Genomic DNA, 139,864 nt, shown 5'->3' with positions numbered 1-139,864 from the left:
GAGAGGAATGGCAGCGGCGCAGGGGAAGGAGCACTGCCCTGAGCCCACGTCAGCAGGGAGGTGGGCTGAAGGAAATGAGTGGCTTTGGAGGCTCTGTGACCACCACGGGTATGCTGGAGACCACAACCCCACAAGGCAAGGGCAAGGCAAGCCTGGGGAGCAGCACATGCCAGGGCCCCAGCAGCCCTGCCCAACCATCAGCAAATTACTGGGTAGGAGAAACCGCCCGCCCAACACACACACAAAGCAGCTTTGTGCAATGGGTGCTGGCAAGGCACCCAGGGGCTGCTCTCCTAGCCATGCCCAAGAACAGTGGTGTTCAGAGCCCCAGCGTAGCTGGTGGCTCCTCTGGGAGGGCTGCGATTAGCTCCACATCCAGCCGGCTCCTGGGAGCAGCCTAAGCCCAGAGCACTTGGGAGGCTGGAGTCCTGCCACAGGAAAACTGCTCTGAGGACAGGAGCCAGGCATGTCAGGCACCTCATGCAGCCCCAGGCCGTGTCGTCACCTCTGGAAGGAGCCCCAGAGACCATGGCTTCCTCCCAAGAGGAGGAGAGCAGGCAGGACAGCAGAGTGATGGGGATGCTGGAGGGACACAGTGCTCCCTGGGGAGCACTGAAGCCTTTCCCAAAGGCTATGAGAAGACCTTATGGCCGTCATCTTCCTAGGTCAAGCCTGCCCTGCCTCTGCCTGCAGTGGGATTTTCATCCTGCCTGCCTAATTAACCATGCCCAGATCTGGAGGGGCCAGGAGGGGGAAGTGTTCCCCAGCTGGGGCCAGCAGCCCACAACCTGTAGCTCAGCACAGGTCCAAGCACTGAAATAACCCCTCGCTTCCAGACACTGAGCTAAGGGCCAGCCTGCAGCAGCGCCCAACCCACCCCCCCCAGCTCCCTCCCTGAGCTCCTCCAAGTGCTTGGGTCACTTTCATGCTGTACTGCAGGTTCATCCCAGCTGGCCTTCCCAGGACTGGAGTTCCATCAGGCAACTGGGGAGGAAACTGCAAGGATGTCTGCATGAGGGAGATGAGGGCAGAGGCTCCTCAGCAGCTCCCAGCCCAGCCAGCACAGCACAGGTCCTGGTGAGGGGTCTGCAAAGACCTGCTCACCTCCCACAGCCTCCATCTCCCAGGACCCCCAGGGACATCCCACACTCTTGCTGAGGTCTGACTTGCTGGGAGAAAGAAGCAGCAGCCCAGGGACAAGGGCTGGGGAGAGAAGCAGGGAGGAAGCAGTGGGAGAGGCAGTTTTCCCTTATATGGGCTAATCCTCTCCCAGCTGAGCAGAGCCAAAACTTCACCAGAAAGAAAAAGAATTCCTTCACCGCCTCACGTCAGCTCGGAGCAGCTTCACCCAGCCCACGCCACAGGCACAGGGAGACTACAGCCAGGGGCAGGGTGCTCTGGGGATGCGAAACCCCAGCGGGTCAAAGACCAAACCAACCCCTGGGAGAAGAGGCGCTCGCTGGGCAGTTCCATCTCCCCAGGGCGACTGTAGAACAGACCCAACACCCACTCCCCACCGCTGCTCCCAGCACTCTGAGCCCAGAGACTTCAGCTGGGACATGGGAGAACTGGAGCAAGGACAGGGACAAACACAGACCATCCATCCCCCCACACACACATGTCCAGGGTCCCCGATGGCACCTCGCTGAGAGCTTCTCAGCCCCGTGGGCAATGGGCTGGTGTGCACATCACCACCCAGGGCGGGTTGGGGACCGCACGCTGCGGGGAGCTCGGGCAGGGCAGGGCAACAGGCTGACTGACCCCCTGCCCACCGCAGAGCGCAGCTTCCACTTCCCGCAGCCCGGCTTTTTCCTGTTCCTGCAGACGTGCCTTCCTGACTGACTCAGCTTCCTGCCGAAACCATTCCCCAGCACCGGCCCGGGGCCACCCAGCAAACCCTCAGCCCCAGCCTGAGCTGCCCAGGGCCGGAGGGGAAGCGGCAGTGGGGGGCTCGGGGCTGGCAGCGCTCGATGGGCTTTCCTGGCACAAGAACCCAGGTCAGAGCCCAGCACCGAGTCCCACCTGCGGACACACCGGCCCTGGCTCCCCAGCGGGTCCCAGCCGCTGTGAGGCCGGGGCTCGGTTCCGACTCTCTTTCCCCCCCGGGTGGGGAGCGAACGGAGCAGGGCAGCGAGTTGGATATCGCTCCAGCAGCTGCCGTGCGGGGAGGGGAATCCTCAGCCGTGCGGGCACCGGGCCGGGGAAGCGGCTCTTGGCACCAAACCAGCCCCGGGAGCCGGTAACCCAGCCAGCGCCAGGAAAGCTCGTCGGGAGCCACCGGCCGGGGAGACGGAGCCAAACAGCCGGCGCAGCCCGGCCGCGAACAAAGGGGCGAGCGCGGCCAAAGCGGCGGGGCCGGGACGGGCGCTTGTGCTGCCGCTCACCCGTGTGCGGAGCTCGGGTCTCCCCGGGTGCCGCTGCCCAGGACACCCCCCCACCCTCCCCCACCCCCCAGCACGGCAACAGCTCCCCGCCAAAGTCCCGCTCGCCCCCAGGCTGGGGCACACGGGCAGACCCCCCCCCCCCCCCTTCCCATCCCGACGGCGGCGCGGACGGGCTGGAGCTGCCGCCCCGCTCCGGGAGCCGCCCGCGCTGCTGCTGCTGCCGGCCCGGGGCAGCCGCCTCCCCACTCCCAGCTCTGGCGGGCACACGCGGACCCGCCCGCCCGGGAACCGCCACCAGCGAGCGAGGGCTGCGGGCAGCGCGCCGCACCCCGGCTCTGCCCGCCGGGAACTCACCAGCTTCCGCAGCGCTCCCTCGTCCATGCCCAGCAGGCTCTCCTGGGACATCCTGCCCACCCCCCGCCCCACCGCTGGGGCCGCCGCTGCTGGTGCTGCTGGTGCTGCTGGTGCCGGCGGCCGCGCCAACAAACAAAGGCGACCAGGACGAGACGGCGCAGCCCCGGCCCCGCTCCGCGCTCCGCGCACCGTCCGCCCGGCCCAGCCCGGCTCCGACCCGACCCGCGCTCCGGCAGCGCCGCCCCCGCGCCCGCGGTCCCGCCCCTCCAGCGCCGCCCCCCCCGGCCGCCCACTGGCTCCTCGCTCCGAGCGGGACGGGCCGTCCCCGCCCCCCGGGCTCCGGCCTGGGCCGCCCCCTGCAGCCGCCGCCAGAGCGCGGGGGGTCCGGCGGTGTCGGAGCTGAGCCGAGCCCGGGGCTCCGGGCTGCCCCCGCCCCACGCGAAGCGCTGCCGCGGGAATCCCTCCCGGAGTCGGATCCCCCCCCCCTCCCCCCAACCCCGGGCGGCCGCGGTGCCCTCGGCCGCTCCCTTTCCCGGCGGCTTTTCAGCACCCCGAGGGTGGGCGCAGCGCTGCAGGGCGCCCCCCGGGCCACCCAGCGACCCCCTGTCCGCCCCTGCCCGGGCCGGGGCTGCTCCTGCCTTGCAGAAGCTGCTGCAGCCCCGGCCCGCAGGGAGCGAGCGGGGCAGAGCCTGGGGAGAGGTCTCACCATGGGGGACCCTCTGTGGGGATGGCTCAAGCATCTTCCCAGCATCTCTGCAAGATGAATTCGGAGAGTCCCAGCGTGCTTTGGGGTTGGGAGGGACCCGGCAGCGAGCGGGGATGCTTTTAACTGGAGCCGGTTGCTCAGAGCTTCATCAAGCCCGACCTCGAAGGTCTCCAAGCTCTCTGGGAAAGCCAAGCCTCAGAGGGAAGAAGTTCTTCCTCATGCCTCAAGCTAAACCTGCCCTGCCCGAGTTAAAACCGTTCCCCCTCATCCTATAGCCACGTGCCATTGCCCTGGTCCCTCCCCAGGGACTGCCCAAGCCCCCTCACCCCTAAAAGGCTGCCTGGGGATGCCTTGCCCCACAGGGGTCCCAGCACTTGGCTTGTGCTCAGGAGCTGCTTATGGTGCCCTGGGCTATTCCTGGCCCCACACTGTCCAACAGAGCTCTATGTTGGCCTATCTCTCTCCTATCTCTTCATAGGACTTCTGTTGCTCCAGGGGTTCCCTCTCCCAGCCAGGGATGGGAGCTACAGGGGTTCAGGGAGGTGTATATTCCCCCAGGCTCCTGTCCTGAGTGGCAGCTCCCCCTCGGCTCCCTGGCAGGTCTTTGCTCTCAAGCCCTGAGCAGCATCAGGCTCTGCTACAGCACAACAGCCCTTCCTTTCCCAAGCAATTGTACTGAAGTCAGCTCTAAGCATTGTATCACCCAACGGCTCCTTCTGACACCTCCACCAGCCCCAGAAGTGACATGATCTTCACTTGCCGGATGAGCTGCTGCTGTTGGGCCGTGGTGTGTGCCATGCAGGGGCTGCAGCACCAGCAGCTTTGCTCCAGACAGAGTCCTTGGGCTGAGGTTGTGCCTGAGGTGCAGGCACCAAGCGCACCCCCAGATCTGAGCTGTCTGGCAACACAGCTGGCAGCAGCTCTCCTGCCTTTGGGGTGTGTGGGGGGGACACCCCACTGGTAACCTCAAGCTGGTGAGGGCACAACTGGTTTGCTTCCCAGCCCCTCTGCCAGCAGCAACACCAGGCAGTGGCACTGGACACTGGTGCATGGCCAGCAGTGTTGACACTGGGCTTCCTGCACAAAGCACCCAGCCCAGCACACAGCTGTGCTGGTAAAGCAGCTGTGGATGCACAGCTCTTAGGATGGGGACTGGTATTTATCCTGCTTCTCCCCTGCACCTCTCCCAGTTTCATTCACCCCAGGAAATGACCCAGCCACATCCTCACATACCCATCACAAAGGGCCAGCACAGCCAGGAGCTCCCAGCCCTGCTCCCTTCCACACAGCACCCTTGGCTTCCCTGGGGCAGAGAGGTGTGCTTGCATCCCAAGGGCAGCCTCAGAGAAGCAGACATCCTTATCCCTATGGAATTGTGGTGTGGAGCCCAGGGGCTCCGAGCCCAGGGCTGCCTCTGGGGAGAGCAGAGGGCTGCAGGCTGAGGGTGTGATCTCACCTGCTTGCAGAAGTCACAGGGTGATTGTCATGTGCAGGCTGCCCCACAGATGGGACAAACTCATGCCAGGGAGCAGGGTTCTGGGTGGGTACAGAGGGCCTGGTCCCCTGGGGCTCCCCCAGCCAGGAAAGGGCTGAGAGTTCCCTCTGTGGATGCCAAACATGATGGCAAATGCCTCTGATGGAGTTTTATGGCACCTGCACACGTCTGAGGCTGCTCTGGCCTGGGGGCTGGGGACATTGGGTGACACTGGGTGGGACAATGGTAGCCAGGGTAATGCTGCAGCACCAGGCATGGGGAATTCAGTCTCTTTCAGGCCCATGGCCCTTACCTACCCTGGGCATGGCAGCCGAGTACAGTGGAAGTGCTACACTGCTGATCCATGCCAGCAGCACGGACCCGCAGGCAGCACAGGGCTGATGGACCCCTGGCAGTGAGGAGAGGGGAGTCCTGGGACCTCTCCCTCCTCCCCTCCTTCCCCCTGCTTCAACAGCAAGCAGGAACTTTCCAGGCTTTGTCTTACTCCACATGTGACACCCACAGAACTGTTGCTCCTGCGCTCCCCACACCCAGCACTTTGTGACCACTCCCAAGGTCACACATCCCTGGACCTGGCTGGCCCTATCTCCCAGAGGAAGGTGTGGGGGGGACACACCTACCCCTCAGGGGGATACCTGGGCCAGGCACCTGGCCTGGCTGACACAAGCAGCTGTACATGGCCATGCTGATGGAGGAGAACAGCTCTGGACTTCAGTGCATGATGCTGTTCGTCCATGGTAAGCACACGTGCAGCCTGATGATGTCACTCTGCACACCAACACCAGGACAGCTCCCACGGAGCGCTGTGCTATGATAAACAGTGACATCATGCTGCCCTACTTTCAGGGCTCTCAGACCCACTTCCCAAGGTGCTCCACAACACAGGGCCCTGCCCATGCACAGCTCCTGGGCAGGGGAGAAGCTCCTTTGGGGCTGTGGGGTCCCCTCCCTGCTGGCATTGATTGCACCCTGGATGTGAGAATGTGCCAAGATCTTTCCAGACAGCGGGTCCCTGGATACCACACAGCTGGGCTAGTGCCAAGGCTGGTGCAAAGACAGGTCAAAACAGCAAGGCTTGGGGGTGGATGTATAGGGGCTGTCCCCTCTGGAGAGGTGGCAGGACCTGGGGTGGGTGGACCCCACAGAGGAGTGGCAGGATAAGGGTCAGGTGAAGGGCTGGCTGGTCCCCTGGGGTGTGGGTGGGGGCTGAGCAGGGCAGGGAGGGGGGCAGGGTGAGCGTGTCTGTAGAGCGATGGGACAAGCAGTATGGAAGGAGGTGGAAGAGTGCACAGCAGCTCCACCGTGGCCAGACCAGCCAGAAGGACCATCCGCCTGCACAGGACTGGTGAACGTGCACCCTTCTCTCAGGACAGGGCACCCATGCCTGAGCTCACATTCCGGGTTCTCAGGCATGACTCACATCCTGCTGGGAGCCAGGGCAGGACCAGGTGCCATGGGTTGGTTCCTCACATCCTGCTGCTGGCACCAGCACCTTCCTTTCTGCCCTGGGCTGTTGCGTCACCTGCACGGGAAGGAGTCACGGGATACGGGGCCACTGCTGGGGCAGCAGGCAGCCCGAGGAGGAGCGCTGCTGCTGGGACCCTGAGCTGTCAGGCAGGGAAGGACCTGGGGGTGTTGGGTGACTGCAGGCTGAATATGAGCCAGCAGTGTACCCGGGCAGCCAGGAAGGCCAATGGCATCCTGGCTTGTATCAAAAACAGTGTGGCCAGTAGGTCTGGGGAGGGGATTGTGACCCTGTACTCAGCATTGGTGAGGCCACACCTTGAGTGCTGGGTCCAGTTCTGGGCTCCCCACCATAGAAAGGACATTGAGGTCCTGGAGCGAGTTCAGAGAAGGGCAACCAGGCTGGGGAAGGGTCTGGAGGGCAAATCCTTTGAGGAGTGGCTGAAGGAGCTGGGGGTGTTCAGCCTGGAGAAGAAGAGGCTGAGGGGAGACCTTCTCCCCACCTACAACTACCTGAAGGGAGGTTGTAGAGAGGTGGGTGATGGTCTCTTCAGCCAGGGGACAGAAGATAGAACAAGGGACAATGGCATGAAGCTGGGCCAGGGCAGGGTTAGATTGGATATTGGAAAAATATGTTTTACTGAAAGAGTTGTCAGGGCTGGAACAGGCTGCCCAGGGAGGGGCTGAGTCACCATCCCTGGATGTGTTCAAAAAGAGGGTAGATGAGGTACTTAGGGACATGGTTCAGCTTAGGATGGGAATGGTTGGACTTGATGATCTTTAAAGGTCTCTTCCAACCTTGTGACTCTGTGACTCTGTGATTCTGTGACTCCCACTTGTCATGCCTGGCTGGCACGTGCAGGGCAGCGTGCAGAAAGCACACACAGCTCCTCTACAACCTCGAAGCAATTTGCCCTGAGCCTGGATGTCCAGGGCTGGATCTCTGTTGTGTTTCTACCTGCACACAAAGAAGAAAAGGGGCAGGTTTCCCTGTGTGTCCAGGTTCTGGTCTGTCTGCTCACGCTGCCCAGGGGAGTGCAGGTGCCCTGGCCTAAGTCTGCAGAGTGAGGGTGTGCTGAGCACGGTGCACAGCTTGCTGTGCCAGGGCTGTGCTGCAAACCAGCAGTGGCTGGGGGGTGCCTGGGGAGCTCAGCCTGCATGGGTCACACCCCCATCTTCCTCAGCAGGAGCCTTCTGCAGAGAGAGGATCCTGTGCCACACGTGCAGGCACTGGGGCAGCCAGCGTGCCCTCTCTGCTCGCACAATGCCCACCCTGGTCCAGCTCACGTCCTGCTGTGGGGGCTGCCAAGCCAGGGCACTGAGCTCCTGACCTGCCACAGCCTTGGCTAGTAGGAGTTAAACGCCAGATGAGTGACCCCATCGCCTGCATTCCTCCCTCTGCTCACCTTTGGCCTTTCTCCTGCACGGAGTCCCTTGGGGATCCTGTGAAGCAAGCACAGCCTGGCCGGCTCCCTGCGCTGCTGGAGGAGCTGGCAAAAGGCCCAGCAGCACCATGCACACCCCTCTGCTCAGGATCTGTCCTGCAGTACCACATCCAGCCCGGCAGCCTGGGTCTGCTCCTGCTGCAGTGCCCTTCCCTGGGGACCTCCTGGCCATGAATCCACCTTGCTGATGCCCCCATGAAGGAGAGGGAAACCACCATTCCCCAGTGCTGCAGGAGCCAAGCAGCCCAGGGACCGACCATGGTGGCTGCACAGGACCTGGCCACAGGCTGGATGCTCTCTCCCCCAGGAGCAGAAGCTGGATGGGAGCTGGTGCTCAGGACACAGTCCCTGAGGTCGCAGCCTCCTCCCTGGCTGGTGGGGTGAGTGCTGGAGAACAGCTGGAGCTTTTGTGTCAGCACCTGAGAGGACTAGCAGGCATCTCCTTTGTGTTTGGTGCCCATTGGCACTTCACATGGACCCATCCGTGGCAACATGCATGCCCAAGGCGGGCACACAGCTCCTGGCAGCTGCAGGGTGCCCTCAGAGGCACCCACAGGCCTTGCTCCCTGCAGCGCTGGCATCCCTGTGCAGGCAGCGCTGCTGGGCTGCAGAGCTTCCCCTCCAGCCTGCCCACACCCCCTAAGGGCCATTTGCCTGTCTCTCCTCCTTTCTCCAAGGGGGTGTAACCCTCCTGGAGTAGGGGGGGCCCATCTAGTCTCAGTCTCACCCTGCTGTGCTTTGCACCCAGAGCAGCTGGGGGAACCAGGGCCTGGGGAGGGGGTGGGCACAGACACTGGCCATTTCTGAAGCCCAGCCTGGGCTCTGGGAGGGTGCATGAGGCGCTGGCCATGTGTGATGGGGAGAGAGGCTGCTTCAGTGTTTCCACAGGCAGTACATTCCTAAGAGGTGACCCGTCCCTCCCCAGCACTGCCCCCCCCAAGCTTTCCAACTTCTTTGTCACACTGAGTGAACACAGCTATTTTTTCCCTTTTTGGGACACCTCTAGAGCCCATAAATCACAATACTGAGACCTACTGTGGCCAAGAAAGGAAGGGTTTGGGAACAGGATGGGGGTTCAGGAGAGATGCCGTTCCTGGTAACTCACCACTAAACCCAGGCTCCAGATACCCCAAACACACCAGCCCCTTACAGAAGACCTGACAGCAGCCACCTGCATCTGAGAGAGCGTGTTGTCAGTCTGGCCATCAGGATGCTGGAGGGTGAGACAGGGAATCAGTTTTTCAGGCTGCCCTAAGGACTGGCTTCAGTCAGGAGCTGGGTGTGACAAGCAGGATGCTTCCTGCAGAGGTAGGTTTGGGGAAGGTCCTCAGGGTTGCTGGGACTAGAGGATAGACACAAAAGTGGCTCTGCTGTGCCACAAGTAAGGCCAAACTGTCCTGGGCAGAGGTGGCCAAACCCCCCTCCTGGACTCCCCAGGAGCCTTGTGCCCAGGGGGGCAGACTGCTTGTCCCAGAGCCCCAAAACTGGCGGTGTGAAGGAAGATGCAGCACCAGGCTTGGGGCTGCCCTGGGGTTCATGCCTGACCCACTTTGGCAGGCAGGCTGCCAGCAGCACAAAGGAGGGACACCGCTTCTCCAGGACAGCTGGGGACAAGCCTGCTCCTCTGTCAGCCCTGGAGGTGCCAAGCTCAGCAGGGCCCTTGTGCCTTGTCACTCCATCGTTGTTCTCTCAGTGCCACATTGCTCCATGGCACCTGGAAGCTGTACAGAGACCCATCCTGGGACTGGCTCATGAGCCAAATCACGTGCTGACAAAGGACTGTGGCCAGTGTCCTTCATGAGGCTTGGCTGTGTCCCATCTGCCACCTTCCCTCAGCCTGATGGTGAGTGACACCTGACCCGTGCCCTGTGTACTTGCAGACCAAGAGGATGAGCCTTGCTCTGCTGCTCTCTGGTGACAACTCTGCCTGGTTTCTTCAGTACCTGTCCCAGCCATGGGCCCTTCTGTCCCATCCGCCATCCACATTATTTCAAAAGCAGGCTCCTTTCTGATCATCTTTTCTCCTTAGATTCACTTCATTCTCTGCTGGGACAGTCACAAGGAATTAAGAGAACCTGGAGAAATGTTTCTGAGTGTGTAGGTGCTCTTCAGGGTCACTCCTCCCCAGGACCATCCTTCCCCTCTCCCATTGGCTCGGTGCTGTGTCCTCTTGCACTGCCCATCTTGTGGGCTCCCTGTGAGGAGACATTTCTTGGAAACACTGTACCTCCTTTGTGTAAACCATCAAATGTTTTCCTAGTTGTACTAAATTTCACTAGTTACAGTTCTTTTCCATTATTTTTTCTAGTTATCCATGGACTTCTTTCTGATGCCTTGCTGGCTTGACTACCAGCATCTTCCTTCTGTTTGCCTCCCCCTGCTCCAGCTTTGCAATAAGCTCAAAGATGAAAGCTGTAGGTTGGAGACCATCTGTGCAGGGAGGGATAGTCTTATGCCAGGGTTGGATTAATTTCTTCTTGTCTGGTCTAGACAGCTTATATAAGAAAGGAGTGAACAGCTGCCTGGATAGGAGTCTTCCCTGCCCAGCTGTGACTCTGCCAAGTCTTCCTGTCAGTCTGCCTGGCCTGCTGCAGGCAGGCTGAGCTATGTTGCCTTAAGACACCTGGCTCACACACACACAGACTGTTAACACACCCTTCAGCATTTCTTGTGGAGTCTTCAATTCACTTTGGAGACAGAAGATCAGTTTCTCCACTGCAAGGCCAGGATGAACAATGGTCTTTATCCGCAGCAAGCGCTCCCAGCAGAGCCCCACACTGCTCTGTGGGTCCTTGTGATGTGCTTTCCCTTTCTGGAGGTCATTCTTCCAAGTCCCAGCTTGAGTCCATAAACTGAGGTGATCTGCAGCTGTGGCAAGTGGAGGTGACAGCCCAGCACTGTGACCCAGCTACACCCTGCACACCCATCCTGTGCTTCACCCGCTGCTGAGCTGCTCTCCAGCTACTCAAGCTGCAGAAGAGCACCCCAGTTCTCCACTGGCACTGCACTGAGTGTGGTGCCCCCAGGTGCCAGTGCCCCCATGGCACCCCGTGGTGCTCCCAGCTGCCTGCCCTCTGGCTGGGCCAGTGACATGGGCACTGGCTGCCGAGTGCATCCACCAGCCCTGAGCCTGGCTGTGCTGCAGGGTCTTGGGAGCCCATCCAGGCTGGACCCCTGGGCATTCCTGTTATTTAGTTAGCATTTTCTGTGTCTTAGGGACTCTTCACTCTCTTTTGGAATAAAGGTTTGCCCAGAAGGGACTGTTTTTCCATCCTTTTTCACCGTGCCATGGGGAGGGAAGAGCAGCTGTCTCCTCTTTGTGGTGCTCTGCAGTCTCTCTGGCTTCCCCTCTTGCCACCACCACCTTCCAAACATCCAGTGATGAGAGCCTTAGTGAGGGGAGAGACTGTTACCTGCAGCAAAGATTACAACAGACCTAGAATCACAGGATGGGCTGGAAGGGACCTCAAAGATCATCTAGATTCACCCCCTTGCCATTGGCAGGGACACCCTCCACCAGCCCAGATTGCCCCAAGCCCCATCCAACCTGGCCTTGAACCCTGTTAGGGAGCCAGGGGCAGCCCCAGCTTCTCTGGGCACCCTGTGCCAGGGCCTCCCCCCTGCTCTCTGGGAAGGATTTCTGCCTCCCAGCCCCGCTCCAGCTGCCCTCCTGCAGCTGAAGGCCGTTCCTCTGGGCCTGGCCCTCCCTGCCCTGGGCACCAGCCCCTCTCCAGCTTTCCTGGAGCCCCCTAAGGGACTGGAAGGTGCATGAAGGTCTCCACAGAGCCTTATCTTCTGCAGGCTGAACCCCTAGCTCTCTCAGCCTGTCTCCAGATCAGAGGTGCTCAGCTCCTGTTAGTCACTGGCACTTCTAAAAGCAGCCTGTCCTTCCCTTGTTTGTACGCCCAGGAACTGGTGTCAGCCCATTCCAACAGGCACAGCCTGATGACCTGACCTCAGGCTTGGGACAGGGGATGGCAGGGCCACCCCTGGTGTGCTCCAGTGGCAGTCCTGCAAAGGTGAGGCTCTCTTCATAGCTGTGCTCCCCTCTCTGCCTGGTGTATGCCTCAACCATGAAACCAGCACAGCACAGCAGAGCCCTGTGAGTAGGGTAGGACATTCCTCCACAGCAGAATCCAGAGCCACGAGCTGTGTCTGAGACACGTGGTGGAAGGCCAGTCCCTCCACAGGCTCCATGTTGGAGAGCCCTGAGGAGCAGTGCCCAGGGACAAGCCCCATGCATGGCACACTGTCTGCACTGCCTGCTCCCCACCCTTCCATGGGCTCCTTGCATCATGTGAGCTTGGAGGTCACGTAGCCCCTCTCAAAAGGCCACCTCATTCCTGCCAAGTGCCCCCTTCCCAGCATGGCCAATGCAGGTGGGACAGGGAAGCTCAGCTTCTGCCCCACAATTGTCCCGTCTCCTTTCCACGTGCACTCTGCTGATCCTCCTCGTTCTCAGTAGACAAGCTTGTCAGATGAAAAGCTATTGTTCAGAATTAACCAAGGATAAATTGACTTTTCTCCCCCTTGCTATGACAGTGCTTTGATTAAGGCCTTAATCACATCTAAACAGAGGGCAGAGTGGGGAGAAGCCCTTGTCATGCCCAGAGCTTGAACCACCTAATCAGCAAAGCATCGCATCTCTGTGGGCGGGGAAGGAAGTGCTGTCTGAGAGCAAAATATTTAGATTCACTGGAATATTGGCCAATTGCAATATTTTTCTTCAAATAAAACATTGGTAAGAACACTGAAATAAATATTTGAGAATGCAATATACCAAAGTCCTGAGTCACTCCTGATGCACGCTCTCCCTCGCTTGTCAGGCAGCTTCCCCATGTAGCGTTTGGAGTGGGGATGGTTTCTGCCAGCCCTGAGGTGTGCTGACTGGTCCAGTGGCACACATCCCTGCAGTGGGTCTCCTCCTGGCACAGGTCACCTTCCAGGCCGAGTCAAATGCCTGGCTGTGCTGCTGAGTCTGCTGGGTGGGCTCTGTGAGGAGACTTACTGCCTCCAGTGCCAGAAGGTGCTGCCAGCAGCAGCCTGGGGAAGGGGCTGCAGGTGGGTCTCCCCAGGGGTGGTAGGATGGGGCACTTCCTTTCATTCCTCACTCCGGTCTTTTCACAGAGAGAACTGCAGGTGAATGTGGAGACAAACGTGATTTGGGATTCCTTAGAAGGTCCTTGGCAAAACACAGAGGAACCATGACACTGATTTGAGCCACACTTAGGCAGAGTCAGGGAACTTGTTCAATGGTGCTCGGGCCACATCCTGTCCCCTGGGCCACAGGGGATTTACTGTCCTGCTCCTGACTGCCTGTCCTGGCCCTGAACAGCCCCAACAACATGCTCTGCCCTCTATATTCCACCTGCCTTATGAACAACCCATTCCCCTCAAGTTTCTTCTGCTTCGGGGCCGTTGTTCAGTAGTTAACAGCCTCCTGAGTTGCCTCAGTCAGGCAGCACTGCCCTTAGGCACTCTCCACCCAGGGCAGGTCTGATACTACTTCTCACCCCTTTGTCTGGTTGTTTCTTGCTGTTTGCTTAGCCCCAGGAAGGGGCTGGACCCCGTTATCCTCTCCAATCTCTGCAGACACGGCAATCGCTCCTCCATTTAACCTCAGGCCAGGGCCAGTCTGCCACTTTGCTCTGCACTGATGTCATTAGTGCTGTTTTAGTACGTTCCAGCTGCTGCCACAGCTGCTGCAGCATCTAGAGCTGCCTTCCAGGGCAGGTTGGAGACTGTCTCTTTTCACTGGCTGTCACACACCCACAGCCCCACATGCCACTGCCAGGCTCTGTGTGAGCCTACACAGATCCTCTGCTCTTCCTTGTCAGGCCAGGTTAGGTGGAGAGGTGGGGGGAGAGATAGCCTGGGAGAGGCACACAAGCAAAGCCACCTCTACAGTGCAAAGGACTTTGTCTTTTAAAAATATTTAGGTTCAGGTGAGAAAAGAAACCTGTACCATCCAGATCACTGACCCAGGACAAAGCCAGTCGCCATGACAAAGGGGAGCTCAGGTACTGAACAAGCACTGTGACATCTCCACACATCCTCCCAGCTGGAGGCAAGAAGAGGATTACAGCATTGATGGTCAAACCATCACAAGATGATCCAACTGTGCTGATAAAACCTTTCCCAAGTGGCTTTCTCTTAATGAGGAGAACCATGTGTGGAGAAAAGATCCAAGCAACAAGAACAAATGACTTCAGGGTGAAGTTGCTGGGGAAAAAAGCCACTGCCCCACAGCTTCTTTTACTCTTCCTGAGAGCCTTCAAGCTTCCTGAGGATCCCAACTAAGGCTGGGGACAGCCTCAGGAGCTGTGTGCTGACACAGTGCTGACAGTTTGTCGCTACAGGCTGCTGCTGTGGTCCTTTTGTTTCTCACACAACCTCTTGCCTTCATGTTTGCTTTTGCCAGACTGACCAGCTTCTTGCAAACCATCACATGCCAGAGAAGATGCTATGCATCTGTGAAGTTCTCATTCTTCCCCACCAAGGCAGCCAAGCCTTTCTTCTTTGATGTCAACTTTGTGGCTTCTGGTGTGACTTGTACCTGTCCACAACTAAAGATAGGGGAGATCAAAGCCTTTGAGATGACAGGAGATGCTTAGCACATGGCAGCACTCGTGCCACGTGCTAGAGGAGCAGTTACCTGTTCTCAGTCATCACTGAGAAATGTTTCAGTGGGAAGAACCTGCAGAGTCTTGTCCCTCCCCAGCACTCCCCAGACATGGACACGTGGCTGTCCACCTCTTCCTTCGTAACACAGATCAATCCACTCAGATGCTGCTTCTAGGAGGCACCCGCACACGAGGTCTCCTTGAGCTTTTCACACAGTTAAGTTTTTGGTTGCTTGCAAGTTTGCCAAACTGAAATGACTTAAGCTGGTTTAAAAAGACACTCTGAACAGGAAAACACCCCACAGGTAACGTAGCCCCCACATTTCAAATAATGAGACAAGAAAAGCTATTTACTCACAAAAAAACCCCTCAAAACCAACCCCCAAACCAGCTAATTAGGCACCTTGTTAAGAAGCCTGCATGCCTTCTCATGGTGGAGGAGGCCACTAAAAATGTCACGTAATGACATCTGAGAAAGAAGGAAGCCTCTAGGCTTGGATCCCTTTCAGCATCTCCGTGGAGAAATACCCAACCAAGGCCAAACTGTAGATCTCCCACAAGCAATTGGTTTGTGCCATCTGCAACTCTTCCAAGTTTGTCAGATGTCACCATCACTCCTTTCCTACTTAGCTTCTCGTGGGCTCTTCTGCACATCATTCCCACAAGACACAGAGTATTTGCTGTCTTAGGCTTGAGGTGGTGAAGTAATGCTACACTGACATTCCAGATGCTTCTCATGTCTGTCAATTCCATTCTTGACTTGGTTCAATCATCAAAGCTGGACTTAGGACAGAAGGAGCCTGACTGGTAGTGGGGGATCTCCACCATTCCACTAACAACTTCCTGCTTCTCCCTTCAAGATGCCTCCTTGCTCTCTGTTCTCCTGCAGACTCATAAAGGAACTTGTGACAGTCAATGTCTAGCTGAGAATGAGTGGCACCTAGTTGCAGCAATCAATTTAAACACATGCTGTAACTTTCTGGAGACAAAGAAACAAGAGGCTGACACTTGGTACTGTGAAAAACACCTCTGAACTTTTACACCAGTGCCTCCTGTAAACATTTGGGTACTTGCATTTGACCATCTTGATCTGCATGTCTTGTAAGGATTGTCTCACTGACTGCTCATCAAATCAAAGGCAGGATTTAGGTCTCCCAACATGGGAGGAAAAAAAGATCCTTGCATGAAAAGAGGTCTCACTTCATGACTGCTTTGCATTGAGTCATTAAATTGCTCTGCTACTTGACATGAAATATGGAGAGACTGCACAGACGTGACGCTTAACACGAGGAACAGGTCTGTCCCCAGTCACACAAGGCAGAACTCCTCATTAGGAAAACCAGGGGGAAAACAGAATCACAAAATCACTGGGTTGGAAAAGACCTTTGAGATCTTCGAGTCCAACCTTTTCCTGAATTCTCGACGTCACAGGTTGCATTCTGGGATCATGTTGGGCTGCCTGTGAGATTCAACTCATGCCAGGAAAGGCAGAATGTTCTGATGAATAATGCAGCTGCTCTCTGCAAGAGGCTCCATTTCAAGCACAACACAGTGCACTGTTCCCAGGGGCAGAGTATTTCATGGCAGGAAGTTTCCATTCTGCACGTGGAGATCATAGAATCATAGAATGGTCTGGGTTGGAAGGGACCCCAAGGATCACAGAGCTCCAACCCCCCTGCCACAGGCAGGGACACCAACCTCCAGGCCTGGAGCTACACAAGGCTGCCCAGGGCCCCATCCAACCTGGCCTTGGACACCCCCAGGGACGGGGCATCCACCCCCTCTCTGGGCAGCCTATTCCAGCACCTCACCACTCTCTCTGGAAAGAACTTCCCCCTAATATCTCATCTCACCCTTCCTTCCTTCAGCTTCACTCCATCCCCCTTGTCCTGCCATTATCCACCCTTTAACAAGCTGATTCCCCTCCTGTTCCTCTGCTCCCTTCAGGGATTGGAAGGCTGCAATGAGGTCCCCCCACAGCCTTCCCTTCTCCAGGCTGAACCAACCCAGCTCCCTCAGCCTCTCTCCATAGGGGAGCTGCTCCAGCCCTCTGATCATCTTTGTGGCTCCTCTGACCCCTCTCCAACAGTCCCACATCTTTCTTGTGTTGGGCCCCAGCTCTGGACACAGGACTCCAGGTGGGGCCTCATGAGGGCAGAGCAGAGAGGGACAATCCCCTCCCTGTCCCTGCTGCCACCCCTCTGCTGATGGAGCCCAGGATCCCATTGCCCTTCCCAGCTGCAAGAGCCACTGCTGGCTCATGGGAAGTTTCTCATCCCCCATGACACCCAAGTCCTTCTCAGCAGGGCTGCTCTCCAGGAGCTCTTCTCCCAGTCTGTATCTGTGTCTGGGATTCTTCCGGCCCAAGTGCAACACCTGACACTTGGCAGTGTTGAACCTCATGAGGTTCACCCAGCCCCACCTTTCCAGCCTGTCAAGATCCCTCTGGATGGCTTCCTTTCCTTCTCTTGTGTCAACCACACCACTCAGCTTGGTGTCATCCCCAAACTTGCTGAGGGTGCACTCAATTCCATCATCGATGTCATTGATAAAGATGTTTAAGAGAACCGGTCCCAAGACAGACCCCCGGGGGACCCCACTTGTCACCGGCCTCCACCTGGACATAGACCCATTGACCACCACCCTTTATCTATGTTCTGTCAACCAGTTTCTTATCCACTGGATGCTCCACCCATCAAATCCCAATAACCAGAGTGAATCGTGCAGCAGAGCTGGCATGTGGCACAGCATGAAGCTGCGAGCCAACACCATGATTTCTCAGCCCATTAAGGGAAGGTATTTGGAAAGTCCTTCTAGACATTCAAGGCAATGGAAAACCTTGCCACTTAACATTTTCTGTGGCCTGTAACTGCAGCCAAACTTCTCAGGAGAACTTACCTCAAAAGTGCACACTCACAAGAAAAAGAGCCCGGCCCTGGAACTTCAGCAGCTTCCACCACAACATCTGCAGAGGACCTTTTGCACAGGGCGGGATTTTTTCCTTCCAGATAAAGGAAAGGAAAGGACCAGCATGATTGGTGATGTTCTCAGATTTATTTTCCATGGCCTGCTGTGATCATTTCAGTCTGGCAGTGAAAAAAAATCATTTGTACAATGCAGAAGTTTAAATGTCTCTGCCTGCAGAAACACAGCATAGAGCCAGGAACGGCGGCTCCACCTTGCTACGCTCACAGCTCTTCTCTGGTACAGAACACAGTCCTGACCAGTATGGGACCACCATTAAGTACTGGCTTAAAAAGCTTTCAGTGTCTTAAAAAATCCCTGAGACAAAGATTAACTGTTGGTTCAAGGCCCACAATGGTCAGAACAAGGGAGACAGAAATGAACCATCTGGTGCAGCTCCAGTGCCAACAGGCTGAGCAAGATGCTACATCAGACTAAGATCCAGAGAGTGCTGCTCAGGACAGCATGGCAACTCTCACTGTTCCACCTACAAACACATCTGACCAGTGCAGATCAAAAGACTGGTTTCACAAGGGTGTTTGGGGATTATTTCAGAGTGAGAAACTCAGCCATGGGTTAAAGGAGAGCAGCAGAGTTTGCCTTGAGCTTGACCTATACAGGCTGGGCAAAGCTCTGACCCACAGGCTGTTTCTCAGGAAAGCTGTATGCACCAGAGCAGCTGCTGCCTGCTGCAAGAGCTGCTCACGGCTAAGAGGGCATGGCCTGTGGCACTTCAGAAGCCAACCTTGCTCTGCCCATTCCCACAGGAGGGCTGCAGAGCCCCTGGTGCTGAATGGGACAGGTAAATGGTGCTGGTAGCAGATGGAAAAAACCCAAAGGGAACTGCCTGTCTCTGTCTAAGAACTATTGAAACAAAGTATGGAGAGAGAGAGAGAGGGAGAGAGAGAGAGGGAGAGAGAGAGAGACAGTGCTTCCAAGAGAGAAACAGTTTCCCCTAAAGGGTGTAAATGTGAACTTGCAGTGGGAAGATTTCTGTCTCAAAAGCACCAAGCACCTTGGCAGTCTGCAGCAGCAGGACACAGGCAACAAGAACGTGTCGTCTGTCCATCCACTGTCAGGCAGGTTCCCCCCAAGGAATAGCTCTGCTGTTGCCAAGGTAGAGTTGTGGTGTGATCCAAATGCTGTTTTGCAAAAGGTAAATGAATTCAGTTACTCCTTGGGATAATGTCTGACATCTCAGAGGGCCAGTGAACATGATACAATCCTTTCAAGACTTGAGGAAGAGAGAACAAAGAGCAGAAGTCAGAAACACGTCTGAAACCTACTTCAGAACGGCCACAGAAAGAGTAAGAATTAAATTTCCACTTCACTTTTGTCAAAGAACATGAGAAAGATGTGGAATTCACCACCACCAAATGGCAGGATGGAAAAGAGGAATTTCCTGCCAGGGACTGGCCAATAGAACGGTGATGTACTGGTCTTGTCCCAGGGGCCAAGAGGAAAGGACCGGTATCCAGCCAGCCAGTCCTAGGAGCAGGTCAGATCCCACAGGAACAGCAGGAAGGTGTCCACCTGCAGTACTGTCGATGGTGTCAACCTCTCCAGTGCCAGCAAGGAACAGTAGTTCTTCCCTGGAGGTAAGACGATGAGACAAACTTCCTTTCAGGGGAAGAGGATACCCAAAGCACCAAAGAAGGCAAGGCTGATGAGATACACAAGTTCAGGATCGTGTTCCTTAGGAACATGTAACTTGGTAGCTACTTTGCCTGTGCACTGCTGGGATTTCTATTGCTTTTGAACATCTGCTTCTGACATTGACTGCAATATAATGAACTAAAAGCTGAGCACAATAATGATGCTACAATCTTAAGACTCAAATAGATCCACTGTATTGTCATAAACTTAATGACATGTAAAATGGGTCTTGCCAGCCATTTTCCTAATTCTTTCATGCAGCTTTGACGTTCTGCTGTGCCTAGTTCTTCAGAGATGAGCCCTACAAGAGTCACTGGTACACATACACACACACAGAGCGACTTTCTGATGACTACACAGGTACACGCACAGCAATCTCCATCAGCAGGAACGACATGACTTGCAGGCTTGAAGGAATCTTTAGACCTGGAGAGGTCACCTTGAGGGTGAACAGAGTTAAGTGCTGTGAAGTGAAGTTCTCAGGACAAAGCTACAGACTTGTCAGCTCTGGCTGGCGTAGCACCGGGAGCCCATTCCACACAAACAGACCACAGGGTCCTGTAAACAAAACGGGAGCCAGGCGACTGGAATACAAAGCTTGGATCTTAGCCCTTGGCCGATCACGCTTAACAGGTTAATTTAAATTAGCTCAGACGTCTCCCATCAGCTTCTGCACAGACCGAAGTCCTTCAGCGTTCGGACCCCCGAGTTCGGCCTCTCATCATCCGAGCCACAGGAGGTGCAGCTGTCCCGCTCCAAAGTCCATTTCGGCAGAATTTGGTACAGAATTTGGGCAGCTCCAGTTTCCAGTGAAGTATTCCCAGCCTTCAGGCCTCCGGGGGTCAGGCTGTGGTGCAGGGGGGGGGTAGGAGGCCAGTCCCACTTGGGCTTTCGGGCTGATCCACAGGCACAGCCCTTGGCCAGGGCGTCTGCCACTCACACAACCCGCTGGGCACCCGGACACGCCGCCTCCTGACCCGCCGGGGCCTCCCCCAGCCCCGCAGCGCTGCCGGCTGCGGGGTCCCGGGCATCCCGACACTCCCACAAGGCCAGAGCGGATAGGCCGCGGCCGCAGGGTCTCCCCACCCCCATCGCGGAGGCCTCTCCCGCCCCGGCCCGGCCCGGCCGCGCCTCGCCCGCCGCATCCTCCCCTCCCCGATCCGAGCGGACCCCCGGCCCCCCCGCGCTCTGCCCCCCTCCCCTCCCTTCCCCCGCCCCGCCGGCCCCACCGTTCCGCGAGGGGGGGGTCGTAGGGGGGCGCGGGCTGGACGCCGCTCCCGCTCGCCCCGTGTGACCTGCTCGGCGCGGCCCCGCTCGCTGCCGCCGCCGTGGCGCTGAGCGGCGGGGAGGGCGGGGAGGGGGCGGCTCCCGGCGGGGAGGGGGCGGCTCCGGGCGGGGAGTGGGCGGCTCCCCGCGCTCTCGCGGGCGGCCGCGGGGCCTCCGCGCGCTGCTGCGCGGCGGCGGCGGCGGCGGCGGCTGACGGGCGGGCGTGCGCGCGCCGCACTCCCCCTCCTCCCCTCCCCCTCCTCCCCCCGCCCTGCTCCCCCCGCCCCCCCCGCCCCGCCTCTCGCCGGCCCCGCGCGCCAGTCACGCGCCTGCAGGGAAGCCGCCGCGGCCCGCAGCGCGGCGCTCGCGTCACGTGCCTGCGCCTGCCCAATAGGCGCGGGAGCGCTTGGGCTCCGCCCCCGCCCGCGCGGGGTGGGGAGGGGGGGCGGGCGGGGGAGGGGAGGGGAGGGAAGAGGTGGGGGGGGCGGCTGCGGAGGGGCGCGGATCGCGGCGGAGACAAAGGGGGCTGGTGGGCGGCCGCCATCGGCCTGGGGGAGGGAAAGGAGAGCGGGGAGAGGAAGGAAAGGAGGGGGGCGGGACGCTGCCCGCTCGGCTGGGGGGGGGGGGGGGGGGTCGGTCGGTGTTTGAGCCGGCGACGGGAGGGAGGGGCGGCCTCGAGGCGCCGTCGGCGCAGACAGGAGCCCGGCCCGGGGCCCGGCCGCGGCCATGGCCAATTACAGCAGCCTGAACCGGGCCCAGCTCACCTTCGAGTACCTGCACACTAACTCGTGAGTACCGGGCTGCGGCGGGGAGGCGCCTGGCGTGCCCCGGGGCTGAGGCCGCTGGCTTCGGGCTGGGGCGGCAGGTGAGTACGGGGCGCGTCCGGCCCCGGGGCCCGGCAGGGCGCAGCTGCCCCGCGGCGCTGCCGGCCGCGCGTCTCCTGGGTGCTGCCATCGTCGGCCGGGCAGTGCTGTGGGAGCGGTGGGCGCTGAGAGGCCGGGCTGGACCAGACGTGGCCTCTGGGTCGGCTGTGCCCCTGTGGCCTGCTGTGGTTGAGCCCTCAGCCGGCAGCGCTGCTGATTCCTCCCACTGGGATGGGGAAGAGAGTGGGAAGACAAAGGCAAAGCTCCGGGCTGGGATGGGCAGCTCACCAGGCTGGAAAAGGGAGAAGGAATTCACAACAGCACGACTTACCTTGCTCGCTGCCTGGAACTGGATGCCCAGCCTGTCCCTGTTCCTTCTCTTCAGCCAGCGTCTCTCTTTATACACTGAGGGTGACATCGTGTGCTGTTTGAGTCAGTTGTCCAGGCTGTGCCCTCTCTGTGAGAGGTTCTGGTGAAAATTAACCCAGCTGAAAACTAGGATGTGGCTTCACCTCTCCGGAGAAGCGTGTACCCTGGCTGCAGCGGCTGTCATCTGGTTTCATTTGGGCCTGGATATTTTGTGCAGGTGTTATCTCAAGCAGGAATATCACGTTCTTCTTTTGATCAGCTTTTTGAAGCTGCTGTGGAGTTTGTGAGTCACTGATGCAAAAGAAAAACTCCTGAGAAGAAACGAAGTTCTTCAGCATGGGTTACTTCTGAGTGCGTGCCTAGAAAATGGGAAGTGCTGCCAGGAAACGGTGTTTGGCAGGGTTAAGCACCCATCTGAGATCTGTCTGCTGCACATAAGCTGCCTAGTGCCACCAACAGAAGAGTTTAAAGTCAGAGCTTGTTCTGGCCAAACTGTCCTGGAAGAGCAATGTGAGCCACACTTGATGCATTTTGATAGCTGTCTTCTAACATTTTGTGGAGGAGTTCACTCCTGCTGTTACCCTTAAGAGGAGAAGTAGTGAATCACCACCTTCTTTTTTTGCTTCCACTTCTCAGTCTGTGGAGGAGCACAGCGCTCTGCAGGAGCCTGGAGGCTTCTTGTGCACAAAATTACAGGCAACTTGATTTCGAAGTAGATCTGACTGGTTTTGTCAAGACAACGTGGGAGAGCAGCCAAGACAAGTCTCACTACCATAAACCAAGGACCATCCTTATCTTTTCAGGCTTGGGAGAGTAATGGGTTCTGTACAGAAGGAGATACTTAGCAACACCCTGGTGTCACTCTTGGGTCGGTGTCCTCCTGTGGATTCTCCCTCTGTCTTGGCTGGTAGCAGTTGCATGGGAATGAACAGTCTGGCATCTGAAGATGATGGGCAATGCTGAGCGATGTTCCAGTGCTGTTGCTGAGTTAGGAGCTTCTCCTGTCCAGCTGCAGTGAACAATGCTTCTACAAATCAGCAGGCAACATGGCAGAGCTCTGTCAGAAGCTTGTGTCTGCCTGCAGAGTGCATGAACTCTGGCCATCTTCATAAGAAATTAATATCATGTTGCAGAAAAGGCTGATGTGTTGTTGCTACCCTGAAGAATTAAATGTTAAGACTACTTCGTGTTGCCACCATGCCTTCTGTTCTGCACATGTGGCTGGTCTGCTTCTGGTGTGCTACACGTCTGCAATGCATAAATTTGTTAAAAGATTGTTAGGAGGAGCTGGTCTGCAAAGTGCCCAAAGCCAGGGCTTGTCATCCTTGTAAGCAAAGAGCCTTTTTTTGGAACTATGGGGATCAGTGCATAAGCCAAATGCCTCCCTGATAATGAGAATGGAGACAATGGAGTAATTTTTTTTAAAATTAAAAGAAAGAAGCCCCCAAAGCAACCCATGGCAAATAACACCCTCTTGCTACTACCCCAAGAAAAAGCAGAGCAAAAAAAAATCCACAATGTGAAACCAATCCAAGAACAGTCAAGACAACGTGGGAGAGCAGCCAAGACAAGTCTCACTACCATAAACCAAGGACCATCCTTATCTTTTCAGGCTTGGGAGAGTAATGGGTTCTGTACAGAAGGAGATACTTAGCAACACACTGGTGTCACTCTTGGGTCGGTGTCCTCCTGTGGATTCTCCCTCTGTCTTGGCTGGTAGCAGTTGCATGGCTGTTGATAATGGACACTCTTTTGCTGAGGGAAAACCATACCATCTCAGGCAAATTTCCTTGTAGTGCTAAAGCTGTTCTAGTCGTGGCAGTAGAATTATTTGCAGTTAAAAATCAGCAGTCTGGCTGTTGAAGTAGAAAAGGAAACGTGCTCTTTTTTTCTTTTTTAAGACTTCCTGTAGGAAAAGTTTTAGTATGTCTAATGCAGAGTGCTCAGTCTGAAGGGTTCCATAGAAGCCAGTTTATTTGGTCCCTGACTAAATATTGTCAGTGGATCTTTTCAACAGCTTCTTAGTGTTCTCATTTCTGATGGCAAATTTCAGCATGCACCTGAGTCACTTCCGATGCTGTGTTTTTTAATAAAAAGCCCACTGTGCTTTTTCCAAGTGCTTTTCCTCATGAATAGTTGAATGGGGACAGACATTTTAGCAGGGCCTGTAGCACTAGAGCAGGGGGTAATAGTTTTAAACTAAAACAGGGCAGACTCAGACTAGATAGAATTGAAGAAATTTTTTGCAGTGAGTATGGTGAAACACTGGCACAGGCTGCCCTGAGAGGTGGTAGTTGTCCCATCTGTGGAAACATTCCAAGTCAGGCTGGACAGGGTTCTCAGCACCCTGATCTGGTGGGAAGATGTCCCAGTTTATTGCCAGGGATTCAACTAGCTTGTGTGAAAGGTCCCTTTCAACCCAAACCATCCCGTGGCTCTATATGTAAGGGGTTTTTTTAGATCACTGCACATAAGCCTGTAAACATTCTGCTTATTGTTTTCATGACTTAGAGCCACCTGCTTGTCTTCACATTGATTTTACAGCTGGAGTGGAAGAAAGTCACTGAACTAGAAAACCTCAAAGTGACTTGAGAAATATAAGAGAGCCACAAATTTTCCCCCTCCCAAGCTCTCCCATTCCTTCTTGTGCCTGTTTTCCATTCTTGCCTGAAACAGAGTGCAGTTAGTTCTGAGTGGAACTGAGCTCCTTTTCTTTACCTGTGTGTCAGACTTCAATGTAAGATGTGATCTTCAGGACAAAAAGTCTGATGTCTTGCATTAGTAATTAGGTACCTGTCTGACCATGCAGGATCAGGAGTCCCACTGGGTTCAGGAAGGGCTGATACTCCTTAAGAACTGCTCAGGAAATAAGCTGCCCTTTGGGATGTGACTGCAGATGGTGGGTTGTAGGCATGTTTGAAGTTGGTCATGTTCTACAGAGTTGTTTGACCTTTTGTAACCCAGATTTCAAGAAATTGGACTTCTGTTCCTTGTCAAGCCTGCAGTCCTGCATGGAGCTGTCTTGAATGAGAGCTGGAAGTTGTAGGAAGGTCCCAAGCTGGTCTGCATCCACTACAGTTGTTGAGACTACAGATTTTGGTAGCACTCTGCCCTGTTCCATGTGGCATTCTTTCAGTTGGATGGCCAATCAGTTGATGCACTTGGTCACACTGACACGGCTGGTCCCGTGTGGAGCCAGGAGTTGGACTCAATGATACTTACAGGTCCCTTCCAAACCAGTATGTTCTATGGTTATTTCAAGTGCTCTGATCAACAGAGGCTCCTGTTGCTTCTGCTCATGCCCATCCAGCTTATGCTGAAGTGTTTCCAGGTTCTCTGCAAGCTCTGACAGGCTGCACTTTGCTAACAGCTTGCTTCAAGGGTTTTATTGTTGCAGGTAAGGTAATCCCAGTGGTGTTTTGAGAGCTGGGAGAAAACTACCACCAGTTGATAGTGGTTGATGTAGAGTATTTCAGGCACTTTTTTACAGTAAGGCAAGACCATGTTTTTGGTTAAAGCTGAGTTGAGTCAGGCCAAAGCACTTCATGTGACTTTAGATATTGGCAAGTTAAGTCTTGTGATTGACATACTGACTAGTAGATACTGACAGCATGTATACATTTTTTGTTAGTTAGAAATAGCTGGGGTGGACTTCTTTGGCTTGTAGCAAGGTTTCACTTTGTGTCAGGTTTGGTGGGTGTTCCAGGTTGAGTATGGCAATGTAGAAACCGTGTTTCCTCTTGCCTTGCTTCGCCTGCACCTGTGTCTTCAGCTATTTTGTTCAAGCCTCTTTGGAGATCCCTATTTGCATCTTATTTGCATCTTTTCCTTTGGAACATTCTGTAAATCGTTAGAGTAAAAGCTGCTAATGAAGCATAGTTCCTAGTGCTAAAGCATCCATTTGCTTAGAGGTTTTTCCTGAGGTGAGTAACTTCCAGATAAACTTCTGAGATGTTGATGTGTGGAGCTGAATAGGTACTTGTGAACTTAAGGGAGCATTTGAAATCTGTGCATAGGAAGTGCTGCTCAAAGGAAAGAATACCATGTTGGAGCTACTGGGACAACATGCTGACTGGGAATATAGTCTTCACAACACTTCTCCCTTCTGTCTCTTGCCTCTGTGTGGACAAGTGGGAGCTTGCAGAGGTGGAAATTTCCATTCTCCTGGTTCTAGAGACAACTTGGAAAGTTGATGTGTTTTACCTCTGGCTGGAGCTGTGTCAGTGGGTTAGGGCTCATGACATCGCTGGATGTGAAAGTTCCTTTGGTGATATTAGCATTATCAGCAGCTGTATGGTTTGCAGGGGATGTATCTGTGTATCTGTTCTGAGGAAGCTGAAGATAGGAATGAGTATCACTGTTCAGTCACCCATCGGTGTCTTTGTGTAGTAGCAAAAGCAGGTTGTATGTGAAAAGGTTTCATGCAAACTGAAAGGTGTTTCTGAGGGCTCAGATGCTCCATCGAGCATCCCAGAGGAACAACCAGTTCCAGCAATGGTTTCTCCAGGTCTTGCAGCTGCTGTGAACACTGAAGTCAGTGTGGCTTATCTGTATTTGAAATACTTGTTAGATCTCAAAGATAGGTCACCAGGCTGGATGTTCTGTGGAGATATTCCAGTAGTGGTGGCAGGCAGTGTATTAGCTCTTTAAGGTTTTCTCACCATGTGTTTTCCTTCATGGTTAAGGCATGTACTTGATGGCTTTCAAATGGGTGCTGCTGATAGAAGGTGGCAATGAAGAGGCTGGAAACTAAATGTGCCTTTTGAGATTGTGCTGAAGCGACACTGAGCTATGTCACTTTAGCACTGAGTTTGGAAGGGAGTGTGGAACAGTGGTGGGAGAAGACTGTATTCCTCTGGGTTAACTGCAGCTATTGGAAGTCTCCCAGGATCTGGAAATTTCTATCCTGTCGAAGTCCTATGCTTCCACAAAGTAATATGTGCATGGAGGAGATGGACCTTATGCATAACCTTCACCTGTATGTGTTGCACATAAAGGTAGCGGTTAGTTGTTATGAGAAGCCCTGGCAGCGTGGAGAATAAGTATATGAATTGTTTAATTCATATGCTGCTTCATTAGGCCAATAACTGTCCCTTGTTTCATTTTGCCATGTGATGTTTTTTTAGCCCACAGTAAGCAGTAGTTTGTTAAATCAGATTCTCTGTGGGGCAGCTTATCTGCTGCCTGCCTGCCTCTGGTAGACAGGAGAATGCTTATTTCTAGTATGCTGTCAGTGGCTGGTGTTGGTATTCTAGACATGCAGTTGGATTTGTTTGAAGTGTGTTTGGTTCTTATTTAAAGGTGTCTCTTTTTCAGTGTCAGTGTAACCCCGCTGATTCTGTGTTTTGTTGCAGAACCACCCATGAGTTCTTGTTTGGTGCCCTTGCTGAACTTGTAGATAATGCCAGGTATGTACCTGAGACTGTCCAATTCCCAAAGTAAATTCAGTGAAGGCTTCATTAGCCTGTTTAATTATCTGTTATCTTGAACAATTTTCACATCTAGTAGACATTACGAAATAAAATACAAATGGAAGACTTTGCCGTAGTTTAGTATAAATATTTCCTCTTGTACTGCCACATCTGAAAAAAAAAAAGAGGAAAACCCCCCATTATTCCTGAAAAGGTAAGTTTGAATGCATCCTAAACCAGCTCAGATGGGAGAGAGAATGCTTAGAAGACACAAGGTAAGGAAAAAATAAGTCTGTTTTTTGGCTTGAAGAAGTTGGTAAAATAATAACTACTAGAGCTGGGACTCTTGATATACTTAGATAATCCTTGACTCTTAGTATCAAGCATGGTGATAGGAGGAAAATGAAAGCAGAAGGAATGTGTTGAAAAGTAATGCAAGAACAGGTAGAGTAGTTGTGACACGCGAGAGGAGACTTGGTATTTGGAGACCGTGTTTCTCATGTTTGCATTCAGGAGTCCAGGCTGCAGCTACAGCCCAAGCCTTGCATCCTTATCCTTTGAACTTCACAAAATACTTTGATGTGGCATTATGGAAACAGTTTAGATAGCTTCCTGTCAGGTGTGGACTGCCACACAGCACAGTTTGTGATGTAAGGAGCTGTGGTTGGAATATTCCTTGTGGAAAAGATGCTGTTCAGGGAACCTGTCACAGGTGTCTGTGCACTGCTGCTGTTCTCACGTGTTCATGATGTAGTTAAACAGAGCATCTTTGACATCAGTGGGTGGTTTTCTCTTCAACCTCTTGGTTCCTTCTGTGGCAAAGGAGAGGTTGGCTTTCTGGGAAGGAGGTAGCTGTGCTTGGTTGGGGGTACAGAGACAGGACTTTGGCATTTGGGAAGTGGGATTTTATTACAGTGCTGCAGCTGCAGTCTTCTGATCAGCAAGCCCAGGTTATGTGGTGGTCTACGTAGAAAACAAAATGGTTCTGAGTAGAAGGAAATACAGTGGGATGGATGTTGTATGAAGGGCTTGACTGAAATGATCTTCTAATGGCAGAGTTTCCAGTCACAAGCCTGAATGTGTTCTGAGGGAGTTCTATTAAACCTTTTGTAGGCAGCTTAGCAGAAGAAATGTAGGTATTACTTGTTTCATGCAGGAGGGAGCTCAGAAGTGTGTGCTTATTTGATTTCCAACCCTCCATCCTGCCCTTAACAGGACTTTTGTTAAAAACCCAGTGGTATTCACAGTAACTAGGTTTAGTTGTGGCAGCAGTGTCTTGTACTGGAGTTTGGCTTCAAGTAGGCAAAAAGTAGAATAATGTGACTTTTAACTTGTCTGTTAGTGTTGACTGCAAGGCCTTTGTGGACCTTGATCTGTGCAGTCAGTTTGTTCTGGAAATTATTGCATGTGCATGGATTTTAGCTTAATTTCTGTTTGACAGTTGAACACTGATTGTGTTTTTATTGCTTTGTAGAGATGCAGATGCCACAAGAATAGACATTTATACTGGTAAGTCGTTCCTGCTGCTTCCTTGGATGTCAGCAATTAAAGTCAGTTCTTAGCTTGGACTTTAGGCTGCAGATGTCTCTTGTAGCTGGTAGAGTAAGAGTGAAAGGGTTTGTGCCCATTACTGTGTTCAGGTTTGGGCCCTGCACTACAAGAAGGACATAGAGGTGCTGAAGTGTGTCCAGGGAAGGGCAACAGAGTGGTGAAGGGGCTGGGGAACAAGTCTGGTGCAAGGAGCACCTGAGGGAACTGGGATTGTTTAGCCTGGATATGAGAAGGCTGAGGGGAGACCTTGTTGCTCTCCACAGCTACCTGGAAGGAGGTGTAGCCATGCAGAGGTTGGTCTCTTCTCCCAAGTAGCAGGGACAAGGGCAAGAGGAAACAGCCTCAAGTGGCACCAGGGGAGGTTTGCATTGGATATTATGAAAAATTTCTTTACTGAAGGGCTGGGTAGTCTTTGGAGCAGGCAGGCTGCCCAGGGAAGTGGTAGAGTTGCCATCCCTGGGGATATTTAAAAGACAGTTGTGCTCAGGGCCATGTTCTAATTTTTGGACTTGGCAGTGCTGGGTTAACCATTAGACTTGATGATCCCAGGGGTCTTTGCCAATCTTAATAATTCTCTGATGCTGTTTGTCCTTTGCCCCAGTGCCTGTTGTCTTTTGAAAAGTCATACCTTTACAAATCACTTGGGCAAACATGTAGGCCAGACTTAGCTGAGGCCAGGTAAAAGAAGTAGTTGTTGACATGGGATGCTTAAGAAGCTGCATTTACTAAATACTTTTGAGGCTGTTGTGGTTCAAGCCCAGCTGCTCACAGAGCACCACACAGCCACTCGCTGCCACCTCCTCTGCAGTGGGATGGGAAGGAGTATGGAGAAAGACACACTCATGGGTTGAGATAAAGGCAGATTAATAGGATAACGAAGAGAATAGCAACAGCCACCACCACAAATAATAATACATGTGATGCACAAATCCACTTGCTCACCACCTGTAAAAACAACCCGATGCCCAGTCTGTTTCTGAGCAGCTTCGTGCCTCCCAGCTCACTTTCTCACTTACACCTGGAGCAGGACATGATGGGAAATATGTCTTTTGCCAGTGGGGGTCAGCTGCCCTGGCTGTGCTCTGCCAGCTTCTTGTACACCTGCCAGGGCCTGAGAAGCTGGAAGGTCCTTGGCTTAGCATAGACACAACTACCCAGCAACAACTAAAACCAGTAATGTGTTCTCAGCATTATTCTTGTAGAAAGCACAGCTCTGTACCTGCTACTGGATAGAAAATTACCTCAGCCAAAACCAGGGCAGTAGCAGATACTTACATACAGTTTAAAGTGCAAGAGAATTTCTTAGTAATTCTGTAGCAAAAATCTGGTGCTCTCTGACAGCTGAGCCATAGTGGGGTTGTGAAAGTCCAGTTCATTGTGTTACTTCTGTTCTCAACACAAATTCATTCTATGGAGCTTCTGGCTTTCAATTTTGGGAGTACTGAATAACTCTTCTCTTGTAGAACGACAAGAAGACCTCCGAGGTGGATTCATGCTGTGTTTTTTGGATGATGGAATGGGAATGGATTCAAGTAAGTGACAGGAAGTTCTACCTTTATTTTCAAGCTGAGGCTCTGTGTTATGGCACAAGCTGATAGCAACAGCCATCAGTGTTATGGCAACAACCTGGTTTTGCAGAAGGGGGCATGTTCTGTGCCTGGGCATGTGTAGCTGCCTCTGCACTGGCTCTTTCACACCGTATCATTTATCAAGCTGTTCACCTCTTCAGGTGCAGAAAACTCACCTGGCCAAAATAAAAAAATAGCTTTGCTGCATTACAGAGTTGAGTCAGCTGGGCCTGTGGGTTTTCAGCACACTAAAGTTGGCCTGGCAGCTGGCTGGAGGGAGAATAGTGTAGCCAGAAAAGGGTATGAGCACAAGCTTTGCTGAGCAGAACCATTTTCCCCATCAGAGGCTGCCCAACAAGGAGTGTATTTCGCCTCTAATCAGCAAGGGCACCGTGGCAGAAGTTGAAAGCTCAAGTTTGAAAACATTTTGCCAGTGTTTCAATATAAAATCTTAGGAGTAGGAGAAGAATGTAACAATTCTGCTTTGTTGGCAGAATAATGTAAATTTATGTTGTAGCTAGCAGGAGAAAAGCTTTCTTGCTTTGCTTTAGCATCCATGAACAGCACTGTCAGCTCATAGCACTGCCTTTGTGTCTGGAAGATGGGTAAATTCTCCTGTGAGGAGCTCTCTCTTGGGCAGAAATACTGGGCTAAATTGGAAGGGTTTGGAGAAGGTGGAGGACATGGGTAAATAAGCACTGAGTAACATTTTTGTTCTGATCCCTGAGGTCTTTAGGATCGTCTTGAGATATGAAGTGTTTTGTTTATTAAGGCTAATAAAAATACATTAATTCTTTGATACACAGGTTTGTGACCTGCATGAGGAATTCAGTTTGAAAACTGTAGTGGGATTTAAATATTTTAAGTGGGATTTAAGTATTGGCTAAGTATTAAGTTGCTTCTTTTGACTGATCTTTCTGCTAACTCTTGAAGGATTTTATCCTGATGTTGGTAGTCTGGGGTACTCTGTAGAGGAGATTGGCAGATACTGTGGCTTGTAGTGGTGTTTCACAACCCTGTAAGTCTTTTATATATATATATATATATATATGCAAATATATAATAGTCTTTTGATTAGCTTGATGCTTGCATCACTGTGGTTAATTCTGTGTACTCAAGCTGCAAACACCTTTGCAGAGTCACAAGTTATCGAAAGATCTCAGGATTCAGTGGTGCCACAGTACAGAGCTCTTCCAAAAAAGCATTGCAGGGAGGTATCAGGATAACAGGATTGGTCCAAAAGTTTGATTTTTTTGTAAGATATTAAATAGGAATCAATTACAAAATCAAACAACAGAGCTCATGCAGCACATCCTACTTATGTAAGGATTGCCATATTGTGCGTAGCATCACTACAGAGATTATTTAGGCTTGAGAATTGTACCTTCTGCTTGGTGTCTGGAGGTGCTGTGTGGATTTTAACAACCTTGTCAGCAACATGGACAGTGGGATAGAGTGCACCCTCAGCAAATTGTCCAGTGACACCAAGCTGTGTGGTGCAGTGGACAAGCTGGGGGGAAGGGATGCCATCCAGAGAGATCTGGACAGGCTCAAGAGGTGGGACCATGCAAACCCCATGAAGTTCACCACGGGCAAGGTCCTGCATATGGGTCGGGGCAGCCCCAGCACAACGATGGGCTGGGCAGAGAATGGATGGAGAGCAGGCCTGAGGAGGACTTGAGGGCATTGATGGATGAGAAGTTCAGAATGAGCTGGCAGTGCATACCTGCAGCCCAGGGAGCTGCTGTGTCCTGGGCTGCATCCTTGGCAGCAAGACCTGCCAGGCAAGGGAGGGCATTCTGCTCCTTGACTTTGTTCTCATGAGACCCTGCCTGGAGTACTACATGAGGCTTGGGGATTCTCAGGACTAGAAAGATACTGAGCTGTTGGAGTGAGTCCAGAGGAGGCTGCAGAGGTGATCTGAGGATTGGAACACCATTGCAATGGAGACAGGCTGAGACAGTTGGGAGGCTTCAGCCTGCAGAATACAAGGCTGTGGGAGAGGACGTTGAGCACCTTTCAGTCCCTTGTGAGGCTCCAGGAAAGCTGGAGAAGGGTTGGCAAGAAGAGCAGGGAGGGCCAGGCCCAGGGGAATGGCTTTCAGCTGAGGAGGGCAGCTGGAGTGGAGCTGGAAGGCAGAAATCCTTCTCAGAGAAGGTGGGAGAGCCCTGGCATAGGGTGCCCAGAGAAGCTGTGGCTGCCCCTGGATCCCTGGCAGTGTTCAAGGCTGGTTTGGATGGGGCTTTGGGCACCCTGGGCTAGAGGAGGGTGTCCCTGCCCATGACAGGAGGTTGGATCTAGATGGTCTTTGAGGTCTCTTCCCCCCAGAGCATTCTAGGATTCTATGATGAGTTTAATGAATCACAGTGTAGGTTGAATGATTCAGCAAATCAATCTGTCAGTTGAAAAAGTCTAATGACTAATTTAGGAAGTGACCTGTAATTGCATTTTTAAGGGATTGAAAAAAGTAAGTCTTTAACTTGCACATCAGTATCATAGGACAGCCCATGTTGGGAACGACGTGAGGGTTCATCCTACCTCCTGTGGGAAAGGGAGCCTAAATGATATGATTTACCACCCTGTCCTTTCATGTTTTGAAAACCTCCAGTGATGGGGACTCCTTGGGGAGTTTATTGCAGCAATTGGTTATGAAACGACTCCCAGTGTAACTGCCCTTGTCTTTTCTACGTGGCTCCTTGTGAAGAGAGAGCCTTTTAAGCTGCCCTTTAAGTACTGCAATACTGTGATGAGAGTCACCCTAGGCCTTCTTCTCCAGGAAGAGACCTAACTCCTTCTGTCTTTTTTCACTGGACAAGTTCTCCAGCCCTTTGATCATCTTCTTTGGACCTTGTCCAGTCTGCGTTTTTCTTGAGTTGAGAAGACCAGAACTGGACACAGCCTGACAAGCACTGAGTAGAGTGGGATGATCACATCTCTCTGCCTCTGTGGATATAGCTTAGGGTCCTGTTTGTCTTTCTTGCTGTAGCAGTGCAGTGCTGATTCATGCCTAGCCTGTACTGGGCTCTGGGAATTTCATCCCAGGTGCAGGACCTTGGCCTTCCATTGAACTCATACAGTCTTTACTTGCCCACTCTTCCAGCCTGTCCTGGTGTCTCTCTAAGATGATTCTCTTGTGAGGTGTCCAGCACACCACCACCAGCAAAACTGGACCAGATGTTTTTGATCCTGTCATCCAGATCCCTTAGGAAGGTGTTGAACAGTGTGGCTCACAGCATTGATCCCTGGGGGACCCCACTTGTGTCAGGCTGCCAGCCAGTGTAAACACCATGGATGATCAGCCTTTGAGCGTGACCTGTGAGCCAGTCCCCTACCCATCTTGCAGACCACTCATCCAGTCTGCCTTGCCAGTGTGTCCATGAGGGGGCTGTGGGAAAGTGTCTAACACTCAGCTGAAGCCCAGCTGAGGTCCACTGCTGTCTCCATGTGCACAGAAACTGCTGCTTTTTAGAAGGTGACCAGGTCAGTCAGGTGTGACTTGCCTTTGATAAGTCCATGCTGCCTTATCCAGCTTCATTTGGCTTGTAATGACCAAGTGTAGAGCGTTGCACATGGGACATTAACCCCATGCAACACTACAGACTTGGGAGAGGTTGGCTGGAGAGCTGTCAGGCAGAGAAGGACCTGGGAGTGTTGGGTGACTGCAGACTGAATATGAGCCAGCAGTGTGCCCGGGCAGCCAAGAAGGCCAATGGCATCCTGGCTTGTATCAAAAACAGTGTGGCCAGTAGGTCTGGGGAGGGGATTGTGCCCCTGTACTCGGCATTGATGAGGCCACACCTTGAGTGCTGTGTGCAGTTCTGGGCTCCTCACCATAAGAAGGACATTGAGGTCCTGGAGCAAGTGCAGAGAAGGGCAACCAGACTGGGGAAGGGTCTGGAGGGCAAATCCTATGAGGAACGGCTGAGGGAGCTGGGGGTGTTCAGCCTGGAGAAGAGGAGGCTGAGGGGAGACCTTCTCCCCACCTACAACTACCTGAAGGGAGGTTGTAGAGAGGTGGGGATGGTCTCTTCAGCCAGGGGACAGGAGATAGGACAAGGGGCAATGGCATGAAGCTGTGCCAGGGCAGGGTTAGATTGGATATTAGAAAACAATTTTTTTACTGAAAGAGTTGTCAGGGCTGGAACAGGCTGCCCAGGGAGGGGCTGAGTCACCATCCCTGGATGTGTTCAAAAAAAGGGTAGATGAGGTGCTCAGGGATCTGGTTTAGCACAGGATGGGAATGGTTGGACTCGATCTTCAAAGGTCTTTTCCAACCTTGTGATTCTGTAACAGTTCTTGAGAGGATTTATTCTACTCCTTTCCCAAGGATTGGGGTAAATATATGTGTTGCTGTGCCTTTAAACACTATTTTTGAAGTTGAGAAGGTCAGAAGTGCTGCTGTTTTACTGGATGCAGTTAAGTACCAATGCACTGGTTACTGTGTTAGATCTTGTTCTGTCCAAGGCTCACGGTGGTGAGGAATGATGTCATCATGGCTTTGCCCCAGCCAGGAGCTGAGCACCACGCAGCTGCTCTCTCTCTGGTGGGGGAAAGGAAAAGAAAACCAAAGGCAAAACTCATGGGTTGGGATGAGGACAGTTCACTGGGACAGCAGAGAGAGACAAATAACAGCAGGGCTTTCCAGCAAAGTACACAAAACTGGTGACACACACAGGCAGCTCCTCCCCAAACTGCACAGCTCAGGGCTGTCCTGGAGTTGGACTCTCACACAAAACTGCACATACTGGAGCCCCTGTGCTCCTCTCCCAACAGCCCCCCTTTATGTGTGACATTATTGGTATGAAAATACCCCTTTGGCCAGTTTGGGTTACCTGTCCTGGCTGTGTCCCCTCCAAGCTTCCTGGGTGCCCCCCCCCTTCTCATTAGTTGGGCAGTATGAACAGCTGAGAAGTCCTTGACTGCTTGGCAACAACTAGAAACATCTCTGTGTTATCAGCTCTACTCTCATCCTAACTCTCAAACAGACATTCCACCAGCTGCTAGAAAGAAAATGACCTCTATCCCTGCCAAACCCAGGACACATGTTTAAATGTATCTGGTATTCTGGCACTTACTTTAAAGTCCATGTACACAGTTTTGAGTGTAGGCAGCAGCACTCAGGCTGCTCTCAGAGGAGTGATCTGTGTATTTCTCAAGGGAAAATGCCTCTTTGTAGCCTTGTAGCACATTGATGTTTCATCTCAAGTTGACATTATTTATATATATCACATGAATGTATGTCAAACTGGTTGTTCAATCACTGGCTGTGTTCAGTCATACCCCTTTGGTGCCTGGCTGTCAGTGTTTGTTACAGGAATGCAAGACCTCTGAGCTGCTCCCCCTTTCCCCGTGTCCCAGGGAAGTCTGACTGGCAGTAACCCTGGTTTAGGCTGATTTCTCTCAGGTAGTAAGTTAGATGCTTTGGCTCTGGGATAGTTTTTGAGATGCTGTTGAGTCTACTGCAGGTACCCTACTTAATGCAAACACAGCAGATAAATTTATGTAGAAGGCAAGAAGAGTAGTTTTCTGTGCTAAGATTGGGTCCTTTTGTGTATTCTTAACTGGAGAGCTTGGAAATACAAGAGGGCTCTCTTCAAAGGGTGAAGCCAGGTCTGACTTAAGTGGCTGCTTTGTGACCTGGAGCAGGGAAGCATGGAGTTGTGGCTTGTGACCTGGAGCCAGGGAGCCAGGAGGCATGGCTACAGGGCTGTTGGCCGTGTGCTGTAAGAACTTGTCTGTCATTCAGGAGGGTATTTTGTTGCTGTCCTGAAGAACCAACAGTCAGGAACTAAACAATTCCTCCCCTCAGTTCTTCATCCCAGGCATCTGATGTTTCTTATTAGCAAATTTATCTGTGCCCTTGATTCCTTTTCTTGGGCTCAGAGGATCAATCTGCTGTCTTGAGTGAACTCTTTTGGATTGTTGTTTCTCTTGCCTGTTTGACAAGATCCTGTCACCCCCTGTTTTATTGCAGGGAGTTTGTTTGGGAGGTTTGGAGTTATTTTGGTTTTCTGTTTATTTTTTTAAAATCCAGTAACTCAGACATGACAAAATGAAGACAGTCTGACTAAAATGACCTTAAATTTAAACTCCCTCCAGACCTTTAACTCAAGCTGGAAAAAAAGAATTTGTACCTTAATTCTTGGCAAGAGGTAAAGATAACATTTTGCAAAGGCAGCAGTCTTGGAGTAGAGAGAGGCTCCCTTGCTCCCAGGTAGTCCTCTTTGCTCAGCATCATCTCTGTCTCTGGCCAGAAAGAAGAATCCTGATGGGATGGTTTTGAACATCCAGCATTGAGTGATCAATGATATGGTCACCTTTTCTGAAGGAGGAAATGCTTCAGACAGTCACTCTCTTTCCTGTTTAGGCTTCTCAATATTTTCTTAAAAATAGCTGTTGATACAACTTGTATAGCAAAAGGGTTCTAGTAGCCTCCTCTTCATAGGATCACAGACTGGTCTGGGTTGGAAGGGACCCCAAGGATCATAGAGCTCCAATCCCCCTGCCACAGGCAGGGCCACCAACCTCCAGGCCTGGAGCTACACAAGGCTGCCCAGGGCCCCATCCAACCTGGCCCTGAACACCCCCAGGGATGGGGCACCCACCCCCTCTCTGGGCAGCCTGTTTCAGCCCCTCACCACTTTCTCTGTCCCTTTTCTGACCAGGCTTTAAACCAAACATGATAATACTAATAATAATCATATAATTGTCAATATCCTTCCCTAGATTCCAAATATAAGATAATAGAAGATTTCTTTGTTTGGCTAGAAAATCCTGAAGGAGGCTGAAGCAAAGGGAGAGGTACTCTCCAGTGGAAAGTTGGTTTTGAAATAGTTATGGACCCTCATTATGAGGCAGCAAGGTATTTGCACAGTTGATCTTCTGTATTTTAACCGCTGGAATCAGTACAGGCTGGGGATCAGTGCAGTATCTGCTGGAGAAGAGCTCTGTGGAGAAGGACCTGGGGGTCCTGGTGGGTGACAGGTTGGCCATGAGCCAGTGTCCTGGTTTTGGTCAGGATAGAGTTAACTTCATTCGTAGCAGCGGATGGAATGCTGTGTTTGAGAGGTAAAATGAAAGCAGTGCTGATAACACCCTGATGGTTTTAGTTGCTGTCAGACAGTCAAGGACGTCCTCAGCTCTTCGTATTTCTCTGTTCATGAGAAAGGAGGGGCGAAGCCAGGACAGGTGACCCAAACTGGCCAAAAAGAGTATTCCATGCCAATTATGTCCTGCCCAGGATATCGGGGGGGCTGATGTGGGAAGAGCAGGGGCGGCTCCGGGACGCGCGGTTCTTGGGGCACGGTCGGGTTCCGGGACGGCTCTGGGTGGCACGGCCTGAGCTGTGGGTTTGGTGAGAAACTGCATTGTGTATCAACAGCTTCATGTGTTTTTGCTCTGAAGTCCTGTTAGCATTGTTATATTGTATCTTTCTGTTATCTTGGTAAACTATCCCTATCCCAACCCACGGGCCTCTTAGTGTCTTGGTTTTGGGGTTTATTTGCCCCTTTCCTTTCCCTTCCCTTACCTCTCTCACACACACACCCTCCCCCCCCTCCCCTCTTCCCCTGCTCTTTTCCTTTAAGGAGCAGGCAGCTGTGTGGATCTCGGCTCTCAGCCAGCAGTGTGCCCTGGGGGCTGAGAGAGACAATGGGATCCTGGGGGCATCAGGAGGAGTGTGGCCAGCAGGTCACAGGAGGGGAGCTTCCCCCTCTGCTCTGCCCTGGTCAGGCCCCACCTGGAGTGTTGTGTCCAGTTCTGGGCTCCCTGGGATCAAACAGACAGGGATCTCCTGGAGAGAGTCCAGAGGAGGGACAGAGATGCTGAAGGGCCTGGAGCATCTCCCCTGTGAGGAAAGGCTGAGGGAGCTGGGGCTGTTCAGCCTGGAGAAAAGAAGACTAAGGGGGGATCTTATTCATGTTTATCAATATCTTAAGTAAGGGATGCAGGGGGAATGGGCAGCCCCTTTTCAGTGTCTGTGGGGACAGGACAAGGGGCAATGTCTGCAAGTTGGAGCACAGGGAGTTCCACACCAACATGGGGAAGAACTTTTCCCCAGGGAGGGTGATGGAGCCCTGTGACAGGCTGCCCGGGGGTGTGGAGTCTCCTTCTCTGGAGATACTCCAGCCCCATCTGGACACCAACCTGTGCAATATGAGCTGGGGAGCTGCTTTGGCAGGGGGTTGGACCCGATGAGCTCTCGAGGTTCCTTCCAACCCCTGTGATTCTATGTTTTTTGCCTTGTAGTTTGTGGCTTTATCTTAATGTCACTTCATTGGGAAATGGCATTCTGACACCCAGATGGGTGACTGTTACACCAACAGTGTCAGTACTAAACCTCTGACTGTAGAAAGTCACTGTCAGTACTAGCAGAGCTGAGTAAGTCTTCTGTATGCTTAAATCCAGCTTAACCTCCATGGAGTGGGCTGGTGGGGTGAGGGATGGCCTGTGCTCCCTCACAGCTTGTGTACACATTTGAGGGCGTTAATTGTTGTTAGCCTTCCTGTCCAGGAACTTCATGTTCCTTGTCTCTGGAATTGTTTCATTTCTCCCAGCAAACTGTGGTGAAGTGATTGCTATCTCCTGGGGGAAGGGAGAGGAATTGTTCTGTCCTATGGATGATGTTAAAATACTTTATCCCTTGAACAATAGAAAGACTTAAACTAAAAATGTCAGACCCTCTCAGCTGCAAAGCCATCCTGTGTGCTAATAAAACACTTGTTAATTGCTGTGGTACTTGCTAGCACTGCCTTTTCACCCACAGTTGTCCTTCTACCAGTGATCCAGCAATCTGCTGCAAAGATTAGCTTTTGTCTTACTGGTGCATTCATTAGCCAGAGTGTTCTGTTCAGTGCCATGAAGGACAAGTGATGTTTTTCCAGATTTCAAGACATTCAGGACCTTTCTCATAGTCCTGGCTTATGCTCTAATACCAGAAGTTTGGGTCTGTGGTATCAGTAGTACATGCAGTACAGCAGCACTGCAGTGTCCCAGGGGATGTTTTGGTTCATGAGCATGTTGATAACACTGGCAGACACAACAGATCATCTCTGGGACAAGTCTCCCCACAGCTCAGATGGAGCACTGGGCTAGTCTGGAAGTGCAGACAGTCAGCACAGCGGCATCGGAACGAAGCTTCTGCTAACGTCAGTGCCACCAAGCAGTGTGGGAGGCTGCTTAGCAGTGAAGAAGTTGATGAAAGATGTGTGTGTGTGTCCCTATATTAAAATAAACCTCCTTGTTGTTTGTTCCTTGTCTCCTGCTCTCCAGATGAAGCTGCCAGTGTCATTCAGTTTGGGAAATCAGCCAAGCGGTCGCCAGAGTCCACCCAGATCGGGCAGTACGGGAACGGCCTGAAATCGTAGGTACAAGGGGAGCAGCTCCCAGGGCTGTTGGGGAGGCCAGGGGTCAGGAACTGAGTGTAGCTTGGGCTCAGGGGGGTGTATCTCTTCTTCCAGCAGGGAAGGTAGATGTAATCTAAATAAAGTTACCCTGATTGGATAAACAGGAGCTCTGTAAACATCTGCTGTAGTTCTTCAGGGGCTGAGAAATCTGTCCAAAGCTGGTGATGTGGAGGATACACATCAGAGCTGCAGGGAAACAACAAAGTAGGAAACAAAACCTTAATATTCATGTGGCAGACAGCTAGTAACATTGGAGCAAAAGAGTGCTGCAGCCTCTCAGTAGGAAAGTTGTCTGGTGCAATGCAGATGGACTTCAAACTTCTTAAATGTGTGGAGAAGGGGAGTGAAGGAGTTGAGTTGGGATTGAGCATCAGAGGAACAGAGGTGGAAGGGAATCTTAGTATTTGGAAGAGATTTGCTAGGGAAGAGAATAGTGTTTGCTGTGGTGAACTGATGTCTTTGGGAATGTTAGAGGGCTGTTATGCTCACTCTGATGCGCTGTTCTGCTTTACACTGTTCCACATGGTTTGATTATACCTGTATGTAAAATAATTATATTAAAATAAAGACAGGGGAAGGAAGGTAAGGGACCTTGAGATACTGTTGATCAAGCTGTGGGGCAGGACAGATCCCAGATCCTGCCTGTGCGCTTCCAGGTCAGATCTCTGTCCTGTTCTTAACCTTGACCAGGAGACTTTCTATGCTACAGCTGAGAAAAGCAGTCTGAAACCTAAATATGCAAAAGCTGAGCTTTGAAATTTGGCATTAAGCCAGGATAAGGAGGACTGGACTGACAGAACTGGACTGACAGAACTCTAATCCTTCTTCTGATGCAATGTTAATTTTCCTTGAAGGTTTTTGAATGAGTTGGGTAACAGGGTAAAAGAGAAGATGGGAGAAGTGCTATTTGGCATAGGAGAGTGGGGAGGAAGATGGGAATGTCCCTTTTTGTGACAGCTGCCTACTAAATTGCATTAGCTCAGGTGTCAGCAACTCCTTTGAGACAGACAGGGAACAGTCTCCCAGTAACTTGTCTGGTGCTGTTTGTTCTGTGTTCCCCTGAAGAGGGTCTAGTCTTCTTCAGCTCCTTTGTTTTCCAGGACTTGCTCCCAGGGGACTCTATCCACTAGGCTCCTCAACAACCCAAAGTGTGCCCTCTGGAAGTCCAGGGTGGTGGCTCTTCCAACCCTCCTCCTCCCTTCACAAGAATTGAGAATCAATTTATGATTGCTCTGCCCAAGGCAGCCTCCAACCTCATCAACAAGCCCTTTTCTATTTGTGAACAAAAGTCCTGCAGTTTAAAGACCTCTTTGCCCAGCTGTCTGGCCTGCTGCCAGAGAGTCCCTTGACTCTTACAACCAGGTGGATCCCATCCCTTTTGAACAGGTTATAGTCATCAAAGAATGTCCTATTGTTGTAAAAGCCAAAACCCTGGTGATGGCACCAGCCCCATAGCCAGGAGTCAGTATGCATTATACATCTCCTCCTAGCTGCCTCCTTCAGCTGGCAGAATGGAGGAGAAGATAACTTAGACACTGGTGTTTTTCACTTGCACACCCTGAGGCTTTATAGTCCTTGGTTCTGCTCAGTTTCTGGCTTGCAGCATCATTCATGCCCACGTGAAAGAGCAGCAGGGGATTGTAGGCTGTGCTCTTGAAGTCCATCACGTGGTCTGCTTTCTAGAAAGCTCTGTGCCTCAGGTGTAACATGCAGCCTGTGATCTGTCTCCAGGGGTTCCATGCGGATTGGGAAGGATTTTATCTTGTTCACAAAGAAAGATGACACCATGACTTGCCTCCTCCTGTCCCGGACCTTCCATGAGGAAGAAGGCATTGATGAGGTTTGTACACACTCTGGGATGAACTGCTGTGGTGAATGCTGTTTCATCTGAGCTTCCCCTGCTCTCCCAGGAGAAGAGTCTCTGGCAGTGTTGGTGGCCACTCTGGTTGGATCAGTGTATGGTTTTCTTTGGGTGATAGGCTCCTAGGGATTCTGCAAAGGCACACAAGGTTTCTTCCTTTTGGTTTTAATTCTGTTTGAGAGGTTTCTCTACACTACAGCCAGTCTGAAGAGCTTGTTTCAGTCACATCAGATTGCTTATGCTGAATTCAGGACATGCCCAGGTTCATTGTGTTTTCCTCTTTCCACAAGATGTGAGTTTGAGCTGGATTTAAAGTTCTTGCTCTGGGTTGGTTTTCTGTGGAGAACTGAAGGTGTGACTGAAGTTGCTGTCCACAGGTCATAAACTCCAGACATGTTTCTTCTTGCAGATATTTAAGTTAAAAAAAATCAGCCTGGTTCTACTTATTGAAAACTTGGGTACCTCTCTAGATAATTCAGGTGTTGTTCTGTATCCAGACTCTCTCCAGGCAAGACAGATAATTAAAAGTTTTAAATTTGCAGTGGGATAGTGTCTTCAGAAAGCACTTTCTGTTGGGATAGTGGAGGGAGCTCTGCAGAGAAACTGTTGAGATGACAATGTTTGCTAGTGGGCAGCTGATGACTGGAGCAAGTTTGGAACAGTGATGTGGTTCCAACAGTGGCTCTGGGAGCCAGAAATTTTGGCTTGAACTCAATTCTAAAGTGAGGATGTGCCTCACTGTCCCTGTTAGTCAGCTGCAGTCTAATTCTATCTGTGTTTGTGCTCCAAATTCCAGAAAACACTAGAATCCTGTGCTAGAATCCTGTAGGAATGAGTGAGTTCGGGATAAATGAGTGAAGGAGAGTTGAGTTCAGAAGTTCAGCTCAGAGGTTGTCATTTTTAAAGATAGCCAAGTTTGGGTGTTTGGTTATTATGAAAGCTGTTAATGAGGAGAGTGAGTAGCCAGTCCATACAGGTTACTTGGGGATGGGTTGTTTTAAGACTAGATATTGTAGGAAGGCAGCTCAGAGGTTGGCAAAGAGGGGTCCTTGAGTATTAGACAAATGTACAAACCACTGGAAAGTCAGGAAAGACTCTTGCAGTGCCTCTGGGGTCTGTTGGAAGGGGCAAGTCACTTGGCCACGGTCCCCAGAAGGGGATGGCTGGGGTGGGTGAGCCTGAGTCGCTCCTGATGCGATGTGATTGCAGGTGATTGTTCCCCTGCCCACCTGGAACGTGCGGAGCCGGGAGCCCGTGACTGACAACATGGAGAAGTTTGCTATTGAGACAGAGCTGATCTACAAGTATTCCCCCTTCAGATCCGAGCAGGAAGTGATGGAGCAGTTCAGTAAGATCCGTGGGGAGAAAGGTAATGATGGGCAGTGCTGCTCACGGGCCTGGAATTGAGGGGTTTGGCTGGGATTTTCCTGATCAACTTGTTACTTCCTCAGGCACCCTGGTGATCGTCTTTAACCTCAAACTAATGGATAATGGACAGCCAGAGCTGGATGTGACCTCTGATCCCCGAGACATTCAGATGGCAGAAACGCCCTCAGATGGAACGTGAGTGTGGCAGGTGTTACAAACCTTTGGGTTCCTATCAAATCACGTGTAGGGTTTGCCTAGGTACTGTCTGCATGTATTTTTTAAGAGCTTCTCTTCCTGTGGTGTGTTGGAGAATTTAGGAGGTCTTTAGTTTGTTCTTAAGCAGCCTGGAATTCATGTGTGTGGCATGGTTGAACCTGGCAGGCAGCTAAAACAACCCCACAGCCATTTGCTCACTCCCCTCCCCACAGTGGGATGGGGGAGAGAACCAGAAAGAGAAAAGGTGAAACTTGTAGGTCGAGATGCAGACATTTCAACAAGACAGAAAAGGAAGGTAATGATAACCAGAAGAATAATTGAATACAAACCAAATTATGTATAGCACAGTTTTTCAGCACCTGGAGTGATGCTCAGCTAGCTCCTGAGCTGTCTCCCTCCTGGGCCAGCCCCCAGGTATATGCAAAGCATGAGGCCATATGGTATAGAATTCAGTTCATGTCACTTGTCCTGGCTGTGTCCCATTACCACTTCCTGTTTGCCCCCCCACCTTCTGTGTGAGAAGCCAAAAAGTCCTTGTCTGCTTGGCAACTAAAACCACTGGTTACCAGCACTGCTCCCATCCTGACTACCAAACCCAGCACTGCACCAGCTGCTGGAAAGCAAAACACCCTTGCTGAACAGTGTGTGAACGATGTGCAGGCGTTACAGTCATGTTTGGTGTGAGTGCATATGCATGGGTATGTCTCAGCTTAGTCACAGCACCCAACTCTATGCCTGCCTTTCTTTAGGCACTGTGAAACAAAGCAGCTCTAGGTTTCATCTACACTCATCAAAACTGGGGCTCAGTTTTGTGATTAAATGAACCCTGGCAAAACGTGAGGCTCTGCACAGGTCAGCCTCTGAGCAGAAGGCTTGGTGGGGTGTAGGTGGTGTGTATCACCAGGTCTTACTGGGAGCAGGGGCAGTTCCTGGACTTCCCTGCAGAGAATGGAAACGGATGTGCTTAAAGGGCAGCTGGAGGAGGAAAAGACCCTGTTCAGGGAGTGTTTGCTCAGCTCATCAGGGAGGTATTCTAATTCTGGATGAGCTTTCTGGAAGCTTTGTTCAGTTGTAGCCTGAAAAGGAAAAACTCCACTGAATTGAGCCAAATGCTTGATTAAATCTGAGAGCTCCATGGGCACACCTAACAAACTCTCTCTTTTTGTTTTTATGAGATTACTTGCTTCTTTCCTGCATTGCTTGCATTCCCATAAAACACAGCTTCAAGCACTGTGAGCCTGGGTATTTCTGTATGTAGTGATGCCTCAGAAAGCCAGAATCAGAACTCCTGAGCCTCGGTGCCTGTGAAGCAGGGATCCTTTCTTGCAGCGCTGGGCACGCAGCCCGTGTGCAGTTTAAAGCCAGATGTCTCCTGTTGATACAGATTAACTCTGCATGTTCAGGGTTATGCAGATTATTCCCAGGAAGTCATTTAGATTAACTCCTCCCAGATAGAGCATGCTCAGTGACACTCAGGGGGTCTTCTGGTGTCTTCAGGGATGAAGGCTGGACGTCTTCCCCTCTCTCAGCACATGCTCTTTATGGTTCTCTCCATAGTTACCAAAGCACATTCCTGAGCTCAAAAACACATTCCTGTACAAACTAGTTAGGAGCCCCTTTTAACTGAAAACAAGATATATTCTGTCTCTTAATTGGTCGTGGGTCTCATTATTTATGACTCCCCATCTTCACTTCCTTTATCTTCAAGGCTGTTGCACTGTTGTGGCTCAGTTTTGTAGCCACTCTCACCAAACAGCCCACACAGTCACAGCCAGATTCTACTGAAATCCAAACCAAATCTATTCTTCAAGTACACAGATTAAAGTTATATTAATTGTCTCAAGTGACATCTACATCAATCTATTCAGCATGATTACATTTCACTGAATCATTCCCCCCTTTTCCTTATCCTTACAAATCCTTTTGTAATCTCAAACTATACTGTCTTGTCTTAATGATTTTGAAAAGTGTTCACCTGTCTCTACTTGATGTCTTATTTCATTTCTCCTCCAATCCCTGTATGTTATAGTGGTCTGTTTACAACACCACAAAGAACATTGAGTCACCACACAAGAAATTAAAATACTTCTCAAAATAAGGCATGTGAAAAGTTGGTTGAGCCAGGCAAAGTTTGGGAGCCAGGGATTAAGCTTATTCCAAACCTCTTTAAATCCCCACGATGTATCATCTTGAGCTACTTGGTAAAGAATCTTTGTTTCCACATATGATTTAAATTTGTTTCAATTTCTTGTTCCTGATTTATGCATGCACAACAGCTTTGATGTATTACCATGCACACACCTCCTTCTTTGGCCAGCAGCAGATCTAAGGCCATCCGATCGTGTCTAACTACCTTACTGAAGGAGGAAACTTGTAATTGCACTCTATGGATATCATCACTTGTGTCCCTTTGGAATAACTCCATGCTAGCAGATATATTAACTACAGCTTTTTCCAGTTCACTTACTCCAGCCATGGGAGGAACTATCTTGCAAAATTGTGAAAAGCAGTTGGCTGTCCTACTAGGCAGTTTAGTCCCTTTTTATCTGTTGTCCTCCAAAGGGTTCATAGAATTCCTGGTGGAGGATGCAAGTGAAATATTTAGTCTCCAGGAATTACATATCCTAAAGTACATGTTCTGCCACATTTATCTTTCTTATGCCTGTTCAGCCTCATGATCTGCCTGTCTCTGGTCAGTGTCACCTTTCAGGTGTCCTTGGTAGAGCATATTGGTGATCTTGGTTGGCAGTTGAACTGCTTCTAAGAAGTGAAGTATTTCTCCTGCAGGCTTAATGCTTCCCTTGACTTGTTACAAGTCCATGCTGTTTCCAAATCGCTCAGTGGGCAGCACAACTCCAGCGGCATACTCAGAATCTGTCCATGCAGTTATCCTTTGTCCTGCTGCAAGTTCCAGTGCTCTGGTCAGGGCAATAATTTCTGCCTCTTGGGCTGAAGTTCCAATAGGAAAAGGATTTGATTCTCTTACCTGGTCAGTAGTGGTCACTGCATACCCAGCCTTAGGGATGCCTTGTCGGATGAAACTACTGCCGCCTGTGAACCAGGAATCTTGAGCCTCTTCCAAAGGTTGTTCTTTGAATCAGGTCTGCTAGAATACACAGCTTCCAATAGTCTCCAAGCTATCATGTGTTAGTGGTTTGGTTGTAGTTTCACTGAGGAAAGAAGCTGTATTCTGGTTGAGCAGGGTTCTGAAATATCAAGGTGTTTTTGTGGAGTCTGATGATACTGTGATTGGAGTAACTAACATTTCATTGTATTTATTAGCTTCATGTTGTTCAGCAAACTCCTTGGGTACATCCAGGGGTCTGATATGCTCCTCTGATGCCTGCTGGTGGGCTTTTCATGATTACCATTTCTTTCTCCTGACCTTGTGACACAGTGTCTGTGCATGGTGAGTGGGGCTGCAATCAGAGCATACCCCTGAGCAAGGAAGGGTAAGAGGATGCTCTAGCTACTGAGGCACACATGTAGTGTTGAATGGTCCAGTTCATAGATTTGACCTTTATTATCCAACTGTATTCAAAACATCCTTGCCAAGCTACAGACTCTGTGTCCACCAGTGTTTTCTGAGGGTATTTAAAATGTGCAGCTCAATAGAAAGATCTCTACAGAAGGCATAGAATGTCGAAGAGAAGCCCCACTGAGTGAGGCTGCATGGTCATTACACCAGAAAGGGCTTTTCCTTCCCTTCCCTTTCTCACTGGAGGTTGGATCTTTGTCATCTTTTGAAATAGATGGCTGTGAGCTGAGGCTGAAACAGTTACCTGAGCTGTGAATCCTGCCATAGATGCTTCAAATAGGTCAGAAGGAGTGCAGAACAGCATGGAGAGGTGTTTGTTGGTCACTTGGCTCCTGGGTAGCAGTGTCTTGAGCACTGAGAATCGTGTTACTATGGTTTGGTGGAGGAGGAGGCTCTGGGGCAGTGGAGGGTCATGGTTGTTCTTAGTGAGAGGGGAATGAAGGGGTAAAACCTGAAGGAAAGAGAAAATGGAATGCAGACTGAAAGAGACCTCAAGATAAGCACTCTGACCAAAGAGACACTAGTTACTCAGGGGGTGAATTGATGGAGTCATCTGTGGGCTACATGGAGGATGCTGGGAGCATGTCTGCTGGTGGTGCCACAGGGATCAGAGTGCTGCCTCCCTGTGAGCTCCTTCCTCTCTCACAGGAAGCCCGAGCGCCGCTCATTCCGCGCCTACGCTGCTGTGCTCTACATCGACCCCAGGATGAGGATCTTCATAAATGGGCACAAAGTACAGACCAAACGCCTCTCCTGCTGCCTCTACAAACCAAGGTAAGGTTTTGGCCCAAAGTCTGCAGGCAGGTTAGGACCTTATAGAAAGTCCTTATAGGAGAGGATTAGCCCTTTGTTCTCCAGCTGCATCCTGCACCATTCCATGCTGACACCGCAGAAAACAGATCCTGAGAGAACAGGATGTGGGATTTGTGTCATGGAAAAAGGAGAGAGTGGAAAATCTAAATCACATGAGTAATCTGTGCAGTTAGATACCCTGTCAGAGCAAACAAAGAAGTGAAGATACTCGCTGTTCAGAATGCTATATCCATGCAGACTGCTGGGCAACTGGGTGGGTGTTTGGTTGGTTGGTCTTGTGCTTTTTTCTTTCTTTTTTTAAACTAGGGCAAATAAATCCCTATGGTGGGAGCTAGAGTTAGTACTGAAAAAAAAGGAGGCTGAGCACTTTGAAATAGTTGTTTGAAAATTAACTTCTCTGTGTACCTAATGTAGGTTTGAACAGAAATTGGGATGGACATCTCCCTTTAAAACTCCCTTAAACAAAAAATGTGGCAGTGTGTTGGGATGTGCTGCCAGTTGGCTTAACAGGCAGTGGGAAAGTTTATAAGGATGGAAGGGGAAAGGAAAATGTGTATTGAAGGCTGCTTGAGGCAATAGTGTTCTGTCCCTGGGGGCACACAGGCTGCCTTCTAGATACCTTAATGTGATTTGTCTTAATAAAACAGGCAGCACACAGCTGCTGGCTTACTGCCCACTGGGGAGATGGGGAGAGAATCCTAAAGGTGAGAGTGAGCAGGCTTGGGGTAAAGACATTGGAACAGGTAAAGCAAAAGCTGCACATGCAAGCAAAGCAAAGAATTCATCCCCACATCCCCCAGGCAGGCAGATGTTTGGCCATCTCTAGGAGAGCAGGGTTCCATCGTGCCCAAGGGGAGCTTGGGAAGACAAGTGCCATAATGCTGAATGTCCCCCTTCCTCCTCCTCCTCCTCCTCATGCTTTTACTGCTGGGTGTGATGTTCTGTGGTTTGGAATATCCCTTTGGTCCCTGGGGTCAGCCTTGTCCCCTCCCAGCCCTTTGTGTACCCTCAGCCCACTCACTGGTGGGGTGGTGTGAGAAGCAGAGGAGGCCTTGATGCTGTCAGCAGTGGTGAAATCACCCCTGCTGTCTTGAATGCTGTCTTCATCACAGATCAGACACACAGCCCTGTGCAAGCTACAGTGAAGAACATTGACTTTATCCCAGCTAAAACCAGTGCAAGTGTTTGTGGGTTGTTTTAATGCAACATTTCACTCTGTGGTTGTGGTTCAACAGTATGGGCCCACTGTCAGCACCACATTCTGATGTCACACCACGATTGCTGCCCTTAGAACCTGGCCAGTTTGCAGCTTAGAGCTGGGCTGTTTGTCAAGCTTACAGCTCCTCAACTGACACCATGGGAAATGGTGTCAGAAACTTGCCCAAATCCAGGGAGATAACACATGATGCTCTTCCCTTCCTGACCAAGTGTTGTGGTTTTGCCCTCAGCCAGGAGCTGAGCACCACCCAGCCACTCTCTCTGGGGGGCAGAGGAGAGGGGAAAGGTGAGAAACACCAAGCCCCTGGGTTGGGGTAAGGACAGTTCAGGGGGCAGAGAGGGATACAGCAACGACAGGACTTCATAGCAACATGCACAGAACTGGGGGTACACAGAGGCAGCTTCTCACTGCTCTGAACAACTCAGGCTGTCCAGCTCAGAGCCATCCCAAAGTCACACTGTCCCCAAACTGCATGTTCTGGAGCCCTGTGCTCCTCCCCCACCAGCCCCCTTTGCACTGAGCATGATGTCATGAGGCTGGGATACCTCTTTGGCCAGCTTGGGTCACCTGTCCTGGCTGTGTCCCCTCCCAGCTTCCTGGGTGCCCCCCACCTTCTCGTTGGCAGGGCAGTATGAACAACTGAGAAGTCCCTGACTGCTTGGCAACAACTAAAACATCAGGGTGTTATCAGCACAGCTCCCATCCTGACTCCTAAACATGGCATTCCTCTGGCTGCTAGCAAGAAAATTAACTCTATCCTGTCTGAAACCAGGACACCAAGATAGCCATTCCACTGGAGAAAGTGGATGTAGATTTGTCACTGTAAATTCTAATCTTCTGGGCAGAGATTCTGTGGATTCCTGTCTGCATTTCATCTGCATGTGAGTGCCATGTGCTGCTTCCCCTTGTGCTGCAGTCCAGCAGAAATACTATGGAGGGGAAGCAGAGGAGAGTGGCACAGGTTTTTATCTCACCAGAGGCCAGCTTCTTGGGAAACTCAAAGACAGGATGCCACTGCTGTGGGGTGGTGCTAGCACTCCCATGGGAGTGGAACATGGACCAGCTCACCCCACTTACTCTCTCAGTATATTCTTTTTCAAGTGGTCAGCAGGTGATGGCTGGGGAGGGCTATGAGATGTTTGTCCTATACCATAGGACTATCTTCTGTTGAAGAGAGACTGTTTTTAGACAATTCAGCAGTTTTTCTGGGTCCCTGTCACCAATTCATCATCTACTTTCCATTGTTTGGGGGGAACAGTTGCAGTTGTTTAAGGGGAAATTCAAGTTGTAGCCGCTCAGCGGTGGCAATTCGTGATCAAGGACTGATCTGGCATGGAGGGCAAGAAAGCCTGACCACAGAATGGGCTGCATGGGCTGAGGGAGTAAGAAATGCTGCAGAATCTTCTTGGAACAGTGGTGTGATGCCAAGTGCTCCTGGGCTAGCTGTGGTCAGTGGAACCAGTGTTGGGGGATGAACCAATGATGGGCTAAGGTGCCCCATGCTGATGCTCACAGGATCAGTGCAGATGCAGGTGTATCTAACAAAGCAGCTTGGGCTGCATCTTTTCAGACTCTAGATCTGCTTGTGGTGGCAGATCAATAAGAACTTCCCAACACTGTAAAGACATTTATCTTTAAAATCCCCTCTCAGTGGAGTAGTAAAGACTGTGCAGACCAGGTGTTCCTGGGGAGCACAGTGTAGATCTTCCTGGCCTTGAACCAGTTATCAAACCTTGCTGTGTCTTTCTGGAGGATGGCCAGACTTTTTCCTTCTGATCTCAAGATCCTGACACCAGACTTGGGCTCCAGAAGCTGGTTGGCTGTTTGGATCGGTCATCAAAATCTTCACCCCAGGTTCTGAGAGCTAACACAGCCCTTGAAGGAGATGCCAGTGCTGTACCCTGGACAGGCTGTAGAAACTCAGACACAGGTTGTAGAAATTTTGCCTTGAAGACACCTGATCAGAGTTTAATTTGCCCTGGGTGTCTCTTTCTTGAAGGAAAACCAGTAACTCAGTCCAGGCTGAGGGTGGAGTTACTCTGCTTTTACAGCTACAGGGGGTGTTTTTAAATGAGTTTTTATTTGTTCTCTCTGAACCTGCTGAAAAAGGGTTGCTGACACTCTGGATTTTTCCTTTAAAGTTGGAGACAGAGCTCCTGCATCTCCAGTTAGCTACTGGGCTTGGAGTGTTGTGCAGGCTAAACTGTTCCCCTGCACTTGCACAGGAGCTACAGTCTGTGTGGGGGTACTTGAGAGAGTGTCCTGCTCTTAGGGTGTTCCTTCAGAAGATAGTTGATGCAGCAGTGATGCTCAGCTCTTTAGCAGAGCTGTTTTTTGCAGCTCCTCAGTAGCCTAGGCCAGGGAACTGCCTGTGATATCCCTGTGAAGCTGCTTTTGTTCTCTCTTTTGGCCCCAGGTAGCTTTAATCAACCTCAAATACCTTTGAGGAGGTGGTAGCACTACCAACCTGCCTCTGCATCTCCTACCATGGCTATTGGGTGATTTCTGGAAGAGTTCATACTGTCTGCTTTGCCCTCAGGGAGGAGATCCTTACCAATAGCAGAGAAGAGTTTATTAAGTGCAGAAATCTGTTGAAGTGGACTGTGCTTGTGGGGTGAATTCTCTGGATTTGGGAAGAAGGGATTTCTGTTGGTGAGACTGGATTTCTGACATCAAGATTGAAACAGAATCTCTCATATGTAGAAGGTGATTTCTCATGCATCCTGCTACACTGTCTGCTGTTGGCAGGGATTTTGTGTCCCACTGGGATCTAAATGGGGTTCCTGTTACATTAGGAAGTTGGTCAGTCAAGCCTTATGTCCTTCTGTGTTTCCACCTCTCTCTGCAAAACCAACATTTGAGTGGCTTTTGCTTTGACTAAATGCTGGAGAGGTTTATTTTTGGACCAAAAAAAAGTTATTTAGGATAGGATTTTCCTCTGGATAGCTCCAGAACCTTGTGTCTGAAGGCAGGTTGAGTTCTTGCAGATCAACCTTCTTGGTGTCATCATCTCTTCCTCAGTCAACGTGTCTCTGCAGAGAAGTGATGCAAACCCATGAGCTTCTGCCTCTGAAGCCTGCAGTGGCCAGTCAGATTGTGATCTGCACTTGGCATGGTATGACCCAGGGAAGGTGAGACAAGCCACTGCAGTTCAAGCATGATTTACAGGGTTGTGAGTCAGAGGTGTAGATACAGAAATGTCCTACAACTTCAGAGCTGAAACTTGAGGCTCTGCTCAGAGAGTTGCTCTGCCACATAGAGGCTTTGAGTTGCCCTGCCTGGAGATGGGCTCTGTCAGACTCTGCCTGTAGACAGCTGTTTGCAGGAGAAAGGAACAGTTATTTATGTGTAAATAAATTTTGAGAAGCTTTCCATATGTATTCACTCCTTTCTGCTTCTGAAGAAGTTATTCCTCTAAACCTTGGGATTTCCTCTCATGCCTAACAAATATAATGGCATTCTGTGATGGGGTCAGAGCACTGGTGGGTAAGGGAAGAGTGACAGACATCATTGCCTGGCATTTGACACTGTTCCACATGACATCCTGGTCTCTGATTTGGAGAGACATTGATGTGTCAGATGGACCACTCAGTGGGTAAGGAATGGGCTGGATGGTTGCACTCAAAGAGTTGTGGTCAGTGTTTGAGTGGTGTTCCTCAGGGGAACATACTGGGACAGGCACTTCTCAGCATCTTTGTCAGAGACCTGGGCAGTGGGGTTGTGATGACACCCAGCTGAGTGGTGCAGTTAGGCAGGAGCACCTGCCACACCAGGACAGGCTGAGAGAAGAGAAAGCTCCAAGGGACCTTACTGCAGCCTTCCAGTACCTGAAGGGGCTCCAGGAAAGATGGAGAGGGCCTCTTTATCAGGGAGTGTAGTGATAGGACAAGGGGGAATGGCTTAAAACTAAACCAATGTTCCAGGTCAGGTTGGATGGGGCTTTGGGCACCTGGGCTAGTGCAGGGTGACCCTGCCCATGGCAGGGGGGTGGAACCTGATGGCCTTGGAGGTCCCTTCCAACCCAAACTATTGCAGGATTCTTTCAAGAATATGGATATATTTTATATATTGTTGTGGCTGCAGCTACTGCTAAAGTGTCTCTGACTCACTGTATCCACCCTGCCTGGTTCCTGGTACATACACCTCCCTCTCCATCTATGGAATGCACTAAGAAGAGAAGAGCAGCGTGTGGAGACCTTGTTCTCTCATACAGTGATGAAATCTTGGTTTGCCCTTACTGCTGAGTTTGCTGATTAATCAGTTTTGATCATCACAGGATGTACAAATACACTTCAAATCGTTTCAAGACCCGTGCAGAGCAAGAGGTGAAGAAAGCAGAGCACCTGGCCAAGATAGGTGAGTCTCCAGGCTGGGGGTGTGCACCCTGGCTTTGCTGTAGCCAAGGAAAGGACTGGAAGAGGCTTCCTTGTTGGAATAACTTGCTTCTCTGATCATTATAGTTGCTCAGGAAATTGTTTTAGTGACTGGGTGACCCAGACTTGCCTCCATGCAGTGGAAGTTGTACATTGTTCCCTACACCACTTCTGCTGAGGAACACATGTACAGAACAACCCTCAGAGCCACAGCTGTCTGCCCTTGCTCCATCTGAAGCACAGCTCAGCCCTGTTACCTTGTAGTTCTGCTCTCACCTTTTGCATATCATTAGCTTTTGTTTTTGTTCTGCTTCTGGTCTTTCCTTGTTGAGGTAGTTGCTCAAAACCCAGGTTTTTATTGTGTCAGTTGGTGTAAAGTGACTGATCTGGGTGTACAAGGGAGTGCTGGTTTGTTTCTTGAGGTTTTTTTCCCCTTTAAGACATTTCTGTTGTTCCATCCCTCCCTTTCTATTAAATTCTGTAGTCCTCAGGGGAAACCCAAGTTGACATTTCTAAACATTCAGCATATAAAAACGACACAAGCATGTAAACACAGCATATAACTCCATCAAATCTGCAAATTTAACATCCTAAGTGGTCTCCCTGACCTCTGATGGGGTAATCCATAGTAAAGGAGGAATCTTGGAAGTTGCAAGACATGTTTATGTATCAGGTACACCCTTGGCAGGCTGCTGATGACACTGAGCTGTGTGGTGGGTTGACACACTGGAGGGCAGGGATGACATCCAGGGGGATCTGCACAGGCTGGAGAGATGGGCCTGTGTGGACTGCATGAGGTTCACCAAGGCCAAGGTCCTGCACATGGGTTGGGGCAGCCCCAAGCATGATGACAGGCTGAGGGAGGGGGGTTTGATGGAGAATAGCCCTGAGGAGGAGGACTTATGAATGTTGGTGGGCTGAGACACAGCAGTGTGCTGCCCAGAAAGCCCCCTGTGTCCTGGGCTGAACACCAGGGAGGAGATTCTGCCTCTTCACTTCTTTCTGGGGAGACCCCCTCTGCAGTGCTGCATCCAGAACAGGGTCCCCAGGACAAGAATTAGCATATTGGGTACAAATCCTTCCTGGGGAGGGTTGGGAAAGCCCTGAAAAAGGGTGCCCAGAGAAGCTGGGGCTGCCCCTGGATCCCTGGCAGGGTTCAAGGTTGGGTTGGATGGGGTTTTGGGCACCCTGGGCTGGTGGGGGGTGTCCCTGCTTATGGTGGAGGCTTGACCCTGGAGCTGGGGGTTGAGGTCCTTTCCCTCCTAAACCTTTCTAGAATTGTGTGTGATTTTGACCTGTGTTTCTCCCTGCAGAGGAGCTGCTGTAGGGGGTGTGTGCAGGTCAGATGTGCACCCAGTGCTGCCATCTTCTGCCTGTGCATAGTCACTAAGGGACTGTGAGTGTGACCTGCCCAGAGCAGCACAATGACAGCGTGTAAATGACTGTGATCCCTGTTTCTCCTTTATGAAGTACAACCTGACAAGGTAGACTTCAGGATAGGAAGTTTAAGCAGATTTTATCCTGTGCCTCAGTCCTCATCTTCCCATGGGCTGTGGGGGGACACCCGCTCCACCATGGGTTTCTCCAGGGGCTGCAGGGGCATCTTTGGCACCTGGGGTGCCTCCTGCCCCCCTTCCCCGACCTTGGTGTCTGCACAGCTCCTCACATCTTCTCACTCCTTCTCTGGGGGCACAAAGCAGCTGCTTGTGGTTTTTCTCTCCTCACTGTGACTCCCAGAGGTGCTGTGCCCATCGCTGATGGGCTCGGCCTTGGTCAGCAGCGACTCCGGCCTTGAATTGGCTATTGTTTGTTCTGTCAAGCCTGGGGAAGCTTCTAGCAGCTTCCTGCAGCAGCCACCCCTGCAGCCCCCCTCCTCCACCAGAACCCAACCCTGCAAAACTACAACAGTCTGTACCAATGAGGTTCTCTTGTTCTGCTGCTGATAGAAGAGGTACATCCAGAGAGACCTGGACAGGCTGGAGAGCTGGGCAGGGACAGACCAGATGAGGTTCAACAAAAGCAAGTGGAGAGTCTGGCACCTGGGAAGGAATAACTGCTGGGATCAGGACAGGCTGGGGGTGACCTGCTGGAGAGGAGCTCAGTGGAGAAGGACCTGGGGGTCCTGGTGGGTGACAGGGTGGCCATGAGCCAGCAGTGTGCCCTGGGGGCTGAGAGAGACAATGGGATCCTGGGGGGCATCAGGAGGAGTGTGGCCAGCAGGTCACAGGAGGGGATCCTCCCCCTCTGCTCTGTCCTGCTCAGGCCCCACCTGGAGTGTTGTGTCCAGTTCTGGGCTCCCTGGGATCAAACAGACAGGGATCTCCTGGAGAGAGTCCAGAGGAGGGACAGGGAGATGCTGAAGGGCCTGGAGCATCTCCCCTGTGAGGAAAGGCTGAGTGAGCTGGGGCTGTTCAGCCTGGGGAGAGGAAGACTAAGGGGGGACCTTATTAATGTTTAAAAATATCTTAAGTATGGGATGCAGGGGAAATGGGCAGCCCCTTTTCAGTGTCTGTGGGGACAGGACAAGGGGTGATGGCTACAAGTTGGAGCACAGGGAGTTCCACACCAAGATGTGGAAGAACTTTTCCCCAGTGAGGGTGAGGGAGCCCTGGGACAGGCTGCCCAGGGGGTGTGGAGTCTCCTTCTCTGGAGAGATTCCAGCCCCGTCTGGACACCTCCCTGTGTGCCCTGTCCTAGGGAGCTGCTTTGGCAGGGGGGTTGAACCCAGTGAGCTCTCCAGGTCCCTTCCAACTCCTGGGATTCTGTGATTTCTCATCCCCTGTATCATACATTGGCTCTGGAGGATGCACACTGTTCTTAGGAGGGATCTTCACCAGAGAACCATTTGCAGTTTTGTCTTCCAACACTAGATGTGTGTTGTGAGCTGTGGTGGGTCTCAGCTGAGCTGACCATGGCTCAGGATGCTGCAGCTGGCTGCCAGGGCTGTGTTGGAACCTATCACGCTGTAGAACCCTACTGAGGGATTGAGGAATCTCTGCAAGCAGCTTGTTGAACCAGAATTTATGATAATAGTGATGGGGTGGAGGGGGGGGAACCCAAAAACCCCAACCCATAGGGACAGCTGTGACTCCTGGTGACATGGCTTTGGCACACCCAAGAAGAGCCTGCCCCATGTGAGAAGCTGTCACATCCAGATCCCAAAGTGAGTGCATGGACCCAGGGAAAAGTTACCATTCCTGGTCAAGGCAGCTGTGAAAGACTACCTGCTGCCCTCTGAACCAGGACTGAATAGCACACCCAGACAGCTCAGTACCACCACTGCCTAATTTCCAGAGCCCCTGTTATAGATGTTGAAGAGCAGATAGACAGACAATGGGAGGAGTTACATGCATGTCCAGTACTGAAATTCACTAACAGAGATCTTCTGCACTGGTGTATTTTAGTGTGTCCAGAGACTTCCTTGGCAGTCCCATGGGTCTGCCATGCCTGTTGTCCCCTGGGAGGACGTGGTTGTGGATTCCAGCTGCTGTATGCTCCTCATCCCACTTCAGGCATGCATTTTTCAACCCTCAAACTCATAGCCAGTTGTCATTGTATTAGTTGGGCAAGTTTGGCCTGTGCCCTTATGGCTTACCACTGTGTTCTGCCTAGACACAGTTGCATTTAGCTGACCAGTTTCAGCTGTAGAAGCTTTGAGTCAAATGGACCAGTTGTTTTAAGCTGTCTCCAAATGCCTGTTGGTCATGTTTAGCCAAGCTGTGGCATGATGGTGGGGGTGATTGCTCAGTGCAGCTCTGCTGTGAATCTCAGGGTGAGCTTCTGTGGGAAGTGGTGGAGCAGAACTCAGAGGTAACACTGCACAGCAAGGAGAGGTGACTTTCATTCTGATGCTCAAAGTTGGCTCTGCCTATTTCTGTTCCCACAAACCAAACCCATGCATCCCTGCAAGCAGTGCTGCCCAGGGCATGGAGGATGCTGGATACTGGTTGTCAAACACTGGCTACAGCATTTGGGTTCCTTCCACCTGGCAGTGGAGTGCTGCTCTTTGGAGAGGTGCTTGGTAATCTCTGGGATCCAGTTGCTATAGTGCCATCTTCTTGATTCCCTGTAAATCTTAGGCAGGATTGTGCCTCCACTATTGTGTTTCCTTGGTTGTCTCCCTGTTGGGAGAGTGGGGATTGAGATGGCTTGTAGGGTGTGCTGCTGCCCTCCTGCTACAGAGGTGCAGGCTAGCTGCTTGCCTTGGTGTAAGCCACACCATCCCTCAGTGCATACCAGTTGTGTTTCCAAATCATGTCTACCTGAATCATGGGCCACTCCTCTAGAATGACAGAATTGTTCTGGTTGGGAAAGCTCATGTAAGGTGGTGGAGTGGAACCCAGCACTGCCCAGCCCAGCCACCCAGTCCTGTCCCCAAGCGCGGCGTGGTGAAAGGCACAGGCTGTGATGGGGGTGGATGGAAGACACCTGGAATAACAGCTGGTCAAACCTTGATCCCCTCTCAAGGCTGAGGCAGCAGCCTCCTGGCAGGTCTCAGAACTCTTCATGAATACAAGAACCACAACGTTCCTATAGAAAAGGTTGTCCCAGGGGCTTCTTTCGGTCTGCACCTTTCTTACCATGCCAGAGCCACTGTGCCACCTCCCTGCACAAATCCACAGCTCTACACAGCTCTTCCCTGCTTTTTCTCTGGCTTGATGCCTCAGAAAGCTGGAATGAGAACTCCTGAGCCTCGGTGCCTGTGAAGCTGGGATCCTTTCCTGCAGCGCTGGGCACGCAGCCCGTGTGCAGTTTAAAGCCAGATGTCTCCTGTTGGGACAGATGAACTCTGCATATTCACTATCACTGCTAAAAAAAGGCAGGGTTATGCAGATTATTCCCAGGAAGTCATTTAGATTCACTCCTCCCAGATAGAGCATGCTCAGGGACACTCAGGGGGTCTTCTGGTGTCTTCAGGGATGAAGGCTGGGTGCTCTTTATGTTTCTTCTCCATGGTTATCTGAGCTCAAAACCACATTCCTTTTCACTGAAAACAAGATATACTCTGTCTCTTAATTGGTCGTTAGTCTCATGATTTATGAGTCCCCATCTTCACTAGCTTCAAGGCTCAGTTTTGTAGCTGCTTTCCCCACACAGTCACAGCCAGATTCTACTGAAATCCAAACCAAATCTCTTCTTAAAATACACAGATTAAAGTTATATTAATTGTCTCAAGCTACATCTACATCCATCTATCCAGCATGATTACATTTCACTGAGTCAGGCTTTTGCAGCTTCTCTCCAACAAGCAGGACTGTCTCTTTTCCAGGGCTGCTTTTCCACTTCCCACACCTAAGCACCACCTCTACACATTTTTTTAAATACCTCCAGGGATGGTGACTCCACCACCTCCCTGGGCAGCCTGTTCCAGCTCTTAACAACCCTTATGGTGAAGAAATTTCTCCTAATATCCAATCTCCCTTGTGCAACTTGAGGCTGCTTCCTCTTGACCTGTCACTTGTTACCTGGGAGAAGAGACTGACCTCCACCTGGCTACATTTCCTTTCAGGTAGTTGTAGAGAATGACAAGGTCTCCCCTCAGCCTGCACTTCTCCAGACTAAACAAGGGCAGCTCCTTCAGCCATTCCTCATCATACTTGTTCTCCAGACCCTTCACCGCTCTGTTGCCCTTCTCTGGACACACTCTAGCACCTCAGTCTCCTCCTTGTAGTGAGGAGCCCAAACCTGAACCCACCATTGCAGAGTACAGGGCCAGGATCACTTCACCACGGCTGATACAGGCCAGGATGCTGTTGGTGTTCTCAGCCACCTGGGCACACCACTGGCTCACGTCCAGCTGCCTGTCAGTCAACACCCCCAGGTCCCTCTCAGCTGGACAGTTCTCCAGCCACTCTGCCCCAAGCCTGTGGCACTGCCAGGGGGTGGTTGTGACTCAAGGACAGGACCAGATACATGCCCTTGTTAAACCCTGTACAGCTGACCTTGGCCCGTTGATCCAGGACGCCCGGTCCCTTGGCAGAGCCTTCCTACCCTCCAGCAGATCAACACTCCTGCCCAATTTGGTGTCATAGAATAATGCAGACTTACTGAGGGAGCACTCAACACCCTCATCCAAGTCGTTGATAATGATACTGAACAAGACAGGCCTCAAAACTGAGCCCTGGCTAACACTGCTTGTAACTGCCCACCAATTGGATGGTGCACAACAACTCTCTTGGCTTGAACATCCAGCCAGATTTGTACCCAGCAAAGAGTGCACTGGTCCAAGCCCTGAGCCACCAGGAGAATGCTGTGGGAGAGAGTGTCCAAGGCTTTACTAAAGTCCAGGTGCACAACAGCCACAGCCTTTCACTTTACCACTGGGCAGGTCACCTGGTTGTAGGAGGAGACCAGGTTGGTCAAGCAGGACCTGCCTTTCATGAGCCCATGCTGCCTGAGCCTGATCCCCTGGTTGTCTTGCACCTGCCCTGTGAGCACACTTGAGATGAGCTGCTTCCCAGCACTAAGGTCAGACCAACAGGCCTGTTCCTTCTTCCAGCCCATCTTGTGGATAGGCATCACACTGGTGAGCCTCTGGTCAGCTGGAACCTGTGCTTTATCATTTCTTCTACCCATCTTGGATGTAAGCATTTCCATCCATACTTTATTTGTACCAGCTTGTTTCTGTTAGAAATCACTATGGTTCATTAAGGCTACAGTGGTGCTTGTGGTGGTTTAGCCCTGGGTGGAGGCCAGATCCCACCAAAGTCACTCCATCTCTCCCCTTGTCAGCTGAACAGGGAGAAAATACCTATTGAGAGGCTGAGGAGTGGAGCTAAGGACAGGGAGAGATCATTCTGCAGTCAGTGTCATGGGCAGAACAGACTCAGCACAGAATAAAGGACAGAAAACTCTCTAATTGATGCCCCTGCCCTGCACCCCCAGTGCCACCAGAGTCGGGGGATGAGAAGTGGGGCCAGATCTCAAAGCAGCTCCCCCCACCCCTCCCTTCTCAGCAGACTGCACTTTAGTCAGGGTTTCGCTCCCTTCTTCCCCCCACTGTGGCACAGGGAGGGGCAGGGACTGGGGCAATGGGGGTTTGGGTCAGTTCCTCACCAGATGTTTTCCTCACCCCCTTCCCCTGCTGCACCCTGGGGTCCCACCCACAGCAGACAGTCCTCCAGGAGCTTCTCCAGCGGGAGTCCTTTCCCACGGGGCTTCAGCTCTTCCCCAGCTGCCCCAGCGTGGGGCACTGCTCTGGCTGCAGTCAGCAACCACAGAGTGTCTCTCAGTCCTTCAGGCCCAGACTGCTCCAGCCTGGTCCCCCACGGGGTCACCAGCCCCCCCAGCAAACCTGCTCCGGTCTGGGTCTCTCTCTCTCTCCTCTCTGTGTCTCTGTCTCTCCCCACGGGCTGCAGGTGCTGGCAGGGCCTTGCCCCAACCTGGGTCACAGCAGCTCCTCTCTGTCTCCCTCCACATGTAGCCAAGTTTGGTGCTTTCAGGTGACAACTGCAGCTCAAACTTTCCTCACCCAAGAAGGGCTTTAGCTGCTGGGCCATGTTTACCCCCATGTACCTCATGGCCTGGGGAACAGAGGAAGATGACATACTCAGCTGGTTTGTAGAATGGTGGGCTGGTTTGGGTGGGAAGGGACCTCAAAGACCACTGGGTTCCAACCCCCTGCCATGGGCAGGGACACCCCCACCAGCCCAGGGTCCCCAAGCCCCATTCAACCTGGCCTTGAACCCTGCCAGGTGTCCAGGGACAGCCACAGCTTCTCTGGGCATCCTGTGCCAGGGCCTCTCCACCCTCCCTGGCAAGGATTTCTGTCTCCCATCTGCTCTCCAGCTGCCCTCCTACAGCTGATGGCCATTCCCTTTGGCCTGTCCCTCCCTGCTCTTGTTGCCCACCACCCTCCAGCTTTCCTGGAGCCCCTCGAGGGACTGGAAGAGGCTTAAAGGTCTCCCCAGAGCTTTGTCAGCTGCAGGCTGAAGCCCCCCAGCTCTCTCAGCCTGTCTCCAGAGCAGAGGTGTTCCAGCCTTCAGACCATCTCCATGGCCTCCTCTGGACTCACTCCAACAGGTCCCTGTAGTTCTTTTACAGCTGTGAGCAGAAGAAGCTTCTGATCTGAAAGGGGAATGTGAGCAGGGTGTAGCCAATGTGCTTTTGGATGCAGATGGTGCAAGGCATATGGTGCAGTTTTACCAAAGCAACTTTGGAATTTTAGGAAGGAATTTCCTCACTGAAAATGGAATTTATTGAATGAGTCTTGAGCAGTGTGAGGGTGATGGATACCTACTGCAAGGCAGCCTTACTGGTAGTCTGGGAGAGAGTAAATTGGGGAATGTCTTTTAAGTGTGGAAGGGACAGGTGTAGTGGTGGGTTTCCAGATGTAGTGGTGGGTTTCCAGAACACTATCCTGTGTTTTGTGAGTTGTCTTTTTCCAGGCAAAATTTATCAGTTATCAAAGATCAAAACATTCCTGAGAGTAGTCCTTTACCTTCATCTCTGCAATTGCCTCTCTGTGACCCCTTTTCAAACCTGAACTCAGCCTTTGTTTTGTGAGAACCTTTCCCTGCCTTTTATGCTTCTGGGGAGAAGAGTCTGGGCCACTTGTGTCCTTATTCTTGGGATGCCCTTGCTAACTTCCTCGTGGATCCTTCCTTTGGAGACTCTTTTGTAGGGTCTAGTGCTGCTGTGCCCACGTTCACTGAGACCTCTGAGCAAGTTCAAGGTCCTATGCCAGTGGTGCCCCTCATGCAGAAGGTTTTACCCTGTACCTTTCTGTGTTACCTTTTCCCCATGGACCTGGCAGTTCAGCAAAGGCTGTCTGACAGTTGATCTCCTTGTGTTTGGTCTTGGGATGCTCTCTGTGTGCTGAATGATACTTTTCCCTTCTGTTCCAGCGGACGAGAAGGCTCGCGAGGCGGAGAGCAAAGCCCGTGCCCTGGAGCTGCGCCTGGGAGGGGACCTCACCAGGGAGTCCAGGGTGAGCCTGCAGCTCTGGCAGCACATCACACGTTAGGCACTGAGCCCTGGCTCTGGGGTGGTGCTGGCTGGGCAGCTAAGCAGGTGTCTTCAGTTGGCACTGAAGTGCAGCAGCGTTGAGGCGTCTCTGCATCACCACTGGATGCCCATCAACATCCACATGTGGTTTCCAGCCAAAGTGGGAAGCATGTTGACATTCCCCTGCCCACAACTTCCAATATCTCCTGAGTGGGAAGGCACCCCCAGCCCCCAGGCACTTCACTGTGCAGCAGCCTCTGCAGAAGAGCCCAGGGAACAGGCAGGATTTGAACAGAAGTGAAATTGGGTGCTTTTTGGCTGTTTCTCTTTCATGCCTAGGCAGCTGGCTCTGAAGCATTGGAGGCTGTTTGCTTCCTCCCAGCAGTGCTGTTGCTCTTTGACAGGGGCAAGGCTGAGACCCAGCCCACTGCTGGGTTGGAGGAGGGCAGGTGGGGTCACCAGGCCATGTCAGCAGGTGACACCAGCTTAAAATACTGTACTTTGTATTAGTACCTAATGGAAACAGCAGTATCCATGCACCCTGGCTGTTTCCCTGTGCCTCCATTACCCTCTGGTTACAGTTACCTTGTCTACATGTAACTAAACATCTATTTTCTTCCAACCAACCTTGTAGATGCTCAGGCAGCCCAGCAGCCAGTGCTGCCCTAAACATAAAGGCATGCAGAAAGTCACCCTCAGCTGTTGAGGAATTCTTTACATGTAAAACCTTTCTGAGCTCTTCAAGGGGGGGAGAAAACCAGCGAGGTGAGTGAATGTGCTGCCTTTCCCAGCAGCAGCTCACTGTGCAGTGCCTGTTTGCAGGTGACACTACGTCAAGTGCAGAACACGGCGATCACCATGCGCCGGGAGGCGGACGTCAAGAAGAGGATCAAGGATGCCAAGCAGCGGTGAGTGCAGGGGGGGCTCAAATGCAGTGGCTCTGATTTCCCAGGCTCTTCCCTCCATGGGCTCAGGGGTCTCTCCTACTGTGCTTGTGTGGTGGAGAGAGCAGCTCAGATCAAAGCTCTGAGCCCTGTGTCCATCGTCTGTGGCCAGTGCGGTGGCTTCTGCTGGTTCCTTCTTACTTGCTGGGAGACACCTTTTGCTGTGGCTGGTTTGCTCTTGGGGCCTGTCAGCTTGTCAGGCTTCTTCTAGCTTTTTGTGTTGCTTTTTTCACTCCTTTGCTTTCCAGCTGTAGGTGAGATTCAAACAAATGTTAGCAAGTGACAATGACATACAGACTGTGTGAGCAGAGGAGCAGGAGGGGAGTCAGCTTGTTAAAGGGCAGAGACTGGCAGGACAAGGGGGATGGAGTGAAGCTGGAGGAGAGAAGGGTGAGATGAGATCTTAGGTCTTTGCAGAGAGAGTGGTGAGGGGCTGGAACAGGCTGCCCAGAGAGGGGGTGGGTGCCCCATCCCTGGGGGTGTTCAAGGCCAGGTTGGATGGGGCCCTGGGCAGCCTTGTGTAGTTCCAGGCCTGGAGGTTGGTGTCCCTGCCTGTGGCAGGAGGTTGGAGCTCTGTGATCCTTGGGGTCCCTCCCAACCTAGACCAGTCTATGATTCTATGTCATGGCTTTTAGAGTTCCAGAGATGTTCTCTAAAAGCTTCCTGAGTTCTGTTGTAGCCAGTAATGTGAAATCCCAAGGCATTGTTGTAACTTACTCCTGGTTGCAATTAACTTTGCTAGTGATGTGCTCACAGGAATATTTCATTCTTTGCAAATTTGTCATATGCATTTCACACATCAAGTCATCACCAGAAACAAACGTTCTTCAAAGCAGTGCTGAGTCTTGGAAGGTTAGGGATTTGTATGTACCAGTTCTCTGTTCCCACCTGGGGGTTTTGCATGCTGCTTTACATGGCTGCTTAGGTCAGAACTTTCCCAGACTTCTTGCCAGAGATACATCTAATGTATCTTAAGATACTACAAATAAATAAATACAAAGTTAATTTAGAAGTGCCAGAGTTGTGATCTGAAGAATGCAGGAGCTCTTGGGAGAAGCTGGTTCATTCTGCTTCCCTGTGCTTTTCCATGGACAGTTTTTCTTTTCATTTATGGTTTGACAACAGTGCACAAGGTAAAATTTTGTGACTGGTCTTCTGGCCTTCCTGGCAGTGGGAAAAACACTTTTTCTTTTAAAAACAGCTGAACAGCCACAAAGAACTCCAACAATACAAAGTTTTTGGTAACAGCTTCTCTGTGCCCTTTATTGACTAGTTGGAAAGGAGAGATTCCAGGTCTTCTGGAGCAGTTCTTTCTGTTTAAATCTAAGGTTTGTAAGCCATCTGGTGTAGAAGGATACCCCCATTGTAGATACAGTCAGATTTCAAATATGTGATGATGAGAAAAATAGATGTATGGGACAGCCAACACACAGCCACCCAAGGGCAGAGGACAAGGTCTGTTGCCTCGATCTCTGTGTGGACATGGCCACTTGTGCTCCTGGGCAGGGGAATGGCTTTCCCTGCATCCCTGTGCTCATCACCAGTAATCAGACACAGTGCAGAGGGCCAGGCTCTTCCAAAAGCATCTACTTGATGCAGAAAACAGAAGAAACTCCTGAAAATGTGAATAAAAGGAAATCTTTGTACGAAACAACTTCTGTAGCTTCTCAGGGTTTGAGTTACAGAGAATGTCCTGGGCCAGTTTGCTGCTATTTCTCTGTTGCTCAGCACTTGAATGAAAGAACTGTGAAGTGCTGGAACAGGCTGCCCAGAGAAGTAGTAGATTCCCCATCCCTGGAGGTGTTCAAGGCCAGGTTGGATGGGGCCCTGGGCAACCTTGTGTAGCTCCAGGCCTGTGGCAGGGGGGTTGGAGCTCTGTGATCCTTGGGGTCCCTTCCAACCCAGACCATTCTATGATTCTATGAACTTCTTTCTGTTTCCCAAAGCCTGTTTACAGTTAGGTCATAAATCCAGTGGATAGGACAGATACTAAAGTCCTAGGAATAAAATCCTGGGGGGCTGGATTTCCCTTGCTTTGGAGGATGGTTGACTCTCCTGTTGGATAAAGATGAGATGCCCTTCCTGCTCTGTAGATGAGTGCCCCTTGTTACTTGACCTTTAAGGTTCTAGATCTTTTTCCAGATGTTAGAAAAAGAAAGTTAACCCCAAGTTGAGTGTTTCACTGCACCTGCTCATGCTCTCAAATCCACCTGGATGAGCTGAGGCCAAAGGGCTGACAGTCTCACCCAGTTTCTGTGTTGGCAGAAAAACACTTTCCATTGATTTTGGCAAAGGTTTAGGTTTAAAGTTATTTAAAACTACCATTCCAGATGTTTTCCTCGTCACTTGTTTTAGTCCTGGTTTTAAAGGAAGGTGCACTGCAGGGTACTGAAACATCTGTGCAGGGGGAGGATGGTTTCAAACAGAAAGCAAACATGAAATGAATCTATTTCAGGGGGTTATTTTGAGCTGTGTGACTGTTAAGTCAGACTTGACTCTTCTATCTGCAGATTATTATTGTGCAGTGCTCATGCATGCACAGCTTGGGTTCTTTTCAAAGCTGCTATCAGTAGACAGCCAACAGATCATTTTAAAGAATTCCACTATCTTCAACTATCTCACTTAGGGAGAAGTCAAATTTCTAATTGGGATAAAGCAATTAAGTGCTAAGAATTTGATGGGGGGGGGGAAGAATAAGGGAGGTCAAAAATGAAAGGGATTGGTATGGCAGTGGTACAGCCTGTGCTTTGCAGTTTGTTTTGATACCTTCAGCCTGAACCTGAGGGTCCTTATTCTGAGAAGTCCTCAGGGTGGATCTCCTGGGAGCTGTGGAACCTTCTTGATTTAGTCTGTTGAAGAGCAATAATTCTGTCTGAGGGACACAATTTGATTTATAATGCAAAGAGATCTCAGTCTCCTGAGGCTTTCTGTACCTCAGGAGATACAATTGATGGTAATCAAAGATTCAGAAATCCATATGTGCTCCAAAACATAGTTGAGACCAATTTCTGTTGGAGTCTCCTGCTGCTCAGATAAAGCAGAAATGGTACAAATCCAGGAAAAAAAAGTTCTGCCTGGGCTGTGTGTTGTATTTTCAAGCTTTTGAACTTGTAATTGGTGAGAACTTTCCCAGAATATGACTATCAAGACTGTAATTTTGCATCAAAAAAATGAATTCCCATAGCTTACCTTGCATAGGGAAATACATGTGGAGAACACAAAGTGAAATAGCATTGGAGAGGACCAGTCTGCACCCAATGATACTTCCAGAAAACCAGTTACCTGTCACTTTTTTGAACAAGCAGAGCTGAAATAAAAAGCAGAATTCATTCCTGAAGGAGAAAATACATCCAAATTAATATTTACCTTATCTGAACAGATACTGTCCAGCCTAAACTGGTGCTTGTATTGCAAAGTTGGGGTGTTGTTTCATGTGACATGCATTCAGCAGATGCTCCTGTTTTTTCAGCACTAGCAGACTCCAGGACAGCTGTGAGTAAACCTGTGATGCTCCAAGGTGCTGGATGGTAATTAGCTTTATTCTCACCATCTCTGGGGTTCACCTTCACTCTCTCCCAGGGCACTGAAGGAACCCAAAGAGCTGAGCTTTATCTTTGGTGTGAATATTGAGCGGCGGGAGCTGGATGGGATGTTCATCTACAACTGCAGCCGACTGATCAAGATGTATGAGAAGGTGGGCCCACAGCTGGAGGGTGGCATGTGAGTTCCCAGAGACTTCTCAGCAATCTTTTCCCTTAAGCCTGGTGTGTTCCTGCATCTCTCTTAGGTTATGCTCGTTCTGCAGTAATCATCCTTCACAAGCACGAGGCTTGACTTGTCAGCCTGTAGTTTGCATTATGAAAAGTAAGTTGTATTTTAATATTGCTGAAGATTTCCCTGGTTTCCTGCCAGAGGCTGGTCCACACAGGCTGTGGTAATCTCTGCAGCAGCCCAAGGCTCTTGTGCTCAGTGATGGTATTTGGGGCTGACTGGTAGCAATCCTGCATCGTTCTGGGGACAGGGGGAGAATAGGTTTGGACTGTAAATACAAACACTGGAGCCCAGCTGGCTTTTTGTCTGCCAGCTTGAGGGATTTAGAGGTGATAAATTAACCCCAGTCCTGCTGCAGGAATGGATGGCTTGACAAGGGTGGGGAACCTGCTCTTTTCAGTGTTGTTTCTCTGAGGGACCTGGTAGTGCACTGATGCTTGTGACTGTGTATCCCTCTTCCAGGGCGTGTGGTGGAGTGGTAGGTGTGGTGGATGTACCCTATTTAGTTCTGGAGCCAACCCATAATAAACAGGACTTTGCTGATGCCAAAGAGTATCGACACTTGCTGAAGGCCATGGGAGACCATCTGGCTCAGTATTGGAAAGATGTTGCTATAGGTATGAAGCAATTCCCAGGGGCTGGAAGGGGAAACTTTGGAGGCCAGAGGGCAGCCCAGAGTGTGGGCAATGGGTTTGGTGGTCATGGCTCCATACTGACTGGGGGGTTTGTTTATTTTCCAGCCCAGAGAGGTATCATCAAGTTCTGGGATGAATTTGGTTATTTGTCAGCAAACTGGAACCAGCCTCCATCGAGTGAACTGCGGTACAAGCGCCGAAGAGCCATGGAGATCCCTACCACCATTCAGTGTGGTGTGTCTGCTCTCCCTGGGCAAGGGGGGAGGGACTCCTAGCTGCCAGTGAGGACCAGCTTAGGAGATTTGAGAAGAGCTTTACCATCATTATCACCTTCTAGGGCTTCTCTTCTTCTGTGAGCTGCTCTGCACTTGATGGTACCTTTAGACCACTTGACATAAGGTTCCTTTCCTGTGTGGAGTACTAACTGGTTTGTTCTTCAGGTGCCCTTATAGCATGGGGCAGGTGTGGCCAGCAGCAGTGGTGAGAATGGACTTAGAGATGTCATAGGAACTGGAATTGGCTAAAGCCACCCATCCCATCTTCCCTGTAGGCAATGGGAAGTGGCCACCTAACGTGTTCTGATGTGCTGGCCATGTGTGAGCACACAAGGGACCTGTTTACAGGTGACTCCCAAGTTCAATGCAAGTTCTCTTCCATGCACCTCTGAACAGCTCTGGCTGAGACCCTACAGGTGTAAGGGAGATTTCAACACAGCTGTTTTATCTCAGAGTAGAGGCACACCAAACTCCCTCCACCTCATTTTCCACACAGGACTCGGAGAGGTGGATGGAGTGAGGAGTGGGAGGCCAGTGGTGTGGAATTACTTTGTTAGGCTCTGCTGCCTTGACAGTTTTATCAGTCCTTTCAAAATCCCTCCCAAAGAGGAGAGGCTTTCCTGTCATTCTTCTTGTCCTTTGCTGTCGATGTCCTTCCAGAGCCTGATTTACTGCATTTTCTTTGCAAAACTTGGGGGTTTTTTTAAGCTGTTGATGTCCAGGTAGGCCAGCAATACTCTGGAAGCCAAATCTGTCTTCCTGGTTCATCTAAAACTTATTAAATGATCATAAATGTGGGGTTTTTTTAGTGGATAAATCTCTGACATGTTTTGTGTTCATATCAGTAAGACATAGCCTGGCTTCTGAGGTGAGCAGTGATTTCAGGACAGACTGGCTGTTCAGTTTGATCTGTACCTGCTGTCCTTGCAGCAACAAGTGTGACTCTGGCCTTGGTTGATGTCAGGCATCATCAGATTTTTATGTGAGGTTGTTCAGCCTGGAGAAGACAGGGCTCTGGGGAGGTTTTATAGCAGCCTTCCAGTACCTGAAGGGGGCCTACAAGAAAGCTGGGGAGGGGCTTTTTAGAATGGAATGTAATGATAGGATGAGAGGGAACTTGATGATCTTTAAGGTCCCTTCCAGCCCTAACCATTCTGTGATTCTGTGGATGTCCTGTTATGAGATTTGAGGTCTTCTCCAATCACTTTATGATGGTGAAGCAAGATTTGCCTCACTATATCCTGTGTCTCTCTCTTTTTTTTTCCCCTTTGGGCATTAGTGCTGGTATCATTGGATGTACTTTGGAAATTGGTGTGGTCCATGGGCATTAAATGAGCTTGAGAATCACTATGGAAAAAAATGGTACTATGCCTCAGGCTGCATGTTTGTGACTTGCAAAGTCTTTGTCTCGCAGATTTGTGTCTGAAGTGGCGAACGCTCCCGTTCCAGCTGAGTTCAGTGGAGAAGAACTACCCTGACAGCTGGGTGTGCTCTATGAACCCTGATCCTGAGCAGAACAGGTAAGAGTCAGTTAACATCAAGACTTCTCCACAGCATACCTTCCCTGCACATTGGGGTTTTTTTCTGGTCAGCTGTTCTTTGAGAGCAATTGGAGGGATGGGCAGTAACCCTGTACCTTTCAGAGCTGCTCATGGGCTGTGAAACAGCTGTGGTGAGGTGTGTGTTTGGAGCTGACACACTGCTGGGCAGTTGTGCAATACCCCAACTGCAGAGTGTGCAAAGCCCTGTCCCTGGGGAGGGACAGCCTCAGGCACCCCTGTGGGCTGTTTGGCTTGGGGGTGCAATACCTGCAGGACAGCACAGAGGGGGGGGGCACCCACCCCCTCTCTGGGCAGTCTGTTCCAGCCCCTCACCACTCTCTCTGGAAAGAACTTCCCACCGATATCTAATCTAAACCTTCCTTCCATTAGTTTTAATCAGGATTTGGTGAAATAAAGTTTCTTCTTTGGTTTTTCTGCACTGCCACTGGGAACATGACTTCAGCCTGAGTTTATGCTCACCAGTTTCAGTGCAGGTAGCACAGGCAGCAATTGAAGAACAGCCAGCACAGGCTAGAAGTAGGGTGTTGTCAGTAGGGTCTTTGCAGTTGTCTTTATTGCTGCTATAGCTCCAACCCAGGAGATGCACAAATGGCAGCAACACCTCTGAGTTGCAGTGAGCCCAAGAGGGACATTTTGCACCCTTGAGGGAACAACACAGGAATTAATTTCAGTGATGTGTTTCACAGTTCCCAAATTTAGGTCCAATCTAGTCATTTCTTTGAATGAGGACAGTGGCTGCTGCAGGCTGCTGCTTCTCCAGGGAGAGACAGCACTAGGAGCTGATGCCTGTCTCTGTAGTATAAAGAGGGATGCTGCTCAGCCTTAATTCAGGTGCCTTGCCTCACAGAGAAAGGAAATGAATCCAGGTGGTAACTTCTAATTGCAATAAAAATTTCAACATCTGTGCCTGAAGAGGCTACAGAGAAGTGTTGGTGCTGCTGCTTGGGAAGTTTGGACTTCCTGGCTTCTTCCTTTTTGGCACTGGAAGAATACTTACACCGACTCCCCTGCTTTTCCAGCTGTTTGGGTGTGGAGCTGCAAGGAGTTGGGGGTGTGCTGAGGATGCTCTGCACTGCTGGGGCAGGGCCAAAGCTGTAGGAGAGGCAGCCACACCTCCATCCCCTGGGTGGAAGCAGTAGTGAGGCCGGCCACTCTCCATCTTCCCAGGTGCCTCCTGCCTAGAGGCACCCACAGCTTTGCCTACACCCCCAGACCTGTCTCCAGTAGTCAGGCAGGGCTCACCAGTCCCTCCAGTAGTCAGCTCCTGTGGGCTTGCCCTTAGGCAACCCCTCCCCTTGCTCCCTCGCTGGCCCAACACGTGCTGTGAATCTCACATCTGACACTCACAATACTCCAGACAGTAAAGTCCCCATTAGATTCAGCCCTCTTTTCACATCCAGGTGCACACCTGGACTCACTGCAGCTGGTGGCATATAGGCCTGTGCAGCCAGTGGTCCTGCTCCAGCTGCTGACACTCAGACCCCCCCACACACACACCAAGGAGAGGGTTAGAAGCAGAGTGTTCTACAAAGACCAGTGTAGTGACCAGCCAACTCTATGTACAACTGGCCCTTTTTAGCCTTTTACTTCTCTGGTTTTTGTTTCTCCCCAAATCATCTCAGTCCCTTCCTGTACCTGCTTTACGTTCCTCCCATCAGTCCAAAAGGTCCTTTGGAGAGCCACTCCCATTGACTTGACATTAGGGCTGAGGCTGGCTTGAAACAGCCCTGGCAAGAGTCCCAGTGGGGTATCTGTTCCTCTAAGTACCTAACTTGAATTCCTTGAGCTGCCTTTGGGTCTCTGGGCTTGTGGGAATTGCCTTGGATGTGCTGTGGTGGCTCCTGGGATGGCCTGAGGGTAGCCAGGGAAGGGTGTTTCTCAGGTTCCCTCATTCACTGTTTTCTCTGTGTTCTTTTGTGCCTGTGCAGATGGTCTTTTTTATCATGTCACCTAACAGGAACTTCATTTACTAATGGAAGAATTTAAATGTTCTGCTTGTAATACCTTGAAAATTTGGAGGCATTTGGCTGTGTTTTATGTGAGAACATGTTGGGACATTGGTTGGAGTGAGCTAGAGCCCCTCCACAGTGTGGCACATGCACCATGTCATCCCACATCCCTGGCAGGGTGGTGGGAAACGGCAGGTGAGGTGCTTTGGACAGGGAATCCAAACTTCTGGTCATTTCAGTGTCTTCACATGGGATCTCAGGAGTGTTGCTCTGGGAGAACAAATAACTCAGGGGTGTTTTTGGATTGAGTAGGCTCATATGCACTTTCCAGCAGTGAGTGCAGTTGTGTCCTTTTAGAGAAGGCAAAAGGTTTGCCACAGAAGTGGCACTGGCACTTCTCTGGTGTGGTTGGTAGAAAGCAGGGCTTCCTTGCAGTCCCTGTCCTTCCACATGCTATACTACCTGATGTTTCTTGCTGTGTCCTTGTGACAGCGTTTGGATACCTTCATCTCTGTGTCATGACCACATGGCCCAGGTATTTGTACTGGCTGAAGGAAGACTGAGGGTTTGGGAAGCACTGCTGTTGCCACCATGTCTGGGAGACCTCAAGCCAGTGTTCTGTGAGGGTCTGTGCAGAACCATACAGCCAAGGTGAAAATGAAACACTGGCAGAGCTGGTGTTCAGACACTTTCCTGGCATCAGAAGACCATGTGATGGTTTTGTCTGCCTGCATTGTGTCTGTTGTTGGCACTGAGCTGCTCCCCATCCTTCTGATTTGCTCACCACCCCAGGTTCTGCTGGTGGCATGTTGTCCTGGGTCACAGGAGCTGAATGCCCTTCTCCACCTCTGTCATGTAAAGCAGTCATCCCTTCCAGGGCTGGTTTATGTTGGGCTCAGCACTATGTGGCACCACACAGAGAAGGCAACACGTCTGTCACACCCCAGTGTGAGGCTCCCATTCCTGCCTTTCCCTGCCTGAAACCCACTTGGGTCCTAAAAGGCATTTACCATGCCAGAAACACCAGCTGAAGATGACTTTCTGGCTCAGGTGTCCTTGAGCATCACGGATGACTTGGTGCCTGTTCTGACTCCAAGGTGATTCCTTTCTTCTGACTTGCCCCAGTGATGGAGTCTCTGGGTTTGGATGGCACCAGGAGTCTTATTTCTCTCCTGTCAGCAGAACTCAGGGTGCTTTCATGCTCCCTTGGCTGTAAGGTACAACCTAAGGATGCTTTCAGCCCCAGCCCATCAGTGGCACAGGAGGTGGCATTTCTCTGCTGGGAAACGTGCTGTGGAGCCACTTGTTCAGCTTTATCTTTGGGAATTGCAGCTGTGGTGCCAGGCAGCTCTTTTGCAGGGCTGACATCCCTTCCTAGCCAGGGAAGTGATGGCTCGTGTGACAACGCCCCAGAAGGGCTCTAGCTGGGAGGAGGCTGATGGAGAAATGCTGCTTCCTGAGCTGATCACAGGGTGTATCTCACAGATGAGTGGGTAGCCCATCAGGTGGCAGGTTCAGGATTGGAGATTTTGATGAAATCACCTCTCCTCAGGCTGTTGGAGTTGGTAACAGCTTGGCTCCAGGGCAGCACAGGAGTGGGATTCCTTCCCTGTGCAAGAGTTTTCTTGGTGCTGCTGCTTTCCTGTCTCAGTCACCCCTGGGACTTTGACCTGGTGTGTCTGTCTGTGACTGTTCTGTGACAGGAGATGAGCCTGGGAACCCTCAGTCCCCTCCTCTTCCTCTGGCCACGTTCCCAATGGCCAGTTGCTGAGCCAGAAGTTTGGAGATTTTGCCAGTCTGCTTCCATGTACTTCCTGCTTGTGTTTTCCTCCTCTCTCAAGGACTCTCCTGGGTCCTGCATCTGAGAGGACCAGTGGGGTGGGACACTCCCCACTCTTCTGTAGGCCATAAGCTGCATAGGGTGGTAAAAGCAAATAGTCAGGGCATGTTGCAGAGGAAAATGCTGTGGCCTTGGGCAGTGAGGCACAGGGCCTCTTCTGCTGGGAAGGCTCATGTAATTGCAGGCTACTGGTAATTAGCTTTCCTTTCTAACTGGAAGGGAAGTCTGTAAAAGGAAGGATAATGAAAAGACAGAAGCTGATAAGGAAAAACTGCTGCAGAAGTCTGAAGTTCAGAAGCAGCACAGAAAGCCAGTGGCAGCTGTGCCTGTGCTGTGTTTGACTTGTAGGCTCGGAGCTGGTAGTTCCCAAAGCAGAGAGCTTGGTTTGAGCCCTGCTGTGGATCCTTCAACTATACATGTGCTTCCCAAGAAGAAAACCATTGCTTTTGAGGCTGTGGAAAAGGAAGAGGTTTTTTTGCTGAGGGGTTTGAGGGAGCTGGGCTGGTTCAGCCTGGAGAAGACAAGGCTGTGGGGGGACCTCATTGCAGCCTCCCAGTCCCTGAAGGGAGCAGAGAAACAGGAGGGGAATCAGCTTGTTAAAGGGCAGAGACTGGCAGGACAAGGGGGATGGATTAAAACTAAAGGAAGGAAGGTTTAGATGAGATATTAGGGGAAGTTCTTTCCAGAGAGAGTGGTGAGGGGCTGGAACAGGCTGCCCAGAGAGGGGGTGGGTGCCCCATCCCTGGGGGTGTTCAGGGCCAGGTTGGATGGGGCCCTGGGCAACCTTGTGTAGCTCCAGGCCTGGAGGTTGGTGTCCCTGCCTGTGGCAGGGGGTTGGAGCTCTGTGACCCTTGGGGTCCCTTCCAACCCAGACTAGTCTGTGATTCTCTGATTCTGCTGCATTTGAGAAGGGATATGGAGTAGTGCTCTGTGTGTGAGGCAGCACAGGTTCTGCTGTCATTGCTGAGGTGGCTTCACGTTCCCTTCATGCTAGGTGTCAAGCTATGGAGCAGAAGCAGAAGGTACCACTGGGAACTCTGAAGAAAGACTTGAAATCACAGGAGGAAAAGCAGAAACAACTGTCAGAGAAGATCCGCCAGCAGCAGGAGAAGCTGGAAGCCTTGCAGGTGGGTCTGGAGGTCTCCAGCACAGCAGGTTTGAGTGACCTCCTGGTGGTGCCAAGTCCTGCCTGGCTCAGGCTCTAAAGCCACCTGTGCCTCTCCATGGGTAGGGCTTGTTTTAGACAAAATCAGCATCTTGGCTTGCATTGCATTCCCTGCCAGGAAAAGGGGAGAGGCTGCTCGTGTTTTGATGAAGGAATGTCTCCTGAAGGACACACAATGCACCTTGTAATTGTTGATTCTAAACTGGGAACCTGTTTGCTGGACTGGGTGCAGGCAGGCCCCAGCAGCTTTTAAAGCTGATTTTTATTGGTTTTATTATTTTTAAACAGAAAACCACTCCAGTTCGCTCTCAAGCTGACTTAAAGAAACTGCCCCTTGAAGTGACCACTCGGCCTGCTGGGGAGGTAAGTGGGTACCACCCTGGGCTCTGTCCTCTTCTGCACTTTCCTCAGCTGCTCTGAAAAGCAGTGCCCAACTCTGTCAAGCATGACACAGCCAGCTGGTCCAGGGAGGGGATTGTCCTGCTCTGCCCTGTGCTGGGGCAGCCTCACCTCCAGTCCTGGGGCAGGTTTGGGCACCACGGGACAAGAGGGACACAGAACTATTGGAGAGTGTCCAGAGGAGGGCAGTGAGGATGGGGAAGGGTCTGGAGGGGAAGGCTTATGAGGAGAGGCTGAAGTCCCTGGGTTTGTTCAGCCTGGAGAAGAGGAGGCTGAAGGGAGACCTCATCATGGTCTGTGGTGTTCTGATGAGGGGGAGTGAAGGGGCAGGTGCTGATCTCTCTCCTCTCTTTGGGGGCCAGGGACAGAACCTGAGGGAACAGCATGAAGCTGTGACAGGAGATTTAGGTTGGATGTCAGGAAGAGGTTCTGTGCTGAGAGGGGGTCAGGCACTGGCACAGGCTCCCCAGGGAAGGGGTCACAGCCCCGAGCTGGGCTGAGCTCAAGCAGCATCTGGACGATGCCCTCAGTGCCACAGTCTGACTGGGCTGGGCTGTGTGGAGCCAGGAGTGGGACTGCCATGATCCTGATGGGTCCCTTCCAGCTCAGGGTGTTCTGTGATCCTATGATTCTGTCATTCTCTGTACCCTCATTTCTTTCAGAACACCCAGTCGCAGACCCGGCCTCAGCGGCCGCGCTCTCCTCCTCTACCTGATATAATCAAGAACGCTCCCAGCAGACCACCAGCACCACCTACACCCCTGCTGAAGCCAAGCCCTGCAGCTTGGCCAAATATCAGCACTCCCAGACTGGCAAGCATACTCACCAAGGAGGAGGCCAGCACTTCCAAGATAGATCAGTACACTATGACAGCTGGAAAGTCTAACAGCACTTTAAAAAGTCTTGCCAAACCAGGTACCACGATGAAACCACCCTCTGCTGGCTCACAGAGCCCCAGAAGCTCACGTGAGACATACAGTTCAAAAGTTGCCAAGGGATCAGCACAGAAGAAATCTGCTGCTGCCAAAGGCCCACAGGTGAGACCCAATGGGATAAAAACCTTGGACTCCTTACCTGCTGTCCTGCCCAGCTTGTCTTACTCTGTCGCATGGGATTCACGCTGCAGTGTGTGCAGGACCAGGTAGCTTCTCTTCTGGGTTAAGGTACCATTGTGCATCCCTTGGGAAGGCTTGTTTGGTGGCTTCCCTCTGAAACCACACTACTTCCCCAGGAGAAGCAGCATGTGGAGTAGGGGGGTGAGTGTTTGCATGGTCATGTAGCACCTGCTGGAAAAGCTAATTCACTGTCAAATTAAATACTGGAAGCTGAGATTGATTGATTGATTTGTAAGTGGGTTTAAAAAAGGTTTTGCTTGATCCCATGCTGGAATTACAGCTGGACCTTGTTGGCTTCCAACAGGCCTCCACCGCTCGGAAGAGGACCTTGAACACCATGGAGGATGGATCTGAGGAGGAGGGGGAGCACAAGAAGGAGAAGACAAAACGGGGCAAATTTGTGGCAGTAAAAGATGAGAAGAAGGATGTTGGTGAGGTGGTGGTAGAGGTGAGAGGACACTGACTTTTCCCAGCAGAAGGTATTTGCCAAGTGTTTACGATACTGTTGGGAGGGATAAACTGAGTGCTCTCTGCTTACAGCTCACAGACAGTGCTGGGGAGGAAGAGCTGGCAGAACTGAGGAAAGCTCAGAAAGGTGAGAAGTGAATCCTTGAACTGCCCCAGGTGTCTAACACAGTGCAGAAGAACTGTTGCAGGACCAGACTCACTGGTTACATGTGTGATTTCAACAATGAGCTTTTTAAACTAAGAATGAGTCACTTTGGGTCCCAAAGCCTGAGAGAACTCTTCATTCACATGCCATGTTTTCACCAGGAACCCCATGACTGGGCAAGATGCAGTTGCTGCATGGGAAGATCTGTAACCTGAGGGCTGCATCACCTTAACAGGTGTGATGCTTGGCTGCCTGGTGTAGACTGGTGTCACGTCCACCTTTCCCAACTGAATGGATTTGGGAGCTGTGTTAGCTGGGAAGTTCTGAGCTCTGTATCCAGACCTGCTGCACTGCTGCTAGAGAAACAGGGCTGAGGGTCTCCCAGAAGAGGTTGTAGCTAGGATGGTACTGCACTTTCTGCCAGAGCAGGGCATTTCTTCAGATTGTTCCCAAGGACCTCTCTGGAAATTGACCCACTAGGAACACATGGCACATTGTCCTGGAGACCAGCCCAAGCCCATGTCAGGCAGCCAGGGGTACAGGAGAAACCTGTCTGAAAATGCCATGTCATTTAATAGATTCATAGAATGGTTTCTGTTGGAAAAGATCTTCAAGACCATCAAATCCAACAGTCTATCCAGCCTTACAAGTTCCAACACCAGACTTTGTCACCAAGTATAATACCTGCTCTTCCTTTAAGCACCTCCAGGGATGGTGACTCAACCACCTCCCTGGGCAGCCTGTTCCAGTGTTTGCCAAGCCTTTCAGTAAAGAAATTTTAACTAATACCCAACCTGATCTTCCCCTGATGCAACTTCACACTGTTTCCCCTTGTCCTGTCAGCGTTTCCTTACACCCTGTTGTTTCTGAGGAGGAGCTGAACCGTGTGCCTGTTGGTGATTGACATACCACGTGAGGGAATCCTCACAGCTTCGCTCCCCTCTGAGGGTGGCCGTTTTCCCTAGAGCTCTTGCAGAATGTGCTCTCCAGCACCTGAAGGTTTGCAAACACCCTGCCTCTCGTCCCCCTTGCAGACAAAGGGCTGCACGTGGAGGTGCGTGTGAACAGAGAGTGGTTCACGGGCCGTGTCACAGCCGTGGAGCTGGGCAAGCACGCTGTGCGCTGGAAGGTGAAGTTCGATTACGTCCCCACAGACTCCACGCCGAGGGATCGCTGGTAACTCCCTCCTGCATTCTGGGGGCTTGTTTTGCTTTCAGGAGGAGTTTGACTTCCACAGATGCTGAAGGCAAATGCGTTGGTGGCATGTCAAGAAGTGTGTGTGTGTGTGTGTGTGTGTGTGTGTGCGCGCTCAAGACTCTCCAGCTGCTTTGTAGGGAATAAGCATGATGAGTCCATGTGGTCTGCCCATGGCTCTCATGAGATGTTCCTGTGGGAAGCAATTGTTGTGTTATCTAGAGGTCTCAGGGTAGCAGCTGGATACAGGTTCTGGTGAAGCTGTCAGTTGTGTTATCTAGAGGTCTCAGCTGCTTTGTAGGGAATAAGCATGATGAGTCCATGTGGTCTGCCCATTGCTCTCATGAGATGTTCCTGTGGAAGCAACTGTTGTGTTATCTAGAGGTCTCAGAGTAGCAGCTGGATACAGGTTCTGGTGAAGCTGTCAGTGGTGTTTTGGGTATGGGCAATGTGGAAAAAGCTATCTAACTTTCCCTTAATACTTTTTTTTTTTCAGGGTAGAGAAAGGCAGTGAGGATGTGAGGTTGATGAAACCCCCCTCCCCTGAGTACCAGGCTCCAGATACACAGGAGCAAGAAGAGGAGGTTGTGGCTGCACATTCTACCTCAGACTTTGTTGGAATTGAGGTAGACACAACTGATTCCAGGAGGAGCCAAGAAAGAGTAGACTTACTAGTCCAGCTCCTTCGGTGGGTTCATTGCAGGTCTTCTGAGCTGCTGCAGGCTGGTTGCTTTAATCTTTCCAGCTCCCAGTTCTGGCTTTGTGTTCTCCTTTCCCACACAGGAATTGCTTGCGGTACTTCCTACCTCCCAATTTCCCCATCTCCAAGAACGAGTTGAGTTCCATGAGCTCGGAGGGGTTGTTGGCCTTTCCCTTGGTGAGTTCAGTATTTCCAGAAAAGGAAGTTTGGGGTGTTTTTTTCCCCACACATTCCATTCTGATGGCATCCTCTCAATGCAAGATTGTACTGCTTTTCAAAAGGTTGTTTGGCTCCTCAGCAGACTGACATAGCTGAGGAAAAACCTGATTGCCTCTGAAGCATACCTGAGCTCTTTAGACAGTTGTTGCCTGAAGATCTTTTTAATTACCATACATCTGTGTGGAAAAGCTGTTGGCTCTCACAATCCTGACTTCTTGTCCACTACTGTTGAGCTTTCACAAAAGAGAGGTGAGGTTGGAGGTTTGTAGAATTGGATGGGGGCTCTTTGTTCTGCCCCCAGCCATACACACACCTGAGCTCCAGCAGATGGAACCTGAAACAGTGGGGAGACCAAGAAGCCAACCCAGTGCCCCAGGTGAGCAGGCTGACCACCTGTGAGCCAGCTGTACACCCTGAGGCTTTTTTGGTGGCGTCTCCATTTATTTGAGCAAGGACCAGATGGGGCTGAGCCTCCCATCAGTACCTGCACCCTGGCATCAGAAGGGCCAACACAGGCTGAAATGCAGAGAAATGGTCTCTGACATAGCACAGAGGAGTAGACCTTTCCAGAAGCTATCTGTAGGTGACAAATGCTGCCTACAGATGACCAAATGACAAAAGCCACTGCTTATTTGGTAGTCTTCAAAGTGCCCCCCTCCCTCACTTGCAGTGTGTATATTGGCAGTCTCTCTCTCTGTTGATTCAGGCATCTGCTTGTGTCACATGGCCTGTTGCTCTCACAGGACACACTGGTCTTGCCTGGAGGTCTCTCCAGGTGTAGAAGGTCCTACCTGGCAGTAGTAAGCTGTGATGTCCAAATGGTCTGTGTGCTGTCAAATCTTTCTCCAGTTTAACTCTGGGGTTCAGCTTTTTGCAATGTGCTGCATCCTCAGCCTGTACTCAGGCACTTTCTATTGCAGCTCTGCTTTTGAGGGATGTGAAAACCCATGTGATTGTTGTGCTGCCTGCAGTAGGCAAACTGGAAATGTGAATGTGAGCAGGGTCCAGCACCAGGGGCAGGGTGTGCAGGGACACGGTACTGGCTGGCGGTGGTCAGTCGCACAAGCTGTGAGTGCTGGGCTTTCCTTGACACTGGGTGCTTCTTCTTAACCTGTCTTCTGTTGTGGTTTGTCTTCTACAGAAAGAGTATTTCAGACAGTATGAGGTAGGGCTGCAGAACCTGTGCAATTCCTATCAGACACGTGCTGACGCCCGGGCAAGAGCCTGTGAGGAAAACCTCCGCAACTCGGAGAGGAAGCTGAGGGAGACAGAGGAGAAGCTGCAGAAGCTGAGGACTAACATTGTGGCCCTTCTGCAGAAAGTGCAGGAGGTGGGTGAGGAAGGGCTGTGAAACCAGAGCTGCTCCAGGAACCTCCCCCAGCTTTGGGTGCAGTTTGGGCTTAGACTCTCAGAACCAGCTGAGTACACAGCTGCTGTTGCTGCCCACCTCTTGGGATCTGTGTCTTTGGGGTGATGCATGTTGACTTGCACAGATAGATCCTTCATTGCATAGACATGGTGCACAGCTTCTTGTTGTTTTCCACTTCCTGCTGTGAAACATGGGGGTACAGGAGAATTTCCACAGGTACAGGCAGAGAATTTCTTGGGCAGAAAGCTGGTGCCAGATTCTGAACCCTAGAAACCTAGACCTTTAAACAAATCATATGAAAATGTTATGAAAGCTGTTTATTATACTATTATTACATTGAAATAGGAAATGTATTTAAATAAAAGCTTTAAGCAAATACACTTTAAAAATACTTTAAATAAAATGAAGACCACCCAATGGAAAAGCAGCCAGAACCAGCTGCATGTGGAACATGCACATTTAAACCAAAAAAACCCCAATCCTAACATGGCCCTGACCAGCACAATAAATAAATCAGCCTGAGTGCACTGCTTGGCTGTCAAGTGCTGACTGATCTCCAGCCATTGTCCATCAGATTCTGACAGGGACAGCTGGTGGTGCAGATGTCAGCAGCTGGAGGGTGCTGGGAGTTGAGGCAGAAAGGCTGACCAGGGCAGGTGTTGCAGGGGCTGTTGTGCATCCTTGCACTTGTCCATTCATGCAGTGTTCTTCAAGGTTGATCTTCCCCTGGTATTTCTTGTGCCTCTGGTTTCAGGACATTGATATTAACACAGATGATGAGCTGGACGCGTATATCGAGGACCTGATCACCAAAGGAGATTGAGCAGCCTCAGCACGAGCCCTGGAGAAGTGGAGGAGCTGGTTGCTGCAGTGGGAGATGTGGATTCCTGCAGCAGAGAACTCTGGCAGCTCACCAAGGAGAGTGGTTTTCAGACAGTACTTGTGTTGGTGTACAACCTGTTGTTGTGACTTGACATGCAAAAGAGATCTGTGCTCTTGGCAGGAGGATTTTTAACACTGTAGTTCTCCAGTCTCTTCCTTTTTTTTTTTTATAAATACTTATTTTTAAAAGAAATAGGAACTGTGCCTGATCTGGAAGGGTTGCTGTGTGTAAGATCAAAGTGGGAATGTCCTTTTTGCATCTGGAGTATATTCATTTGCTAAACCTGGAAGACCAGAACATCCTGCCTAGCACGTTGTCTCAAGTATGAACATGGCAGCAATGTAAAAATCAGCCTTGAGTGCAGAAGAAGAAGTCAGGACTCAGAGTTCAGAGGTTCTGAACTTGGGCTAGAGAAAGCCAGATCAGGAATTTGAGCTGCACAGGAGGAGACCAAACCACAGTTGCTGTGTGAGCATGAGTGGAGGGGCAAAATCTCCATGACTGAGGGGTTTGGGGATTGGCACTTGGCAGTGCTGTGAGGGTCCCAGATGTGAGGTCTCTGTGAGCAGGTGGGATTGTCACCATGCTAAGTCAGAGGCTGAGGGTCCTTCAGGAAAGAAGAGCCTCCCAGGCTGCTTGCAGTGGGTTGTGATCACTGGAGGGAGACACTGGACTTCAGGTTCTTCTCTAGTGGTCACCTTACTGCTCACTTCTGCTGCTGTGTCTTTGAGACATCTTTGCAGTGGCAGAAGAACTCTGCAGACAGCTGAAAATAAAGTGCCCCTCTGTTCTGTCCTCACCCCCTCAGGTTTCTGTTGCTTTGATCAACTTACTCTTCCAGATGACTTTTTACTGAGTGCTGCAGTTTGAACCCTTTGGAGCTCTGCACTGTTGAGTTCACCTTGGACCCTGGGTCAGCAGCAAAGACAATGCCTTTCCCTCCTCCTCCCCCCTCCAAGGGCTGCACTACAGCTCCAAGCAGAGCACTGGCAACCACAGCCAAGATGATCTGGCTTGAGTTCACTGCCTGGCCAGCTTCTCAGTTCTGCCAGGACATGATGTCCACGAACTTGGTGCTTAGGAATCTGAAAGCCCCTGCAACCTGGTGGTCTGAAGAAATAAGAGTGTGAGCCAGAGCTGCCCACCTTCAGGAACACGAGATGAAATGGACCAGTGGGGTTCTTCAACAGCTGAGTAGGTTACAGATGTTTTTGCAAAACAATTTCCAAAAATTAAACATCTATTGCACAGGAAATCTTAAGCACAAGTTGTTGATAGTCCTGGAGAAACTCCCAAGTTCTACAGTCCTGCTTATTCCCTGAATTCCAGGTCCTTGTGACAGCACACAGTGAGACTGGCTGCTGTCATTCAGGGTCTGTGTGCAGACATCCTAGCATGAACAAAGGTAAGCAGCATCCCCACCCCCCTGGGCACCTTCCAGGGCAGCAGGGCAGCGTCCCTTAAATGTAGTAACAAGCTCCAACAGTATTCTTGGATTTCTTCCATGAATCAGAGGTTGTGCTAGTTGAGATGGCACACTGGTGCTTTGGGGTAAACTCATCCTTCTGTAGAAGCTGAGCTTTATATTAAGGAGGAAGAAGACATCTTTTCTGGTGGCCAGCAGAAACTAAAGAACCAGATTTCATTAAAATACAGTTCAGAGATGCTGCTGCTTGCAAGCTGTGTTTCATAACCCCTGGAGGGAACAAAATAGCTGCTTGTGTTTAGCCCCAGCCAGCAGCTGAGCACCGTGTGGCTCACACACCCCCTCCACCCACCCTTCCAGGCAGTATGGGAAGGAGAACAGGGAGCCAAAGGCAAACCTCATGGGTTGGGATAAGGACAGTTCACTGGGACAGCAGAGAGAGACCACTAACAACAGGACTTTATAGCAAAATACACAGACCTGGTGATACACAAAGGCAGCTCCTCCCCAAACCACCCCTGAGCTGCACATCCTGGAGCAGCGTGTCCCTCCCTGACCAGCCCCCTTCCTACTGAGCACGGTGTCATGGTATGGAGTAGCCTTTTGGTTAGTTGGGGTCACCTGTTCTGTTGTCCACCCCAACATCTGCTGCAAATTATCTATACCCTAGCCAAACACACCCCCATCCCTCACTCACACCCCACACACCCCACTGCAGCCACCCAGGTATCTCACACACAACCCCCTGCCTCCCACCAGTATCATTCCCTCAGTCTATGGGCCATCCCCTAAAACACTCAGTTCATTTAATTGATGACTTTGGGCTCCATCTGCCATCATGGATTTGATGGGTGGACTGTCCAGTGAATAAGGAACTGGCTGCATGGTCACATCCAGAAGGTCAGTTGGCCAATGGCTCGATGTCCAGGTGGAGAAGGGTGGGTGGTGTCCCTCAGGGGTCTGTAGTGGGACCAGTGTTGTTTAATGTCTTCATCAGTGACACAGTGTGATTGAGGACACCACGTTGGCAGATGACACCAAGCAGAGTGGTGCAGTCAACACACCAGAGGTGCGGGGGGTCATCCAGGGAAACCTGGACCAGCTGGAGAGCTGGGGCTATGCATGCCTCATGAAATTCATCAAGGACAAGTGCCAGGTCCTGCACGTGGGTTGGGATAATCCTTGTGATGAACACAAGCTGGGGGATGATAGCCCTGTGGAAAAAGACTTGGGGCTATTGATGGATGAAAAGCTGGACAGGAGTCTACAACGTGCACTTGCAGCCCAGAAGGCCAGTTGCATCCTGGGCTGCATCACCAGAAGTGTGGCAGATTGAGAGATGGGATTCTCCCCTTCTGGTGATTCTGGTGAGACCCCTCCTGCAGTGCTGTGTCCAGCTCTGGAGCCCTCAGCACAAGGAGGACATGGACCTGTTGGAGCAGGTCCAGAGGAGGCCACAAGGATGATCAGAGGGCTGGAGCATCTCTCCTCCACAGACAGGCTGAGAGAGTTGTGTTCAGCCTGGAGAAGACAGGGCTCTGGGCAGACCTTAAAGCCCCTTCCAATACCTGAAGGGACCTACAGGAAAGCTGGGCAGGGCTGTGTGTAAGGCCATGGAGTGACAGGTTGAGGGGTGATGGGTTTAAACTGAAGCAGGGTAGGTTTAGATTAGGAAGATACTCTTCACTGTGGCATTAAGCTGTTCCAGGGCAGGGTCAGATTAATGTTGGGGAAAAAAAAACCCCACAGAGTCGTCAGGGCCTGGAACAGGGATCTGTAGTTTACTAAGTTTATCTAGTTTACTAAGATAACAGAAAGATACAATATAACAATGCTGACAGGACTTTAGAGCAAAAATCTATGAAGCTGTTGCTACACAATGCAGTTTCTCACCAAACCCACAGCTCAGGCCGTGCCACCCAGAGCCGTCCCGGAACCCGACCGTCCCCCAAGAACCGCGCGTCCCAGAGCCGCCCCTGCTCTTCCTCCCTTCTGGGACAATGGACACTTTCTCCCAGTAGCTGCAACATTGCTCCATATGGGATGGGAGTTGGACACATTGTTGTCAAGTTGTTTGACCAGTTTCTCTACCGCTTCGATCACAGAGAGGGAAACATTGTCTTGATATTTCCAGAATCGGCAGGACACCTCAGATACGGTTGGTGGATATGTATCACTCCAGTCCATTGTTGCCAATGAATTGGTGTGCCCTGCTGGGGCACTTCGTACCACCTTACGCCACATATCTGGGGTGCATAGGACGTCATCAGGATCAGAGGGAAGCTGTGAGTTGTCCAGATCATATTAAATTACCTCCCGCACAGCTAATTCTCTCAGGTGCTGGATAACTGCCTCTAGGTTGTTACACTTGGGTGTTTGACATGTGATGTATTCCTTTATGGGATACCTGTCCCTCACACTTGACAGTAGTCGCCTCCAGAGGCTGAGGATTTCAGGCTTTTCACCAATTGCCTTATCAATGCCTCCTTCTCTAGCTAGGGATGCCAACTGCTTGGCCTCCCTGCCATCTAATTCCAGACTACTGGCCCCGTGATCCCAGCATCGGAGCAACCAAGTGATGATGTGCTCACCTGGGCGGCGGCTGAAATCTTTTCGAACCTCACGCAGCTCACTGAGGGTCAGGGATCGTGTGACAACAACCTCTGGTTCTGCCTCATCCTGAGATGGTTGAGATGGTCCTGCTCCATCATCATCCTCATCCTCCTTCACTACAGGAACAACTCTCTTTGTGTATTTCCTCTTTCGTACGGGAGCAACAGACACTGGTGTGGGTTGATTTTTTTGTTTTACCGGCAGTATCTGCTGTAGGGGCAGCAGTAGCTGCAGCATCGGTTGGAGGGGTTGCAACAGCCACATTTCCGGTCACAGGGGTTGCAGTAGCCACAGTGCCAGTCACAGAAATTACAGTAGCCTCAGTGCTAGTCACAGTGGTTACAGTAGCTGCAGTGCCAGTCATAGGGGTTGCAGCAGCGACAGTCTCTGCTGGTCTGTTTTCCTTCCTTTCCCTCTGACAGTGCTGACAGTACTGACAGTGCTGCCTGCTATCAAGCAGTGTTTGGTAAATAGTGGCCAGGGCCCAGCACAGTGCAGTAAGGTGTCCATCTCTGGGAAACTTACAGCAATTTCTTTTCAGATATGCAGTTACTTTATCAGGGTCCTCTAGCTGTTCAGGGGTGAAACTCCAAAACATCGGGCGTGAGAAAGTGCCTAGGTAGTTGCCCATACTCTGCCACGTACCCTGCCACTCGTGATTATCTGGCCTCACAGAACACTCTTGAGTGGTATTCATAAACCTTTGCTTAATATTGAACAAAAGCTGAACCATTTGCAACAAACCTGATAACAGCAAAATGCTAGTTTGAATATCCAGAGATATTGGAAATTTTCAAAACCTGTTACCAGAGCTGTTGTATTTAGCCCAAAGGAAGAGAAAACAGCATGGATATTTCTTTCTGTACTCCCACCATACCAGCTGCCATTATTAACCCCTCCCTGTCCAAAGAATAGACAGGGCAGCAAAATCTCATACAGATACCAGCACAAGTTCACGATCAACGATATCAGTAAATACCAGAGCATCGTGACCAGAGACTGCTTAAATCAAAGTGCTTATCACAACTTTGTCTTAATTACAATCGGGTCAGGGTCAGATCTACCGTTATCCCAACCTTTCAGGCCGCACGTTGGGCGCCAAAAAGACTGTCGTGGTTTCACCCGGCTGAGAGCCGAGATGCATGCAGCTGCCTGCTCCTTACAGGAAAAGAGCAGGGGAAGAAGGAAGGTTGGGGTGCGGGTTGGGGGGGGGAGGTGGGTTGTGGGGGGGGGAGGTGGGGTGAGAGGCAAGGGAAGGGAAAAGGAAGCGGCAAATAACCCCAAAACCAAGACACTAAGAGGCCCGTGGATTGGGATAGGGATAGTTTACTAAGATAACAGAAGGATACAATGTAACAATGCCAACAGGACTTCAGAGCAAAAACACATGAAGCTGTTGATACACAATGCAGTTTCTCACCGAACCCACAGCTCAGGCCGTGCCACCCAGAGCCGTCCCAGAACCCGACCGTCCCCCAAGAACCGTGTGTCCCGGAGCCGCCCCTGCTCTTCCCCCATCAGCCCCTCGATATCCTGGGCAGGACATAATTGGCATGGAATACTCTTTTTGGCCAGTTTGGGTCACCTGTCATGGCTTCGCCCCTCCTTTCTCATGAACAGAGAAATACGAAGAGCTGAGAACGTCCTTGACTGTCTGACAACAACTAAAACCATCAGGGTGTTATCAGCACTGCTTTCATTTTAACTCTCAAACACAGCATTCCATCCTCTGCTACGAATGAAGTCAACTCCATCCTGACCAAAACCAGGATATCCACTTGGTTCCCGTATCTGTAATGACACAGGCAGATCTCCTTCCCCAAGTTAGTACCTGTAACTTCATTTCTTCCTAACACCTGACATTGACTTTCTTTATTTTTCTCTTTTTTCCTTTTTTTTTTTGTGTTTTTTTTTTCTTTTTTTGTTTGTTTGTTTCTTTGATCCCTTCCAAACCTCCTTTTAAACCTACTCCATGTTTCACCACTGGAGGCACCAAACTGCCCTGTGGCAGACATAAATAGTTCAAGACAGAAAGAGCTTTGTTTAGTTGACCAGCTGGGGAGATGTCCTTCCCTCCCCCTTTTTGTTGGTGAAGCAAACGCTTGAGAGTTTGATCCATGTGTTCCACGATAGACTGGCCTGCAGGCAAGTGTGGTGTCCCTGTAACATAGGTAATGTCACAGCTAATGTCCCACAATTGGTAAAGAAAAAGGTTTGTGTTGTTTGTGCCATATATTCTGGGCTGTCGTTGTCACTTTTGATTTCACAGGGTATTCAGGAGCTGCAATGGCAGAGCACACGTGGCGTTGGATGGTCACTGGATTCCCCTGTCTGTGCAGGAGCTCACACTGCCAAAAATTACTCTCTAATCCCTTGCACTGGTAACTCATGAATCAAACTTTCAAAGTTCAAGTTTTTTTACCCCAAGTTCAAATTTTTTTACCACATCAACCATGTCATGATAGAAGATGAGATCAGGATGCGGTTCCTGTACCGCAGAAAGTGCCCAGGGTACGTAAGGCTGGCACGTGGTTGGTGAAGGTTTCATGCCTTGTGGGAGCACCACCCAATGACTCCTTTTTCATGGGTTCATTTTTGTTTGTAGTAGGGACTGAAAAAGCAAATTCCTCCTAATCATCAGAGTGTAAAGGCAGAGTGAGAAAACAATCTTTTAAGAAGTTTGGGATGTTCCACAGACCTGTGGCAGGCTGGATGTCACCCCTAGTCTGGTAGGTGGGCAAGTGGTTTTGTGAGTAAGAATTGTCCACTGGGACACAGTCCTGCCCACTGACATGTATATCAGACAAAAGATGAAATAAAACCCCCTTGGATTCAGTCTGAGATGGGGGAGCCACTTTTCCAGCTCTGCAGGGAGACTCTTCCCCCTTGGCCAGGATGCTGGCTGAGGGAACGTACTGACAACCCTCACCAGAGAGATAGGGAAGTGAGGTTTGTAGTCTCAGGCGACTGACTCACACCCGTGTGCTTATGATGGTGTGTTCTGTGACCCTGCTGTGGTTGTAATGCTGAACCTTGGGAATCGCCTGAGGGGGCAACAGTGAGTGACGGGACCCGGTTGTGGGCGGTAACACTGAGTCCCGTGGCTGTTGTGTTGGCAGTGGTGTATTTTTTGACTGTCCTGTGATTGTAACAAGTGCAGTCAGACTTCTAAACAGCAGCAGTGCATTTCTCCATTGTATCCCTGAAACCTGCAGCAGTGACACATCGAATGCATGTGGTTACAAAGAGAAATGATTCTTTTCTTCTTCATTTTATAACCCTGCCCTCAAGTGTCCTCCCATCACAATATCCAGCCTAAACTGCCCCTGATGCCTCTTCAGGCTGTTTCCCCTCATCCTGTCACTAGCTACCAGGGAGAAGAGACCAACCCCCACCTCATTACAGCCGCCTTTCAGGTAGATGTAGAGAGCAATAAGGTCTCCCCTCAGTCTCTTTTTCTCCAGACTAAACAATCCCAGCTCCATCAGCTGCTCCTGATAAGACTTGTGTTCTAAACCCTTCACCTGCTTTGTAGCCCTTCTCTAGACATACTTAAGCATCTTGATGTCCTTCTTGTAGTGAGGGGCCCAAAACTGAACACAGGACTCAAGGTGCAGCTTCACCAGTGCTGTGTACAGGGGAAGGAGCACTTCCTGTCCTGGTTCTGGCCAGGCCAGAGTTTAACCTCCCCAAGCAGCCAGCACAGGTGAACTGAGTTAGCTCAGGCAGTTTTCCACCTGACAGAACTTCTCCATACAAGGGGATGGCTGGGGTGTGGTACTCCAGGGCAGTTGGAGTGTGGCTGGGGTGTTGGGCCAGTCCTTGTGTTAGTGCAGTACTCTGTGTTATCACAGGGTGTAAGTGAAATTGGCTGTGGGCTGTTATTGTTCTGCTTTCATGGTGATTTTGTCAGCAAACTGTCCTTATCCCAACCCAGGGAGGCTCTGCCTGTTTTATTCTCCGGGAGTGAGCAAATGGTGTGTGGTGCTCAGCCTCTGTTTGGGGCTTGTTGCAGTTTTGTGGAAGGGGGTGCTGCTGAAAATGGCATCTGCAGGAAGCAGCCAGCAGCTCTCTGCAGGCCCCACAGAGCAGCTCAAGGCCGGAGTCGCTGCTGACCAAGGCCGAGCCCATCAGCGATGGGCACAGCACCTCTGGGAGTCACAGTGAGGAGAGAAAAACCACAAGCAGCTGCTTTGTGCCCCCAGAGAAGGAGTGAGAAGATGTGAGGAGCTGTGCAGACACCAAGGCCAGGGAAGGGGGGCAGGAGGCACCCCAGGTGCCAGAGAGAAAGATGCCCCTGCAGCCCCTGGAGAAACCCATGGGTTTTCCCCCACAGCCCATGGGAAAGGCCCAGGCCCCACCTGCAGCCCATGGAGAGGCCCCACGCTGGAGCAGGGGGAGACAGACAGGAGCTGCTGTGACCCACGTTGGAGCAAGGCCCTGCCAGCACCTGCAGCCCGTGGGGAGAGACAGAGACACAGAGAGGAGAGAGAGAGAGACCCAGACCGGAGCAGGTTTGCTGGGGGGGCTTGTGACCCCCCATGGGGTCTGTTTGGTCCATGACACTAATTGCAGAGTGATCCCTCTCTGCCCTTATCTCAAATCCTAAACCTCTCAACATGTACTTTCTTCCTTTTTTTGGCTGGAAAGGGGAGTGATAGAGCAGCTCTGGTGGGTATTTGGCCTCTAGACAGGGCGAAACCACCACAGGGCTGAACCACCACAGCCCCTTTTGGCACCCGATGTGGGGTATTGTGATAACAGTAGATCTGACCCAATTGTGTTAAAAAAATCTGAAATAAAGGTTTTTCCTGGTGTTCAAAGAGGTAATGGCAACTATGATGTTTTTTTTGATCACCTGGCTCTGGTATATGAACCCAAACCACCTTCATGCAATCCCTATGGTGTTTATCACCTTGGGGAGGGCAGTCAGGTTACTAACTCTGTTACACTGTTTGATGTAGCTATAAGATGAGATGTTACCTGTGTCTGTGAGCCTCACTGTTGGAGCAGTGCATCTCAAAAGGAGTGAGTTCATGGCCCATCCAGACTCACGGCTCCGCAGCTCCATTCCCAGGGCAGCAGGCCTGGGAGTCAAGTGAAGATACGTTGGGGCACGATCAGGAGGCAGGAACAGAAGAACAGATGTCTGTGAGGGCAGGAGTTTGCAGGAAACAGGCTGGGATAAAAGACTCCAAGAATGTTAACAGCTGCCTCATAGGGATGAACGGGACTGTGTGGCTTTAGCCAATTGTTAGCGGTGGTGAGACGTGTGGAAGGCAGGTGAGAGGAGCATCTGACCAGCAGCAATGTGATGGAACTCGTGCACTGATAGAGAAACCTGGACAAGCTCTGTGTGTGTTTGAATAAAAGAGCTCAGCATTGATCACATTGAGCCAACTTAGCTCCAGCACACTCCCATTCCCATCTACTGGGCAACGTATCTCAGCACGATTTAACAATCACACTCAATTTATAGGGAAGATGGGATGGGTGTGTGGGGGTGTGTGTGTTGTGTGGACAATGCTTTCTCCTATTCTTTGTTCTATAGGCTTGTTACAATATCTTTTGAGAACTTTGGCTATACCTGGGATTTTTCAGACCAGTGTTTCTTGTTCACGCTCCTCAATGTCTTTTTGGTCTTATATGTCACCAACAACTGTTTCAAGAATATTGCCAAGAGATTGTCCCTTGGGCTAAAGGGTCAGGGTGGCATGGCACGTGGGAGAGGATGAGCAAATACCAAGACAAAAAAACCAAATTCACAGATACTGTGGCTACCCAAACCTCAGAAACTGACCTTGTAGCTGAGCTGGGAAGAACCCTTACAACAGGCACTGTAGCTACTCAGTCCACAGAGACTGCAGCTCCTCCAACCCCCAGAACAAGCACCATGGGTACTCAAACCTCAGAAGCCAACCCTGTAGCTAAGGCAGAAAGCCAACCAGTACCAGTATCAGTCACCCCTATACAGAAGAAGAAATACATGAAGAAATCAAGTTCAGATTAGATGTTGTCAGGGCTGGAACAGGCTGCCCAGGGAGGGGCTGAGTCACCTTCCCTGGGTGTGTTCAAAAAGAGGGTAGATGAGGTGCTCAGGGATCTGGTTTAGCTCAGGATGGGAATGGTTGGACTCAATGATCTTCAAAGGTCTCTTCCAACCTTGTGATTCTGTGACCTGGGGCTATTCTTCCTGGTGAGAAGCAGTTGGGCTGGTCTGTCCTTGCAGCAGCATTTCCCTTTTTGGGAGCAACACCTCCCAAATCAAGACAGGGGCAGGACAGGAGGCAGAGCCAGGCAACGGGCACAGGCTCCAGGCAGACACAGGAGCTGGTGCTGCATTAAGGAGCAGCACTGCCACCCTGGGGCAGGCAGCCCCTTCCCATGGAGCTGGAAGTTGCAGCCTTCCTGCCACAGAACAGGCAGGGACCTGGATTTTCCCCTTCCCACCCAGTAAAGACACAGCTTGACAGCCCCCTCCCCTCAACTGCAGGCACCCCCCATGGCTGGGAGCTGTGGGCCACAACCTCTGCTTCACCTCTCCCCAAAAACTCCACCAGTTAGTTGTGATGCTCTAACCCTAGCTGGACAGCAGTAGCCACCAAGCTGCCTGCTCTCTGCCCTCCTCACAAGGACAGGGAGGGGAGAAAAATAAGATGGATAAACCAACCCCCAACTCGTGGGTCAAGGTGAAGGTGTAACACAGCAAAAGGCCAGGTGTGGAAGCAGAGGAGATGCTTATTCTCTGCTTCCCAGCAGCAGGTGATGTTGGGCCACTTCCCAAGAAGCAGGACTTCTCTCTGTGCAGTGGTGGCTCTGGAAGACATGTAGAAACCAGTGTCCCTCTTCCTCTCACCCTTTATTGCTGTGCAGATGCCATCCAGTGTGGAATATCCCTCTGGTCAGTGTGGGTCAGCTGTCCTGGCTGTGTCCCCTCCCAAGGTCTTGCCCACCCCCATCCAACTGCTGGGAGGGATGTTGGAGAGACAACCCTGATGTGTGCCAGCACTGACAGCCAAAACACCGGGGTGTTCATAGAATCATAGAATGGTCTGGGTTGGAAGGGACCCCAAGGATCATAGAGCTCCAAACCCCTGCCACAGGCAGGGACACCAACCTCCAGGCCTGGAGCTACACAAGGCTGCCCAGGGCCCCATCCAACCTGGCCTTGAACACCTCCAGGGACGGGGAATCCACTACCTCTCTGGGCAGTTACCAACACCTTGCTGCTGCCAACACACAGCTCAGCACCATGGGGGCTGCCAGGGGGGGATTTAACTCCATCCCAGCCAGACCCAATACAACAATCCATTTATTTCTACAAATTCAACATTAAAACCACATGTGGGGCCACCACAAAGTTGTGGAGCACAGCTCCAGCCCCTGGTGACCCTAGACTCCCCCCCAACTAGTCCACTGCTCCTGCTTCCCTCCCTTGCTGCAGGAGGGGTGGTACAGCTTCTCTGGGGTCTGGCACAGAGCTGAGGGGGGAGGGGGGTGTCCATGACAGCTCTGCTGTGGCTGTGAGAGCACGGTGGTGCTGCCTGGGGGGTACAGCGTGGGCAGGAGCAGCCCCCATCAGTGCTGCAGCTGGGGGTTGGCGCGCAGCAGCCACTCGATGGTCTCCAGCAGGTGGGCCATGCCCTGGTGCCGCGCGATGTTCTGGAAGATGCTGACGTGCTCCAGGAAGGTCTGGGGGAAAGGAAGCAGGGGTGAGGGGGGAAGAGGCTGCTCAGCACCCCTGGGTGGTGGTGGAGAACCTCCACGGGGTTCTGGGGCAGAGGGTGGAGAAGAGGCAGGAGGGTACATGCGTACCTGGGAGGAGATGGTGAGAGCGAAGTCTCCAGCACAGCTGCAGTACACGGGCATGTGTGTCTCCTTCACACCATGGCACTTCTTGCACACCTGGAGAGCAAGGAGGGTGAGTTGGGGGGGTTGTCAGGAGACAAGGCCAAGCCCCTTTCCCAGGGACAGAGAGAGTTATGCCTGGCTTCAGCCAGCCAAGGGGGTAGGAAGAAGGGGGACCCCTACGCTCACCAGGTCCTGCAGCACAAAGGCCATCAGCTTCTTCTGCAGGGCTTCCACCAGTGCCATTTCGATGGCATCTGAGTCATACTGTGCCTGACAGTTAGAGCACACCCAGCTGGGCAGCACCGACCCATCCTAGGGGCAAAGAGGAGGAAGGTGAATACCAGGAACACCAAGCACTGACATAGTGTAGCCAGTGGAATGAACAGAGCGTCAGCCCAAGCCAGGAGATGCTCAGACCTTCCACAAGCAGCTAGAAAAGGTGACCAGAGAATGGCCTTTAGGGTGTTCACTGCATCAGTAGATAAGGGAAGAGCTAGGGATGTCATGTCTGGATTTCTGCAAGGCCTTTGACACAGTCCCCCACTACATCCTTCTAAGCTGGAGAGAGATGGATTTGATGGGTGGGCTGTTCCGTGGATAAGGAACTGGCTGGTCACATATGGAGGATGGTGGTCAATGGCCTGAAGTCCAGGTGGAAGATGGTGACAAACGGGTGTCCCTCAAGGGTCTGTGCTGGGACCAGTGCTGCTTAATATCTTTATTAATGATACTGCACCCTCAGCTGGTTTGCTGATGACACCAAGCTGAGAGGTGAGGTTAACATGCCAGAGGGATGGGATGCCATCCAGAGGGACCTGGACAGGCTCGAGTGGCCCAGGGGAACCTCATGAGGTTCAAAAAAAGCCAAGTACAGGGTCCTGCACCTGGGTCAGACAGTCCCCATTATCCATACAGGTCAGGAGATGATGTGCTGGGAAGCAGCCCTGAGGAAAAGGACTTGGGGGGACTTGTGGGTGAGAAGCTGGACATGAGCCACCAATGTGCATCTGCAGCCCAGAGGCCAACCCCATCCAGAGGCTGCATCCCAAGGAGTGTGGCCAGCAGGTGCAGAGAGGGGATTCTGCCCCTCTGCTCTGGGGAGACCTCACCTGCAGTGCTGTGTCCAGCCCTGGAGCCCTCAGCACAAGAAGGACAAGGACCTGTTGGAGCACGTCCAGAGGAGGCCACAAAACTGATCCAAGGGCTGGAGCAGCTCTGCTGTGAAGCCAGGCTGAGAGAGTTGGTGTTGTTTAGCCTGGAGAGGAGAAGGCTCCAGGGGAACCTTATAGCAGGTCCTGAGAGGTGCCTATAGGAAAGCTGGGGAAGAACTGTTCCTGAGGGCATGGAGTGACAGGACGAGGGGTGATGGTTTTAAGCTGGAAAAGGGAATTTAGGTTGGGTATTAGGAAAAAGTTCTTCACTATGAGGGTGGTGAGACACTGGCACAGGCTGAGGTGGTGGAGGCCCTATCCCTGGAGATATTCAAGGTCAGGCTTGATGGGGCTCTGAGCAACCTCATCTAGTGAAGATGTCCCTGCTCACTGCAGGGGGGCTGGACTAGATGGCCTTTAAAGGTCCCTTCCAACCCAACCCATTCTGTGATTCAGTGATTCACTGACAGCAAGCAGAGCTGCAAGCAAAGGGGCTGAGAGAGAAGATGGGCAAGGTGATCGACCGGCATCCAGCGTGGCAGCGCTGGGGCCTCTGGGCTCCCTGAGAACAAGGCTGCACCTGGGAGAGAGCGGGGTCCTTGCACAGGTCCAGGTCCCTGCAGAAGTTGCAGTTCCTGCAGATGACCTCAGGGAGCACGTAGGAGCGGCAGGGGTCCCGGAACTGGGCTGCTTCGGAGAACTCGCCCACCTCGATGAGGCGCAGCAGGTCCCGGCGCAGTTTGTTCACCTGGTTGGTTATGTTGGCATCCAGGGACAGGACCTACAAGAGTAAGAGCCAGGTGAGCCCAGCAGCAGAGAAAGGGGAGCATCCTCACCAGGACACCTCATATCCTCACAATCTCATATGGATACAGGGCAAAACCAAGGGGTTGTGGATCACTCTTGGAGCTGAAGCAAATCTCTGCCAGGGACAAGGACCAGAACTTAAGCCCTGGCCACAAACCTTCAGGAAAGGGGCCTGGCCCCTGCTGCTGACCTTGCAAACATATTTGACAAACTCCAGAGCTGGATTGTTGAGTGGCAAGTAGGAGCCAGGCAGCACTGGGAACATATCTGAGGGCTCAGTGGCGTTACGAGAACCAGTCATCTTCTTCTGGATCTTCTGGGTGATGGTGAAGAAGCTCTGGGTCAGCTCATTGGCCACGTAATCCTGTGAGAAGGTGATCATGCCTAGAGATGGAGCAGAAAGCATTTGCACCGTGCAGTGGCACATGGGGGTAGCAAGGTGGGTGGTTCTCCTGCTTCCCCAGGGCTGCCCTGGGGCTCAGCACTCACCGGGCATGGCCCCCATCTCCCCCAGCACCGCCTGGGACACCTGGCTGGTGCTCCTCCTCTTGACAGGGGTGGCCCCAGGGGCGTTGCGCCGCAGCTCCTGCTTCATGCTGTGGTACACAGCCACAATGTAGGCTAGGGGACCAGAAAAATGACTTAAGGATCATCAAGACCAACAGTAATTGACACAGCCAAGGCTTCAGCTCCAGCCTGCACCAGCGACCGCTCCGCCACAGGCTCGCGCTGGCGCTGGGGAGGCACAACCAGCCTTGTCCCCGCCCTGGGACAGCTCACCCGACACAATCATCAGGAAGTAGCTCTGGCAGGAAGCAGCCTGGGGCAGGAACTGTGCAATGTTCCAGCTGTTCTCCAGCAGGTCCTCCACGTTTGGCTCCCCTTCCTCCTCCTCCTCTTCTTCTTCCCTTGCCACCTCCACATCCTCCTCTTCCTCGCTGTCCTCATCCTCCGGCACTTGCTTCCTGCTGGTGTCCTTCTGGAGGAGCCAGTGATATCCCAGTGGTTCCCTGTGCCCAGCCAACGCCTCCCTGCTCAACCCAGCCCCCAGCATCCTGTTCCTGTGGCATCAAGTGCTTCCTGTCACTTACCTCCTCGTAGTGGATGCGAGAATCCACTCTTCCCTTGATGCCTCCATAATTTGCTGGATCCATCCAGAGCAGGAACTCCCAGCAGCGGGAGAAGGAGATGGTCAGAGAGTGGAAGATCTCCTTGGAGTGGATGCTGGAGGGAAGAGACCGCAGTCACCCACAGCACCAGCACCAGCCCTAGCTCAGAGCCTTCTCCATGGGGCACTGCAGGAAGGAGGTGGTGCTGGCAAGGAGAGGGGGTTTCCCCTCTCCCATCCAACTACCTGTCAGGACCCCAGGGGGAGCAATGCCTGGGGAGCCCTGGCTCCCTATGCTTGTGCTGAGGTGCCTGTAGCATGGCTGGGATGCTGAAAGCCAGCCAGGGAATGAGGTGCTGGGCACCCCAGGTTCTCCTGAAGGTCTCTTCTGGATTGAATCCTATGAGCATTCTTGAACTATTATCTACAGAGGACAGCTAAGGTACTGATCCCTACTCCAGGCATGACAGCAGGAGAACTGGGCAGCTTTGTTCCTTCAGGAACTTTTGGCCAAGAATGTTTTTTTTTAAAAAAAATTACAAATCCGGTAATTTTCCCTCTCAGGAGGGGAAAAAAAACCCCAGCATCTACCATCCCCCATGGGCCTGACCTGCAGGCCTGGCTGGGGAGGCACAGCCCACCTGTTAATGATGTAGTCCATGTAGCTGAGGGCATCCTCGATGCGCCGCTTCTTGGTGCACAGAATGATGCGGTTGAAGTTGGCGTAAACCACGGAGGAGCCCAGGCGCCGGAACTCAGCCACCAGCCTGCGGGCAGGGCACAGGGCTGCCCGTCAGTCCACAGCAAGGCAAAGCCCTGGCACGGATGCAGCCCACACAGGGCATCCAGCACAGTCAGCAGACAAGGATGTTGGCACTGCTACCCAAAGGAACTCACCCAAACAGTCCTGGAGGTCCAACCTGCCACCTGCCTCTCCAGAGGCTGCAGCACCCTGGTCACTAATGCCATGCCTGTCCCCTCCCTGTCTCCCACCCTGGCACCCTCCAGGCCTCACTTACTGCAGGAAAAGCTTCTTCATCATGTTGTGGAGGGTGCGGTGCAGTGCTGGGTCGTAGAGCAGGGAGGAAGGAGAGCGGAGCCAGCGGTAGAAGTGAATGACCTGGTTGTCTGCATAGACGTTGTGGTACTGTGTGATCTCCTTCACCCAGCTCACCACCATGCTCTTCAGGATCCTGCCAGGGAGCAAAGACCAGCATCACCCCACAAGCCACGGGCGACCCCTTCCCCATTCCAGAGACAGGTTTTTGTATCCGCTGGAGGGTTCTGAGCAGGGCTCTGCCAGAGCAGAGACATGGGAGCCCTCAGCACATGAGCCTCAGGGTACGTATCTGCCTCTATAACCTGAGGGAGCATGAAGAAAGGAGAAACAGGACAGGGCAAAGTCTTCACTAACATCCTCATACATCTGCTGGCTGAGCCACCAGGCAGTTAGTTCTGAGCCCTGGATCTCCAAAAGTCTTGTGAAGAAGATGCCTGCCCTGCCCTGGAGACCTGAATTTAGAGCACCTCACAAGCTCCACTGCAGGCACAAGTCTGGTAAAGACTAAAGCCGGGAGGGAATGAGAGGCAGGAGCCCTGAGGGGACCTGCCAGGATGAAAACCAGATGTTCCACATCCTGCTGGCTCCTAGAGCTGTACCTGAAAGTGTTGGAGCAGAGGGCGGTTTCATCATAGCTGGCTGGGATGTTGGCAGCTTGGTTCCCTGTCACCATGTCTTCCAGGGATGCCTGCTGAATCACGTCAAAGCTGATGCTCATGCTGGAGCCTCCTTCCATGTCATTTATGTGGTGGGACTGCAACACCGTGTTGACAGCCAGGCTCTGAATATCCAGCTCCAGGCACACTAAGAGCAAACACAACCTCTCAGCAGGAGGGCAGGGCCAAGGACTGACAGGGACACCCTCCCTGCCCCTCTGCCAGAAGAGATTTTTGCAGTTATAAGGGTGATCTATAGGTGTTATCACAGGCATGACTGTCTTGATCAGCACCTGATCCAACAGAACTCGGACCTACTAACCCTCAGGGGACCACCCTTATTTTCTGGTAGCTGCAGGGGAGCTCGGAGGAATAGAGCGGGATCTGCTCAACACCACCAGCCTACTCCCTCCTCACCTGTGGAGTAACAGCCAGGGTTGTTTATCTCCACAGAAGCTCTCTCATCAAACTCCATGACCAGGCGGTTGTCATCAGCCTCCTTACCCCCCAGGTCCGGGCGGGCCGTGGGCGAGAGCCACAGCAAGTGGTTGTGACGACAGAGGTGGCGCGAGAAGAAGAGGTCGGAGCCGAAGGTGGAGATGTCATCGGGCAGGTTCCCGATGGGGATGTGGTAGTACCTGGGGCACAGAGAGGGGGACGTGCAGCGGGGTGAGCACAGCTGCAGAGCAGCTGAGGACCTTTGCCTGTCCCAAGGAACGAGGCAGCCACCCGTGGTCCCACGGTGGTGGCCCCAGGAGGATGTGGCTGCCTTGGGCACCTGCTCATCTCGAACGCCTGGGAGAGGCAGGTGTCCAGGTTGAGGTAGTGCCAGATCATGCGGCGGGCGGCGTGGCGCTGCCAGTCCAGGACCGAGTAGCTGATGTCATCTACCAGCCGGATGGGAACCAAGGGGAACTCCTCAATGATGGGGATCCCGCTCGCCAGCCGTTTCAGGTCCCAGTTAGACTGCACAGCCACCAGCGTGGGGCCGCGGCGCTCGTCCTGCAGGAAGGTGAAGAGGACACGTCCTGGTCCACCTCTCCCCAGGAGGAAACTGGACTCCCCCCCGCCATCCCCATGGCAGGTCCCAGTAGTGGGGAGAGCACAGCCCAGCACTCCTGAAGCACCCAGCGCTCCAGCTGAGCGCAGGGAGGGATGGAGACAGATGCTGAGGTGGCACTGCCTAAGACAAGCCACCTCAAATGAGACAGAGCCCTTGAGCAACACCCACTTCTACCCTTGACCAACACCCACTTCTACCCATGACCTTTGGGCAGCAACCACACGCAGGTGCTGTGGAAAACGGCGTGACAGAGCCCTCCACAGCATCCTCCCCAGGTGCCACGTACGCGGTCCTGCCGGGACACTCCTCACCCCTTTGCCTCACCTTGTAGCCCAGCAGCAGCCGCTGGATGGCTCTGTAGACGGCCTTGGGGTCGGTCTCAGCACGCACTTCAAAGGTGTGCTTGTCTGGGGGCAGCAGCTCCTCGCCTGCCTTCTCCAGCAGCGCGCTGCGCTCAGCCGAGAAGAGGCTGGTGAGGTTGGGCATCTGGTTGCTGCGTACCTACACCCAAGGGACACCAGGTCTCTAAGTTGGGGGGAATGAGGGAGTGTGTGGTCCCAGGGGGAAGTGGTTCTCCCCACCACACATCCCAAGATGCCTTCCACCAGTCCCTGCCAAGACGTGGCAGGGATGCACGATGAGCTGCCCAACCCCACCGCAGAATCACAGGATGGTTTGGGTGGGAAGGGACCTTTCAAGGTCATCTAGTCCAAACCCTGACAATAAGCTGGGACATCTCCAACCAGATCAGGTTGCTCAGAGTCTCATCCAGCCTGACCTGCAATGTTTCTAGGGGTGGGGCCTGTGCCAGTGTTTCACCATCCTCATGGTAAAACGTTTCTTCCTTGTATCTAGCCTGAATCTCCTCTCTTTCAGTTTAAAGCCGTTACCCCTTGTCCTGCCACTACAAACCATGATAAAAAGTCTCTCTGCATCTTTCCTAGGAGCCCTCTGCAAGTATTAAAAGACTGCAATAAGGTCTCCCCAGAAGCAGCCTTCCCTTCTCCAGGCTGAACCAGCCCAGCTCTCCCATCTTGTCTCCAGAGCAGAGGTGCTCCAGCCTTCAGATCACCTTCTTGGCTCCTCTAGACTCACAGCTCCATGTCCTTGACCTGGGGACATGGCACTGCAGGGGGTTCTCCCCAGAGCAAAGCAGAGGGGCAGAACCCACCCCAAACCACCCAGACCTTCTGGTCTTGCAGCTGGGGATGCAGCTCAGGACATGATTGGTTTCTGGGCTGCCAGAGCCCACTGCCAGTGTGCATCCAGCTTTCCACCCACCAGCACCCCCAGTCCCCCAGCCCCCCAAAGCCCCACCTCACCTTGTCAATCACAAAGACGGCAGCTTTGCGCTGTGAGGGGATGAAGAGGCCCAGGAGTGCCTTGCTGCCTTGGGAACTGTGGTAGAGATAGATGTGACGAATGCTTCCTAGGGACACAGAGCACAGGGCATCAGCAGCACCCACTTGGGCTAGGTCCTGGGTGACCCATCAGCCCCTCTCCCCAGGTGCCTCACCGGGTTCCAGGTAAGTGAACTGGGCCAGCGAGCGCATCTCCAGGTGTTTGATGTCAAAGGTTTCAGCCTCTCGCCCTGAGAGGTGCCTGACAAGCTGCCTGCTGACCATGCACATGCAGCCCAGGTGGATCAGGGCACGGAAGAGCAGTGGCACCTGTAATGATGGGAGAGATGTGCTGTGATGATGCTGAGTAACCCAGCTCTCCTTGGAGGCCTCAGACTCAGAATAACCCAGTTTAAAAACGGAATCCCAGAACAGCCAGGGTTGGCAGGGAGCTCTGGAGATCATCCAGCCCAACCCCTGCCAGAGCAGGGTCCCCTCAAGCAGGCTGCACAGGACAGCCCCCAGGATCATGGGGTTTGAATGTCTCCAGAGATGGAGACTCCCCAACCTCTCTGGGCAGCCTGGCCCAGGGCTCTGCCACCCTCACAGTAAAGAAGTTCCTCCTCAGGGTTAGGGGGGAACTTCCTCTATTCCAGTTTGTGCCCATTGCCTCTTGTCCTGTCCCTGGGCACCCCTGAACACAGACTGACCCATCCTCCTGCCCCACCCCTCAAGGGTTTATCAGCATTGATAAGATGCCCCCCTCAGTCTTCTCTTCTCTAGGCTAAACAGTCCCAAGTCCCTCAGCCTCTCTTGATAAGAGAGATGTTCTAGTCCCTTAATCATCTTTGTAGTCCTTTTCTGTCCCCTCTCCAGGAGCTCCCTGTCCTTCCTGACCTGGGGAGCCTGGCACCGCATGCAACATTCCCAGTGAGGTCTCACCAGGGCTGAGCAGAGGGGCAGGAGAACCTCCCTGAGCTGCTGCCCACAGTTGTCTTGATACACCCCAGAATGCTGTTGGCTTTCTTGCCCAAGGACACATTGCTGGCTCATGGCCAGCCTGTGGTTCACAAGGACTCCCAGGCTGCTTCCCAGGAGGTCATCCCTTCCCTGTACTTGGGCATGGGATTGTTCCTCCCTGGGTGCAGGACCCTGCACCTGCCCTTGTTGAATTTCATTTGGTTCCTCACTGCCCAAGTCTCCAGCCTGTCCAGAACTTGCTGGATGGCAGGCAGCACAGCCCTCTGGCATGTCAGTCACTCCTTCCAGGTAGAAGGTACCTCAGGTGCTTCCAGCACGAGTTTGGTACTATCACCAGAGACATGGCACAGGTATCTTAATTATTAATTCCCATGTGCTCCTGTACAGCCCCAGATCCCACCATCAAGGGCAGCAGCAGGTACTCTGGAGGCTGTGCAGTCTAGTATCTGGGCAACTTTGCAGCTCTGCAGCTTGTGCTCTGCACATGCTTGAGACAAAGACTTCCTCTGAACACCAGATAATCAGTGCAGAGTGGGATCCACCACTGATTCATCCTGTTTCATTGACCCCACTGCTGCAGAGGGCTCCTCCTGAATGACTGGCTGGGGGACCCAGTCCCAGAACAGTGAGAAACAGTAAACAGTCCTTGCCTAGTCACACTTCCCTCACATTGACTCATAGAATCACAGAATCCCAGGGGTTGGAAGGGACCCCCAGAGCTCATCAGGTCCAACCCCCCTGCCAAAGCAGCTCCTCAGCTCATATTGCACAGGGAGGCATCCAGACGGGGCTGGAATCTCTCCAGAGATGGAGACTCCACACCCCCTGGGCAGCCTGTCCCAGGGCTCCCTCACCCTCACTGGGGAAAAGTTCTTCCCCAGATTGGTGTGGAACTCCCTGTGCTCCAACTTGCAGCCATTGCCCCTTGTCCTGTCCCCACAGACACTGAAAAGGGGCTGCACATTTCCCCCTGCATCCCCCCCTTAGTCTTCTTTTCTCAAGGCTGAACAGCCCCAGCTCACTCAGCCTTTTCTCACTGGTAAATTTAATTTTGGCTTAATCACTTTGTACTGAACAGGCACCCCAGGTGCCAGAGAGAAAGATGCCCCTGCAGCCCCTGGAGAAACCCATGGTGGAGCGGGTGTCCCCCCACAGCCCATGGGAAAGGCCCAGGCCCCACCTGCAGCCCGTGGAGAGGGCCCACGCTGGAGCAGGGGGAGACAGAGAGGAGACCCCCCCACCCAGGGGGAGACAGACAGGAGACCCCCCACCCTGCCCCTGGCTAAGAAGGGAAACAACTCCTGAGGAACTGACTGAACCCCCCCATTGCCCCAGTCCCTGCCCCTCCCTGTGCCACAGTGGGGGGAAGAAGGGAGCGAAACCCTGACTAAAGTGCAGTCTGCTGAGAAGGGAGGGGTGGGGGAAGCTGCTTTGAGATCTGGTCCCACTTCTCATCCCCCGACTCTGGTGTCACTGGGGGTGCAGGGCAGGGGCATCAATTAGAGAGTTTTCTGTCCTTTATCCTGTGCTGAGTCTGTTCTGCCCGTGACACTGACTGCAGAATGATCTCTCCCTGTCCTTAGCTCCACTCCTCAGCCTCTCAATAGGTATTTTCTCCCCTGTCCAACTACAAAGGGGAGTGACAGAGTGACTTTGGTGGGTGTCTGACCTCCAGACAGTGTCAAACCACCACTTTTATAACCTCATTTTAGAGGACAAGGCACCCAGACCTATGTATGAGGCTGAGAGAGTTGGGGTTCAACCTGGAGAAGGCTGTGGGGAGACCTCCGAGCCCCTTACAGTCCCTGAGGGGACCTACAGGGAGGCTGGGAAGGGCTGTTTGTAAGGGTATGGAGTGATAGGACAAGGGGCAATGGTTATAAACTAGAGCAGGGCAGGTTTAAATGAGACCTTAGGAAGACATTCTTCCCTCTGAGGGTGGTGAGACACTGGCACAGGTTGGCCAGAGAGGTGGTGGTCTCATCCCTGGAGACATTCAAGGTCTGACTGGAAGCTCTGAGCACCCTGCTCTAGCTAAAGGTGTCCCTGCTCACTGCAGGTGGTTGGTCTAGATGGACTTTGAAGGTCCCTTTCAACCTAACACACTCCATGATTCTGTGACTCCACATGTGCTGGGTACTCCTCCCATCTTTGAATACTCTTTTCTGGTTCAGACACCAGCAGCCTGGTTCTGGGTCCATTTAAAGGACCATCACCCATCCTCCTTGCGTGGTGCCTTTCTCCTCACTCCCAACACACCAACCCCCTGTTCCCTCCCTGCATGCTGATGCTCAGTGTCTCTGCCTGTGCAAGTGCACTCTCTCTGTGTGGCACCTTCCATTTTTGGTGTCTTGTGGTGGATGAGAAGCTTGACATGAGCCAGCAGTGTGCTCTTGCAGCTCGTAGGGCCAATGGTATCCTGGGCTCCATCAGAAGAGTGGCCAGCAGGGACAGGGAGGTGATTGTCCCTCTCTACTCTGCCCTTGTGAGGCCCCATCTGGAGTCCTGTGGCCAGATCTGGGGCCCCCAATACAAGAAGGATGTGGAACTGTTGGAGAGGGTTCAGAGGAGGGCCACAAGGATGATCAAAGGGCTGGAGCACCTGCCCTACAAAGAGAGGCTGAGGGAGCTGGGCTGGTTCAGCCTGGAGAAGAGAAGGCTGCGGGGGGACCTCATTGCAGCCTCCCAGTCCCTGCAGGGAGCTTATAGGCAGGAGGGGATTTGACTTTTTAAAAGAGCAGATAATGGCAGGACAAGGGGGATGGACTGAAGCTGAAGGAGGGAAGGGTTAGATTAGATATTAGGGGGAAGTTTTTTACAGAGAGAGTGGTGAGGTGCTGGAACAGGCTGCCCAGAGAGGGGGTGGGTGCCCCGTCCCTGGAGGTGTTCAAGGCCAGGTTGGATGGGGCCCTGGGCAGCCTTGTGTAGCTCCAGGCCTGGAGGTTGGTGTCCCTGCCTGTGGCAGGGGGTTGGCACTCTGTGATCCTTGGGGTCCCTTCCAACCCAGACCATTCTATGATTCTATGGTGGTGTTGACCTTTGAAGTGTCGGGTGTTCTCCTACGCTACCAGCACTGGATGGATGAGCTGCCACTCATCAGTCCTTCAGAACAGGCCCAGGGCTGAGTTACCTGTGTCTCATACACCCCCTCGATGTCTGGAGCAGAGAGGTCTGCATTGATTTCGTTGATGTGCTCTTGGTACATGTCTTCAGGGACAGAGTACTCGTACAGGTTGTAGACCAGGTTCGAGCGGGGCAGGATCCTGTTTACCTGCCGAGGCAAGGGACACACTCAGCATGCACATCACACCTTGCTGCCAGGAGCTGGGGGGCTTCTGAGGGCTGCCAGGAGCTGGGGTCTGAGCCAGCCCAGCTCCCAGCACTCCTCTCTCCTGAAGAAACCAGTGGCTTACACCCACACATTACAAATCCCCCTAACAGGGAACCTGCTTTCTGGGCAGGCTGGGATTAGGGAGGGTCCAGGGACTGGATGAGTTATATATCCATGGAGTGGGAGATCAAGGCCCTACAAGGCAGATGCTTGCACTATCTGCTCACAGCAGCGATGGAGCACCTTATCTCCATGCAAGTAGCTGTTTCCCTTCCCAGAAGGGGCAGGTCCTCACCCTGCGGTAGGCTGCTCCCTCCTCTGGCTTCGGGACGTGCTGGTTGACGTAGAAGATCCGAGGGACGCTCAGTTTGATGCAGTGCAGGTCGCTCCCAATCACTGCCCACAGCCTGAACAGCCCAGGCTGGCTGGTCTCAGCAATCTGCAGGACACAAGGGGTACCAGCATTAGCAGGAGATGCAACGCGCTCTCAGCGCTTACATCTGAGCTGCAGAGCACTCTGTGGGTCTACAGAGCACTCTGTGGGTCTACAGAGCTGGTTGGTGGCCCCAAAGGGAGCTGGGGGCTTAAAGAGTCAGCACTGGAGCCCCCATGTCCTGCTATCATCCCAGGACACCACAGAGAAGACTCTCTGGCTGAGGCTGGCCAACCAGTACAAGGTGACCCTTGAGTCAGCCCAGTCACTCTGGGGTTCATCTCAAGCTTGGGGTTGCACGAGTGCTGCCTGCCACCCCAAAGGCCTTTCTGGAAGGTGAAGTGGGTGGCATGAGGCAGGGTGCAGATGGCCTCCCCTGACAAGGATAGGTGAAGATGCCTGGATGGCACCATCCCACCTCTGCATTTGTATGCCAGTTGCTTCCAGGCATTGCTGGAAGCCTGTGTCCATCACAAGCACACCGTGCCCAGTGCTGGGCTCCCCAGGACAGAAGAGACATGATCATACTGGACAGAGTCCAAAAAAGGGCCAGAAGGACAAAGAAGGGACTGGAGCATTTTTTGTGTGAGGACAGGCTGGGAGAGCTGGGATTGTCTGGTCTGGAGCACAGGAAGCTCAAGGGCATCTCATCAATGTATATAAATATGTGAAGGGAAGCACAGAGAGGGTGGAGCCCAGCTCTTCCCAGTGGTGCCCAGTATCAGGACCAGAGGCAGTGGGTACACCAGAAAACACTTTTCCACTGTGAGCCCTGGCACAGGTTTCCCAGGGAAGCTGTGGAGACTCCCACCATGGCCATACCTAAAAGCTGTCCAGGGGACTGGCTCAGGGACGCCCTGCTTCAGCCAGGGGCTGGACTGGATGGACCTCAGACCTGCCCCCAGCCTCGGCTGGTGGTTTTGGGGTTCTGCAACTGCAGCTCAGGGCTGCCCACTGGTTGAACCAGAGCTGCCCCATACCTGCCACAGATGTACCACCAAGAATGGCTCCTGTTTCCATACAGACAAGCATGAGCCTGAGGCTTTGCAGCCCCACCTGCTGTCCCCAGGGTTAACAGCAGAGCAGCGTTGGCATCAGTGACCCCTGCACTTCACCACCCCAGCACAGAGTGTAAGTGCAGGGTGTTGGCAGCAGGCTGTCCCTTGGGGCAGGTCCCCTCCCCGGTACCTGCACGATCTGCCAGGGCAAGTCGAGGATGCTGCGCGCTGTCCTGCGCAGGTAGCTGCTCAGCCCCGTGGAGGGGGCATCGCGGACCACTCCCCCGCCAGCCGCCACCCCGCCAGCGTCCAGGCGCCGCCTCTTCTGCCGCTCCCGGCGCTGCCGAGCCTGCAGCTCCCACTTCTTCTGGTGGTAGCGCAGCCAGACCAGCCGCTCCTCCTGCGCGGAGAGAGGGCACGCGTCAGCTGAGCCAGGAACCAGCTCCCAACACCCCCAGTGAGCCCCCCATTCTGGGCCCAGTTGCCAAGCTACCACCGCCCCTCTTTTCCCCATTAGTTGTTGTATTTCTCCATCTCCTGGTTATAGCTCTTCTTGTAGCTCCGAGCCACGGGCATGCAGGCGGCTTTGGGAGACCCACAGCTTGCTCCTACCTTGGTGGTGCCCAGGGGTGGAGGTGGACCCAGGATCTCTCGCCAGGATTGGGACAGCTCCAGGTACTGGGACATCTGTTGGCTCTCCTCTGCTGCAGGGACTCGCTTCCGCTTATTTGCGATGGGAAGTAGAGGCTGAAGGGTCTTGGCAGCCCCAAAGTCCTCTATATCACCAATCTGTGAGCCAGGAGTCCCCTCTGAGGGCTGTTTGGTGAGCACCTGAGGGAGCAAGGACAGCAGGATGAGGTGGGTTGCAAGAGAAGAGCCCCGCCAGCACAGCCAGCACCTTTCCCTCACCCTCTTTACCTGTCTCTTGCCTTCAGAAGTGAAGAGCTCATTGATTTTTTTCTGCTTGTAGACATCATTCTTCTCTAGGAGTTTCTTGTGGAGCCAGTCCGGGTGCCGGACTCGTGGCACTGGGTTCTTTACCTGGAGAGCATCTCCAAATGACACAGAGCTCCCTGACAAAAGCCCCCTCCCTTGCCCCCTCACTGCCCCATACCTGCTGCAGAGCTGCAGGAATGGTGATGATTTTCTGGATGGTGCTGCCCAGTCTCTCAATGTAGTAGTCCCAGTCCAGGATCTGTCAGAAGGGCAGAGCAGCAGGTAGCAAAAAAAGAGGAGCAGGCAGCCACCAGACATGGGATCAACCACGTCCCCAGGACCCCAGCACCCCGCTGTGTGACTCCTTTGTGCCTGGGCCATCAGTAGGGATGCCCCACTCACCCCACGGATGTTGAAGTCCTGCAGCGAGGGGCTCTTCAGCCACTTTCGGAGGTAGTGTTTGCGCACACTGGGCTCTGCTTGGAAGATCGCGAGCGGGATGGCCCTGGGGAAGGCAGGGAAGCACTTATTGCCCACCCAGAGCAAGGTCCTGCCTGCACACTACCCCCTCTTTCAACCTACAAAGACCAACCAAGGCTTCTCCTCACCACCCCATGAGGCCACTGTGCAGTGGTGGTACAGCGCTGCCCATCACTAGACCATTGCTCATGGTCTGAGACCACAGAGAGGGATCCCACACCACACCAGCTTGCTCACCTCCTGCTCTTCTGCCCTTCCCCTCCTGGCTGCCCCCATGCTGTCAAGAGCCCCTCAAGAAGGGGTTACCTCTCAGTGACTGGAGACCCGTCTGGCTTCTTGGAGATGATGAACCGGCAGCTCAGCCCTGCATCCTTCACCATCTGGTCCCCCAGGAACTCTGCCAGGCGCTTGGCAGTGCTGATGGAAGTGGACTTCTGCTCCCCATAGTCCTCCAGCTTGCGGGACATGGACCGGTTCTCCGAGATCAGGTCAAAGAGCTCAGAATCAGGCATGTTGGCAGCCTGAAAGGGAGGGGAAAAAAAACCCCAAAGTTGGCATGAACCTAATGATCCAACCCTCCTGCTGTCAGATAAGGGGAGTGCCTACTCCTGGTTGGTGTGGCTCTTTCTGGGGAGCCTGGGAATTGCACCCTCCCCACAGTGCCCGAACAGCTCTGACACCTCTCCAGCTCCACCTCAGGACCCCAGACACACTGAGCTGTGCTCACCTTGCTATAGAGAACATCCAGCCAGTAATCAGCCACCTTGGCCACAGAAGCATAGACCTCCTCCAGGGTGCTGCCCTTCAGGAAGGCTTCAAACACAGATGACTGGAATATCTTGACCAGCTGTAGCTCTCCCCGGCGCTTCACCTCAAACCCCTTCAGCTCAGCCAGGGACCCATCCTCGTTGAATACTGCATACCTAGGAGGCAGGGCATGGGTGTTGTGGGTTTGTGTGGCAAGGTTTTCTGGGGAAGGAGTGGGTGGGGCTGCTGGAAGATGCTGCTAAAAGCTTCCCCTAGGCCCACCAGAGTAAATACCAGCCGGCTCAAGGATGGACCCACCGCTGACCAAGGCCGAGCCCATCAGCGATGGTCACAGCACCTCTGGGAGTCACAGTGAGGAGAGAAAAACCACAAGCAGCTGCTTTGTGCCCCCAGAGAAGGAGTGAGAAGATGTGAGGAGCTGTGCAGACACCAAGGCCAGGGAAGGGGGGCAGGAGGCACCCCAGGTGCCAGAGAGAAAGATGCCCCTGCAGCCCCTGGAGAAACCCATGGTGGAGCGGGTGTCCCCCCACAGCCCATGGGAAAGGCCCAGGCCCCACCTGCAGCCCGTGGAGAGAGACAGAGACACAGAGAGGGGAGAGAGAGAGACCCAGACCGGAGCAGGTTTGCTGGGGGGGCTGGTGACCCTGTGGGGGACCAGGCTGGAGCAGTCTGGGCCTGAGGGACTGAGAGACACTCTGTGGTTGCTGACTGCAGCCAGAGCAGTGCCCCACGCTGGGGCAGCTGGGGAAGAGCTGAAGCCCCGTGGGAAAGGACTCCCGCTGGAGAAGCTCCTGGAGGACTGTCTGCTGTGGGTGGGACCCCAGGGTGCAGCAGGGGAAGGGGGTGAGGAGTCCTCCCCTGAGGAGGAAGGAGCAGCATTGGCAATGTGATGGACTGACCCCAACCCCCATTCCCATCCCCTTTGTGCCACAGGAGAGAGGGAGATAAATCATGAACAAAGTTGAGCCTGGGAAGAAGAGAGGGGTGGGCAGAGGTTTGGGTTCATTTCTCATTATCCAACTCTGGCTTCACTGGGTAATAAATTATTTTATTCCATGTTGAGTCTGTCCTGCCCACGACACTGATTACAGAATGATCTCTCCCTGTCCTTATCTCCACTCCTCTGCCTCTCAATAGGTATTTTCTCCCCTGTCCAGCTAAGAAGGGGAGTGACAGAGCGACTTTGGTGGGCATCTGGCCTCCAGCCAGGGCCAGGCCCCCACAGTGGGCAAAACCTGGCCTGCACGGAGGGACACATCCTCCAGGACCCTGCTGGTGTCCCTCCTGACAGGGCAGTTCTCCCCAGACGTTGAACAGAGACATGGTGCTTGGCACTGGGATGATCCTGACACATCTACAGCTGCTCCAGCAACCGTTTCAACCTGACCTGCAACGGCTCCTGCCCCAGCTCACCCACCCTAACTGGGAGAACGATCGTGGTGGGTGGTGAAAGTGCAGGCAGAGGAGTGGAGAAAGACACCAGAGAGGTCTGCAGAGGAGGAAACTGTCAGCTGGCAAAGGAGTTGGGAGGAAAGTTGGTCTAGCCATGACACAACTCCAGGAGCACTTCTCCCTCTCCTTTTCTCTTGCATTTCACAGCCCTGCCCATTATCTGTATGTCACCAGAAAAACTACATGGGAACATCAGCTGAGTGAGAGAGGAGATACTCAAACCTCCTCACTGAGCCAGCCCTTCTCCTGCCCTACCACACCCATGTGGATGCAGCCTTCTTCTGCCCCACAAAGGATGGTGCCTGCCAGCCACCTCCAGGCTGGTTTGGGTGGGGACCTCCCAAGAAACACACCCAGTCACTGATGTTCCTGAGCTCCAAGAAACCAATTGGCCCTGAGATAGGAGTCCTGTGAGCAGAGCCCACCCAACGCTTGGCATCCCCTTGACTCCTGCAGCAGAATGCCCTCACTGAAGATGATGGATGCTGAACCTCATCCCACAGGACAGGAAGCAAGGACAGAGGGTACTGAAGGACAACAACATTGCTCAGAGCCAGACCCAGCTGTCAGCTTGAAGCTAGAGGCTGCTGCTGCTCTAGCTCATGTTCCTATTTCTGAGGCTGGAGGGAGATCAGTGAAGTTTAAGTACAACCATCCCATGATGTGACAGTAATGGCAGGACCTGTCCCTTCTCCCAGCTGGAGAACAAAAGGGAAACATCTAGGAGAATCATTACTGAAGGTCTGTGAACTCCTGAGAGATGTGAAGGCAGGAGCTAGTAGGCTGAATCACAGAATCACAGAGTTGTAGAGGTTGGCAGGGACCCCCAGAGCTCATGGGGGTCCAATCCCCTGCCAAAACAACTCCCTAGGACAGGGCACACAGGTCAGCATCCAGACAGGGCTGGAATATCTCCAGAGGAGACTCCACACCCCTGGGCAGCCTGTCCCAGGGCTCTGAATAAGATGAAGTGGAATAGAAGTATTAGAGGTCCTCAGAAGGGACGTCAGGAGTTCTCGTGCCCACCTTGGAGCCAACCAAGGAGAATGTGTCTGCTCACCAAGCTGGAAAAACACTGTTTGGCTGGTATAGAGTTTGCTGCCACAGTGCAGCACTGGAGGGAAGTGCACAGCTGGACTCAGGGGTGACCTGGCCTAAGGGAACTTGCTGTTTCAAGCGAGCGAATCAAGCATGCTGCCAGCTCCAAGGGCTCCAGGGGACCAACATGCACCAAGGGAAAGAGACCCAGGGGAAGTGGTAATATTTCATCTGCAGCCTCACCTTTTCTTCAGCTTCTTGCCCTCTTCCTTGGAAGCTGGGAGGATCATGGCCAGGTATGGTCCATCCACTTCAAAGAAGATGCTGTTCTCGGAGCGGGTGACATAGGTGAGAGAGGCTGGGTCCTGCAGTTCCTGGTACTGATCATTTGTGAAGCCTTCCTACAGGCACAGCCATGGGACAACAGCTGGGCTGGTTACACCAGGAAATGCTCCTTGGGCATCCCCTGCCCAAAGGGGTCACTAAGCACCCCTCTCAAAGCTACAGCACAATTTAGGGCTCAAAAATCAAACACCTGACCCACCTGGTGGGGAGAAAAATGCTTTGGACTCTAAAATGATATTGTTTTGTGTTAATAGAGGCTGGAGCAAGCAGAGAATGGGACTGGACCTTGTTCTGGTCTGGACCCCCAGCCTATTGGTGAGGGCACACCAACCCTTGCCTCACACACCACCCTCTCTGCCACACAGATATCAGAGCCTCTCTCTCCACTCAGATGCTCTCCAGGGCAGAGAGCAGCTGCCCAGCAAACCAGGCCATCAGCCCCAGCCTCCCACCCACTACAAAGTGGGAGTGGAGAGAGGTCCTCCTCCCTTGTCAGAGGTCCACCTCCCCTTCCCCAGAGTTGGCCTGGATGGGTGCAGGACTCACCTTCACCAGGATGTTCAGCATGGCACCTGGGTAGGAGATTGTCACCTTTGGCTTCTTGGCATTGGTTGACTTGATGACAAAGTTCTCTGGGAAGCTATTGGGGAGGACACACCAAATCCCATCGGTATCCAGTTCCAGAGGTCTCCTAAGGAAGGAAAGAAGGAAGGTAGGTCACTGTCAGGGGGAGAGCAGATGTCAGGAAAGGATCAGCTCTCTGTGTCCCCCAGAGACAGAGGAAGCCTCTGCATCCACTCTCCAACCCTCTCTTCAGCAAAGCAAACCCTCACAGAACAACAGCGTCACCGCAGCAGCGTCAGGCACCCAAACCTTCACCATCAACTACTGGAAACTCAGGTGTTTGATGTGGTCTCCCATCTGCCCCAGGTGCAGACAGAGGTTTCTTGCCCAGCTCTGCACACACTCACCCAATCTGCTCGATCAGCTCCCTGGCCTGGGTGATGATATTGGCGCCCGTGAAGCAGACGATGCCAGCCATCTCCATGGAGTACCAGCGAGCCCTGGGAGCACAGGACTCAAAGTGAAGAGCATGAAGGGCTCCCTCCCAGAGCCAGCTCTGGAAAGGGCAGGACGACCTCCAGAGGAGGAAAGGGCAAGAAACATGTCGACAGTGGACATCACAAGATCACAAGAATCACCAGGTTGGAAGAGACCTTTGAAGATCATCGAGTCCAACCATTCCCATCCTGTGCTAAACCAGATCCCTGAGCACCTCATCTCTCCTTTTTTTGAACACATCCAGGGAAGGTGACTCAGCCCCTCCCTGGGCAGCCTGTTCCAGCCCTGACAACTCTTTCAGTAAAACATTTTTTTCTAATATCCAATCTAACCCTGCCCTGGCACAGCTTGAGGCCATTGCCCCTTGTCCCATCTCCTGTCACCTGGCTGAAGACACCATCCCCACCTCTCTACAACCTCCCTTCAGGTAGTTGTAGGTGGGGAGAAGGTCTCCCCTCAGCCTCCTCTTCTCCAGGCTGAACATCCCCAGCTCCCTCAGCTGCTCCTCATAGGATTTGCCCTCCAGCCCCTTCCCCAGCCTGGTTGCCCTTCTCTGCACTTGCTCCAGGACCTCAATGTCCTTCTGATGGTGGGGAGCCCAGAACTGCACACAGTACTCAAGGTGTGGCCTCACCAATGCCAAGTAGAGAGGCACAATTACCTCTCTAGACCTACTGGCCACACTGTTTTTGATACAAGCCAAGATGCCATTGGCCTCCTTGGCTGCCCGGGCACACTGCTGGCTCATATTCAGCCTGGTGTCAACCAACACCCCCAGGTCCTTCTCTTCCTGACAGCTCTAACATCTGACATCTGGAGATTGTTCTCCTTGCCCTAGTTATTACGCTTCAGAACAGCTGGAATCCCACATACAAGATTCCTGTCACTTATGCCCAACACTTAATGTCTGGCTGGAATCTCCAGGACAAGAAGCCATTAGTAGAAGCAAGAGGAGAGTGCTACAGGCAGCACCCACCTTCATCTTGGTTCTTCAGAAGGAGGTGAGGCAAGTGACAGCCTGCCCAGAACGATCCAATTTCTAAAGGTCCTCTCTAGAGGTGCCCAACGCTGCCCAGCGAGGAGACTCACCCTTTGCGCATCACGTAGCCGTAGAAGGAGTTGAGGATGCACTTGTGGGCCAGCTGCAGGGAGTCATACAGGATTTCCATGTTCTTGCAGCGCTTCACTTCAGAGGCATCTCCTGTCTCCACCGCTGCAGACAGTTTTTTCTTCCACACCTGCAAGCCATGGGGGGGCAGAGTCATCATCCTATGATCCCACACATCACCACCAGTGGTATCCAACTGGTTCCTCCTCAGTCCCAGCGTATCATTGCAGCTCTAGAGCAGTATCTTTGCCAAAGCTCAGCAGCATGAGGCTTTTTTTTCCTTTTCCTTTTGTGGCAGAGGACTTTGTCACACAGTTGGAAGCCCCTTCAGCACCGACTGCAACTCTGATGGTGACGATCAGAATCCCACCGGCGCGGGCAGTGTCGTCCACCTGCATCAGCTCTGCAGCTCTACATGTGCAAGGGCAAGAACCAAGCACGTTCCCTGCAGCAGTCAATGTCTGGCAAAACAACAGAACCACTTGGGCAGAAGAGCCTCTTGGCCAGCTCCATGACTGGTGGCAAAAGAGACAGCCAGGGGTAACCACAAAGGAAATGGCTCGTTAATTAACTCCACCAGAGGTAGAGTCCTCCCAAGGCTTCATCATTACTTTCAGCACTCCAGGAGTAGTGTGCCTCTAGCATGAACCTCAACCAGCAGAGAATCACAGAATTGTCTTGGTTGGAAGGGAACCTTTAGATCATCAAGTCCAACCATCAAGCCAACCTGCCCAAACCATCACTACACCACATCCCTACACACCGCTTCTCCCCATCTTTTAAATACCCCCAAGGATGGCGACTCCACCACCCCTCTGGGCAGCCCCTTCCAATGCCCAACAATTCTCTCTGGGGAAGAAGTTTTTCCTAACATCCAATCTAAACATCCCCTGGCACAACCTGAGGCCATTTGCCCTTGTCTTATCACTTGTTGCTATGGAGAAGAGGTCAGTCCCCACCTCTCTACAACCTCTCTCCAGATAGTTGTAGAGAGCGCTTAGGTCTCCCCTCAACTGCCTTTTCTCCAGACTGAACAGTCCCAGTTGCCTCAGATGCTCCTCATAACATTTGTCTTCCAGTCCCCCCTCACCAACCTTGTTGCCCTTCTCTGGACATGGTCCAGCACTTCTATGTCCTTCCTGTAGTGAGGAGCCAAAACTGAGGGGTGGCCTCACCATTGCAGAGTACAGGGCCAGGATCACTTCACCATGGCTGATACAGGCCAGGATGCTGTTGGTGTTCTCAGCCACCTGGGCACACCACTGGCTCATGTCCAGCTGCCTGTCAGTCAACACCCCCAGGTTCCTCTCTGCTGGGCAGTTCTCCAGCCACTCTGCCCCAAGCCTGTGGCACTGCCAGGGGGTGGTTGTGACTCAAGGACAGGACCTGGCACTTGGCCTTGTTAAACCCTGTACAACTGACCATGGATCCAGCCTGTCCAGGTCCCTCAGCAGAGCCTTCCTACCCTCAAAAGCAGGTCCATACTCCTGCCTTAGTGTTGAATGCAAACTTACTGAGGGTGCAAGCAATCCCCTCATCCAGGTCATCAATACAGATCTTGAAGAGAACCAGCCCCAGCACAGACCCCTGAGGAACACCCCTGGTGACTGGCCAGCAGCTGGATTTAACTCCATTCACTACCACTCTTTGGGCCTGGCCATCCAGCCAGTTTTTAACCCAGTGAAGAGTAGAAAAAGAACATCCTCCTGGAATCAGCCCTGCCTTCCCCTGAGGTCTAGACCTCACTTCTCAGCTTGTCTCCTTTCTCCACGTAGGAAGAATGTCCCAGGTTGGCCCTGGCCATGTCAGATATATGAGAACACAGACTACCAGGAGAAGACTGGAGATACAGCTCTGCTTGTGAGACAGAAAGTGTCACAGCAACACTGACTGGAGATTGGGCAGGGAAAAGCCCCTGCTGTCAGGAGCTCCACCACACCCTCCTCCAACACCAAGGCCGGACAGAACAACCTTGCCTTGGGTCTTCAGTGAGAGAGGAGAGGTGCCCAGGCCTTAGCAAGACAAGTTAAACCCAGAAGTGGAGCTCGGTACCTTGTGCAGCCCCTTGAACTCGTAGCGCCGGTCCCGGAACGCTCGCACCGTGTCCACGTAGAAAGAGTTCTCGCGCTGGCAGACGGTGGTGACCCGTTCCTCCACCTTGGTGACGTGGATCTTCTTATACGCCTTGCGGCAGTAATCTGCTCACAGGAGGAAGCAGAGGCAGCTTCTCAGGGGTGGCTGCTCTGCTATGGGTGAGGGACAAGCTGGTTTTTTACTTGTTCTTTTTTACCTGCCAGACGTTTTTTCTCATACTTGGCCTGTTCCTCATGGGACAGCTCATGGAAGGCACGGGGAGCTCCCTCGGGGGACAGCGGGGGGAATTTCTCCGACTCCAGCTGCTGCTGGATGCGGTGGTACTCGCTGCGGCTGGCGGGCACTGCGGGAGGGGGACAGCTGTCAGGCGCCCCAGGGAGAAGCAGGGATTCCTCTCCGCCGCTGTGGGTGGGACTGCACGGTCCTGGCTGTACTTACTGAACTCTCCTCTCCACTGCCACGTCATCCGGCGCTGACAGTTGGCGCCGGGCTTGTTGAAGTCACAGGCAGCACACGTGGCCTCATCCACCATGGCTGAGGGCTGGGGGCAACAAGAGGCAAACAGATGTTAGAGGGGACTCTCCAAATGACTCCTAAGGTGGCAGAAGAGCATGGGTGTGAACATCAGAGATGGTACTCTGTGAGTTCTCCTCCACAGAGACTTTGGGGAACATAAAACCTGCTGAAACAATAGCTGTGGGTTGTTTTGTAGCTCAGCCTTTGCAGACCTGGCATCCATGGCAGCTTGGCTGAATTTCACAGCCAGCCTTATGTGATCACCCTGCCCTGAGCAGAAAGTTCAGCCCTTGCTGTTAAGGGACAGAGGGCCAACCAAGGCCATCCCAAAGATAAGGCTGATGTTACCCACCTGCAACCTGTTGGTCAGAATGATGTTGGGGTACATGGCCCCCACATCTAGGTGGTAGATAAGGGGACACTCAATTCTGTTTGGAACATCCCTCAGGGAATTCAGCTTGGCCTTGATTTCATCACAAACCTGTGGTGGGATGGAAAGAAGTGTTTCAGGCAGGAAGGAAGGAGTGAGTCGAATTCATGCTGGTCTCACTGGTGAACCTCCCACAAGCAGCTGAAACCAGCAGCAGCTCCAGCACCTGGGCTGGGGGTTCCTGGCTGAGGCTGAAGCTGCATCCCCAGCCCAGCAGCTCAGCTCCCCCTGCCAAGCCCAGCTCTGCCCCAGGCAACGTACCTCCTGGAAGTTGGTGACCTGATCCAATGGCAAACCCTCCTCCTCCTCAATGGCGTGCTGCAGTGTCTTCTCCACATGCTGCACCAGGAAGTCAAAGGCAGCAGGATTCTGCAGGGGCATAAAGATGGAGCTGAGACCGTGGGCACATGTCCCCAGCTGGAGGCTGGCATCTCCTGCCTGTGGCCCTGCCTGCCTTGGGGAGCTCCAAGCAGGGCCCTGCTGCAAGCAAGTGGCCAGTTGTGCAGCACCTCTCATGGTGCCACAATGGCTGATGCAAGGGGCCAAGGATTCAGACTTAGTCTGGAGCCTTTTGTACATCCAGTAGGGACTCCCCCATGGCCACCCACCAAAGGATGCTGTGCTAAGGGTGATGCATTGCATGGCAGAGAGTGCAACCACCTCTGAAAGCTTAAGAGGCTCTAAGCATAATGCAGGTCTGAAGCAGGGTGAGGGGCCAGGTGACTGAGACAGCAACATGAACCAGAAACAGGTGAAAGACACTCAGGAAGAGTTCAGGAGTAGCTTAGTTTGGGTGGGAGAGGTTCAGAGGGAGGATAGGACCCCAAGGGGACAGAGGTGTACTTCCCAAGAACTGCTGGCTCAAACCCAAAACTCCACCACTCTCCCTCACCATCAGCAAGGTCTGGCTTGCTTCCCATACGTGCCACCTATGACCCTGCTCTCCCAGGAGACACCTGGGAGTCCCCCTCCCACCCCAACTCCACACAGCTCAAGGTCTCCTGAAGTATACCAGGAACTTCTGGAGCCCCACAGGGACACACAGGAGTCAACAGGCTACCCCTCAGCCCTGTGGTGTGCTGGGCTGGGGTGGCCCCTCACCATCCTGAAGCGGCAGGGGATGTCACTGCGGAAGACCCCAGATTCCAGCGCTTCCACGTGGCCCCCCACGTATGTCTCTGAGTCCAGCACGTGCCCATCCTCTGTGAGTTTGTTGAACTCCTGCTCCTGCTTGTTGGGGAAGATGATGTTGGCATGATAGGCCTGAACCATCAGCAGTGCCTCGCACAGCGTCCCGGATCCCTTTCTTAACACCTGCAGGAGAGACACCAAAGCCAGTCTGAAACTCCAGAAGTTATGTGAGGTATATGATTTATATGAGATATTCTTCCCAGGGAGGATGAGGAGACCCACAGGCTGCCCAGAGAAGCTGTGGCTGCTTCTGGATCCCTGGCAGGGTTCAAGGCCGGGTTGGGTGGTGCTTTGGGCACCCTGAGCTAGTGGAGGGTGTCCCTGCCCATGGCACTAGGGGGCTTTGAGGTCCCTTCCCACCCAAACCAGCCTGGGGTTCAGCAAGAAGAGAAACCAACACTGACCCCTTTGTGTTGGCTGGGAGGAGAGCTGGCTAAAGACAGTGCAAAGACCTCCAGACCTCTGCTGCCATCATCTCCTCACACACTCCTCTGCCAAGCACCTTTTTAAGCTTAACCAGATGGTGACAGAGGGACATTTCCTACATGCTTAGTACAAAGAGCTTCCTAACCACCCTCCCTACAGCTGACAGCAGCCATCAGGAGACCCAGCTCTGCATGACCACGACTGCACATTGAGCACGGAGCATCCCCTGTACCTTCTTCCTCCATCCCTGCACTGCCAACCTTCAGGTCCCTCAGAACACCCTGAGGCTGCACAGGGAAAGGAGTAGTGTCCAAATCCACCCACCCTCCCTCCCCAGCACAGATGGGGCAGTGCCTAGGACAGTGGGAATTGGGTCCATGGCCAGTGTCCCAGCAGAGGGGGAGGTGTGGCTCTGCCCAGCAAAGGAATTGTCATTTCAGGAGCACACTCACCTCATCAGGCTCCATGGGAATGATGGTGCACAAGGCAAAGATGAAAGGATGCACATACTTCATGTACATGTAATAGGTGGCAACTGCATCAGACACTGAGTAGGTGGCCAGGGTCTGTCAGGGGAGGGTGAGAGGCAAGTGAATCCAAATGACACATGACAGAATCATCAAATCATGAAGGTAGGAAACAACCTCTAAGATCATTGAGTCCAGCCATCAGCCCAACACCACCATGCCCACTAAACCATGTCCTCAAAGTGCCACATCTGATTGGTTTTTGAACACCTCCAGGGCTGGTGACTCCACCAGTGCCCTGGGCAGCCTGTTCCAGTGCTTCACCACTCTGTCAGTAAAGACCTTTCTTCCCTAACATCTGGTGTAAATCTCCCTTGGCACAAGTGGAGCCATTTCCTCTCATCCTAGCACTGGTTACTTGGGAGAAGAGACCAAGTCCAACCTCACTACACCCTCCTCTCAGGGAGCTGTAGAGAATGACAAGGTCTCCCCTCAGCCTCCTCTTCTCCAGACTAAACAAGGGCAGCTCCTTCAGCTGCTCCTCACCAGACTTGTTCTCCAGACCCTTCACCACTCTGTTGCCCTTCTCTGGACACACTCCAGCACCTCCATCTCCTCCTTGCAGTGAGGAACCCAAACCTCATGGGGCAGCCTCACCAGCTGCCCTTGTTCTGCTGGCCATACCATGGCTGACACAAGCCAGGATGCTGCTGGTCACCTTGATAGAGCAACTCAGTGACAATCACTGCTTCCTGCTGGACACACTTGGATCAGTGGGAAGCAGGAAAGGTGTATTTCTCCATATCCTAGGTCTTAAAGACCAATCTGTTTGCTCCTGAGACATCCTGCTCTAGCTCTAATTGCATGGTGATGTCAGCTTTGACTAATTAGTGGAGAGGGTGAGCTCATGGCACAGATGCCACCCTGAAGGTGAGCTCATGGCACAGATGCCACCCTGTTTGGGAATCAGGAGGCTGTGCCAGGGTTTCAGCAGAAATTCCGTCTGCAAGAGCACCAAGCCTCTTCCCATGCCAACAGCAAGTCAGAGCTCTGCAGTGTTTTTAATCTCTGGTACCTGCCACCTCATATCAATATCAACAAGCCCAGAGGATCCACGCTGCACTGCCAGTGATAGAACCACTTCAAAGCAAACCTGTTCTCCCTCCCCACAAGTGCAAAGTCCTTCTAAGGCAACAGCAAGTTGGGGAGACAGAGAGGAAGTGAATTTCTCAAAACCATTCTGTAACACTTGAACCTCAAGAGTCAATCATTAGGTTAAAGGCCTGAAGGCTCCAGGCCAGTTTTCCAGTTGCTCAGAGAAGATAAGAGCTCCAGAAGGGAATACCTGAGGCTCCTCCATCGCCATCCGGCACATCTCTTCAGGGTCCAGCTCCACTGGGTCATAACCCAGTTTTGCTTTAGCTGCTGCTTTCAGGTTGTGGCTTCCCACTGGGAGGTAACTGTCCCTCTTCACCCACCTGGGCAGAGAGATGGAAATATCAGTTTGTGCAGAGAAACCAATCCTGCCCTTCACAAAGGGGCTTGGGCTTGCAACCAGGACCTCAGCTGCAAAGGGCACCTCTCCCTGAGGACAGCCAAGAGCCAAGCACCCAAGTGCAGTGGAGTAAGAGGCTGCTCAACTTTAGATATCCTGCATCCCCACCAACACATCCTAACCAGGACAAACCCCAGCACCCAAACCATCACCACTGCTCGGCATGGCCACCTTCCAACTCCCTCAGCAGCTCCTGTGCTAGGCAGAAGCAGCACTGCCAGAGACCCTGTCACAACAGCCAGGGAGCTGAGATGTGTGAAAACCCCATCTGGATACCATGGGAAGTATTCTACATGAATTCAAGGGACAGAGACACAGTTCTATGGCAGAGGGACAGCATCTGGTACCTTAGACAGTCCATGTGGATGCACTGGGATGCTTTGTACTCTCCCTGGCTGTCCTTCTGAAACCCAATTTCCTGGTACATGTTAATCCCATGAGCTGCTGCTCTTGCTTCCACAAAGGGCCTGGGGAAAGAGGCAACGTGAAGAGAAGGACCAGAACAGCCATTTCCCTCCATCCCCAGACAGCTTCACGATCTCTGTGTTACAAACGACCTGCGATGTGTCTGTGATACCTGGGCACAGGGAAAACCTTCTGCCAGACACAACTGCAGCATCACCTGAGAAGCAAAGCTTGCCCCCCACACCCAGAGATGGAGGAGGTGCATGGTCCCCCCTCCTCTCACCTCCTGAGGGCTCCCCTGTGCCATGCTCCCCTTCAGGTCTCTGGATCATCTCCCTGCTCTCTGCAGGGCTCATCCCTGCACCACCCAGGGTGTAAAGTATCTCAGCCAAATGGATAGGATTCTGCTGGAGCTCACACTTCCAAGCCAGTGGCCACAGGATTTGGTGAGGTGCTCAGACTGGCCAGACAGTTGGCACAAGCCACATGCTATGGAAGGACGTTGAGGTCAACCCAGAGCTCAGGTGATACCTTCCAGCTTAGTTCATGCTCCTGATCTTACCAGTCAAAGAAGTCTCCATTGTATGTGACAATGATGGTGGGTTTGATCTCCTGGACATGCTCAAACCACCTCTGGATTAAATGAGCCTAGGAGGAAACAGAAAAGATTGGTACATAAAGCAACTTCACCTCCTCCACAGAGAAGGGGTGGACACCATAGAGTTTACTGCACCTTTCCCCTCTCCTCCCCACCCAGCCCAATCCTGGCCTCTCTCACCCTCACTAGCAAGATGTGACAGCAGAACTAGCCCTGTTGGACCCATCATGCTCCCTAGCAAGGCAGCTTACCAAGCTCTCTTTGGCCAAGAAGAGCCCCAGGCAGGGAACAAGTCTGCTGGGTGAGCTGACTTACTTCATCGGGTTCATTGAAGACACAAAACGGACCCTCGTACTCTGGCTTGGGAGTAAACTCAAAGTCTTCAATGTCCTCAGAGACAATCTCCCTGTTGGTTATCAGGTAGCCCTAGGGAGGTGACAAGGAAGCAGTTAGGAGGACCTGGCTGTGGGAACGATGGGATGTTTTCCTCTTGAAAGCCAGAGCTTCTCTCCAAGGGTAACAACTCGTTGGAGTCACCTGAACCGTTGCTGTCAAGGGGAGACAGCAGAATTGTTCCTGTGCTGCCCAGGTCACTCCTGTTCCTGAAGAGGAGCAACCTGAGCTGGGTACCACGAGACTAAATAGCTTATGCACCACCCAGACTTCACTTTCACCTCCACAGCCACCCACCAAGCAGCCAGCAAGGAGGCAAGCCTGGAGCAAGCTGGCTTGCAGGCAAAACACTGGCCTACTCCCTGGCTTAACAGTTGGTGGAGCTCAGGGGAAACCAGTGCTCTGTGCCTTACCTGCCCATCAACCATGTAGGAGATCATCATGATCTGGTCTGTCTCTGCATCAGGGAACTTCAAAGGGAGTTTGGTAGTTTCAATGTCAAAGGCGAGAACGACGGGATCCTGAGCAGGACCAAACCCGTTAGAAAAGATTCTACAGCTGATGTGAAGCTAAAGATTAATCCCATTAATACTGGGATGGGGAGACCAGACAGCTCCCAGTAATCATTTTACTGCTTTATTAGCCCCAAAATCATGACCCAAGCCCAGCAACAAAGCTTTGCCCTGATGCACCATGGTGTAGTGCCAGCAGTGCATTGGAAAGGGGGGATCTAATTAATGTCTGTAAGTATCTTAAGCATGGGATGCAGGGGGAATCAGCCAGCCCCTTCTCAGTGTCTGTGGGGACAGGACAAGGGGCAATGGCTACAAGTTGGAGAACAGGGAGTTCCACAGCAACATGGGGAAGAACCTTTCCCCAGTGAGGGTGAGGGAGCCCTGGGACAGGCTGCCCAGGGGGTGTGGAGTCTCCTTCTCTGGAGAGATTCCAGCCCCATCTGGACACCAACCTGTGTGCCCTGTCCCAGGGACCCTGCTCTGGCAGGGGGTTGGACCCGATGAGCTCTGGAGGTCCCTGCCAACCTCTGGGATTCTGTGATTCTGTGCTACCAGCTCCTGGGGGTGGACACATCCATGTCCTGGGACAGACAGACAGACACCTGCCCAACCAACTCTTACCGGTCGCTCCACGAGGTCGTCTCGGCGGATGATTTCGGGGGGGTAGGTGCTGCCCCAGTATCGCACGTTGTACCAGTGAGCCTGCCAAGAGAGGAGGGTGGGCAGTGCCTTACTGCAGGGCCAGCTCCTGTCATCAGCCCTCCCTGGCTGCCAGGGGATGGAGCTGTGTGAACTGAACACAGCCCAGCAGACAGGCCCCAACTGCACCGCTCATTTAACTCCTCTGTGTGCCAGCAGCACGGGACTGAGCTTCACACAGACTCACTGTGCAGGAACCTGGCAGCAGGGAAGAGACACCCAACTTCTTCCCCAGGCCTCACTCACCACGTGGATCTTCAGGTCAATGGAGAGGCGGACGTGGTAGGGTACGTCGTACTCCCGCATGTCCACGATGTTGTCCATCTGGTTGGCAACCTTCCTGGAGGTACCTTCCTCCTCTGTGCTCAGGGTGCTGCCAGTCAGAGCGCTGCAAGGAGCAGAGCTTTACCCCAGAGCACAGCTCTGCAGGCTCAGCCCCAAAGGGACAGCCACACAGCCCTGGTGACACCTGGAAGGGGTGGGCAGGAGGGAGCGCAGGAGGTGCTTCCCTGCTGTGCAGCCACCCTCTGCTGGCAGAGGCCTCCCTGGGGTGGACAGCACGTGCAGTCCTGTCCAAAAACTGACCTTTCCTCATGCTTGTGAGCTGTGTCTGCCCAGAGGCAGAGCCACACAGCACCCACACCTGCTGGCACAACGCACAGACCTCACAGATTTATTAATGTGCTAACCAGGGGAAGCACCACGAGGCAACCTGAGGAGCACCTGAACCAGGGATGGCATGCCTTTGGGTGAGCAGGGGGCACTCATCTCACTTCTTCCTCAAGTTTCAACTCAAATTGGACCTCAGGGCCAGGAAACCCCAGAGAGAGGTGATTTTTTCATGTGTATCTTCTGGTTGGCTTTAAAACCAAAGGGATTTGGGTTTGGGGAATTTTTTTTCCCTTGTCTATGACTGTGTTTTACATCTTGTTAACAAGTGCCTGGCTTTTTATGCAGGTAAAAAAATATTGGGGTTTTGCCCCAGCCCCCCTTAGTCACAGCTAGAAGTAAGGTCACCCTGTGCCTCTCAGCACCCTTTCTGAGGGGACAGGGAGAGGTACCACTGCAGAACATCCCAGCCCAGACACCTCAGAGCTTCCTGATGTACAGCACTGAGCTGGAAGCCCTGAGATGGGTGGCAGAACAGCACCTCTCTGAGGACAACCAGGAAATAAGCAAGGGAGCCCAACAATTGGCTGCCCCAAGGAGAGTTCCCACCTGGACAGCATGGCAGTGTAGACATCGCTGGCCTGGTCCCGCTCTCTGTTCTTCCTCACAGCTGGAGAGATCTCCTTCCGCACCTTCACCAGGTCATCCACCGTGTTGAAGGACAGCTTGATGTAGTTCCTCTTCAGGCCCACCAAGTGGTTTGGCTGCAGAAAAGCAAGAGAACATCAGGTCTTGAGCACTGAGGGGTGACCATGGTCGGAGAGGGGGGGGAAGGCAGACTAGCCAGGTGCAGGTAGAAGAATTGACCAATAGAGGTGGCAATGGGTTGGAGTCAAGCACTGAGAAGAGAGGTTGGCAGACACATCAAGGAAAGGCACAAGAGCTGCACAGCAAGGGCCCAGCCAGCCCTGCTGCCTGCACAGGCAGGACCATGAGTGGGATTCACCCGGAGAAGGCAGATCAGGTGCAGCGTGAGCAGCAGCCCCCTCCCACAGTGCCCACTCTTCCTCCTCCAACCATTCTTTAAATCCTGCAACTGAACATCTTGAACACACTGAAACTGCTGGTCTGCTCCAGGGGAGGAATGTAATTACTACTGATAAGCAATTAGCCATAACTAACCTGTTTCTGATGGGCACCACAAGCAACACAAGGAGATACAAGTCAAGCTTGCCATTTCCCTTTCTACTTCACCAGCTCATAAAAGCCAAACCAATGCTACAGGGAGCAGAGAAATACAGACCAGGTCCAAGTCTTCTTTAGGGACAGTTTCCAGCTTTGCAATCTTCCCTTGGAACTTCTTGGAGAGGAAGGAGGACACTTCTTGCTCGCAGCCCTGCCAAGAGACCCTGGGGCTGAGCCTGGCTCTGTCCCTCAGAGGAGCATCCCAAAGCAGGATGCCCAGAGGTCTCAAGCTCCCCGGCGGGACCTGCTGTCCCCTTCCCTGGGACCTCAGCCCTGCTGGGGTCTCTGCCTCACCTTCTGGGTGGCAATGTAGAAGTAGGGCTTGTAGGGCAGGGACACCTAGGAGAGAGCAGATGGGTGACGGCAGCGGGGTCCCCTCCTGGGACCCCATGCGTTGCCCAGCCCCCTTCCCCCAGGGACTCACCTTGAAGCGACTCCCATCCTCCTGGATGAAGTAGTAATCCACAGCGCTGACCGACCGCCGGTCCTCGTCCAGCACCTCCGTCTGCCCAGGGGCACCGCGGACTCAGCGGGGTCCCTCTACGGGACCAACCCCTTCCCCTCCCCCCCCGCCCAGCCCCCTGCCCCAGGCCACGCAGCAGCCTCCCCTCGGAACGCCCCTGGCCCAGCCCTGCCGCGGCTCCTTCTGCCCCGGGGGGGGGGACCCGCTTGTGCCGCTCCGCCGGTCCCTACCGGGTGCATGTTGATGAGCCAGCCCGTCCGCTCGCCGGGCTCCGCGGGCCGCTCGAAGCCGAACAGCTCGTCCAGCCGGTCCGTGCGCTGCGATCGCTCCAAGCGCTTGAGAGCGGAGAGCGCGGGGCCATCGTCCCGGCCGGGCACCCCGCCGTCAGCCCCCGCCGGAGGCTCCTGCGGGCCGCCCGCCCGCCGCCCCCCCCACCGCGCCGCCTCGGAGTCTCCGCCGCCCCGCAGCACCATCCCGACCCGACCCGACCCGACCCGGCCCGGCACTGCCCGGCCCAGCCCACCGCTGCGGAAGGAATTTCCCGCGCTGCGCCCGGTTCCCGCGAAAGCGAAGCCCGCCCCCTGCCCCCGGAAAGCACCAATCAGAGCGCGTCCCCGGCGTTACCTCCCGCCAATGCCGGGCGGCGCGCCCCGGCGCGCCCCGCCCTCCCCCCTCCCCGCTCCCCCCCCCCCGCTCCCCCCGCTCCAGCCGCAGCCGCCGCCGCGATGCCGCCGCCCGGCCGCTGGAGCCCCGGGTCGCTCTCGGGGCTGGGGCTGTGGCTGTGGCCGCCGCTTAGCGCTTCGTGGCTTCAGCGGGCGGCGCAGCTGAGCGCTCGTCCAAGGGAGACGCGCGGCCCGCTGGCCTCCGGGCGCAGACGGCCGCGGGCAGGGCGCTGGCGCGGGCAGCGGCCGGGCACCCACCAGCCCCGTCCCCTCCTCCGGTGTGTCGTACGGAAATAGACTCTCTAACTCCAAAGTTATGCAGTAGGTGTGTTTATAGCGGGCAGATGCACGGGGGATCGCTCCACCACAGCCGTGCACGCCTGGAGTAACAAACCCGTCCCGTGTTTATACAATGAAACAATGAATATTCAATTAAGTCCTATGCATATTCATCACCTAACCCCGCCTACTCTCGCTTCTCATGCTAATCAGCTTATCAGTCCTTTGCGATTGCGCAGTTTCTTCCAAAAATTGTGGGCAAGGGTCTCTGGTGGTCCTTGGGAGGAAAGCCCCGAGTCCTCCTCACCATGTACTTTCCACCTCTCACCTGGAATGTGCTGACCTTGCAAGCTTGCAGTGTTCTGATCAGTCTCAACTAATTTATGGCCTCGTTAACTATCCGCTTTCCTCCAGTAACGAGGTCTACGAACACAATTCGCATCCTTTATCAGCCACCTGTTTTCTTTAATAAGGAGGTAACGGGATGGACATGATTCCATCCTCGAGTTCTCGCTCTTTTATCTTCTCCTCGAGATGGTACAAGGCCTTCAGGAGTAACCCCTTTGCTATGGAAAAGAAAAACAAAAAGACTCCCCTTCTCCTTCACAAGCTGTTCCACATAATTATCTAGCTGAGCAAGAGTTGCTCTCCATAATTACACTACACACTACATATATAATCGTGATTCTATACCCTCAGATCAATTCCTATACTACACTACATATATATGATCATGATTCTATACCCTCAGCTCAGGTGGGGCCGCAGAGCTGCGCGGTCACCGTGCAGGAACACGACCCGGAGCTCACGGACACCGGCACGGCCCCTCTGCGTCCCAGCACCCCGCCTGCACCCTGGGCCTTGGCTACCCCCCCCTCAGGGCTCCTTCACCCACCCGCTGGTCCGGCTTGAATTCGGGTGCTGACTGCACGTGCAGTCCCCCAGCTGATGGGAGGAGGGGGGAGGTGGTGGTTTGACCCCGGCTGGAGGCCAGATGCCCACCAAAGCCCAGGACCTTCTCCTGAGTTCTGCACAGGCACAAGAACTGGGAGGCTAATGGCTCCATGGAGGATTAGGCAGCTCAGGAAGACACCGGGGAGGATCAGGCACCATCCTTTCAGCCGTGGCAGATTTAGTGATCTCTCTCCTTGCTCTTTCAGGTGATGTTCATCTTCCTGCCCGTTTCTCTGCTACACTTAACGGCAGGAAAACGTCATCAACAGCGATGAAGAGGAGCAAGTGGAAGTTCAGAGCACAAGTAAAAGGAAGAACCGACTTTTGCTGGAGATGGTTGAGAAGGAAGGGGTGAAGGCACAGGAGAAGCTCTACCCAATTCTCCTGAAAAACAACCCATTCCTCATGGAACACCTGGAGATGTCCTGAAAAGACATCAGGCTTGGCCTGAAAGAGCAGGCTGCTTCTGCTCAATTTGTGGGGGCAACAGAAGGGCAATCATGTTTAGCAGCAGCTGAATCCTGACCTTGCCATAGAAAACCCCTGGTGCACAGCAGCAATAAACCTTCTGAATTGCTTGGTGTCAGGCTGCCTTTCTTGACTGACTTGGTTTCCAGCAGTAGAGAACCAGGGTCACATTGGCCACTGGGAAGGACCCTGTCCCATCTCCTCCCTTCTGGAGTCACATTCCTCTGCTCCCTCCTTGCACACAGGGATCTCTTGCTTCACCTGCCTGACTGAGTAACCTGTTCCCCATCACACTCTGCTTTGGCACAGCGTCAGCATCTCTGGGGGGCTTTTCATGCCCCAAATACGGCCTGTATTTTCCCTCTATGACTTTGGAGAACACCCTGGCTACAAAGATTCCCTCAGGCTGCTGCTGTCTCAGCCCCTGAGCCTACAGCTCCCTGAGCTGGGCCGGGTGCTCTGCAGCCCTCCCACACCCAGCTTTAGCTCCCGGCTCCCCGCTCCGAGCGGGACTGGTCTGACTGGGATGTTCAGCTCTGCTTTTCACTGCTGCCCAATAAAACCCCCTCCCAGTGGATGGAGCCGGCAGATGTTGGAGCTCTGGGGAGCCACCTGCCTCCGCGGCCTGGCCAGAGGCTCTGTGGATCCTGTCGGGAAGGCCGCAGGCCGGCCGGCTCTCTGGGTTTAGATTCAGCTCTCCAAACCCAGCCCGGGTTTAGGTGCTGACAACATCCTCCTGTTCCCATGAGACGGACAAAGTTCCTCCTGCTGAGAGGAGCTTCCTAATCCCATTCTCAAAACACAGCGGCCTGGGTGAGAGGGGAACAGGCGGCCAACCCAACAGCCAGTCCTGGGCCTTGGAAGGCGTCAGGAAGGTGCTTTGCAGGGAGTTCTCCTGACAAGATGCCAGGCAGGCCCCGGGCAGTCAGGCTGCGCTGGCACGCCAAGCAAACCAAACTGGGGGCATTTCCCTGCACCCTGAGGGGCCGAGTGAATCGCTCCAGGGCAAAGATGGCAGGACACCAGCAGCACTGTGGGGCTGCGCTGCCCCGGGAACAGTGGGAGATGCAGCTCTGCCTGCTCCAGGGCTCTGGGCTAGGGCAAGGACTCGTGGATGCCAAGGCACGTGGGCATCCCCAGACCTGAGGGACAGCTGTGGGTCCTCCCTTCCCCATCAGTGTTGGGGAGCAGCTGGGCAGCGTGTGCCCTGCTCATAGCTGCCTCTCTGAGCGCAGCCTCGGGCTACGGGCACCGACTCCATCACCCTGACACGCTGCCTCCACCACAGAGTCTGTCCCTGAAACCTCCTTGTTCTCTCTCTGCCAGGGGGACGGAGTCCTGAACATCACCTGCAGATCCTGCACCTCCTGCCCAGGTCCTGGGCTGTCCTGGGGTCTGTGGCAGGGTGCTCTGCCATCCTGGGGCTGCTGGTGGGGGGAAGGGGGTGTGTGCTGCAGGGCAGGGCCCGGGGGTCTGCCCCAAGGGTGGCAGCAGTGCCTCACGGGGATGGGGCTGACAGGGCCATGCCAGCAGTGCCAGGCAGCTGCCCGCCGTGCTGCCTTCCCTCAGCTCCCTGCCAGCTCTTCAGGGGTCAGGGGCACAACAGTCCCACAGCCTTGCACCTCCCATCACCCCCAAATTTTCTTCGCCCCTGCAACAGGGTCGGGAATGGGCTGGTCCCCTGTGCCTCCTGGGGCACGTAGAGCCGTGTCCTGCTCAGCCTGAGCACCCACAAGGCCGGCAGGAAAGGGAGGGCAGGGATGTGCTGGGGTGACCCCAAAACCCATCAGGGGACCCTCTGGCACCCCCAGAATTTTCAGGGTTGATCCAAGGCACTGCTGCACCGTTACCTTGGGGGAAAAAAGCTCTGTCCTTGCCCGCACAGCTCTGCCCTCCCCGTCCTTCCCCAGGGAAAGACATCCCAAGAGGGGAGCTGGGTTGGGGAGAAGGGGAAATGGGAGGAAGCAGGGGAGAGAGGTTGTCGAAAGAGGGCAGTGCAGGGGCAAATACTAGTGCAGGCAAGAGAGGCAGAGCAGTACAGGCAGCCCTGGGCAGGAGGAAGAGGTGTGCTCAGCTGAGGTGTGAAGGCACAGCCCAGCCCTGACATCACCCAGTGAAGCTTTCAGTTTCCCAAGAAGTGACGGATCCGGAACTCAGGCCTGGGAAAGGTGACAGAGGCAGCTCATTAAGTCTTGGAAGGGCAAAACATTCTCTGAACCACACACTGAACTGTAAGTGCAGGGTGGTCTTGGGGGAGGTGGGTGAGTCGTGTCCTGCTCAGCCTGAGCACACACAAGGCTGGCAGGAAAGGGAGGGCAGGGATGTGCTGGGGTGACCGCATAACCCATCAGTACAGGCAGCCCTGGGCTGGAGGAAGAGGAGTGCTCAGCTGAGGTGTGAAGGCACAGCCCAGCTCTGACATCACCCAGTGAAGCTTTCAGTTTCCCAGGAAGTGACAGATCTGACACTCAGGCCTGGGAAAGGTGACAGAGGCAGCTTATTAAGTCTTGGAAGGGCAAAACATTCTCTGAACCACACACTGAACTGTAAGTGCAGGGTGGTCTTGGGGAAGTGGGTGAGGATCCATCTGGAGGTGGGAGAGGGGGAGCGAGTGCAAACTGGGGTATCTTCCATGGAGGGACTCTGGCCAGGGCAGCAGGAAGGAGCCGGTGCAGGCAGCACAAGGTGGCTCTGGAGTGTGTGCACAGGGAGCACTGCACGGGGGGGAAGGGCCCAAGGATGCCCCTGTGCAGAAGGAAGGCAGGAGGGAGAGGACAGACTCTGGTGCTGGAAGCTGAGCAAGGAATCTGCTCTCTGTGTCACAGCAGGGAGGAACGGAGAGGCAGAGGCTGGGAGCATGTTCCCAGCCCCATGCGATGCTGCCTTCCTGGGGTGGGCAGCTGGTGGGATTCCTGGTGCCGGCAGCTTGGTGTGGGCGGGCACAAACCAGCAGGAACAGGTTTCATGGCAAAGGTGTGAAGAAGAGGGGGAGGATGGGATGCACTTCTGGATGTGGCCTGGCTCCTGAGCTCTCCTCTGCTTTGTGTGGCTGTTGCAGCGCGAGGTGCTGTTGGACCCGTCCAACTGCACTCCTCAGGTCGGGTGATGCCTGATCCTTGGCTGCTTCTCCCAAACTAGAGCCAGAAATGACACAGTCTCCCTGTTGTGCCACAGAAAGGGTGACAATCTCTGCAGTGGGTGTCCCTTGGGAACATTGACAGAGCCCTTGGAGATGGCACAGGAGGATTTTGAGCCACAACTCCTGACACTGGAGTGCCTGACCGAGGAGGACAGCAAGGCTGGGGAGCAACGCACGGCTACAGCAGTGGCCTCACCTCTGGAGGTATGGGGAGCAGCCCAGCAGTGCAGCTGCCGTGGGGCAGGCTTGTGCTCGCAGAGACCCGCTCCTGCTGCCTCCAGCAGGCAAGTGTGGCTGGAGGGGGAAAAGCTTTTGACTTCTTTCCCCTGTGTTCCTCTCTGCAGGAGACCTATTACTTGGAGAACAGGGGCTCACGACTGAGGAGACGCTGCCAGCACTGCAGTCAGGAGGTAAGGGCTTTGCAGACAGGGCACTGCAGCACCCAAAGGACCCAGCTGTCACCCAGTGGTTAGCTGCACCTTCAAAGCCCATTGTTGGCTGCAATTCTCCACCCTCCCTAAGATTCTTCAGCCTCCCTTTTGCTATGCTAACACGTGCAGCAGCACTGCCCCAGTCTGTCTGCCTGTGGGCACTGTCCTCTCTGCTGATACACCCTGGAGAGAGGGAAGAGCCCAGGCTTTACTCACAAGAAGGTCACAACCAGCAGCGTTTTCTCCCTCAGGAAACAAACCCTTCCTATCTGGAATTCCCACTTGCAAAGTAAATCCAAAATCTCAGTGGGTGAAACACGGAGGTTGGAGCTCCGGGAGCTGCTCTGCTCACTCACCCATTATCCTTCCTACTGATGCATGGGGGATGCATGGACTAACTGATGCCCTCCCCACCCCAGTATCATCTAACCCAGCAGGGAAGAGTGTCCAGTCCCCCTCGCTGTGCCTGCGTGCTGCACTTCTCCTGGGCACTGCTGCAGAGATCTGCAGCAGAGGGGTGAGGAGCCTCAGACGTGACCAGTGCTTGTTGAGGAGCTGAGGGCAGGGGAGATGCCAGTCAGTGATTTTTCCAGCCTCTTCACTGATGAGAGTGAGGCCTTTCTAGGCACAGGCAGGCGCTGCTGCTGCCCTGCTGCTGCTTGCCAGGCTCTGAGCCCCAGCGCCACGCTGCCTCCTGCTTCACTGCCAAGCCCAGCACGCCTCCTGCGAGCAGCTCCCAGCGCACAACACCCCGTTCGGTGCCCAACTGGCCACACTTGTGTTGCAGGATCTCCCACAAGTGATGCCAGAGATAACCCAGGACCCACTGAAGCACCGCACCACGTACCAGTAAGAGCTGCTGGGGGAAGGGGGAGCCCCTTGGGAACGCCCCGTCCCAGGTAGCACCAGCCTGTTGTCTCTCCTGCCTGCAGAGCTCACGTCCCTGGTGCAGGCACCTTCCAGTGCCGCCTCACAGGCCTCGGGTTCAAGGTGAAGTCTGCAGTGACCGTCACCTACAGATACAGCTCCTGGACCCGGCACCTGAGCCAGGCTGACCAGGAGCTGTGGGTGCCCGCTGGACCCCTCTTCGACATCAAGGCGCAGCCCGAGCTGGTGCAGGCAGTGTATCTCCCCCACTTCATCTGCCTGGCAGGTACATCAACTGCATGAACCTGGGTCTCCCAGGCCCCCAGCCTGCCCCTACCCTGGGACATCTCTGGCTCCAGGGAAACAGCCCTTCAGACCCTTCCCTCCAGGGCCCTTCTCATGGTCCCAAGCTTCAGATCCGTGGCTCTCTGAGCCTGCAGAAAGGCTGCCAAAGCAGCTCCTGCTGACCCCCAAAGCCCAGGGCACACATGGCACCTAAAATAGAGCCTGTCATCCCCTGTGGGTGCACATCTTCTTTGTGCTGCTAAAGCCTTACTTAGAAGACAGCTGGAGAGGGCGCCAGGGTAACTGAACAGAACTTGTTGCCTTTGCTGTCTCCTGCAGAAGATGTAGATACCAGCCTGTGCTCCATTGCCCATTTTAAATCTGGGCTAATGACTCTGGAGAGACCAACCAGCCTGGTTGCTTTCTCTGCTGTCCTGGAGAACCCCAGCTTCTCCCTACTCGGGGTGCTCTGGAGGAGGTTACGTTCAGCCCTACGTTTGTTCCCTGCGCACTCCTTGGTGCTGATCTTCCAGCAGCTCAGTGCTGCAAATACAACTTTGCACCTCTACCTGATCCCAGATGACAACTCTGTGAAGGAGGTAAGACAGAGGGAGCTTGGCTGGGTTAACAGAGGATGACATCTGGGGTGGCTGCGGCAGCAGGGACAGGATCTGATCATCATAAAGTGCCTCAGGTTGAAGGGACCTCCCAAGTCCATCTAGTCCAACCGCCTGCAGTGAGCAGGGACACCTTCACTGCATCAGGTTGCTGAGAGCTTCATCCACCCTGTCCTACGTGTCTCCAGGGATGGGGCTTCCACCACCTCTCTGGGCAACCTGTGCCAGTGTCTCAGCAGCCTCAGAGTGAAGAGCTTCTTCCTAAGACGTCATCCAAGCCTGCCCTGTCCTAGTTTAAAACCACCCCCCCTCGTCCCATCGTTCCATGGCCCTACAAACAGGCACAGTCCTTCCCAGCTTTCCTCTAGGTCCTTTCAGGGCCTGGAGGAGATGAGCAGAGATCCCACCCAGTTCTACTTCCAGCAGCCTCTGACTCACATGTTGCACTGTGCCCCATGTCTCACTGCAGGACAGCATCCTTGCTCCTGCCTCCCTCCCCCTCCTCTTCCTCAGATGCCTCCAGGAACAGCTCTGGAGGTGTCAGCTAGGACAGCATGTCCTAGCACGAGTGAAGCCCTGGCAGGGATACTCTGCAACACAGAGCAGATGTAGGGCTTGCTGGCCACAGCCAGCTGCTGCCCTGTGCCAGCCCCTGCCCCCTGCTCCCCCCAGGCACAGTGAGGGTGCATTCCCCTGCCTGGGCTCCTGCCCACACACAGGAGGTTCCTGCTTGTGCCACAGCAGCTCCCTGGCCCTGAAGCTGTCTGCAGCACAGCCTAGAGCCTCTTCTGACAGGTCAGTCAGCTCCAAGGGCTCCCTGCAGGTCACAGCTCTGTGCTTTCCTCCCCAGTCCCCCACCCCATGCCCTCTCAAAAGTAACTCTTGATGTTTCCAGGCCATTGAAAGACAAGAAAGCAACTGGAATTCAAAGGTTATTCCCAAGCCTTCTCCATTCAGCCCTCTGTTCTTTGGCTGTGATTACTGGGTGACCAGTAATAACTTTGTGGAGATAACGCCTGAAGTAAGTGGGAAGTGGGATTGTTCCCTTTCTTCTTTTTCTCTTTCTCCCCCCACACCCCCATAAAATAGACAATACAAGAAGTCTTTGTCTTTGGCCATGTTCTGCTAACAGAATCCACCTGACCAGCCCTCCAAGCCAGAGGTGTGGGAGCTGTGCTGGTTACAGGTAGCAAAGGTATTTCATGATAGACACCCCCAAAAGAGCACACAGCTCACCCCAAACCCCCAAAGCTTAAGAGGAGGCCTGATGAGACCCCCAGTGCCACCAGAGTCGGGGGATGAGAAGTGGGACCAGATCTCAAAGCAGCTCCCCCCACCCCTCCCTTCTCAGCAGACTGCACTTTAGTCAGGGTTTCGCTCCCTTCTTCCCCCCACTGTGGCACAGGGAGGGGCAGGGACTGGGGCAATGGGGGTTTGGGTCAGTTCCTCACCAGATGTTTTCCTCACCCCCTTCCCCTGCTGCACCCTGGGGTCCCACCCACAGCAGACAGTCCTCCAGGAGCTTCTCCAGCGGGAGTCCTTTCCCACGGGGCTTCAGCTCTTCCCCAGCTGCCCCAGCGTGGGGCACTGCTCTGGCTGCAGTCAGCAACCACAGAGTGTCTCTCAGTCCCTCAGCTGTAAAATCCCAAAGCTGCAACCTGGGCAGTTCCAGCCTGATGTTGGGACAAGTGTTGCCACTCAGTGGAGACACAGCCATGAGAGAGGGTTACCAGGTGGTAAATCTCTGCTCTTTGAGATTGCCACCACTCAGCTTGGGAATGCCCTGGCTGATGAGATCTCCACTTGACATCGCTCCATCTCGGAGAGGCAGGTCAGACAAAACACTGCAGAGGTCACTTCCAAGCAGCCCTGGGGATCTTGACAGCACAGCAGAGCCCTGATGTGTGCATCTTCCCTCGTCTTGCCTCGTGCTGGTGTGAGCAGGGAACACACCTGGATGGATGTGAATCTGTCCTGGGATGATGTAGGTGAATTCACTGCAACTCAGACTCAGATCCTTTCTTGTCTCCACAGCCACGCTTGCCATTGTGCTACAAGAGCCCAAAGGAGCAGCAGCCCTTTCTTGAGCTCTACATCAAGAACATGGCAGAGGAGATGGAGCTCCGTATGATGGACAAGCGGGACAACACTGTGGTGTGGAGGGCATCACTGAGATCAGGTGGGAACAGCAGGTCCATCTAGGGGCTCCTTTGCCTTACCAAAAGCTGAGCTGTGCCAGCCATGCAGAGCTCACCCATTTTGTCACCTCGGTCATCCCCAGATTCAATGGGCATTTCCAGAGGCTGGGGTTTAAGAGCACATGCCAGCACTCCTGGTGTCTCTCTGTGCTCCTGGCTTCTGCTTGCATGGACACCTGACTTGGTTCCAGACACCCAGTAGTGCAATGAACAGCCGTGGCTGTGCCAGTGCAACCCCTGTGCCATGCAGGGGAAGGAAGGAGAGTACCCAAACTCTGGTGAAAACCAGCATCTTAAAAGCCTCCATATCCCAGCCAGCACTGCTCCTCCACATGTGCTGTGTGGAACGGGGCACACAGGGCCGGGGCAGGGCGGGATGGACCAGCAGCTGCCTTCACCACGTCCCGTCTGCGCTCCTGGGCGCAGGCGGCACGCAGCACGGCTGTGGATGGCATGGGCACCGCTCTCCTGGGCATCCAGAGACCGTCACTCCCGACTCTGCTGCTGGAGGGCTGGTGGCACTGACTTGGGTCCCAAGCAGAACCTGGGTCGGGGGCAGCAGATGATGGAGGTGTCAGGAGCAGGGTCAGTGATGGTGGGTGCCAAGACTCGTGTCCATGTGTCCTCCAGGAGGGCAGCAGCACAGCAGCCTCCAGAGCACGGGATTCCTAATGCTGACGGGTGGGCTCAGCACCACCTGCCACCAACTTCACGCTGCAGCTACACTGAGCCCTGGGGTCCCCTCTGGGAAGGTTTGGGGAAGAGCTGCAGGGGAGCAGTGCTGCTCAGTGTGCCCTCACAGCCCTTCTCTGTCAGCCTAGCCCAGCACTCAGAACAAGTAACGCCTCCTGCAGAGCCCAGGACCTTCTCCTGAGTTCTGCACAGCACAAGAACTGGGAGGCTAATGGCTCCATGGAGGATTAGGCAGCTCAGGAAGACACCGGGGAAGATCAGGCACCATCCTTTCAGCGGGGGCAGATTTAGTGATCTCTCTCCTTGCTCTTTCAGGTGATGTTCATCTTCCTGGCCGTTTCTCTGGGACCTTTCCAGGTCAGTCCAATTTTTCAGAGCTTCATCTCTGGAGTCTGAACCTCCTTCTCTTTCAGCATCCTCGGGTGTAAGGCAGACAGCAGCCTCTCTTCCCATACTTAGGAGAGTTTCTGGGGAAAAAGTCTTGAAAGCCACAACCTCAAATGTTTCTGCCCACATTGCTGGCAGCAGGCTCCGTGCCACGCTGGTGGGTCAAGGTGACCCCCCCCACACACACACACTGGTTTGCCTTCTTGGGGACAGGGAATTTTCTGTTGTCACAGAGAATGAGCTGCAGCTGGGACAGTTCACGGTCCATAAATAACAACTGCTTTGGGTTCTGGTAAGTGGGACCCCTCAGAGCCAGCTGAGGGGCTGAGAGCCCATGTGAGACACAACCCACACCTCTGGGCAGGAGCCTGCAACAGGCGTGAGCAGAGGGGACAGCAGGACCCCCTTCAGAGCAGCTCCAGAAGACTCTGACCAAGGGGCTTTGCTTTCCCCTTGCCTCAGATCCAGTGAGAGCAACACGCTGCCCCGCAGCCTGGGGGGATTATCCCAGCCCAGTGTCTCCAAGGCCACAACTCTGCATCATTACCTCTTGCACCTTGTCCTCCTCACACCTCTCCCATCTGAAAGGTCAGATCCAAGAGGACACCCCTGCAGCGAGGCCACAGGTTGAGGGAGACAGGCCTGGCTGGGATAGACACAAACTGGGACGTGTCAGTGTTCCTCTTTTCCCTTGCTGTGCACATGCAGTCGCCACACCAGATACAGCCTGAGCAAGAGGACAGCAGGGGGGCTGCCAAGCAATGACAGGGCAAGGGGCAACGATTTTAAACTGCAAGAGGGCAGCTTTAGATTCAACCCAAGGAAGAGTTTTTTCCTCTGAGGGTGGGGAGGCCCTGGCACAGGGTGCCCAGAGAAGCTGTGGCTGCCTCTGGATCCCTGGCAGGGCTCAAGGCCAGGTGGGATGGAGTGTTGGGCACCCTGGGCTGGTGGAGGGTGTCCCTGCCCAAAGTATGGGTGGCACCGGGGAGGCTTTGAGGTCCCTTCCCACCCAAACTATCCTGTGATGCTACAGGGAGATGCCATATGGATTCCCACTTCAGCCTTGCACAGGAGGGCTGGGTGGAGGCTTGGGAGAAGCCAGGCAGTGCAGCCCACTGCATTGCTCGTGGTTGCTCAGCGCCCTGCTGGGGTCAGCTCCTCTCCAGGCTCAGTTTCCACACAAACCATTCACAGTGCTGTGAGATCTCAGGCCTTTGAGCAACACGTGTTCTGACTCAGGAGCTGCTCACCTTGCAGGGAGGACACAGGATGGGCCGTTCATGCCCAGACGCTGTAGGAGTCCCAGAGGGGACAGGCACTTGCAGCTGATGGGGGCTGCCACCAGCCTGGCCTCCCCCAGCTCTGACCTCACGTTCCCAGCCTCCAGCTTGCCATTCTTCCAGTGCTCCCATCACGGGCACAGCAGGAGCCTGTGCTTTTTGGTGGAGGGATGGAGACCCATGGCTGTGGGACAGGCTCTACAGCCACGGTGTCTGCCAGCTTAGGGTGCCACGTAGTGCAGCATGAGACTCGCCTGCAGCTGCCTGGCCATGGGCAGCACAATAACATGGGCTTGGTGTCTGCTAGGTGCAGCCTTCCTGAAGAGTTACAAGACTGAACTTTGCTCCAGGATGAGTCAGATCTCCACCATTCTGCTACACTTACGGCAGGAAAACGTCATCAACAGCGATGAAGAGGAGCAAGTGGAAGCTCAAAGCACAAGAAAAAGGAAGAACCGACTTTTGCTGGAGATGGTTGAGAAGAAAGGGGTGAAGGCACAGGAGAAGCTCTACCAAATTCTCCAGAAAAACGACCCATTCCTCATGGAACACCTGGAGATGTCCTGAAAAGACATCAGGCTTGGCTTGAAAGAGCAGGCTGCTTCTGCTCAATTTGTGGGGGCAACAGAAGGGCAATCATGTTTAGCAGCAGCTGAATCCTGACCTTGCCATAGAAAACCCCTGGTGCACAGCAGCAATAAACCTTCTGAATTGCTTGGTGTCAGGCTGCCTTTCTTGGCTGACTTGGTTTCCAGCAGTAGAGAACCAGGGTCACATTGGCTGCTGGGGATATGCTTCTGGAACAAGAGACCTTGGGTCCTCACCCTCTTCCCCTGCTGCACCCTGGTGTCCCACCCACAGCAGACAGTCCTCCAGGAGCTCCTCCAGCGGGATTCCTTTCTGTTGGGGTGTCATCTCCTCACCACTTGCCCCAGTGCAGCTCCTTGCATGGGGTGATAAATGACTGAGTCCCAAATAGGGTTATAACCAAAAGTAACAATTTATTGACTGAATAAAGGTGAACAAACAGCGCTGGGGGGCACAGACAGTGCCGGGTGCTCCGGGAGTCTCCTCTCCACCAGGATGCACACTGTACAGTTCCAGTCCCTGGCTTATATGTCTTCCAGGGATAGACACATCTTCTTTCAACACGTACCCTCTTCCCCCATCTGGTGGATGTTTTGGCTTCACCACCTGCCAGCTTAATCTGACACACTGGAGTGCCCGCCAGGCGACCCCCACCCTCCATCCCCCCACCCCCTGCAAGGCACACCAACCATATACATCTTGAACTGCCCCTCCCAGGCCCATGGCCATACAAGGGTCTGTCATTATGCACCTCCAACATTATTCCCTATTAACACAAATCAGGTGGACGTAGTTCACAAGGTCCAGACTGCACCAGCTGGATCCCTGACAGAGTCACAAGTCCCCCAGCAAACCTCCTCCAGCGTGGGTCAGTCTCTCCACAGGCTGCAGATGGTCTCTGCTCCCCATCATCATCCATGGGCTGCAGGGGGACAGCCTGATTTGCTTCATGATGGCCTTCTCCATGGGCTGCAGGCACCTGAAGTGCCTCATTTCCTCCTCTGCCCCACATCTTCATTGACCCTTGGTGTCAGCACAGCTCCTCACATCTTCTCACTCCTTCTCTGGGGGCACAAAGCAGCTGCTTGTGGTTTTTCTCTCCTCACTGCGACTCCCAGAGGTGCTGTGCCCATCGCTGATGGGCTCAGCCTTGATCAGCAGCGACTCCGGCCTTGAGTCAGCTGGTGTTTGTGGGGCGCACAGAGAGCTTCTAGCCCCCTCTTCTCCTCCAGAACCCAGCCACACAAAACTCTCACAGGGGAATGAATACTCTCACACCCCACCAGACTCACAGTCCAGCTGCACAGATCCCTTCATTAACCTCAGGCTCCCCAGTAGTTTTGGGAACACTGTCCCCACCCCATGGCTGGAAGCCGAAGACCCCTACTCACTCCAGGAGCTCCCGGGGTTGACACAACTCCCCTGACACACACACACACAGGTCTCCCCAGGCACTTGATCCTCACAGCACGTGCAAACGGGGGCAAAGACTGAGATGATGAAGGGAAATAGGAAACATGTAATAAGAAGGTATAAAATGATGGGACAGCCTGTGGTGACCAGGCACAGGGCTCAGGCCTGTGTGGGCCCTTTTATACTCCCTTCTGCCTCCCCACACTTTGTTCCTCCTGCTCCCATCTCCACGGTTCGTTCCTGCACCCCTCCCTCCCCAGGGTGCCTCTGGTTCCATAGCAGCATGCTGTGGTGCTATGGTGCTCCACAGCAATGTGCTGTCCAGGTGTTGATGAGAAGGAATAAATACAAAGCAGTACTTATGGTAGGGGTCTCACTTCCACCCCACAAGGCCAGGGAGCGCGTGGTGGGGACCATTCCACTCCACACTCCCCAGAAGTTCCTCTGAGCTTCCAGAAGTTGCTGTCCTCACTTTGCCAGTTCTGAATTTGACCTGAGCTTGACCCCCCCCCCCCCAAAAAAAATGTCTTTGATATTAGACATCAGAGCAGAATGCTCCTGCCCCAACTGGCACATTCAACAGCAGGAAGATGCCACCAGGGAGAGCATCCACATGATCCAGAGAGGAACTTGACTTCATGGATGTGAGGAATGTAATTTAAAAATGATCTGCTGGCTTTCTTTTGAACATAAAGCAGCTGCCATGGAGTCAGACTTCTCCTGAAGATGCATGAACCTGGATTTCTTATTTTTGTTATTTTTTTCTGGCTTCTTTGGGAGGGAATCCTTCACCTATCTGCTGCTGGGGTCAGGAGGGTGGTTTTCTCTCTCAGTGAACTTTGGTCATTTGGGTAATCTAGAGAGCCGGCCCCGACAAGGATCCACAGAGCCTCTGGCCAGGCCGCGGAGGCAGGTGGCTCCCCAGAGCTCCAACATCCGCCGGCTCCATCCACTGGGAGGGGGTTTTATTGGGCAGCAGTGAAAAGCAGAGCTGAACATCCCAGTCAGACCAGTCCCGTTCGGAGCGGGGAGCTGGGAGCTAAAGCTGGGTGTGGGAGGGCTGCAGAGCACCCGGCCCAGCTCAGGGAGCTGTAGGCTCAGGGGCTGAGACAGCAGCAGCCTGAGGGAATCTTTGTAGCCAGGGTGTTCTCCAAAGTCATAGAGGGAAAATACAGGCCGTATTTGGGGCATGAAAAGCCCCCCAGAGATGCTGACGCTGTGCCAAAGCAGAGTGTGATGGGGAACAGGTTACTCAGTCAGGCAGGTGAAGCAAGAGATCCCTGTGTGCAAGGAGGGAGCAGAGGAATGTGACTCCAGAAGGGAACGTGCCGGCAGCAGCCTGGGAGGAGATGGGACAGGGTCCTTCCCAGTGGCCAATGTGACCCTGGTTCTCTACTGCTGGAAACCAAGTCAGCCAAGAAAGGCAGCCTGACACCAAGCAATTCAGAAGGTTTATTGCTGCTGTGCACCAGGAGTTTTCTATGGAAAGGTCAGGATTGA

The 139,864-nt window shown here is 53.0% G+C and overlaps 4 protein-coding genes across 4 annotated transcripts in view; 2 read left to right on the top strand and 2 right to left on the bottom strand.

The window, feature by feature from the left end:
- Window positions 1–2,789, bottom strand: part of LOC311198331 (smoothelin-like) — a gene marked incomplete at its 5' end in the record, with an annotated part of 23,710 nt that extends 20,921 nt beyond the window's left edge. The window contains one exon of the mRNA XM_084272253.1: window positions 2,739–2,789. Within this exon, the coding sequence (XP_084128379.1) occupies window positions 2,739–2,789 (51 nt within the window). The remainder of the gene's footprint in view (window positions 1–2,738) is intronic.
- Window positions 2,790–21,022: 18,233 nt separating this feature from the next.
- Window positions 21,023–82,117, top strand: LOC311198050 (ATPase MORC2-like). Its single transcript, XM_084271931.1, has 26 exons — window positions 21,023–21,145; window positions 26,944–26,997; window positions 28,475–28,509; window positions 30,015–30,083; window positions 39,390–39,480; window positions 41,255–41,363; window positions 42,594–42,753; window positions 42,836–42,947; window positions 47,155–47,280; window positions 52,815–52,894; window positions 61,758–61,840; window positions 62,680–62,765; window positions 66,381–66,521; window positions 67,035–67,189; window positions 67,313–67,441; window positions 68,897–69,002; window positions 73,828–73,960; window positions 74,287–74,361; window positions 75,060–75,434; window positions 75,817–75,960; window positions 76,053–76,107; window positions 77,160–77,301; window positions 77,816–78,007; window positions 78,103–78,196; window positions 79,380–79,568; window positions 80,362–82,117. Exons 1-26 carry the CDS (start codon window positions 21,084–21,086, stop codon window positions 80,428–80,430), a joined length of 3,066 nt encoding a protein of 1,021 aa, XP_084128057.1. The 5' UTR covers window positions 21,023–21,083; the 3' UTR covers window positions 80,431–82,117.
- A 9,990-nt stretch (window positions 82,118–92,107) lies between these two features.
- Window positions 92,108–124,576, bottom strand: LOC311198330 (DNA polymerase epsilon catalytic subunit A-like; the record flags this gene model as incomplete). Its single annotated transcript, XM_084272252.1, has 48 exons — window positions 92,108–92,221; window positions 92,345–92,434; window positions 92,567–92,692; window positions 94,112–94,312; window positions 94,529–94,722; window positions 94,828–94,959; window positions 95,119–95,317; window positions 95,430–95,562; window positions 96,088–96,213; window positions 96,466–96,639; window positions 97,106–97,310; window positions 97,580–97,800; window positions 97,941–98,164; window positions 98,550–98,726; window positions 99,548–99,654; window positions 99,742–99,895; window positions 103,677–103,817; window positions 104,173–104,316; window positions 105,499–105,708; window positions 105,921–106,139; window positions 106,227–106,349; window positions 106,423–106,503; window positions 106,647–106,749; window positions 107,031–107,245; window positions 107,452–107,647; window positions 110,226–110,383; window positions 110,874–111,018; window positions 111,299–111,391; window positions 112,479–112,627; window positions 114,550–114,695; window positions 114,788–114,934; window positions 115,030–115,132; window positions 115,460–115,588; window positions 115,799–115,906; window positions 116,639–116,851; window positions 117,607–117,720; window positions 118,967–119,099; window positions 119,524–119,643; window positions 120,144–120,229; window positions 120,495–120,605; window positions 120,986–121,093; window positions 121,709–121,789; window positions 122,033–122,174; window positions 123,005–123,159; window positions 123,699–123,791; window positions 123,935–123,979; window positions 124,065–124,145; window positions 124,334–124,576. 48 exons carry the CDS (start codon window positions 124,574–124,576, stop codon window positions 92,108–92,110), a joined length of 6,912 nt encoding a protein of 2,303 aa, XP_084128378.1.
- A 5,122-nt stretch (window positions 124,577–129,698) lies between these two features.
- Window positions 129,699–136,930, top strand: LOC311198329 (caspase recruitment domain-containing protein 8-like; the record flags this gene model as incomplete). The annotated part of the gene is made up of 9 exons (XM_084272251.1): window positions 129,699–129,809; window positions 129,950–130,015; window positions 130,824–130,885; window positions 130,969–131,189; window positions 131,528–131,787; window positions 132,701–132,826; window positions 133,840–133,984; window positions 135,012–135,053; window positions 136,671–136,930. The coding sequence occupies 9 exons, from the start codon at window positions 129,699–129,701 to the stop codon at window positions 136,928–136,930; spliced, it is 1,293 nt and encodes a 430-aa protein (XP_084128377.1).
- Between the last annotated feature and the right edge of the window lie 2,934 nt (window positions 136,931–139,864).

This window comes from Gallinula chloropus (assembly GCF_964237585.1).
Source record: "Gallinula chloropus genome assembly, chromosome: 17".
NCBI lineage: Eukaryota > Metazoa > Chordata > Aves > Gruiformes > Rallidae > Gallinula > Gallinula chloropus.
Note: the sequence above shows the minus strand (reverse complement) of the source record. Positions and strands in the feature narration are given on the sequence as shown.

Bases quoted from the DNA above. Each gene is read 5' to 3' on its own strand.
- LOC311198050 (XM_084271931.1), top strand. From the start codon at position 21,084: ATGGCCAATTACAGCAGCCTGAACCGGGCCCAGCTCACCTTCGAGTAC. The intron at 74,362-75,059 runs GTAAGTGGGTAC...CATTTCTTTCAG, and splicing joins CCACTCGGCCTGCTGGGGAG to AACACCCAGTCGCAGACCCG. The intron at 78,008-78,102 runs GTGGGTTCATTG...TTTCCCACACAG, and splicing joins TTACTAGTCCAGCTCCTTCG to GAATTGCTTGCGGTACTTCC.